We start from the raw sequence: 140,038 nt of genomic DNA, 5'->3' as shown, positions 1-140,038 counted from the left end.
TCACATCAGAGGAAGAAAAAAAAAATACATCAGAGGCTGAAATGCAGGGGCTGTGCGCATCAGGAATGAGTAGGAAGCTGAGCACCATAAAATCTCCACTGCAAAGGGGATTGAGCTTCCGTTGCTGCAAGCCTGGTTGCCCAACAGGAGTCCACGCGCTGGGATGCGCAGCAGAAATCTCTTGCGAAGCTTGCTCAACGTCTGCAGCTGCAAACAGAGGTTTGAGCGAGTATCTCCCGGCTGGTGCAGGCAGGGCTTCCAGCTGGGAACAGGTTCCATCAAGGGATGCGAAAAAGTGAGGAGTAAAAGGCAGCTGCACGCTGTGCTTTCTCACTGGCGGGGAGTGGGTTGGAGAAGTTTCGTGTGATATTCTCCTCTGGTCTCACTGACACAGGATAGCACAGAGGTGACAAAACATTTTCAGGTACTTAAATCATGGAGTGGTTAGGGTTGGAAGGGACCTTTAAAGACCATTCAGTCCACTCCCCTTGCAATGAGGAGGAACAATTTTCACTAGACCAGATTGCTCGCAGCCCCATCCAACCTGGCCTCGAACACTTCCAAGGATGGGGCCTCCACAGCTTCTCTGGGCAACCTGCGCCAGGGGCGCACCACCCTCATTTCTTCCTAATATCTGATCTAAATATCCCCTCTTTCAGTTTAAAACCATTCCCCCTTGTCCTATGGCTCCCCTCTCTGATCAGGAGTCCCTCCCCAGCTTTCCTATAGCCCCTTTAGGCACTGGAAGGGGCTCTGAGGTCTCCCTGGAGCCTTCTCTTCTCTAGGCTGAACAACCCCAACTCTCTCAGCCTGTCCTCACAGCAGAGCTGGTCCAGCCCTCAGATCATCTTCGTGGCTCTCCTTTGGACCTGCTCCAACAGTTCCAATGCCCATCTCATGTTGAGGGCTCCAGAGCTGGACGCAGTACTCCAGGTGGGATCTCATGCACCAGTCTTGCTTTCATCATCAAGAATTCCCATTTTAAGCTGACTATCCCTGTGGTTTCTGAGGGACGGGGGGAGGACAAATTGCTTTAGACCATCTCCTGGGCAGAAGAAAACTGGGACCAGCTCATCCTAGAAATCTCCCGTTGGAGATGAGCTTTGTGAAGATTTGGGAGGCAAGCAGGTCCCCAGCACAAGGACAGCAAGCCCAGCTGGCCATGCACAAGGGTGCTACTAAAGACTTAAAAAATTATCTGCAGAGCATGACCAATTCAACAAATAATGAGCAGCGTCCCAGCTTTACACTGGAATTACCCCGAGGGAAACGTGAGAGCATCTCGCAACGGCCACATAGGGATGGAGGCGGCTGCAGGTTTTCTCCCATGGCTGATTTCCAAGGTCTCTCCACCCCCACTGCCTCCCCAAGCACTTTCCGACCAGCTAAATCATTCTGATAAATATAGCAGGAGGAAGGCAGCAGGTTCAGCTTGGGAAGAGCGGATGGAGCTGGCTCTGAGACAGCAAGCGTGCTTCGTACTCATTGCAACGGAGTCACATGCGTGTGTTTAAACTGAGACCTAAGCGTTAAATTATGCTGTTCTGGGACTTTGGAGAAGTCTTGAGTTTTGGAGGGGAAGTTGGCAGCTGGGTTTTTTTCGTAACTGATGAGGTAGCAAGTCAGCTAGATTGAAATGGGTCTTCTTTAGCTATGAGGTGGCCTTCTTCACCTGGGGAAAGGGAGGCAGATGTCCCAACACACAGCCCTTGTGCACAGCCCTGTTGGTATCTCCAGCTATGCCTGTGCAGTGGGGGCCAAGAGGCTGTCCCCCAGGTCCTCATTCCTGTTCCTCATCCCGGGGCATCACTTGGCTGCAGGAGGTTTCCTGGGGTAGAGAGCCTCTGGGACAGAGAAAGAGGTGGTGGTGAATTCTGGCAGCATCTGATCACCCACCAGGGGATGGACCTCAGCATTTGAGGGCTGACAAAATACCATGAGGTCTTCCCAGAGGGGCCTCACTGCCTCCTCCAAGCACAGGGAGCATCCGCAGCCTCTCTGAGGACTTGTAGCTGACAAACACTATGTACTGGTGTTTAGAAGAGCCACAGGCTCCAGAGGCTGGCCCACTGAGGTGTACAGTGGACATCATCTATGGTAGTCCTCACAAAGCAGGCACCTGTCCCACGGGATGAGCTGTGTCACCATGGCCCCACGTGTGCATCAAGTACATGTAGGTCCCACCTGAGGGGCAAGGGATAGGCCTGAGTCTTTCCAGCATCAGGCACAGTGAGGTCCTGACCCTGAACTGACACCCCCCCAAGGCAACAAACACTGAAAAAGAGGGGACCCTCTCCTGGGAACTGCTGTGTCAGGGCTTGGCCCTCCTAATATTGTCTCCCCGTGGCCCTGAGCATCTTCCTTGCCACCACGGTGGTGAGCTGCACGTCCCAAGGTGAGCAGAGTCTGAATAAAAAATTACCCCCTCTCCAAAAAGGATGCTGGTGCCCACTGGGAAAGCCCAGACCGGTGTTTATGCCAGAAGACGTGCAAACGTCTCAGATGAACAGCCCTGACCTCCTTCTCCTTCCCTCCCAAATGAGGCTTTTTCTGCTTATCTCTGCATCCCTAGGGTAGCCCTTTGTGGAGATATTCTGGTAGCCCAGTGCTGTCGTTTCCTCCCAACGCCGTTTCCTTCAGCACGGGGTCAGCACCGTCACCTTCTCCTGACGGGGCCCAGCGGGATGCCTGCGATCCCCCGGGATGCTCAGGGCTATCGCTGGGATACCGGCCAGGAGGAGGAGGAAGCACTTCGACAGGAGCCGATGGTCCAGGAGCCGGAGAGGCTGGAGGGTGCTGGGTGAGGAAGAAAAACAGGAAGGTGGTGCCAGATAAGGAAAAGAACCTGGAAGGGGAACGTAGGGGAATAATGGAGGGTAGGAGGGAAATGAAGATCATGGCTTTTCCTACAGCAGACGCTGGGCCGCGAGAGGAAGCTGCTGAGACAAAAGCAGCCCTGAAAAATCCTTCTTGTTGCATTAGGAAACAGGTCCCAGCCTCACGGCAGGGTGGGAGATGGGGATGCTCCAGCAGGTCTGTCTGCAGGAGTTTGGCGCACACCCACGGGGTCATACCTGGCCAGGAGACTCCAAACACAGCCCTGTGGGAAACTGTTAATTAGCCTGTTGTGAAGTTCTGCTAATTAATTTGTTAGTGGCACACTTCCCATCATGGTGAGACCAAGTTACTGCCTCGTGCATAGACAAACATAGAGAGAGGGTGTCCTGGGGACAGGACATGATGTGAACCCAACACCTTGCTAACCTGCTGGGGTGAAACATATCGGAGATGAGGGCTTGTGTCTAGGTCCCAGGTCCGTCCTGCCTCAGGGTTCCCCTTGCAGGTGTCCTGGTGTTTAATCCTACTGTGGTAGAACATAACAACTGTGTTTCCTGACTGATTTCTGCAGACACCACAACTTTCCTGCTGATCACTCAAGCATATGCTCTTGGTATCACCTTTAAGCAGGTCTCACTTGGAAATCTTATCCTTTTGCGTAGTTTCTCCAAGACACAGCCTTTCTTCTACACCTGCATGGATAAAACTCCAATTCAGGTGCTTCCCATCTTCCATCCTGATTATGGCTGTAACCTTTGGTGTAGCCCTCCCCAAAACACAGATGGGTGTGATGGAGGGACATCTAACCTGGCGGCCCTTCAGAATCATTTCTCTACCCACAGGCTCCTGGGAGAGTGCCAGGTCTGAGAGCTCTTCACTGCAGGAGAGCTTGTTGGGAATGTACTGAGGGCCAAACTGGGCCCAGGGCTTGTTTAGCTCAGTGCTCACTGGTCAGCATTAAAAGCAAAGACCTACTAATTTAACAATGTAGACAAAGGCACTTATACAATTCCCTCCTTGATAGGAAGGACTTTCCATGTTCTACCAAGGTACCATATCAACAGTGAGGGTCTGGTAGATGACTGCACGAGAAGAGAAGTGGTCAATCCTTCAGATACACTGGAGATTGGAAGATACCTACAGGGTGACTGTGCCCCCCTGTGATGAGATGGGATGTTACACCTGCCTGCGCTGCCAGACAATGGATGTGGGCAGATGAGCCCAAGAAGAATCATCTCAGTAACCTGATCCAGGAGCCATCACTGATGGTGCTGGGGAAGGAAACTGAAACCCCAGCCTGAGAGTGACAACCACGAACGCACAGGGAGCTGACAGACTTGGCCAGGACATGGCTGGTGTCCACCAAAGGCAGAACCAGTTCCTCTAACACCTAGGATGTGGGACATGGGCCGAAAGGAAAGGAGGTGAAGTATCTGTGGGCTGAATCCCTCCATCCCTGCTACAGGGTTGTCTTCCATTCCTCTCTTCCTGTTTCCCCTGGGCTCCCCATCTCTCTGGTGCAAAGTGAGATATCACATGGTGATAAGAGCTTGGTAATGGTAGCCAAACTTCCCTGGCATTTGCAGGCGTGGCTTGGGCAACCTTGAGAAGAGGGGACAAAGGAAGAGCTTGGCCGCAAGCCTTCTCTAGAGACAGTCCATCTTAACCCACAACTAACATGAATGACATGGTGAAGGTGAGGCTGTGCTCATGGTACCGCTAGCAGGTCTCCAGCTGGCATCAGCGGGGCAAGCTTGGACCACAAACACTTGGTGGTGAAGCCTAGCCAAGCCCTGTGGACCCCGGGGGCTGTGTGATCTGTCCCTCAGCATCCTACTGCTGATCTGGATGTCTCCAAGCATGCTCCAGAGATGGATACCATGCGGTCTCACCAGATGGGTCTGGAGGCAGACATTTGGTCACATCATGGGCATGATGTGGAGAGTAGGCTATGAGCAGGTGATGCCTGGGACGAGCCATGACAAGGGAGAACCATGATCCTAAACTGCATCTAGTTAGTGAAAGAAAGGCGGGTTCAGTGAGTCATTTGTGCATGGGCTGCATGAAGGAACAGACCTTTTTCCTTCCAACATAACAAGAAGAAAGTGAGTCACATGTCATGTTAGCATTGTGGCCTCTAGGCCAAGGTTGCCAGACCAACTTCTCCAGGCCTGATCAGAAAGCCTTTGGAGGGAAGGGTAGGCTCCCTCACGGGTTGTGAGGTGGCAAAATGCCAACGATAAGAAAGTCTGGGTAACTCCACACATGAAAGTGGCAATGCCCAAAGCTGGTCAGCTCCAGGGCTGCTCTCCAGGAATTGCTGGGTCCAGGACTGAGTTTGTTTCCTTTGCTGAGCCACCCAAGGGGTGGCATCACTGGAACAGAGAAGGAAACAAGTGAGAGCAGAAGCCAGTCCCCGAGGCATGGTCTGCTTCTTGCAGTGGCTTCGCTTTCTTCATACGTATGTAAAACATAGCCAAACTCCAGCAACAGCACTGTTATGATCAGTGTTGGGTTTGGGAGAGCACTTGGTTACCCATCAGTCCCCACCTCTGCCACGGGCAGGCTGTATGACCTCGGTCACATCACCGCACCCCCTCCCCCCTGCCTGCAAGCCTGGAGATGAAGAGGGAGATGAATAGGGGTTCACACCAGGCGGCGGTGGCCGGGTTGTCCTCCCCGAAGGGGTGGGGAGGATGTTTTTCTCAATGGAAATTTGTCTCCGTGTCGCTGCCTGGGTCGGTTATCTCTGCTGCTATTTCTGTCGGCAAGAAACAGCTGAGCCTGTGCCAGATGTGGCGGTGGCAGGGACCGGAGGGGAGCGGGGCGATGGGAGAGGGTAGGGAGCTGGGACAGGTCCTCCACTGGAGGAGAAAACCATGAGCCCCCGCCAAGGTCTCAGCCGGTGCCAGAGATAGCGGGGGTCCCCTGGAGATGGGGCCGGACCAGGGGTGGGCACGTGGTGGCTGAGCTAAGTGGGATCGGTGACAGGCTGCACATGAGTGCCGATAAGATCCGGAAAGCAGTAGCCAAACTCCCACGGTCTCTTCAGGCGTGGCTGGGCACCCTGGGGATCGGCAGAGGGGGAGGCAGCCCGGGGGGGCTCGCTCCGGGGACACCCCCACAGATGGCTTCGAGCTGCCCCGCTCATGGGGGCTGCGTGACCTCCAGTCAATCCATCTTCTCTGGGGATGGCGGGTAGCGGGGGGAAACAAGTTCACCCCCTCCACCGCCCTCAAGAAGGAAAGTTTCATGGTAAGAAGTGAAAATCGCTTTTTTTGACTTTTTTATTTTTGACGGCGTACGAAGGAATTTTCCTGCTGAATGCTTTTGCTTTTCAGTTTGCACAAGGGAAAAACAAAGTCAGAGTCACGGGATGTTTCTGGGGGAGGTTTAATCCTGTCAGAAAACACTCTTTTCAGTAGGGATGTCTCTAACAGCCCGTGTCCCAAGATAGCCTTTACTACTGTAAGATATTATAAAGATAATATTCTAAGATATTTCTTAAAAATCTAATAAACATTCTTTGATATGCTGGGACACCTCCTTCAGCTTTCCCTGAAAGCTGCTGATTTAGGTTGCCCTGGATGGAGCAGAGGGTGGACCAGAGATCTCCTGAGGTCCCACCTAGCCTCAGTACCTCTGTGCTTTCATGAGCTGTTCTCCAGCATCCATCTTTCAGAGAGAGAGTTTATCCTTGCTCCCATATTACAGATGGGTAAACTGAGGCAGGAAAGCTTGCAAAGCCATTCAGAGGCAGGAGCGGAGACCACCTCTCCATGTGCCTGGGTCACATGCTGTAGGAAAAACTCTATCCTGAAGCTGAACAAGTGCCAAACCTTAAATAAGGTTGTTTCCCACAGTAAGCCTTTACTGACCTCCTGTTTGCCAGGATGCTGGCTCAGGCAGACTCAGCCCAGAAAAAAGAAAAAAAACCCTCTGATTTTTGATTCAGCATTTCTGTCACTGTTTGGGAGGAGCGTCCGGCACCGGGGACATTTCTGGACCGGTGCAACAGGGAACACCTCCTTGAAAGTAGACATTGTTGGTGGTTGTTTTACTGAGTGTCTTTATTGACGGTAGAGCTAAAGAAGAAGATCTGCTTTAGTCCTGGGATTTCTCAAGGAGGACAAGCCACTGGGGGAAGCCTCCTCTCTGTTCCCACCATGGCTCGTGCAAATGATTTCACCAGGTGCATGGTTGAATGTTAATTTGGGAGCTGTCTCCTTCCAGAAACATGTCACTGGGGTCAGCCAGCGATGCCCTATGTGATTTTGGCACAGCAAGGACACAAGCACGCCCATCTCTGTATCACTGCTGCTTATGGAGGGAAGAGGGAACCCCGGATTTGCTCGTGATTGTTTTGCATGATGCAGGATTGGGTCTGCAGCCTCATAACCTCTTGCTGGGCGGTTGCCCTGTCCAACCCAGGATGGGACCGCAAGAGTGGGTTCCCAAAAAACTTTATGGTGCATGGATGCCTTGACTTTACCATCTGGTACATCAGGTTTTCCTTGCTAATGGAGGACCTTCCCCATATCCCTCATAACAAGCATGTCTGTGTACTCGCTGCCCTGTGGGGAAAAGGAAAGGAGAGGAAAGGAGAAAGGAAATGTCTGCTAAGTTCCCCCTCCATCACTTTTGGTGCCCTCCAGATGTCCACTCATACCTCCTTACTTCAAAGGACAGTCCCAGGCACAGGGAGCCAAGCTGCCAGCTCAGGTGATGTCACCTTTGGGGACAGCTCAAGTAGACATGTGAACGTGGCAGGTTGAAAAATATAATCTTTTCAAGGAAACAGGATTGCTCTTCTGCTATACACGAGAGTTGGCTTCATTCTGTTCCTGATGGTCTGTGGTGGTCTGTCCTCTGACACTTGGCCAGTATATTCCTGGCTGGTTCCTAGTTTCTTGTGCCATTGCACCTTGGTCCATGCAAGTTGGTCCATGCTTCACCTGTGTTATCTAGGCCATGATCCCAGCAGTGGGACCCTTACCTCCAATACCATTAGCTCACCTTTCTTCCCTGGTGCAGATACCAGCCCTCCAGAGCAGGTTCTCCCCACTTTGGGGACCTACAAGCTGTGAAGACAGGGAACCGCAAAGAGATGGGCAAGGAGCACCTGGGCAAAAAAACAACTGGAGGTGTCTCTGACCTCTGCTAGGCTGCCAGCCTTGCAGTGCAGCTGGACTGCTGCTCTGCTAGATGACCAGGTTTGGAAGACCTTCTGAGTGCCTTCAGCCTTTCATTTGCCTGGATGGTGAAAGGGCAATCTGTGAAAAGTCTTCTATTCTCAAGAGCAGCACAGCATGGACGTGGATGCATTGTGCTTATGTACAGATGAGAGAATTTCCAAGAAAACAAGGCACCTTCTCCTTCCCCATCCACAGGTTGATACTTGTTAGCTTTGTAGCATCACCTTCCTTCACAAACCTCTTTTATTGGTCTGAGGATGACCACTGCCCTCATGAGAGCGTTACTGCTGCAGACTCATCCATGAGAAACCCACTCATCTCTGTCCCACACTTAAGTCACAAAAGGTCTCCACACATAATTTGAGATTCAGTTTTATGTTGGGACGGTCCAGCTGGTGGCTTGGGGACGGGCAACGGCTGGTGGGATGATTCTGCCTGTCTCTGAAGGCATTTTGAAGGCTTTCACCACATGACTTTGGTGAGTGACAGGCTGTTGTGGTGGCTGATAACTGGATTAGCTCGAGCCAAAATTTTTTCTGCCTACACTCAGCAGGAACTTGGTTCATCCCCAACTGTGTCAGCTCACTCAATGCAAGGGACCCTTTCCCAGCCTTTGCTTAACCCACAGCAGTCAGTCACCCCCAGGGGACTCTGCTAATGAACCGTGCTTGAAGACCATCATCTCCCAGCAGACAGAAGCTCCCCAAGGAACAGACAGCCTGGGAGTGACGATGCCGATGGTGAGACCTCCCATTGATCACAGAAACACAGCCGCCACCTCTCCACACCAGCTACCAGAAGTAAATACTGAGCAGACAAAATGTGCATATTTTTCCACTGTCATGAACTTCCACGCATTTTCTCTCTCACGTGCTCAGTGTCAGGAGATGTCTGATGCTCAGATAGGGCTGCCCCTTGGCTGTGCACCGTACATTAAAAGATTGTATTGCCATCCAGCCCCATCCTTGGAAACACCAGCCTGGAGAGTCCGTAATGCACTTAATGGGCAAATCCATAACTTTCCTCCTTGGGAAAATAAACTTATTCACATGCCATCAAGGGGGACCTCAGCTTCACCTCTGTCTTCAAAGGTGACTCCTCTGGGCAATTACCTCCCCATGGTTCCAAAATAGCATTGCCAAACTTCTCACCTTGAACCAAAATCAGGGCAGTGTTGTCTTGGGCTTTCCTTGTAAGCATCAACTTGGCAGGAAAGGTTATTTAATCTATGTTTTTTTTCATCCCAGGAACTAGTTTTTTTTTTTGAGGTGGCTGCTTCAAAGGGCTGCTATGGGCCAAGCAGAAATCCCAAACTTAGGAAGAAAGGGGCTAATAGCAAACATGTAGTATGCTTGAACTTATCTACCCTGGATTAAATCTAGTAGTTTCCAAAGGAAACATAAAGACCCCCTGAAATCACACCCGTATCTTCAGCTCCTTGTCCTGCAGACCTGAAATGAGTTGCCATTGCAAGTGCTGCCAACTCCAGACCTCTGGTAGAAGACTCACCAAGTCTTGTAGTTCCCGAAAGCCTTCCTGTCATCCAGCTGCAGGTTTTGTTTTGTCCCCACAGCTCCTGTAGCTGCACAAACCTTGCTGTGTCCTGGTGCCCCAGGTCCATGGCATCAGGTCCTTCAGGCTGGGGATGGACTGCCAGGCTTGGAGAGCCATGCCTTACTTCTGCTCCTTCTGTCTTCTCCAGATGAGGACCTAGAAAACCAGGTTTCAGGTTCTGCTCTGCAAAACAAAGGTTGTGGGCCAAGACTTTGCCTTCCCAGGGTTTGATACAAGTGACCACTGCAAAAACCCACCAAGATGCAATGTGCAGTTGACAACTGCAGCTGCATTGATGGCGTCCCAGATGCTCTGTCCGTGTCTGATCCAGCTGAGCTTTTTTACTGTTCTAATATCTTTCCTGCTGGCTGGAGCTTCCTTCCCCCAGTCCTGGGAAGGATCAGCCTGACACCAAGGAGGGGTCATACCCCTTGGGGTCTTGCTAGCCCAGCCAACATCCTTACAGAAGGACTCTCCATTTGTATGTATACCCATATGAATTGAGATGTGTTTTCAGGAAGAGTGTTTTCGGATCTTACCCAAGGAATTTAGGACTCTCTCTGCTAGCCCAGGAGGCTGTAGGTCTGACACAACTGCTTTGCCAACACATTCTTCCAAACCCCCATTTTTCCTCTCTTTCTTTCATCGCGTAAAAGAGCATGGGGTGGGTGAAGGATGGAGTGGGTGGGTGTTCATGCCCATGTACCTTCCCTCCTTCCCCCGTCCTCCCCATCACCCTCCCCAGCCCCTTCCCCTCTTCTCAGCAGCGATAAGCTCGCCAATGGAAAAAATGTTGTCACACATATCTCACTTCCAGTGTGTGGGAGTCGCTGATAGCGGCACGAAGATCTGGACAATAAAGCCTCCTGACAGCTTTTGTGTCTGTCCCAGGCATGGGGACGTGGTTTTGGAGGAAAGGCTGAGTGTTCACAGGGCTTGGGGAAGGGTCCTGCAAACAGCCCTGGGAAGGAGGATGGAGAGGGGGAAGGGGTCCTTTAACCCCCCTTATCTGGGAAGCAAAGCCTTTCCCCTGCACTTTCCCCAAATTCAGCATCGTCTCTCAATAATGGGGGTTCTCAGAAGCAAAAGCCACAAAGTTTTGTCTGCAGGTGGCTTTGTCGGTACGATGGGGAGCCACCCAGCAGCTGGTCAACGCAGTGTTTGTTTTGGAGCATCCCCACTGGCCAGCACACCCTCCTTGGGGAGAGGGGGACTGCATTGCTCCAGCACTGCTGTTCTTCCACGTGGGGCTGCTGAAAGGGCCCAGAGCACCTCGCCAGGAGGGTGAAGTCATTTATTTACGCCTAGGAAAAAATGTACTTTATTACACAGCCTCTGAGATGTTAGAGCTGAACAACTGCCAGGCTTTCACTCTGACGTGGACAGCCAAGGTCAGCACGGGGCAGTCCCGGTGGTTGCGTCTTCACTTAGTCCCCTTGTAGGGGCGTACAAACAGGACAACAATTTATTCATGTTAAAAAAAAGTGCCAAGATTTTGCTGGCAGAGGTTCTCTTGACCGACAGAAGTGTCTCCATGGTGGCGGGTCATCCTGGTCTCCCTTTGCCACCCGCAGAGATAAGAAAACCCTTGTAAGACATAATTTCTTGCTGCACAGAGCCTGTTCCTCCAGCTTTCAAGGGAGCTGTGGAGGCCAAGGAGATGGAGACCTTTGCTTTGTACGTGTTCAAACCACTTACCCAAGGCAAAGGCTTGGCTCTGCCTGAGATGAGAGGGGCTCTTCTGAAACTGGGCTTTGGTGTGAAAGAGTCCCTGAAGGTGACCCTGATTTTATAGCACTCCTACTTTTTCAGTATCTATTTTCTCGCTGTAATTGCAACAGGTGAGAATGATTTTTACAGAAAATCTTATTTTTTCCAAGCAAAACCCCACAATTTTATGAATTTTCCAGCTAAAAAGAAAATGACTCAGTGTTTACATTTCTACTGCATGCCTCGGAGGCTGCCATTCCTGTCTCCAAACTCTTCATTTTCCTCTAGAGCACTGGTTTCCAAAGTGGGGTGTGAGCAAGACAATCCATTGGAGTGGGAGAAAAAAATATTCTTTTTATGATTATTAATATAAAATAAAATAAAAATATTAAAAGACCACTGCTCTAGGGGGCCATTTCTCTCCTTGCAGCTCCTGTGTCCCTCCCGAGGCCTGTGTTGTAGGAAATAGGAAGCACAGTTTGTTTCTAGGTTTAGCCAAATAGATTTCATTCTTTTCTGATGAAACCACTTTCCTTGAGGGAGAGAGGAAAAGAGGGGGTGGCGTTAGGGATTGTTGCTGTTTTATGGAGAATGAAGGTTTTCCATTCGAAGCTGGGAAAAATTGTCAAAAACATTTAGGGGAGGACCAATGCTCCATCTCAAAACCATTTCCACAGTACATTTGCAGCCAACCCTGCTTGAAATCACTCCCAACCCCAAGCTTTGGGTAAGGGGCAGAGGCATTCACCTCCCTTCCTCTGCCCTGGCCTCCTCCTTTGATGGCAAGGGGCAACTTTTAACCCTTTGCAGATGGTCACACAGGATTTTCCAGGTTGCTTGCCCGGGATGAGAGAGGTTAAACTCTCCCAGGCCATAGCCAGGAGCAAAGCTGGGTGACAGCATCGCCCTTGACTCCGGCTGGGCTGCAGCATAGAGGAGCTTTCTTCTCCTCCGTGGTGGCTGATAGCCGGCTCCATCCTGCTGGGACCAATTTCCCTCTGCAGATCCTGCCAGTGAGCACACACATACACACACACATGCACACATACACACACACACACACACGTATATATCCATGTGCACACCCAGGCATGCACGCTTCGCACAAGGCTCTCATTCAAGGGCTCCCCACCTCCTTTCCCTTGCAACACTGGCAACCCGTCCCTGAAATGTCATCCTGCCCCTGATAAGGCGCAGAGACGGCTGCGAAAGGAAGGCTCCCAGTTGCTCCCGGCGCCAGGCAGGATAGAGGCAGACATGTCTAACCCTTGCCTCCCCCAGCAGTGACCAAAAACAGATGACATCACTGCCTTGTCCCTTGTCCCTCCTCCCCCCACCACCCCACCCCCCAGCATCCCTATCAGACCCATGGAGAGGCGTGTGCATGGAGGAGTGAGGAGGAAGAGGGAAGGCGGGGTGGTGGTGGTGTGGGAGGAGGTCGGGTAAAAGGAGGGAAGATGAAGGTTGGAGCTGGAAGTTGGTTACTTTGGCAAAAAGACAAAGTTCTGCAAAACTTCACGGGCCAGACTTCAAAAAGGTGGAAAAACTGGAGGCTCGTTTCTGACAGGTCTTGTTATCAAGGGGAGCCTTATCTGCTCGATGGGACTGATGGCTCATGAGAGCCGGAGTGGCTGCTAACCTCTGGCTGAGCTTTGTGAGGCCCCCGGGGAGCCGGACTGTCACTCAACGGAGGGGAGAAGCATCCAGGAGAGGGGACTGCGTGAAGGCAATGCCTCCATGTTTCCAGCCTGCAGGGTGAGAGGAGCAAGGACCGGGGTATCCCCAGCCTGGGAACCCACAGGAGCCCAGTCCCTCACTGGTTTAATTCATGGTGGTAGGAGGAACCAGGTAATCTCTCCCTGCCCATACAGAGATGAGACAGGTCTCCACTGGGTGTCAACTGGTGCAGTTGAGTCACTGGTTTTACTGGATTCCCTCTGTTTCCTCCAGGACAAGACTGGTCCCTCTGGGGTAGATAATGGAGCAGGTTTAGATTAAAGCCAGGTGTGTAGCTGGAGGTTTTGCCACCCAAGGAGGCTTTCAGGTGGTAGTTTTGGCCACCTCCTTGTTTTCAGGTCCCAGATACCATGCTGTGTGTTTTCCAGAGGTGAGCCTTCCAGCCTTTCTCTTGAGGAGACTTTCATATCCCGTCATGCTCTCTCTCTCCTCACACCTCCAAGGCATCCTATTCTTGCTCACTCTACATCCCCTCCTTTCTTAGGTGAGGACCTGCTCCTGAGGTCCTGCTCAAGAGCACTTCATGGTGGGCAATTCCCCTTCCTTCTTAGCACCACAGTCAACAACATTTACTCCCTGGTGAGGAGTGGCCTTGGCCCATTCCCACTCGTAATTTCACCCAATAGATCAGCATATGCAGGAAATGAGATGATGATTTCAGACCGTATCCAAACATCACATAAGACAAGAGCTTATTCTCTTTTAACTTCCAAAACACCTTTCCCTTCCCTTCCCTTCCCTTCCCTTCCCTTCCCTTCCCTTCCCTTCCCTTCCCTTCCCTTCCCTTCCCTTCCCTTCCCTTCCCTTCCCTTCCCTTCCCTTCCCTTCCCTTCCCTTCCCTTCCCTTCCCTTCCCTTCCCTTCCCTTCCCTTCCCTTCCCTTCCCTTCCCTTCCCTTCCCTTCCCTTCCCTCCCCCTGACATGTGTCCCAGATCTTCCTTTTTTTTTGGGAGGGGGAGTGCCCAGGGTAATGGTCCCCAGCCAGGGCAGTGGTTGCTGGCTCTGATATCTCCTTCTCCTCCTCCTCCTCCACATGTATCTCAATCATTTCCTTTCTCCCTGGCAAGAATTTTCTCCCTTTTTGCCCCACTAAGCAAACAGCGTATTTTCAGCTATTTTACACCCATCCCAAAAGCAAGTGCTCCATACGTGTTGGTGTTCGGGGCTTGTCCGAAGTCAGGTTGGCTACTTCAGTCCTCCTCTTCTGCCCCCAGACACACAACCACACTCAGCCTGGGGTATCCCTCAGTGAGGCCAGAAAAGCTCTTTTTGCTTTTATCATCAGCCTTATGAACAGTTTCTCTTTTTATTTAAACCTCGCACTACACGAGTAAGATGTCACATGAGAATTGCTCCACGCAGAAGCAGAATCCACCGCACTTCCTGTGTGACCACCCAGTGAATTGTTTTACCCGTGGGAGTGGGATTTCTCCATCTCACCCACCTTTACCTCATCTCAGAGGTGGATGACCTAAGCCATCCACCCAGGTTCACCTTGTTGTTGTTATGGGGGAGGAAGAGGCACTTCTAGAGGGTTAATCATACCTCTGTCTTGTATCCATCTCCTTAAAGAGGATGGATCCTGCTGTGGTCACTTCTATAGAAGGATAGAACAAGAGGTAGAGGTTGGCAAAGGCTGTGACAGAGACAGAGACAGAGGTATGGGCTGGAAGAGAGACTTCATAACTGCTTGGATAGGTCCAGCAGATCCCTCTCTGGCTGGCACACTGGAAGGGCCCAGGTGTCTCCTTGGTCCCGTGCCACATCTGACAGCCTTGTTGGGTACCCCAGTGCATCTCAAGTGGCTCTGAATGTGGGCAAGTGCATCAAACACTAAACGTTAGGCAGGATGGTCCATCTCAGAGGGAAACACGGCTGCACTCTGGACCCAGGAGGATATATAAACCCAACAAATTTATTGGTGATGGACAAACCAAGCTGTGGGCATAGGCACAGAGATGTCCAAGAGCAGATCCTACGTACAGTTGTGGTTGCAGGGTTGCTGGGCTGGTCTCCCTGGGGTGCTGAGATCCATCCCAGTGTGGCTGCTCTCATCGGCAGCAGCGCAGGCGGCCGTTGCTGCAGCTCCCTTCCCAGCGCTCCATGTGGAAGCAAAGCCTCCGGCAGTGGCCGTGGTTGCTTCTGCACTGCTGGCTGTCTGAAAGGCCTCTTGCTGGAGGAAAAAAAGGGGATAGGAGACCTTCATAAGGGACTTGGGAACCCAGCTGGAGCCCTCCTGGTGTCACTGGGTGAGCAATGAAAAGCTTGCAGTTGTCAACAGCTGGCTTCATGGTGAAGGTCAGATGCGGTTGGAAGGAGCATCTCCCTCCAGCAAGAACTAGGAGTCTCTTAACAACTAGCCTAGGCATGATGGCCAACTTTGGGTTGGCTGTTAGGTTAGATGAGTTAGGTCAGATGGATACCTTGGGCAACATCAAAAGTCAGAGAAGTGTCTTTTTTGGAAGAGGTGTTTTATCTATAAGTTTGTTTGGGGACTTTTTTTTGTGTGTGATTGTTGGTTTCTTGGTGTTTTGGATTGTTTGGTTGGTTTGGGGTTTTTTTGTTTTTGTTGTTGCTGTTGTTGTTTTTTTTTGTTTGTTTAAATCTTCCTGTTTTGATAGAAAGCGTATGTGCTGCTTGTCTCTACACACAGCAGGAACACTAAGTTTGGGGTTTCTGGAGGGATACGCTGATGGGTATCCACCACCAGTGGAGTGAGCAAACCCTTCTCTCTCGTCCCTTTATCCCTAGGACTTAAGTTAACTAAATGAGAGCACAAACAGGCTAAGCAAGTAAATCTCCTCTTCTTGGTTATCAGGTTTGTTTTCTGTGAAAGTTATACCATCACAGCACTCGTAACACCACAGTGAACTTCCAGCTGACTGAAACCTGAATTCCTAACGTATCTATACAAGCAACCAGTGAAAAAGCCCAGCCAAGGAAGATTTTTCTATTAAAACAGAATCCCAGAAGAAAACAGACAGACAAAAAAATCCCAAAACTAGCTGTCTTTCCCCCCACTTTTCCCCCTGGAAGATGATTTTGATTTCATGGGGTTCTCCTTGTTTTGTGGAGGATGAAGGTTGTGTCCTGGTGAGGAGCAGAGTTCAGTCTCCCTTCTTAGGCTCAGCATTTCTGGGTGGGTTTTGAGGGGATGGAGAGGAGAGGCCATACAGTCTATGAACTGGAGACACCTGTGTCCAGAAACTTCATGGACACCATTTCAGAAGAAATTTGTTCCTTGGAAACAGGAGTCAGGTCAGCCTCAACTTGACTTGGTTTGACTTGGGGGCCCTGTCTTGTCCTTTTCTACCTAGAAGTAGGAACCCAACTTTTCTCTCTCCACAGAAACCCCTGCGAGTATTTTGTCCTTACCGGGAATGTCCTGGAGGAGGAGAATGACAATGACTGCAAAGAGCACCTGAAGGATCCGCATAGCTGAACGTGGGTGGGGGTTCCACCACGAGGAGGAGTGAAGAGCTGTTAAGAGATGGAGGAGAGGGAAATCCTGGATTTATAGTGCCCGAGGGTTGTGTAATGCTCTTGGAGTGGAGGGAACTTTATCAATCTCTGATGTATTTCAACACGACAGCAAACAGTTGCACTGGGATGTGCCCATTCTTGAACACGTCACATTACAGAAAAAAAAATAAAAAATAAAAAACCCAAAGAAAAATCAAGAAGAAAAAAAAGAAAGGCAGGGTTTTGTCAACAAATTACACTGAGCACTGGGGAGTCTGCTACTGCTTACTGCTGGAGACAGGACGTTGGGGCTGACCCCGTCTGGCTCTTCTTGTGTTTGCAGGCTCGAGCATGTGATGTTAAAATCCCATCCAAGTGTTTGCAGTATCAAAGATATTTTTTTTTAATTTTATTTCCAGCTCCCAGTCACTATGTTTAGCACTGACACAGTCAAACGTGAAAAAATCCAGAGTCTCCTCCTCAGCAGACCCCGACGCACAGAATTGGCTTGAAAATCATGGGATCCTTAAAAATCAAAGGTCTGTTTGTATTTCCCAACTTCGAGGCCGCAAAAAGACTGTTTGCCAAGGTTTTGTTTGCAACTGCCAAGAAAAATGGGAATTTAGCGTCTTATTCATTTATGCGCTTATTAAATGAGAAAGCTGGGATACAACCATGTCATTATCAGGAGCAGGAGAATTAGGAAAGCTGATGTATTACAGCTCCCCCAGGAATGCTGGCAGGTTCTCTGGTTTGTACTCGTTCTCCAGGTCCATTCCAGGAAAACAGTAGAGGTGGGACCTGAGTTTCAACTCGGGAAAACAACACAAAGCAAATAACAAGCAGAAATTGCCCCCAACTGACAACAAATAGAGGAAGAGGAAATCGAAACTTTATAAAGTTTTGTTTTCACAGCAACGACGCAGCAGAGGGAATCACCAAGTCTTCAATTTTCCCTTTATATATTGCCTTGATTGCTTTTGATTGGCAGGCTGGGTGCCAAGTAGTGCTGGAAAATGTAAAACCGATGGCCTTCGGGCTGCTTGAACAGAACAAGGATCACCTTCATCAAATAGTGCAGATAAGGGGCCCTTCACCAGCTGGACTTTGGATCACAGGACACTGAGCATTTAAACAGGGTGTTGTGTGAACTCGCCACGCACAACCTGGAGAAAGAAAATGGGTCTGTGACCCTATCTGGGGGAGGAGTGGTTGCAAGGATGTGTGTAGACCTCCTCTCTAGAAGCGTTGGTGCTTTGCATATCTGGTGGTGCTGCTTGGTGCAGTTGGTGGGAGACCTTAACCTACCATGTGCCTCTGAGGATCGACATTTTCGTTCCATCTTAACATGAGGAGGGACTTCTCTCCTGTGTGGGTGGCAGAGCACTGGCAGAGGCTGCCCAGAGGGGGGGGGAGTCTCCCACTCTGGAGCCATTCCAAACCCGCCTGGACGTGTCCTGTGCCACTGCTGGAGGTGCCCCTGCTCTGGCGGGGGGTGGCACTGGGGGAGCTCCAGAGGTCCCTTCCAACCCTGACCAGTCTGGGATGCTGTGATTCAGTGACATCTCCAATGTGGAAGATGTTGCCATGGGGCTGGGGCAGGGTTTATCTAGACGAAACGAGACTGCAGCTCTTGAGCTACAACCTGAGCAGGGAGGAGCGTGTGGATGCTCATGAGTATCCTGCTCTCAGAACGTGACCTTACGTGCCTGAACATGTGTGTGCAAGTGGCTTGATGCACTCTAGAGAGGAGGTTTAGCACAGAGCCAGAGCACCACATGGCCATGGCGTTCCCGGTGATGGATGGCAAAACGCCATCTTTTATCTCTAGCTCAGCTGTTCTCCCTTGGTGGGAGCAGCACCATCTCAGTGGATGAGCTGTGTCTGGAGCTGTTCGCATGCTGCAGGCTCCACAGGGGCAGGCACAGAGGTGGTCAGGATGCATCCTCCACACCACCCCAAGCCCCTGCTCCGCAGCTGCAGTGCCGGGGTCAAGCTGCAGAACGTGCCTTGGGAAAGAGAGCCAAAAAGAGGCAACACCAACATAAACCAGATTTCCCCAAGAAACCGAGGGCAGGAAGTCTCTGTCCCCTGGGTGATTGCTCTGACAGCAGATGGGCTTGCTCCCTCCAGCGTGGTCTCTACGCCGTGTTGGCCTCAGCCTCTGGTGAGCCTAGTGGGGCTGGTCCATCAGCCTCCTGCCCTTCCCCACTCTCCAACCTGCCACCAGATGGTTGGTGTTTTTTTTTTTCAGATCCCACCGTGCACAAAGGCTGATCTGTTCTCAGTGACACGCAACACAGAAATCAGCTCCTGGATGCCTCAGAGGTTTTGAGGTTGGGGAGGGGTCAAGTCAATCAGCATCCAACCACATGGCCCCAAATGGAAGGGCTGTCTCCACTGACTTCATCTGCCTTTGCTCCAGGACCTAAGCAGACGGATTTTGAAAATGCAGCCTGGGATAAATTTACACAGCGCAGATTCACAGGGGCAAATACTTTGGTGATGTGAAAGCCTCCTGGTGCCCCTTGCCAGCTTGCAATGCTGCCTCCACCAACCCATCCCACCGGTGGCTCTTTACCAACCCCCAAGCCAAGCAAGTGCTGATACCGCCCTGCAGTTCAGCCCGGGGAAGGAATTACCTGGGCTCAGCTCTGGCCCAGAAACCCCCTATGGTCCTGGCCATGCTTTCGTTATGGACCTGCCCGCGGGACCATCTACCTCCTTCCTGTAACAGCAGCCATATGGGGAGGTCTGAACTAGAGTAAGCACATTTGTGGTATTTATCTCAACTTTTCTCCTGCTCTCAGGCTATTTTCTAGTCTGGAGAGAGAAGTTTTACATGGCAATATCCTTTGACAGGGAGTTTCATAGATCTGTAACTGGTTACATAAAGGAACTTTTTTGTTTATTTGTTTTAAATGTGTCTCCCACCAGTTTCCCAATAGCTCCAGTGCATGATGAGACCTGGAACAGTGAGAGCCCATTCACCCTCAGCACGTTTCAGCAGACTTTTCTGATCCTCTAAGACTTCTATCATATCCCCCCTAAACCACCCAACGCCGGTCGTGCTTTGCAAGAGATGCTTCTGCACTCAACCTCAGTCCAGAAGGCTCTGTTGTGCCTCCTGCCCACTCTCCAGGTGCCCCATGAGCCCAGGGGAGATGTTTGAGGGGAATCCCCAAACCCTATGCATGTTCAGGCCTTCAGGCATCTGGTGGATCATACATATCTCTTAGAACACGTAGGTCTTCAAGCTCACAAGATGTCTAAGTGCTCACTGAAGTTTGTGGAGACCTAGCACTCATGTCTGTAACCTAAACAGGCATCTGTTAGCATTTGGGATGTTCTGGGGTACCCCAGATATCGGGCTGCTGGTGTGATGCCAGATCTATGCGTGCTTCTGCTGTGGCAGCTGGAGGTCAGGGAGAATATTATGGACATCTCAAACGCATCTAGGACCTCATGTGTGAACCACATCACACTGGTTACTTTGGCAGCTAGACTTCATGCCAACCTTAGAACCGTTAACCTAACACTGCCAAAACCACCACTAAACCATGTCCCTCAGCACCACATCTACATGTCTTTTCAATACCTTCAGGGATGGTGATTCCACCACTTCCCTGGGCAGCCTGTTCCAACGCTTGATAACCCTTTCCCTGAAGAAATTTTTCCTAATATCCATCCTAAACTTCCCCTGGCACAGCTTGAGGCTTTTTTTTGTCCTATCACCTGTTACCTGGGAGAAGACACCTATCCCCCCCTCACTACAACCTCCTTTGTGGTAGTTGTAGAGAGCGATAAGGTCTCCCCTCAGCCTCCTTTTCTCCAGGCTAAACAACCCCAGTTGCCTCAGCTGCTTCTCATAAGACTTGTGCTCCAGACCCCTCACCAGCTCCTTTGCCCTCCTCTGGACATGCTCCAACACCTCAATATCTTTCTTGTCATGAGGGACCCAAAGCTGGAGATGGTATTCAGCCTCACTGGTGCTGAGTACAGGGGGACAATCACTGCCCCAGTCCTGCTGGCCACACTATTCCCGATACAGGCCAGGATGCTGTTGGCCTTCTTGGCCACCTGGGCATACTACTGGCTCATATTCATCCAGCTGTTAACCAACACCCCCAGGTCATTCCCTGATACGCCCTTCTCCTGCACCATTCTCCACTCCACCTGTGAAACATGCTATGTCCCCGGTCTCACAGCCTGCTACAGCTTCTTTGCTGTCCTAGTGGAAAAATATTTCATTTTATGTGGTCTGAATCTGCAAATGCCTCTTTTCTCCCTGTTTTGTTTTTGTTTTTTTTTTTTTGCAAAATGACGTTCTTTGCCCCACAGCACACCTTGTGTCTGCACAGATAAGATCTTCCCACCAGCCGCATGGCTACATCACATCCAGACATCTATTATGGATTGTCCCTGGCATGTGCCCACCTCCAAACTGTGCCAAGGAACGGTTTGGCACAGTGCTAGTTTGCTGATAGCATGTGTGGGTATCTGCTAATGTCTGAGCCTGAGCCTCGCGTGATTGGATTTGCTCGTGTAGATATGGCCTCTGAATCCAGACCCGTTTTATCTTCCTAGCATGCACCGGCAGCTGGGCTGTGGAAGGGTGATGATGTCTTTCACTCCACAGGAGGTGAAGGAGCAGCCATGTGAGTGGGCTGAATATGACCTTCTTTCTCCTCCACGGAGCTGAAGGGAGACCCCCGCATACGGGTGGTTGCATTGGTTTACGTGGGACTGCTGGGGATGTAAGGAACAACCTGGAATTAAGGGGCTTGACCAAGGCAGGAGCCCATCTGACCACTGTTCTGCTCCTGATTACACAATTCCCTTACAATGATGTTTTTAGGGCCAAAGCAGAGGATTTCGTCTCCATCTCTCTCTCTGTGCCAAACAAACACTGGCCTGTTGCCTGGAAACAGCAAACAAATTCCAGCAAGGAGGACATTCATGCCATGCTTTGAGGAACGAACCTCTCCAGTTATTCATGAGGCTTGTGCTGGATGACAAACCAGGCTTGAGGGTAGGGCTCTTCCCTGGCTGTCCGTACAGCTGCAAAGACCCCAAATATACCTCCCAAGATGCCTGGATGTTTTCTGGGTCTCCCTCAGGAGCTGGTATAGGTCTGCTAGGGTAGTAATGAAGAACCCCTATTTTGTAGCCTTCTGAGCTCTGTCAGGTACAGGTAGTTGGAGTTAAAAGCTCAACGAAGCTTTTCCCACAAAAATCCTCTTCCTCATTTGTCTTTCTCCCATGAGGGTGAAAACTTAATGGCTTTCCAGAGTGGACCACTAGCCTGATTTAAATTCTCACAAGCCTGCATCTCATAAGGGATGGTAGACTTCACCTTCTCATTTCTTCTGCTGTTCTGGCTTCCCCCTTAGCTTGCCTGACTGTCCCCTCTACCCCTACATGCAATCCTGAAGGTAAAAAGTGGGATTCAGATGAACTCCACTGACCACATGTGGGTCTACACACTGGGAAGTGGTCGAATTTGGGCAGGACTGCTGCTCACAGGTGGAAGTCCTCTGGCAAAGGGTAACACTGGGGATGACTTTTACTATTTTACTGTTAAAATTTTTTGGCTTTTGGATATAAAGGGTTGGAAAATGGTGTTTGAGCCCTGTAGGACTGTGGTCTCATGGTGAATGAAAACACTCAGGTGAACAGCCCGGTGCTGAGAGGACGAATGTGGTGACTCAGCCAGAGGAGTTTAGTGCTTCCTCCTCCCCGGGGGTTATGGGATACACCAACCTGGGGGTAATTAATTTGAGCTGCTTTCCCTATCATACAAAGCATCTCATACTGCTGTTTAAGCATCTCCTCATGAGCTGTGCTGGTGGCTGGGTGCTCTGCCCCAGATGAGTTAATGGGTCAAGAAACCACATCTAGAAAAGTTGTGTGGGGTAGATGGACTGGAGGGTGCTGTTCTCCACCCTCCACCATGTCCTCGGTGCTTTGTCTCTTCTCCCTCTGTGTTAGACCAGGTAGCTGGAAGGGAAGTCATGGAATCATGGAATCTTCAGAGTTGGAAGGGACCTCAGAGATCATCTAGTCCCACTCCCCTGCCAAAGCAGGATTGCCCAGAGCACATCACTCAGGACTGCATCCAGGCGGGTCTTGAAAATCTCCGGAGAAGGGGACTCCACAACCTCCCTGGGCAGCCTGTGCCAGTGCTCTGTCACCATCACGGTAAAGAAGTTTTTCCGTGTATTTGAACAGAACTTCCCATGTTCCAGCTTGTGCCCATTGCCCCTCGTCCTGTCACTGGGAACCATTGAAAAGAGCCTGGCTCCATCCTCCTTCAACCCACCCTTTAGATACTTGTAAGCATTAATAAGGTCTCTCCTCAGCCTTCTCTTCTCCAGGCTAAAGAGTCCCAGCTCTCTCAGCCTTTCCTCATAAGGGAGATGCTCCAATCCCTTAATCATCTTAGTTGCCCTTCGCTGGACTCGCTCCAGCAGTTCCCTGTCCCTCTTGAACTGGGGAGCCCAAAACTGGACACAGTATTCCAGTTGTGGCCTCACCAGTGCAGAGTAGAGGGGGAGAATGACCTCCTTTGACCTACTGGCCACACTCTTCCCTATGCAGCCCAGGATTCCATTGGCCTTTTTGGCGACAAGGGCACTTTGCTGGGCCATGGATAATTTACTGTCTACCACAACCCCCAGATCCTTCTCCTCAGAGCTACTTCCCAGTAGGTCCGCCCCTAACCTGTACTGGTGCCTAGCATTCTTCCTCCCCAGGTGCAGGACCTTGCACTTGCTTTTGTTGAACCTCATGTTCTTCTCTGCCCAGCTCTCCAGCCTGTCCAGGTCATGCTGGATGGCAGCACGGCCCTCTGGGGCGTCAACCACCCCTCCCAGTTGAGGGGTGTCAAGTCAGTGTTAAGTCAGGTCGTCTTATTCATCAGGCAGAAATGATGATTTTTTTTGTGTTTTTTTTTTGGGGTGGAAGGGGTCTTTTGGGTATTTTTAGGGTTATTTCCAGCCAGATCAGCAAGCGAGAGAACGCTCAGCCGGGGGAGAGTGGGGCCATACCTTTCAGCAGCAGCCTGCATTTTTATTACTGCCAGAGGGACGATGTTGCCTATAAACTGTCTGAGATTTTCCACCTTCTCTGGTTGAAATTTGGCTGGTCAACAGGTCCAAAATGTTCAGGAGGCAGAAGGCCCAGCAACTGGCAGGGAGATGTACAAGGTGAGCTGCATGAGCCCATGTGTTTCATTTTCTTAGGAAACCAGGCTATAAACATGGTGGCCAAGTGCCCCCCAGATAAGAGACACAAATCATGAACTTTGTGGATAAATGTGAGAAATAAACTGTTTGATTTGGAAAGGTGCCTCGATTTAAAAGCCTGCCTGTGCTGTCCTCATACATCAGCATGCGTCAGAGAGCCAGGCTGGATCTGGGGAGGAATTTGGCTCTGGATTCATCCCCATGTCTGTTTTCAACGGCGGTTCCCAAGCCAACAGCGGGTTCTGGGTAATCCAGCTCTCCTGATGGTTCATCCAAGGGCAGGGGATCTCCAGGGGAGCGCTGGTGTCTCCCCATGTGTGTTGGTGTCCCAGGCTATGTTATGATGACCCGAGGAGAATAGTTGGGCTGCTCACGGGAGAATGGAATCGCTGGGATGAATTAATTGTTGGACCTCTGGCGATGGGTCCTGACCCTGGTGAGGTCAATGGGAATTTTCCTGTTTGATTCATCACAGAAATAATTTCATCTCCCAGGGAGGACTTTTCCCTGGCTCTGACCAACGCTTCGGCTGACTGGCATAGCTCTCTCATTACATCATTGTTTTCTTACTTTCACAGAAATGACTGACCCTAAGAGAAATATTTTACCTGGAAAGGGAGACCAAGGGCTAACTGAAAAAGGCAGGGGAGTGTCAAAATTTCGTGCTGAAAAATCCCAGACGGGCTGAAAGTGTATCTGGACAGCTAGTGGATTTAGGCTGATGCAGCTCATAGGCAGCAAGTTCTTAGGTGCAAACAGGTTAATTGCTTTGGGATTATTAGTTCAGCAAGGCCAAGGGCCAAGTGCAGGGTCCTGCACGTGGATCGGGGCAATCCCAAGCACAAATCCAGGCTGGGAGGGGAATGGATGGAGAGCAGCCCTGAGGAGAAGGAGCTGGGGGTGGTGGTTGATGAGAAGCTCAACACGACCCAGCAGTGTGTGCTGGCAGCCCAGCAAGCCACTGGCATCCTGGGCTGCATCCCCAGCAGTGTGGCCAGCAGGGCGAGGGGGACATTGTGCCCCTCTGCTGCGCTCTTGGAAGACCCCCCCGTAGTACTGCGTCCATCTCTGGAACCCTCAACACAAGAAGGACACGGACCTGGTCGAGCGGGTCCAGAGGAGGCCACAAAGATGATCAGAGGGCTGAAGCTCCTCTGCTGGGAGGACAGGCTGAGAGTTGGGGGTTGCTCAGCCTAGAGAAAACTCCAGGGAGACTTTATAGCAGCTTTCCAGTATCTGAGGGGGGCCTACAGGAAAACTGGAGAGGGACTTTTTGCAAGGGCATGTAGTGATAAGATGACAGGTAATGGCTTCAAAGTGGAAGAGGGGAGATTTAGATTAGATATCAGGAAGAAATTCCTTACTCTGGGGGTGGTAAAGCACTGGCCCAGGTTGCCCAGAGAAGCTGTGGCTGCCCCATCCCTGGAGGTGTTCAAGGCCAGGTTGGACGGGGCTTGGAGCAACCTGGGCTGGTGGGAGGTGTCCCTGCCCATGGCAGGGGGGTTTGAAGTAGATGATCTTCAAGGTCCCTTCCAACCCAAAGCATTCTATGATTCTATGATTCTTTTGCTGGGTGATTACAGAGGAAAGGAGGAGCACCAGAAACGCAGTCTGTGGATGAGGAGAGCAGCCTGTCAAGGGCAACAGTACACAGTGTTCAGATCCGTTCCCCACCATGTTTACAGCAAGCAAGCCTGGGCTCTTCCTTGGCTTTGCTGCATTGTGGAAGAAGGTTGAACCTGGGACAACCCTGCTGGGCTTTGCAGTTTCTGGTCTAGGTGGTGGCTGATGGCCAGCACATTCCTGCTACAAAACCCATGGCCAAAGGGTTCTGTATGCATGTGGGGAATCTCTGCTCCTTTTCTGTGCTTTACTTCTCTGGGCAGCCTTTCCCAGTGCCTGTGAGAATCTGGCACAGCCTGGAAAGGAAGAGTAGATATGGGAGAATATGGATAGATATGTCTGAGAAACACAGACCGCACCTTTCTTTATGCCAAACCAGGTAGCTTTTGCACCAAAAGCGGTAGAAAAAAGGCTGCCCCCATTGCAACTGTCTTCTATGGGAAGGGAAATAAAGAGACAGAGCCACCCTGCTCTGCTGCGAAGGTGAGGGTTGCTGTGTTCACTCCTGGTCAGTGGGAGAGAGAGCATCCCACCACCGGCAGCTTTGCTGAGCGTCAGCAGGAGTCACAGACAGGCACTGGCTGCTCTGTTAAACTTCAGGTTTATTGCGTTCAGGTAAGGGGAAAGGCAATTTCTCGCCTGTGCATGACAGGTAACAACCAGATGCCAAAAGGGGCAATACATACTCTGGGTGGCCCCAATTTCTTCTTGTCACAGTGTTTCCTAGAAAGTCACAGCAAAAGCAAAAAAGGAACGTGTTCAGAAGTCCACAGGTGAATCCACAGCCATGTTCTCCCAGGACAGCAACAGTCAGAGAAAGGCACAACATTTCAATCCCAACAGCAGCTCGTTCCTTGTTAGTGGAGCCTGCAGCTCTCCACGTGCTGCGTTTTTCTCCTTTGGAAACGTTCAGCTCTTTGCGGTAGTGGGTGACAAAGTTTTGCAACAGAGAATGATGGGTTCAAAGCAGTACTTAGCCAGGTATTCACCAGAAACGCAGTTTCCCACTCGGCACAAGCCCCCGTCGTGGTTACAGCTGTCTGGTCCATGAGCGTCTCCTGTAAAAAGAAGCAGCAAGTTGGTGAATAAAACACGTGGGGTGGGTAAAATCCCCTCTGGCACCGTGTGCCCGGCCAGCCAAGGCAGCACCGCCAGCGCGCGTGGAACCTGGGCGTACGCAGCTGCAAAGAGCACACCCGGGATCCCTGTCCCAAAGGACAGCTGCAGACATCTGTTAAAAAAACAAAAACAAAAACAAAAACAAAAAACAACCCACAAACACCAAGTTGCAGAGCCAACCTCACTCAAGGAACGTTTTATCGTGCGGTTGTTTGTTCAGGACGTTGGCAAAGAGCGTGCACGGGAGGTCAGAGCGGTTGCTCTCGCCCTACCAAGGAGGCAGCGGCAGCCTGAGAAAAGGCAGAAGCATTTTCCCAGAGCACGGGACATCTCCTCTAAAGCTTCTCCAACCAGTCTGCTCCTAGAAAGCCCGTGGTGTGCCCTGTTCTCACAGCTTCTTCCCCACTCATTTTTGCATTACCCCAAAGGATTTAATCACACACTTTGCCAAAATACCTCACCCACTGTCTCATCCAGGAACCTGAGGGCACCTTTCCCCCACAGTACCTATTATATTTCTATTTAATTACACAGCGAGGAAAGATTATTCCTGTTCCCAGATACATGTGTTTACCACTCTCAGCCTTCCTGGTCTTACCGTAACCGGTCAAGGAGACGAAGATTAAAATGAACCAAAGGATCCCCATTGCTTTGGTCCTGCTGGAAAGTCGCGCGGCTCAGCGTGAGAATTTGCAGAAGCCTCTGTGTGCTGCTGGCATGCTGGATGGCATCCGGGGAGAGGGAGGGAGTAGGCAGGAGTTAATTATATTCCAGTCTCGGGAGTAACGTTTGCTGCCGCGAAACCCTCCGTGTCGTTCTGACCCAGTGCTGCGGCTCCAAACAATGTTGACTTGCTCCACGTTCGCTGGTTATTGGCTTCCCCGATCCCCCTCTCCGGCAGTTGGCATTTTGGACTGGTAGATTGCCAGTTGCAGGCAGGTCAGTGGAAAAAGAGGCTCAGGGGAATCCTCCACCCTTTACCTGCAGCCACCAAAGCCCCCAGGGAGCTGATGGGTGGGATGGTGGGAACCTGCAAGGAAAGACTCCTGAGGAGCAGCAGGAAGGAGAACAGTGCAGGCTAGGAGCGATTCATTTTTTTATCTGAGCTCATGTGAGTATTTTCTCCGGCTGAAACCTGGGTGTGATTTTTTTTTCCTGCCAAAAAGGCTATTCCAGCTTTGGCTTCCGAGGAATTTGGGAGGCTTCATTCCTGAGCGTGATGAGCACACAGCACTGGTGGAGGACATAGCCGGTTAGCTCAGCAATGCACCGCTTGGTGGTAGTTATGTGATAACTATGCAGCTCTGGCTGTAAAACCAGCCTGTGATATTCCAGCTACCCTCGCCTGGCTGCTGCCCCTGCCTGGTCCTGCTGCCCCTGCCTGGTCCTGCTGCCCCTGCCTGGACCTGCTGTTTGCTGTCCCTTCAGCTGTGTTTATATAACTGCGTGAATACATCCTAAACTGGATAGTTGAAAGATCGAGGTTAAAAATTCCCTTCTCCCTAAAAAAATGTGAATCAGATGCACTTGATACAGTCAAACTTTGCTGTCCTGGATCAGCAGGAATGGAAAGCTGGATTTGTGTCCCTTGAGATGCATAGGTATTGGGGATTTCTGCATGAGTGACAGCGGCAGACAAGATGTTTTGGAAGCCCAGCATGATACCCTGGATCATTTCAGGTGACACCAATGTCCAGCTGTGGCCGACTGAGTCTGACCCTAAACCCAAGAAGGGCAAAAGACAGGTTTCTCTTTCTCCAGGCTCAGATGTATTACAGTATCTTGTTCAAAGGCTGAACAGTCAAAGAATCATAGAATTGTTAGAATTGGAAAAGACCTTAAAATCCCATCTAGTTCCAACCCCCCTGCCGTGGGCAGGGACACCTCCCACCAGACCAGGTTGCTCAAAGCCCCATCAACCTTACCTTGAACATCTCCAGGGATGGGGCAGCCACAGCTTCTCTGGGCAACTTGTTCCAGTGCCTCACCACCCTCAGAGTGAAAAAATACTATCAATCACTTGGAGAAGGAAGTTATTATCGACTCATTCTAGGAACCTCCTGGATTGGTTATGCCCAGTCTTCATCTAGGGCAGTCAAGTGCTGGAAACCCCCTCATTTTCCTTGTCCACTTATTATTCTCATTACTCCATTACTCCACGGTCACCTGCTGGACCAGAAATAGGTCCAACCACCCTCTTGGAGTGAGAACCAGTCCCTTAGGAGTGGGATTGTTCCCTTGGGTCTACAGCAAGGAGCTGGTCTGGGACCTTTACACAATTATTTGTGCATAGCAGCGTTCGGACTTAACCCCTTTGGACGATGTGGTGGGCAAACCTGCAAGACAGGTCTGGCAAAAGAGTTTGAAGCCGCAGACCATTTCATGCTAGAGAGATACTGATCTCGGAGGAACAGCAGAGTCAGCAGAATGCCTGCCACAGTCTGATAATAATTTCTAGACGAGCCTGCTCAGGTTTTGCAAAGGACAGAGTTTTTCCACCTCCTCTCCCCAGCCTATGTTTTTGATGTGTGGCTTTTTTTTAGTGCATTTCCACTCCAACAGAGGGGTGTGGGTTTGATTTTTCCCTGTAGCCCCCTCCCAAGCACCATTTCTCCCCTCTCCTCATCCTCTTCGTGCCTTATAACTGATGACGAAGCTTGGCTGGTCCCACACGTCGCTGTGTGCTGGATCCTCATCTCCCCTTTTTGAGGGTGAGATGTACGCTCTCTTGAAAGGGTTGTAGGACTGCCTGCTGCTCCTTGCTGTCTCTGAGACTGGAAGGTGCGAGGACGGTCAGGAGCCTTTGTGTGCTACCCCACATCCTGGTCCGCTCAGTAAAGATGCCGGGAAGTGAAATAACACTGGAGCGGAAAGAGTTTTCTTGCCTGTGGTCCATGACAGTGTGGATCAGTTCAGCTTTGCAAAGAGAATGTGGAGGGTCTTTGGGGATCTAAAGAGGGTGCACAACTGGACATCTTTTGTGGCTGAATGATGGGACAAGAGCTTGCATGGAAGGGGCAGGACATATTGCAGTCTTGCAAAAAACAAACACCTCACCTCTTTGGTTTTTGCTTCTGTGAAATAATTATTGGCTTTTTTGAGACGGCATTTCTCAAAACAGACTTGTGCCACTGATAGCACACGTGTACCCACAGCTTGTTAGAATCAGTTAAAAATCAGGTTTGAGGGGACTTCTGTGGTCCATCTCCCTTCCTAAAGCATGACCATCTTAAAATCTGCATTCTCCCAAGGACATGTGCACTGTGGATTTACAGCGCACCACACTCACTCTATGCCTGTGGATATCTAAGTACTACCGCTGTTAATAGCATCTTCTCGGTGTTCCCTGGGCCAAGTGGGGTGGACAGGCTCATCCCCACGGCATGTGATTCTGTGTGTGGCTTTCCACATGCCCAGGTACTCAGCTTTCAACTGAAGAAATTAGAAAGCCAGTGGTCACGACTGGGAGCTGCTGTGCACATGGAGATGACACTGTGAAGCAAACACCTTTTTGTCTACATTTTGAATGAAACTTCTGCAGTTAATAAACTCAAACTTACCACAAAGGGAAGGACAGATTGTATAAAATGGTTTTAAATAGATGGTTTGAGGTAGATTTGCCCAGGTAAACGTGAAGACATCCTGTAGGTGGTGCCTGTGCTCAAGTGGGTGTGGTTTATTGGTAGAAATAGGGAGGAGGGGAAGAGCAGTTGACTGGCATCCTGCTTTGGAGGATGGGGCTTGAAGAGTGTAGACACGGCCTGACCATGCTTGTTGGACAGTCCTTGTTTCCATCACTTTAAAAGAAGGAAAAGACATTGTCTTTCCTTCTATTAGGAAGGAAAGGAAGGAAGGAAGAAAGGAAGACAGAAAAGGGAGGGAGCTGTAGTTTGGATTACGAGAGGATGTCGTTTCCAAGGACGTTACAGCAAATCTGTGGATTTCTGTGTGGGGGTGTAATGGAGAGATATTTTGCCTCTCTCCATACATATATAGCTGTTAGACCTGTTTATTTAGTATTTATTGCCTTTGTTATATGAAGAAACATGTCACATCTAGTTAATTATACACGTCACATGCTGAGAAAACCAGACATCGTCTATACAACACTAGGAAGAAAACTTTGTTGTCTTGTCCATGCATTTCTGTGGTTGTCTACAGTTCCATGAGGTCTTTATTACACTTCTGTGCAGCACTTCCATTCTCTGTGAGGGCAAAGTCCCACTTGTTCTTGCAGACATTTGATTTCTGGAGGTACGCAATGACCCCCCTCATCTTGACAAGTATGGAAGTTTGATGTCGTGTCTGGAGCAAAAAAGATTTTAAGTCAAAACAGAAAACATCACAGCACCATCTGAACCAACTTATACATGGAAAGTGTCATGAAGTTCTGGTTGCTGTCTCTCCAACAACAAAGACACAAAGACAGACTATGGGGGTCATCAGAGCGCTTCTGTAATAAGAAGAATTTGTGACCCACCAACTTGGAAAAGAAACAACCGAAGGAGGGATATTGTAAAGGTATGAAGAAGGTGGATGCAAAATGACTACATTTCATTTGCAGTTCCGAAGTAGGTGGTACTGAATAAAAATGTGAGGGAAGAGGCTTAAAAAAAAAAACCAAACAAACAAAACCAAAAACAAACACAGAAGGAATTCCTACTCTAAGGGGGAAAACTCCAGTAAGGACTTCTAAACACAAAGATGCCTAAATCTAAAAGTCCTGAGCCACAAATTTATGAAAGCCAGGAGAATATATAAGGAAGTGTAATTATATGGTTGTGGCATTCATTAATAGTCATTTTACGCACACAGAGTAACTGTATAGAAACATCCACTTCTGGCCATGAACAGATACAGGACACTGGATCAGGTGAACCTTAGGTCTGATTAGCACAGTTGGCTATAAAGCATGTATTGACCTAATGATACACGTTGACAATTGAGCACCTCCAAAAATAAGCAAGTCCAGAACGGATTAGATAAGTTTACAGGGAAGAGGTCAGCTGGTTCCTATTAAACATAGCAGTGTGGATGCAGTGAGCAGTCCCCCAACAGGTGACTATAGGAAGATATATCAAGGAAGGAGGAATCTGTGTGGGCCACAATTTTTATTTTATTTCCCCGGGTATCTGTTCTGTTGGAGATAGGATGTTAAGCTATGTGGTATCTGAGCAGCCCAAAATGGCAATTCTGTTCCTGTGCTCCATGCTGACGTTAGTGGAGGAACAGACAGGTCCATCTTTGTGGGAGGAGATGGCTTGGGCCATTTGGAGACAAAGAGAGTAAGAGCGTGTTTCGTTTCCAAACATTGACTGCCTGGGCAGGATTTCCACACATACCTATGCAGCAGGTTTTCCGACGCCGAGAGCAAGTTCCAAACGCAGCAAATGGCTCCGGGCAGGATTTTGAACGGAAGCAGAAACCGTGGTATCCAACACAACGTAAGGTGTCTTTGGGCAAGCCGAGACCTACAGGAAGAATGGGATTCCCAGCTGCGCTGCAGGATCAGTCCATTTCTCATGGTCTTCTTCCTGCTGAAACCCCATGAACCCCAATTAGGGGTCTGACAAAAAAATACTCCCAAAGCCCAAGGCATCTTTTCCAAAAATTTTGAGAAGCTTCATGGAACCTCACAGGACTCCAAGGAAGGTCTTTGTACAACTAGAGAAAAAATGTAGCTGTTGATGGCAAGTTTCTCAACACAGCCTGGTCATACATGCTGTAGTCATTAGGGCCAGCCCAGCTTTTGGATTCTTCTAAGTTCTGGAACTGCAATGCTTCAGGCTGGTCATGCAAGGGACAGCATGGTTCTCGTATAGCCTGAGATGTACCTATGACCTAAAAAAAAAATCAAAAGCTGGGATCTGGCCTAGTTAAGAGGGACAAGATGTTTGCCCAGTTCCCTCCTTCTCTGAAAGGCTTACTCCAAGGCGGGGAGTTTCATTAAGGATGAAGAAAAACTTAGGCTAAAAGCACAATCAGTAAATGAGTCACTGCAGCAGAAAGGCTCAGGAAGAGGAACCAGCACATTCAGACAGCTTAAAGAAACTTCACTGACGTAGTTCAATTTGAGTAACACAAGGGAACACCTCTGCCCCTCTTCTACTGTACACAAAGGAGGTAATTTATCATCCCGGGGTAAGAAGAGGCAGATGATTTCCACGGTACCATCTTCCAGTAGTGCCACAAAGTGGCATCAATAGACTTTGAAGAGTCATAAGGAGCCAACACCGGTAGTGGCTTCCGTGTGGAGGTTCTGGTTTGACATCTGGTCACTGTAGGTTCATTTTTCACTTCTGCTTCTAGACTGAGAAATAGGGAAGGGCTCTAAGGAAAGGAGCTGAAGTCACAGTCTGCACCACTGCACGAGCTGGTTGTACCTCCTACAAGGCAGACCCCAGTATGGGTCTTGCCCCTTACCTGGAACAGCCTGGAGGAGGAAGAAGAGAAGAGCCATGAGGCAGGCGAAGAGTTTCACGGTGGAAGGTCTCAGGTGCAGCATGGAGAGAGGGCCACAACTCCAGAACCTTTAGGCAGGGGAGAAGGGAGTGTTCTTGCATTTATAGGGCTGTGGGAACAGACCTGACTGTCCGGGGGACCTTGGCAGCGGTGAGCGTGGAAGGCAATGAGTACAGCTTGACCGCTGCACACCGCTAAACCTGAACAATGCCAAAGGGTCACAAAAGCAAGTGGAGAGGAAACTATACCTCCCTACCTGGCCACTGGGAAGGTTGCTTCTCAGTACCGACCCACCCACAGAGCTTCATTACTTCTTAATGTCAAAGATGAAGGTGGTTGGTAATGGACCACCCAGAGAAAATTAGCCATTGTTTTGGTGGGAGAGAAAGAGCCTGGGAAAGCCAGAAGACTGTTGATGGTGGTGAGTATAGCGGAATGTCCAAGGTGCTGCTGCAATGTTTGCTGTCTCCATTCGTCAATGCAAATAAATTATTTTTTGCATTATTTCCTTAACTGAAAAATAAAATTTGAAGCAACTAAAAAACCAAATTTCTTTTTGAAAACATTAGCTGGTTGATATTGTGGACTCAATTCAATTGCTCAAATATACAGGTCTAATTCCTGTGGGCTGCCCTAGGGTATCCCGAGAATATCATGGGACTACCCAGTGAGACACAGGACCTCTGTGACAATCTGCATATGACTAGAGCGGCAAATAGATGGCCATGTGTATGGCCTAACTTATTTAAAATGGCACTGGACACTCGTGTGGTCAACTGATTGAAGGTCAACGGTGGTGGTCAGCACTAGACTCAGATTCTGAGATGTAAACATCTACAATGGATGTGGCTGCATAAGGATGAGATGTTTCATTAGTGGTTTTAGGACTCAAATTTCTGTTTAGCTATAGTGCGACCTTAGGAGACAGCACACATGCAGAAACCTGCACTGTAGACACTTGTGCTTAGTTGGCCAAGTCCAGAGGGCATCTACAGTCATTAAAGATGCCTCAGTGATCCTATCCGGCCTCCAGCTGCTGCTCCGTGAGAGTGCAGATCCCCCATATCTCCTGCATGATATCTGCCAGCTCCAGGCAGACGTTGACATTTCTAATGTCACGGGGCCTCTCAAATGGCTGTAGTCTCTATGTGTGGGCAACTGGGTCAATTCCTAAATGTTTTTCTTAATTGTAATCTTCTGGTTGTGGTCATTTTGCAGGAAAAAAAAAAAAAAGAAAATAAGAGAAGGTTATAGAGTTGTTTGTAAGGTCCTGCTTTGTGATGCAATGATTAAAAAGTTTAATACAAAATAAAGCACTTCCGGTAGCAAGGAATCCTGTCCCAGAACACCACTCTGTTCTCTAGACCAGTCCCTGTGTAAGCCAGGAGACCTGGGGGACTGTCCCTACTCCAGTAGATGTATGATATGGTTTTTTTATACCATATACAACAGGGTAAAGAAGGTAAAATGAATGTTTTCCTTCCGTACTTGATAGTCTGAAAAGGAGCACTAGGGGATTTAAGTGCCCCAGGGGAAAAAAAAAAGAGCTGGAGCTAGGTCTCACATATCCAAGCTACAGAGCTGTCAGGCAAAATAAACTAATAACCCCCTTTTATCCAGCAGTGTTGTATGGAAGAGCCCTGAAAAGTCTTTCTTCCATATGAACTTCTGGTAAGGTGAAGCGTACAAGATATTTTTTTCCAAACTCTTATACATTAATCAACATTGTTAAATTGTCCATATAATTGTCTTCAGACAAACTGGGAATAATTCATGAATGATATGTATGTATTTTTTTATTATGTATGTATATATGTATAACAGAAGCTTAATAAGTTAAGAAAATAAAATACAATCTTAATAAAATACGAATCCTCCTCCTTTGTGTGACATAGAGAAATTTGACATATCAGACCAAAGTGTCTTAATTTGTTATATCTATAGTGGATAAAATTGGATTTTTTTCCCTCTAAACCAAGTTATTGCATGTAGCAGTGTGAGAAGTTAACTCCAGAAGGAGAACAGGGAACACATGTACTCAACATCAAAACCAGAAGAAAAATTCCTTTTATTGAAAAATGATGAATGAGCCTAAGTTAAAGAGCGGAGATATTTTTGAAGCTCAGACCACGCCTCCTTTTTTCTTTTCTTTATTCTTTGGGAATATAGAATATCCCTGGGTATTTCTTACAGTGTCTGTATTTGTTATAGAAGCAGTTTCCAATCAGACACTCATTTATGCCACAGTAATGTCTGCAGCATCCTCTTAGTCCGCACCAGAAAGTGTCCGAGACGTCCCAAGTCCTGCTGCCTGCACATAGAAAACATTTTGCAGTCTGATGAGAAGGGGTAAGCAGAAAATGTTATCAGATCAATGGGTCTGTGGTTAGGTTGCCTGCGAGTAATCTACAGCCTGTGTTCCATGGGTAGCTGAACTTCTGAGTGACCCATCAAGCTGGAAAATAGAAAGAGGTTTGTTTGATTTGGACTGATGTGAACTGGGACTTCTCCAAGTTACTGCTATGAAATTGGCATTGGAAAAAAAAATACATTATTTCACTGAACGTGAAAATTTCCGTTCTTGCTGAAATGAAACTTTCTGTGCTAGGTAAGTATAAGACACGAAGGAAAGAAGAGTTGGGTCTTTGGAAACCCCTCCATGAAGTGGTGCTGCCTTAGTTTTATCCAGGCTTTTTAGCAGCAGAAAGAACCAAAATCCAGCCTGTCTTTTGTATATGGAAAACAGCTGAGGAATAGTCGGCATAGAACCATAGAATCACAGAATGATTTGGGTTGGAAAGGACCTTAAAGATCATCTTGTTCCAACCCCCCTGCCATGGGCAGGGACACCTCCCACCAGCCCAGGTTGCTCCAAGCCCCGTCCAACCTGGCCTTGAGCACCTCCAGGGATGGGGCAGCCACAGCTTCTCTGGGCAACCTGGGCCAGGGGCTCACCATCCTCAGAGTCAAAAATTTCTTCCTGATATCTCATCTAACTCTCCCCTCTTCCAGTTTGGAGCCATTACCCCTTGTCCTGTCACTACATTCCCTTGTAAAATCTCCTTCTCCAGCTTTCTTGTAGGCCCCCTTCAGATACTGGAAGGGACTATAAGGTCCCCCCGGAGCCTTCTCTTCTCCAGGCTGAACAACCCCAACTCTCTCAACCTGCCTTCATAAGAGAGGTGCTTCAGCCCTCTGATCATCTTCATGGCCTTCCTCTGGGCCTGCTCAACCAGGTCCATGTCCTTCTTATGTTGGGCACTCCAGAGCTGGATGCAGCACTGCAGGGTGGGTCCCAGGAGCGTGGAGTAGAGGGGCAGAATCACCTCCATCAGCCTGCTGGTCATGCTTCTTTTGAAACATCTCAAACTGAAATATCACCCATTAATAAATGTAACCAATATCTGCAAACAGTTTTCAGATCCCCTCACAACTCCTGAATAGGTCTCCAGACCCCATGGGCTGTACAACCTATGGGCTCCACTGAGACATCTGCATATGGGAGCACAGGGCTGTTTGAGGTGGGCCATGGTGCCCTGCCAGGCTCCAGTTGGCCATCTAGAAGGTCTCATCTGCCCCCTTGAGATGGTACCTCAGGTACACGAGGGCATCTCAGTGCACACAGGTGCCTACATCAAGTTGTTGGTCTCTGGAGACCAGAGCTCTTTCACTTTGCGGGTGGGTTCTCTAAACTTGGGGGTATCACGTAGTCCAGAACCACTTTCTCTCTGACTCAGCTTTGAATGGAAGTTCTCCTGAGACCTAGAAAACATTTATTGTTAGGATCTCTACCCAAACCAGTGACAACCTGTGGAAATAGGATAACTTTAAAGGGGTGTTTAATGCCACGTTGTACCATAGCTATGGATTAGTCTTCAGCAAGAAAGCTTACAAGACACAAGAGTGTTCCCTAAACTGATTCACTGGCTACTTATGGCGACCTTCAGAGCTTCCTGGCTCTCAGTCTTTATCATTCCATTATGCAGGTTGAGCTTCATTTCCTGTGGAGGTAGGGGTCCTGTTATACTCTGTACAACTGAAGACCTGCTCCTAAGAACTATTTAAAATTCTCCCAGGCCCCTAAATAATTCAGGCACTCTTGGACACTTTCCTTGAAATGACAGGATTGGTTCTCTAGTACTTTCCCTGATTTACCTTGAAAATGCTAGAAAATTAAGATGAGAAGAGCAATCAAAAGGTATGAGGAGGTCCTCATGGCTGAAGCTTGGTCTCAGACTCAAGGAAGGCCCACAGAGAAAAAAGCTTTCATACGCGGAGAGTGATGAGGTGTCCCTATATTTGAAAAAAATCCATGAAAATCCTGGCTATAGGATGCAATGTAGGCAGTAAAAGGGGAAGGAGGGGTCCTAAATCAAAGTAGGGCAGAAACATCTTTAGAAGTGCCTTTCCATGTCAATGGTGCGTATGTGTGAAAAATGTCTTTTCTCATTTCCAGGGGCATAAAGGTTTCTCTCATAGGAGACACTGGACAGCTTTGTGGCATCAGTTGGGCCTCTGAGGTGGTGGTAGAAGAGGATGAAGTAAACCCCCTTCTTTCCCAGGAGAATCTGGGATCTTAAAGGTCCCTTCCAACCTCAGCAATTCTATGATTCTATGATTCTATTAAAAGGTCTATACAGTGGGTCAACCTTGTCAAAATCCTCCGTGCCATGCCATTGCTTTAGGGTCCCTGGTAATTGTCACTAAGGATCCTGCTAATAACGCCTCTGTCAGATCAGGGACTCTGGAAAATGATCTTCCACTCTCAGTAGCAGATGATGAGGTGCGTACATAGGTACAAAGAGTTGTGTACATGATGGGCTGGCAAGGGTGTCACAGAGCATCATGTTATAGAGATATACGGGGACATTGAAGGAAACTGAACACACATCCTTGGATGTATGGGTGCAAGAAAAAAGGGGTTTCACCTCCCTACTCTTCTCCTGGGGTTTTGGCTTTGCTTTCCTTCAGCTCTTCTCTTTTTTTATATACACCCTTGACCTTCTGAACCCAGACCCACCATCCTTCTAACTCATCCTCTGTACCACCAGAAACACAGCCCAAATCCTGTACACTGTACCTCCTCTACCCCCTCTCTCTCCCCACCAACCACGACACGTGCGTCCTACCTCGCAAGCCAAATCTGCCTTAGACCATGATCTCCAGGCTGCAGTGGACAGTACAGATCTTGTCAGTGGCTAGGAACTGTGTCCCCAGGACACTTCACTTGCTCGTTTTGCTTTCAAACACCTTGGAAAATACCCAGATGGTGAGTTAACCCATTCAGGACAAGCCAGCACAGACCGCAGGTCATTTCCCAGCTCCACCCTTACGTCAGGCGGAGCATCTGAATATTACAGAACTAAGAAGAACTTACACCTCAGAGATAAAGTAACAGGTTATTAAGGAAAGCTCTGCAGATTAATTAAGGTTCTTCTCACATGGTTTCAGTCTGAATGGGTTGTTATCCTACAAAAAACACATCGTGTTGTTTAGATTGTGCTTCCGCAGAGACCTCATTTGGTTTCATAATGCATTTAAGTAAAAGCGTGTGGAAATTGCCAGAATGTCTCTCCGGGGCTGAATCAGCATGTCCCACGGCTGTCCCATGGCTCTCCCATGGCTCAGTTCCTCAAATGCTGTGGCATTACCCCAAGAACAGGATGTTACAGCAGCCTGGAATTAACCGGCTTGGTTTGTGCTCGGGCTGCCGGGCTTCACGTCCGTGGAATATACTGTGTTATTAAAACCACCATTTTTCTACTGAAAAAGTAAGATCTTGCCATCTTAGAAGTGATCAGCACTGCGGGTTCCTCTACTTATTGCCTGAAGACATCGTTCAGCCCCTGAATGCTCACCCTGTTCTCTTCAACAGGATCAAATACTTTAGGAGTGCCTATAGACTAGAAAAGAGCTCCTGTCCACTCTTCTCTCCAGGGACCCCTGAGGAAACGCTTTGTCACTTTTCTGGCTTTTCAAGGACAGTCTGACAAACAAAAAGGACTTTTTTTTTTTTTTTTTTTTTTTTAACCTTCAAAGCACCTTTCACGGAACAAAGCAGATTTATTTGCTATGCCTATAGATGGAACGCCCATCACTCCTTATTGCTTTCTCTTGGGAACCAGCGCTGCACCACAGGATGCAGAGCAGGGTCATACACGAGGTGCAGGTTATCAGAGTCTGCAGATGTCATGAGCACCACCCTCCGTTTTGCAGGTGTACAAAGAGCAGAAGACAACTGAGATTCAAGTTTTCTGAAGGATCTGTCCATACAGCGTTTGAATTGTGCTACAATGAGTCATACTGAAGCGGCAGCTGACAGCACAGGTTCTCCTTCAGAGCAGAAGAAACCAGAGCCACTTATTTGAGCCTGTTTCTGTTCATGATATTTATTGATGTTGTTCTGACCCAGTGGCCTTGATATCAACAATATAAACCTTCCCCGCAGTCAATCTGCATTGTTCTCTGCCTTTCTGTTTTTTTTTTTTTTTTTTTTTGTTAGCTTTTCATTTCAAATTTGCAGGCGCCACTGAGTCTCCTGGACAGCCATGTGTCAGGAGAGCTCTTTATGTCCATTTTCAGGTACTCCGGGAAAACAGATGAAACAAAGACCTTGACAAGAAAAATTCAGCTGGCTCAACTTCCTGCTGAAGCCACAGGGAATATCTCAGCTCTCAGACAGAATCCAACGCATTGTACTTTGTCAGGCTGGAGCAGAAATCCAGCCTTCTCTTTCTGCAAAGTTACTCCTAACATTGCAAAAAGTGGACCTGTTCTGTTTAATGATGGACGGGAAATGTTTGCCTTTTCTTTTTTTTTTTTTTTCATGGGAAGTGAAGGCCAAATGCAACACCTCAAGTGTTAATAACTCTGTAGAGGAGGAGTGCTTGTCCGATAGTCTTACATTCAAAGTCCTTCCTTGTCATTTTCAGCCACTGCACTGAAAATGTTCTCACTGTCAGGCTATAAGCATTTATATGATCATGATTCCCTTCAAAATTATTATAGAATCACAGAATGGTTTGGGTTGGAAGGGTTTTTAAAGATCATCTACTTCAAACCCCCCTGCCATGGGCAGGGACACCTCCCACCAGCCCAGGTTGCTCCAAGCCCCGTCCAACCTGGCCTTGAACACCTCCAGGGATGGGGCAGCCACAGCTTCTCTATTTTATCTCATAAAAAAAAACCCAAACCTTTGGATTTGGAGTGAAATTCACTTTGGTAAAGCATTTCCCTCCAGAGTCCCTGTTGCTTTGAGCAGGTTGGATCACCTCTCCTGACTTGGAGATGATCCTGTTCAGGGAAAGCGATGCACAGAGGTGTTCACTGCCATTTTGGCCAAGGGTTACGCTATGTACATTGAAGTAAAAACCCTGTTTCCAGTCCTTCTGGCTCCCAGAAGCCCTATAAACACTGGAACTCTCTCATCACCTAGCATTTGCCATCTCATTCTGCATTTCATTTGCTCTTGTTTACTCTCCTCCTTCTCTCCCAGGTTATTCCAGGTAAGACAAGTTTTATATGGGTCCCAGAAGAAATACACACGGGGAAAGCTCTGTCTCCTGCCTAATGACCAGTTCTGCAGCTGACCTACAGCTGGGGCTGGAGAAAGTCACCAGCCCTCCGTATAGTCAATAGATTCCTCATGCTCAGTCTTGCAATGGTCACAGGAAAGGCCTGTTCCCAGTTCATCCAGTTTACCGGCAGGCTGGCAAAGACTGCTGGAGACTGTTTCATGCATTTCCATGCAGGGCGTGAAAATGCAAACAAATGCAGAATTCTGGACAAGGTTGTTTTAAACACTTTTTTAGTCACTAGCATTATTAAGAAACTGATTTGAATCTTCTGTTTTGTGGCTTTTGAGGGCTTATGTCTCACATTAGATACATGCAAATTACAAGTGGGGTTCCCTTCACCCCACTTGAAATGTCTACAGTTTAGAGCCTGCATTGGAGCCAGTCACATACCCAATGTCCTTTCTGCAGTGCGATATTCTGGCAGGCTCATCCCGTGTTTGCTTCTCTCCATTGACTATGAAAGAAATGCAGAAGATTAGTTCAGATGGGGGGATCTGTACTGTCAACCTCCAAAAGAGGTGGGAGGAAACCCATCCCAGCTGTCTAATCTAACACCATCTTCTAGTTTTCCCTCAGAGTGAATGGAGATACACAAAATTCTGGAGGAGACTTCAACCCTCTCCTGAGATATGTGTCTGAGGCAGGTGGGATAGACACTCTTCGGAAGATAGTGGTTTCTCTTTCCTCTGGGGAACAGAGAAAAACCCTTTAGTGCTCTTTCTGCTGTGAGTAGATCTTGCTCATCCGTCCTTCCACACCAATATAGACTGCCCATGTAGTAGTGTCTCTACCCACCTCATCCAGTAACATTAGCTACTTTAACAAAAGCTATAGCCTCAAAAATATATTGTATGGGTATCAATCCCACCAGCAGCATCACCTCTTCTGGTGGGATCATGGGAAGCGATGAGTAGGTATTTACAGGTAGTTCCAGAAGATGCCTGCATCCCTGCTGCAATTGGTGGGGAAGCACACAGCAGTCATCAATACGGGATGAAAACTGAGTGACCCAATGGATTGAATTCTAAAGTTGCAGAGGGCCTGGCCAAAGGAGAGCCTTCTAGTGTTGCAGAGAGCTCCTCAGCCATGGGTCTGACTGCCATAGACATCTCCACTAGGTAGTTGTCACTTTGATATCACCACAATGGCTCCTGAGAAGTGTTTGTCGGGTGAAATCATTGTAGCTACACGTCCTAGGGCTATGCTGAAGAAGATGTAGACCCATCTGAGTGGCAGACAGTAATGAGGGAGAAGCTTCTACCATCACATGAAATGTCTGTCCTCTCCTTCCAGTAGATTCAGAAAACTATGGATCTCTCCCTGGGACTCACATCTCTTTGAGAGCGTGAGGAAGGGAGGAAGGGAGGACTTCTCTTTCATTTTGAAGTTTTTGGTCAATGGGCCTGGGCTAGATCTGAAGTAACCTGGGACACTAAAATTATGGGAAACATCTGCTTCCCTCAAACACTTACACAGATTTGCATTATGGCAATGTAAATCAGCTGAATTTGATTGCAGTTGGGGTACAGTGCTCCTCGAACTAGCTGAAAACTTGACCTTATTTATAACGTTGTAAGGGGTTGGAAAGGGGTATTGGGGGGAGAACGGGGTGTCCTGCTGAGAAATTTGAAAATTTCAGTACTCTATCAAACTGTTATTATACGGACATCAATATATTCTGCTTAAAAATAAAAATGAACACCCTGCAAAGCCAAGAGTCCAAAAATATCTCCTGCATCTCTTCAAGATATTTTATGGCCCTGGTAGCGTATCAGCTATCTCACACACAAATACACCCCTGTATGGAGACACCTACTTGAAATGTCCAAATCTTTGAGCTCACCTTCAGGCCAGAGTCAGTTGTCTAAACATACTATCACTATAAATGTCCTGGAGCATCCAAGATACCTGCACAGGACGAAGGTCTGTGAGATACTCAGATGCTTCTGAAGGGGCAAATAGAGACCGGGCATCATATCCCGTAACACAGCACTAGATACCTGAATTTAGGCAGCTGAATCTCTCCCATTATGTCATGCAGTTGGAAATTAAGCAGGTACCAGAGTGGGACAGATGAGGACTTGTGCCACTGCGAGGTGGGCAGCAGGGAGCAGGCAGAAGGTGAACCTCCACCTGAGAACCGTGGGCTGACGGGGGGGGAAAGTCTAACAGAGACCAGTGGGACTGAATAGACAACAAAAAAAAAAAAAAAAAAAAAATGGGCTGTGGAGAAAGAACTGTATTTCCAGGAAGGAAACAAGCTCAATTCCCAGGGATGGAGGGTCCTTCACCGAGCAAAACGCATCTCCAGCGTGGCTTTGCAGCTCTTGGAGCCCATGAGCTGGTTCATGGCTCCCTCTGGCGGGAGGACGTGCCGGCGGAGGGAGGGACAGCAAAGCCCTTCTTGCGGGCAGGGTTTGCTCAGGCGGAAAGGTGGGTGCCCGCCCCTTTGCGCCATCTTCAGCACTGATAATTCACAGAGCAAACACGTGACCATTATTAATATGTCTGGAGAGCAGAGATGGCTTTTGGCTGCAGACACCAAATTTTAGGGACTGGAGTGAGTTGACCACATTCAAGATGCGTACAACTATAAAGTTAACCTTTTTCTAACTTCATATAATTTTATATAACTTTATAAAACTGCGTAACTATAGCAATAACGGGAGCTCTGCTGCCTAGGGCACAAGTAGGCATCTTCCTTGTAGACACATTCAGGTGTCTAAATCAGCATCCCACCCCAGGAGGCCTTTCCCAAGCACTTACTGCCTCGCTGATCAATGCTACCTCGTACAGTAGGACAGGAGGAACCACATGATGCCAGTTATTTCTTTTAAAAATAAAATTCATTTTCCAAAGCTTGAAAATGAAGGATTTCTTCTGCTGATATCTCTCTTTTTTTTTTTTTTTTTTTTTTTTTTTCAGAATCACAGAATCACAGAATCACAGAATCATCAGAGTTGGAAGGGACCTCTAGAGATCATCTAGTCCAACTCCCCTGCCAAAGCAGGATTGCCCAGAGCACATTACTCAGGACTGCATCCAGGCGGGTCTTGAAAATCTCCAGAGAAGGGGACTCCACAACCTCCCTGGGCAGCCTGTTCCAGTGCTCTGTCACCCTCACCGTAAAGAACTGTTTCCGTGTATTTGAACGGAACTTCCTGTGTTCTAACTTGTGCCCATTGCCCCTCGTCCTGTCACTTGGAACCAATGAAAAGAGCCTGGCTCCATCCTTCTTCAACCCACCCTTTAGATACTTGTATGCCATAATAAGGTCTCCCCTCAGCCTTCTCTTCTCCAGGCTAAAGAGTCCCAGCTCTCTCAGCCTTTCCTCATAAGGGAGGTGCTCCAATCCCTTAATCATCTTAGTTGCCCTTCGCTGGACTCGCTCCAGCAGTTCCCTGTCCCTCTTGAACTGGGGAGCCCAAAACTGGACACAGTATTCCAGTTGTGGCCTCACCAGTGCCGAGTAGAGGGGGAGAATGACCTCCCTCGACCTACTGGCCACACTCTTCCCTATGCAGCCCAGGATTCCATTGGCCTTTTTGGCGACAAGGGCACATTGCTGGGCCATGGATAATTTACTGTCTACCACAACCCCCAGATCCTTCTCCTCCAAGCTATCTCCCAGCAGGTCCGCCCCTAACCTGTACTGGTGCCTAGCATTCTTCCTCCCCAGGTGCAGGACTTTGCACTTGGTTTTGTTGAACCTCATTAGGTTCTTCTCTGCCCAGCTCTCCAGCCTGTCCAGGTCACGCTGGAGAAGTGAAGAATCTTTCCATGTAGCAATGTACCCTACCACTAGCCCAGGTGAGATTGCTATGACTTACTCGCAAGCAATTATCCACAAACAGAAATCTAATCAAGTTCAGCAGTGGTCTTTCTCTCGAAATTAATATTGTGTACCTCATGTACTTGTATACAGTACATACATATGGGGTACAAGTAGCTCATTGGCTGTGCAATTCAAGCAAACTCCCTTAACTGTAGCTAGATAACTGTGTCCACTGCAGAAAATAAATGCATTTATTAAACTACCAATTATACCATTCCTCATTTGGGTGCTGCATTTATGAATCATTTTTTTCTTTTTTTATCCTCGTTTCTCAAGGATTTTCTGAAACGGGTCACTCTTAATAACAACAATAAATTCTGCTTGACATCACAAACCTCTATACTTATGTTAAATGGTATATTTTCTTTGAAAGAGACATATTAGTAACAGCGTCAGAGCTCTAACTCGAAAATTTTTCACACGAGCAGCAGGAACTGAGTGTGGAGGTGCCAGAATCTGTGCCACTAGGCAGAAGGTAGAGCAGTGGGGAACAACGTGGGATGGAATGGAGGTGAAGCAAAGCGAAGATGGGTTGAGTGGAAAAAAAAACATGCCCTGAAAGAGAGAGGAAATGGGACAGATGGAGGCGCAGCCACCCTGCCTCTATCCAGTCCTGCAGGAGGTCCAGATGGAATGGGACATCCGTGAATGAGGTGTAACAACAGCTGTTTTTGAGAAAAAAATGCCTGATGGATTTCTGATACAAAAAGGTCTTACTGCTGGTAGAATACATGGCAAAGCAAGGGAATAAGCCAGAGCCAGGACAATGCCCAAAGCTGGTTACCCACTGCCTCCAGAAGGACACCAGGGCAGTTTGATTCCCATCACTTCCACCAAGGCCAGGCTATGGGCAGGATTAGGTCGAGTCAGGCAGGATTCAACCCTGCAGTCTCCTGGTGCATTGTCCATTGCACCACTGGCCCCAGCCCCCTGCCCCTATGGTGCCTCCACCATGTCCCTGCCCTAGCCAGCCTAGTACCAGGCAGACATCCTCCAGCATGCTCAGGTGGGCATGAAGTTGGAGAAGGAAAGTTTCACTTCCTCCCTGACACCTTTTTCCATGACAACCTTGTACTAACCACCCATGGAGAAAGGACTTGGCAGCCAGAGCTGGCAGTGAACCTTGCCTGCACTGTTGGTGGACCTTGCCCACACTGGTGAGATGTCTTGCCTTCCTTGCAGAAGGTACAGCTGCCATTCCTAGCCAAAACAGGGTTTGGTTACCTACATCAGGAGCTGTTGTGTCGATCTCTAACTTGGCTGACCTGTGGGCTGTCTGCTCTTAACACTGTCCACCACGGTTTCCTGGTACGTACCCAAAGCCCACCACGAGCTGTGCTGCAGGAAAGGACCTGGTTCCTTCTGTATCCTGCCCTGGGCCTCCATTCTCCCTCACAGCATCCTGGAGCCTGGCTCCTGCTTTCACAGACCCTACAGATCACCCTATCCCTCCCTGCGTGTTCATCATCCAGCCTTGGCTGCCCTCTCCTCAGGTTGTCCCTTCTCCTCCACAGCTACAGCCTTACTGGGGTGTGTCTGCACACCCCTTGGGTGGTCCTCGTGGAGAGGACATCCCCACCACCCAGGCCGGGGTCCATGCCAGAGACCAGCATCCCTCCACCATGACCTCGTGGCGCAAGGGCAGCGCATCTGACTCCAGATCAGAAGGTTGTGTGTTCAAATCACACCGGGGTCAGCCTTGGGGCACTACCGCCCACCACCCTCTCTATTGCCCCATGATTTTCTGGGGGGCCTCCCTGCCTGAGGGACAGGCCAAGGCAAGGCATTGGCCAGCTGTAGGGATGGCACCTCAGGAACACCTTGGGGGAAACATGATGCCCAGAGCTTTCCTTTCAGCCAGGCGGTATGGGTCTGGTTGACAGGTTATGGGTCATGATCAAAGTAGAGGCCGACTCAGGGGCATGTTGAGCTGGGTGTCCATAGCAGGTGCCCTCATCAAGTAGATGAAGGAAAGGAAGTCTTCCTCAGGGAATTGCAAGAAGCTTCAGAATGGCTTGCTCAGTCACTCCTGGAGAACTGGACTTACCCTCAGGCAATACTTGCCTTGGAGGGCAACATGGGGTGGTACAGTCAGTCCAGGGGACCTCAGGAGGGGGTCCAGGGAATTACTCAATGAAAGATCATGGCAAAAGGGAGAGGTTTCTGAAGAACAACATGAGAGGTTTTTTCAAGAATATTAGGAAGGAGGATCTGGAGAGCTCTAGTCTGGTCAGTCTCACCTCAGAGCCCAGATGGAGACTGTGGAAAAAATACTCCTGAAAACCATGCCCAAATGAAGGAACGTGTCCCTGTCTATGGCAGGGGGGTTGGAACTCGATGATCTTCAAGGTCCTTTCCAACCTAAACCATTCAATGATTCTATGATGATTCTATGGTGACTGGAAACAGTGGTCATGCATTCATGAAAAACAGACCACTCCTGGCCAGCATGGCAGATTTCTTTGAAGAGATTACTTCCTCGGTGGTCAAGAGACACCAAGGAACATCGTTTATCTTGACCTTGGTTTGATCTCTGATGGGGTCTCCCAGATGTGTCACTGTAGCAGGACGCAGAGACAGAGCACCTAAGCTCAACCACAGGGCAAAGCAAAGTGTCTGCACCAGGGGGCCATGGGGGCTGTGGTCAGCACTGGGCATTCCAGATGGTGTTCCTCACTGCTTGATGTTGCACTGGATGTTCTTTGGTGTCTTTGTGATGGCTGCAGAGGATGTTCTACAGAACCAAGGATGCAGGGAGGCTGCCAGGGCCATGGGGACAGCAATGGGCTGGGGCCAGTGGCGCAATGGACAACGCGCCTGACTACGGATCAGGAGATTGCAGGTTCGACTCCTGCCTGGCTCGACACTTTTAGCCTGGCAGCAGCACCTCCTGCTCCCTCCACAAGGGCCTTCCTTCTTCTGATTGATATGTGTCCTTGGGGCCTTTTGCAGGGCCAAAGTGCTGGGGTGTCCTCTTGCCCTGCAGGATGGAAAGAGTTCCTCCAGTTCTTATGGTGCAGCTGGGCATCTTGTCTCATCACTCTCCTCTACTCACTAGTGACATCTCTCTACTCCCACTGCTTACTCATGTTCCACACTGGGAATACCGAATATAGCTTTGGGGCCTCCAGGATTAGGAGACTGCTCAACTAGAACAAGTCCAGTGGATGGCCATCACAATGTTCTGGCGTTGGAGCACTAACTGATGAGGAGAAGCCATGGGAACAGGGTTTATTTGGCCTAAGGAAGAGGAGGTTTCAGTGAGGACCTGATAAAAACCTTGCAGTACCTATGAGGAGAACATCAAGCCAGGCACTTCATAGTGTTTCATGACGAGAGGATGAGAGACAATAGGTAGAAATTGAAATGGGAGGTTCTGACCAAATATGATGAAAGAGTATTTTCCCAATTTGTTTGTCATTGATGAAGGTAGGAAGGAGAGAGGGATAAAGGGAAGGAGTGAAGAAGGGAGAGGGCTGCAACCAAGGCATGGGAACAGTGGCTCAGCAGGTAAGTTTTCAGTTGGTGAGAAGGGGGCCTGGTGGGTGCCAGGGACAGTGACCGAGGCAGCGGAAACCTCTCACCTGCCCCACAGGAGACTCAGATGCAATGCCCGGCTTATAAGGATTGGGGTCAGGCCTGGGTCTCCTGGGAGCTGCGGTGGCCAGCTCTGGGGTAGTCCCCATGGGGAGCACATCCCCACAACCCAGGCTGGGTCCATGCCTGGGGGCTGCATCCCTCCATATCAACCTGGTAGCAAAATGGCAGCATGTCTGACTCCAGATCAGGAGGTTGTGTGGTTGAATCACACCAGGGTAATTGTTCCCCATTTCTGCAGGGTGCTGCTGGGGTACTTCCTCCCCACATGGCAGGACTTTGCTTTTGGGAAGACCCCAGAGCTCCAGGAGGACCAGAGCCAGTGGCACAATGGACAACATGCCTGACTATGGATCAGGAGATTGCAGGTTCAACTCCTGCTTGGCTTATCATTTTCTTGCCCACAGCCTGGCCACAGTACTGATGGTGACAGGGGACCTATTTCTCCCTGGAGGCCTGCCTTTTCCTGGTGTTTCTCCCTTCTTGTTGGACTTCCTGCACAGCAAAAGCTTTCCACCCATCAAGGGATGCTCTGACTGCATATGCTGGTGGAAAAATAATTCACCACGAGAGTGGTAAATCACTGAGAGAGGGGCCCAGAGAGGCTGTGGACTTTACATGCTTAGAGCTATTCAGAGTTCAAGCAGGTAAGGCAGAGATCTGAATGTCATACGTTGAGCAGAAATTTGGACTAGGGACCTCCACATGTCATTTCCAACTCGAATCACTCATTATTCAATGGAGCGTTCCTGTTTCCGTGTTCTTTTGCTGCTCCATCCCACATTGGCAGGCTCATGGACCTGTCATCACCTTTTGGTACCTTCACCCTGCATATGGCTTGAACAAGGAAGGTCAAAGATGCCCATGTACAGGCTAGCGCAGACTAATTTGCCATCATGCAAGATCTCACTACCCACAACTCATCTGCTCTGCCCCCTGTCATCAGGCAGGAGTAAGTGGAGGACAAAACAGGTGACCATGGGCTGAGCTTACCCCTTGGCTGGGCACCACCACATCTCCAGAGAGTCCCAGGCTGCTCCAAGCCCTACAGTGGCTGGGAATTGTAGCCACACTTCCCAAGGGGCAGGCAAGATGTTTCCTCCAACCCACAAGAGCAGCTGAGGGGTTGGAGGCCACCATCTGCCCTTCCTGCCTGGCCTCTTTGTGGGGGAACTCAGCACAGACACCACTCCTGCTGGGTGATGCGACCAGTGAGGCCAATACTGACCTCTGCCCCGTAGGTGAGTAGAGCAAGGCTGTCATCAATGAGTGAGGTCTTGCCACTTCCCTTTGACCACCAACACACCCAGGTGGTATAGAAAGCACAGCAGGGGCACCTGGTGGGACCAGGGGCTGGGGCCAGTGGCGCAATGGACAACGCGCCTGACTACGGATCAGGAGACTGCATGTTCGACTCTTGCCTGGCTCACCCTGAAACTGACTGGCTGTTGTGGAGGTGATAAGGGACAGCTGTCTTCATGAGGTCCTTCCCCTACCAGGCTTTTTGTCCATCTTTCTGGCATCAGCATCACAGGAGCATCATTTTGCTACATGCTGCTTCAAAGCTGCAAGCATGTCACCAGCTTCAAGAGCCACCACTCCTCAAATCCTTTTTGACCTGGCCTGCTAAATTCCTACACGGTTGGGCATCATGATTGCTCCTGAGGTCTCTGAATGTGTGTTTTCTTCATAAACCCCGTGTAGATCTCCTCTCTGTCTTCCTGAGCATCACTGAGTGAAAGCTACCTGAAGCTTCACTAGTAACTGTGGGTAAGGGGTGGGTGGAAAATGGCCTGGGACATCGGGCTTGAAGGGTTGTGGTCAGGGGCTGGAAGTGTAAATGGTGGTTAATTGCTCCTACTGCTCCTCAGGGGTCAATGCTGACACTGACACTACCGAACATCTTAATTGACGTGGTAATGGGATAGGATGAATTCTGTGTGAGTTCACGGATGACACCAGTGGTCAAAGGAGCAGCTGACACTGGCAGAGACGGCTGTCAGAGTGACCTGGGCAGGGTGAAGGAAGTTCAGCAAAGGCAAACACAACATCCTGCATCTGGGATGGGATAACCCCACAGAGCACTGGGGGTGACTGTCAGAAAAACAGCTGTGCAGAAAAGGGCATAGAGGGTCCTGGAGAACAACTTGAACAAGTCAGCAGTGTGCCCTTGCACCTCTGAAGGCCAACTGTGTGCTGGGGCTGTCCTAAGAAGAACATAGCTACCAGCTCAAGAGGAGGGATTATTGCCAAACATCCAGCACTCCTGACACCATCATTGGGCACTGTGTCCAAAACTAACCTCCTTGATACAAAGAAGACACTGACAACATGGAGAAAGTCTAGCTTTGTCCTTTTCCCTACTTTTCCACACCTCTTTGAGCTTTTCCCCTACTGAATGCTTTGTAAAGCCCTCCTCAGGGGCGTTGCAGTTCTGCTGGCAGACATAATTTTGCCCCTTCCTGTCTGATATATCTTGTAGTCTCCTGAGCAATCTTAATTCCTAAAATAAGGTTTCGAAGTCATAAAAGTGAGGGGCCTGAGACGATCGGGTTCTGCATCCCTCCACCCTGACTTTGTGGGCAGTGCGTCTGCATAGAATCATAGAATATATCAGGTTGGAAGGGACCCATAAGGATCTTCAAGTCCAACTTCCTAAAACTAAACCAAGTGACTAAGAGCATCATCTAGATGCTTCTTGAATACTACACCTAGATCACAAGTTTGGGTGTCTGAATCACACAGAGGCCAGGCTTGGGGCAGCCCTGCAGGCAGGTGGCCTGCTTGTGCTTTGTGTGGGGCTCATTGATGTTGCACGCACAACTTTGCAAGGCATTGACAAACAGCAGCAAGACCAATGTGACCCTCAAAGGTGGCTGGGGACCAGAGCATGTGATGTGCCAGCACAGCTTGAAAGCACTGGGTGCTCTTCAGCCTACAGGGTGGCTGTTCAGGAGGCATCTTCATCCTGCTGTGTGATTTGCTGTGGTGCTTCTGGGTATGGTGTGGGCCCCAACTCTGTGCCTTCTGTGATGTCCAGCTCAACCATAACATCTGGAGGAACTCTTTCCATCCTGCAGGGCAAGAGGACACCCCAGCACTTTGGCCCTGCAAAAGGCCCCAAGGACACATATCAATCAGAAGAAGGAAGGCCCTTGTGGAGGGAGCAGGAGGTGCTGCTGCCAGGCTAAAAGTGTCGAGCCAGGCAGGAGTCGAACCTGCAATCTCCTGATCCGTAGTCAGGCGCGTTGTCCATTGCGCCACTGGCCCCAGCCCATTGCTGTCCCCATGGCCCTGGCAGCCTCCCTGCATCCTTGGTTCTGTAGAACATCCTCTGCAGCCATCACAAAGACACCAAAGAACATCCAGTGCAACATCAAGCAGTGAGGAACACCATCTGGAATGCCCAGTGCTGACCACAGCCCCCATGGCCCCCTGGTGCAGACACTTTGCTTTGCCCTGTGGTTGAGCTTAGGTGCTCTGTCTCTGCGTCCTGCTACAGTGACACATCTGGGAGACCCCATCAGAGATCAAACCAAGGTCAAGATAAACGATGTTCCTTGGTGTCTCTTGACCACCGAGGAAGTAATCTCTTCAAAGAAATCTGCCATGCTGGCCAGGAGTGGTCTGTTTTTCATGAATGCATGACCACTGTTTCCAGTCACCATAGAATCATCATAGAATCATTGAATGGTTTAGGTTGGAAAGGACCTTGAAGATCATCGAGTTCCAACCCCCCTGCCATAGACAGGGACACGTTCCTTCATTTGGGCATGGTTTTCAGGAGTATTTTTTCCACAGTCTCCATCTGGGCTCTGAGGTGAGACTGACCAGACTAGAGCTCTCCAGATCCTCCTTCCTAATATTCTTGAAAAAAATTCTCATGTTGTTCTTCAGAAACCTCTCCCTTTTGCCATGATCTTTCATTGAGTAATTCCCTGGACCCCCTCCTGAGGTCCCCTGGACTGACTGTACCACCCCATGTTGCCCTCCAAGGCAAGTATTGCCTGAGGGTAAGTCCAGTTCTCCAGGAGTGACTGAGCAAGCCATTCTGAAGCTTCTTGCAATTCCCTGAGGAAGACTTCCTTTCCTTCATCTACTTGATGAGGGCACCTGCTATGGACACCCAGCACAACATGCCCCTGCGTCGGCCTCTACTTTGATCATGACCCATAACCTGTCAACCAGACCCATACTGCCTGGCTGAAAGGAAAGCTCTGGGCATCATGTTTCCCCCAAGGTGTTCCTGAGGTGCCATCTTTACAGCTGGCCAATGCCTTGCCTTGGCCTGTCCCTCAGGCAGGGAGGCCCCCCAGAAAATCATGGGGCAATAGAGAGGGTGGTGGGCGGTAGTGCCCCAAGGCTGACCCCGGTGTGATTCGAACACACAACCTTCTGATCTGGAGTCAGATGCGCTGCCCTTGCGCCACGAGGTCATGGTGGAGGGATGCTGGTCCCTGGCATGGACCCCGGCCTGGGTGGTGGGGATGTCCTCTCCACGAGGGCCACCCAAAGGGCATCTGGGCCACTCCAAGAGAAGGACTATGGGAGGTGGAGAAGACAGGCCTACCCCTTGAGAAGAGGGCAGCCGAGTCTTGCTCACAGCATGGTGACCAGGCTGGAGGGTGAAAACCCATGGAGGGATGGGTAAGATGTGCAGAGGGAACAGCATAAGAGCAGGATATATGGGCCAGCTGAACATGAAGTACACTCCATCCAATTGTAGGGAGGAAGGCGACTCCAGACAGGCCATGCAAATGATGTGAAGGTCCCTCATGCCACAGGGCTTGAGGTGTTGGTGGTGCATCTGACAGACAAGTGGGGTCTCTGTCCCCAGAGAGGTGGTAGGAGGTGTTGGTGGTGCATCTGACAGGCAAGTGGGGTCTCTGTCCCCAGAGAGGTGGTAGGCCACCATCCGTCCTGCCCCTCTGGAGACACCATGCTCAAGATCCCGTTTCTCCTGGGAGAGGCCCTGCAGTACTGGTCCTGTTTAGTCCTTCCTCTTCTGAAGTACCTCATTTAGAGCCCTCCTTGGGGGCTTAGCAAGGCTGCTGGCAAAGATGCTCCCACTCCTTTGTCAGATGAGTCAAAGCCCCCTTCCCTCAAAGAACAGCCCATGGACATAATGTCCAGCATGACAATTGGGCAGGACAGCTTCTGGCCCTGACCTCGTGGCGCAATGGTAGCGCGTCTGACTCCAGATCAGAAGGCTGTGTGTTCAAATCACACCGGGGTCAGGATGTCCCTTCTCTGTGGGGTAGTACCATGAGCTGGGCGTCTCACTAGCAATGTGTTTTTGGCCTCTCACCCTGCACCCCACAGCCCTGGTGATGGACAGTAAATAAGCCATTGCAGAGTGGTCTTTCCTTGCTGGGCCACTGTTGGGAAGTAACTGGATAGCTTCAGCCTTCCCTCATCATATGTCTAAAAGGAGACGCGATTAGTGGACATCCCAGCTGTGGCTCCACATCTGGGTACTGCTTCTCATCCCATTTCCCTTCCAGAATGGCAAGGGCATCTGACTCCAGATGAAGACTTCCACAAAAAGCCCAGCCTGCAGTCTCCAGATCCACAGCAGGGCATGTTATCCATTTTGGCACTGGCCCTTGTAGGCCTGGCACTTCGTGGCAACATGTTCTTTTGTTGCTATTTGTGGGGTTTTTTGCCTCCCATCTTATCACTGTGCATTCTGAGGAACGTATAGATCCATCTGTTCTATACCATGCCGTTAGGTGGATGAAGGTTGGGATAAGATCCCTTTGCATATTCTTCCTCAAGTTGAATAAACCAAACTCTTTTCACCTCTCCTCATATCTCAAGCACTCAAGTTCCCCCGCACCTTGATGGCTATCACTGGACTCGCTTCACTATGTCGGTGTCTTTTTGTTGATTCTGTCGAAACACCTGGCTGTGGGGAACTGAAACCAAGCTGTCGGGGCTGGTCATTGGGATCTCTAACTCTCTACTTTCTTCCTGGTGCCCCATGCATTTCTTGGTGAGATGGACAGAGGCGAAGAAAAGCTGGGAAAAAAGAGGACTTGAAGCTATGGGAATGACTTTATGAGTTATAGTTCATTAGAAGTAGTTGAACTCTTTTAAGAAAACTTTAAATGTGAATTTTAGAAGACATAAATGGAGACCATAATGAAAAGACACAATGGAGCAATGAGAAAGACAAGAAAAGAGTAGGGAGGGAAGTATTTTCTCCAGCTGTACCCACACCAGTGGCGCACCCTCCCACAGCAGGTCCAGGCTGCTATGGCTGTGCCAGAATCAGGCATTTAGCAGGAAATAAAATCCCACTGTTCTGCATCCTGCATACAGAGGAGCACATTGTTCCAAAAGTCCATGAGAACAACACAAATGTGGGACTCACCTAACAGAGCAGCCTTGAGCTCACACCTCCAACAAAGTCAGGCGTGTTCCTGATGTTTTGGACAACAGCTGAACATAGTACTGGATTAACATCTTCAGAAGCTCATGTAGCCACCCAAATAGTATTTAGCCAGTGAGGAAGATCAGCTAAGGGTGTCTGGTAGATGGAGTGTCTCGAAAAGGTTATTTCCATGGATTCATTGGTGGTGGGATTGCACATTGGCTTTGGCAATGCTGCTGGCCTGAAAGTGCAAGGGCCTTAATCTATCTGGACACAGGCCATCCTGTCCGACCACCCAGCCCTGGAAGATCTCCTTTCTGCCCATAGTTTGCCTGGCACCATCCACAATTGTCTTGGGGGATGGAGACAGAGGAGAAAATAGACAACCCCTGGGCTCAGACCACCCCACAGCTGGGCATCGCAGCTCTAGAGAGCCCAGGGGATGCCCTAAGCCTGGCATTGCCTGGGAACCACAGCCACAGACAGAAGGGAGAAGAATCTGATGAACCAAGGAGGGCAAGACCCTTCAGGGTGCTTCCACTGTCCCCAGCCCTGTGCTAAAACACTAAGTGTAGGTCCTTACATGACTCGCGTTCTCATTTACCTGATGAATGTAGACCTACGGTCCCCTGTCCCGTGTCCCAAAACTCCTGGTGTGTCACCGATGGGTTGAGTGAGCCGAGGATTTCTTTGGTGGCTGTCCTCCAGATGTCGCTACCTCGCTGTTGTTTTACGACCTTAGCTCTTCCGAAAAACAACTCAGCAGGAGAAGCACCCAAAGGGCTCCTGACTGTGGACCGAATGCACACAGCTGTGACATGGGGAAAACATTGCAGCTGGAATCTGAATCTGGACACGCCAAACCCTGTACGTGCTGAGTGCATCCACTGAGCCATGATCGCTGGCGAACCAGGGGGAAGATCTATGCCACCACTCTGTCTCTGTAATGTGACTTTCTGTCCCTTTGACTTCTCTGAATGGAAAGAAACTCAGATATTTCCTTTTGCAGATCTTCCACAGCTGAAAAATACCGATATAGTACAGGTTGCTTTTGCTGGGAGCGCTAGCACGCTCTTGAAAGAATAATAGATGGTAAGAAGTATTATTCTGGTATACTTCTGGTTAGAAGTATTATTTTCACTGCAGCCGATTGGAACAGTTTTTGCATTTCATAAAAAATACTGAGATTTACAATTATTTTCACTCTTCAGTAAGCTGAATTTTTAAGACTTTTTAAAGTCTTTTTTTTTTTTTTGAAAGCAGGAGTGACTTCAGTCACAATATAGTCAAGAGCTGGCTCATGATGAGGTTTAATCAAAGGGATAGTTTACCAGCCAGTAGAACTTGATGTATCCCATGCAAGGAAATTTGTCATAGGTTACTTTACCAAATTATTTAATAATCTTGAGGTTCTTTGACTTTTTCTATTTACAACACTCTACATTGCATAAACAAGGAAATTTTTGAGGCTGTATCAGATAGGGAAGTGTGAGGGAGAAAGGCTTAAAAATATTCCATAAAATTGTAAATCCTCGTAACAAATGCTGTTGCAGATATATCTTTATTTTTCAATAAAAATCCAGTTCTCATAAAATTGTGATCAGTCCTATTGAGGTCCATTATACAAATCAATTTACTCTTAATATTGCGAGTCCAAGCCCAACTTTCCTGAGGTGGGACCCCTGTTGATAGTACTAGGTTGGGTCCAGCTCTGGATTTTCTGTGTCTGGTGAAAATGATTACAAAAACTTGAAATATAATGCCAGGCAATGCTGTTTTTTTTTTTTTTTTTTCCAGCTGTCTAAGCATCTGTGCTACTCTTGCGTCACCGAGCGACGCTCACTTCTAGCACAATCCCATGACTGCACTGGAAGCTTCATTTTCTTTTTCTCCACCCTATTGACTTAAGGCTTGGGGTCTAAGTTGAGGACCAGGTCACATCTCGCTGTTAGTGATCAAAGTAAGGTCATTTTTATTCTGCTGGACCTTTTTTTAAGGATAAAGATCCTCCTGTTTGTGGAGGGAGGCTAACGCTTAGGCACTGGTGCCAATGACAAGGTCTTTAGACTCTTTTTCACTCAGTATCTGAATCACCAGTGAAGCAGCTGCTGGAGAAGCGGTGGTGGAGTCTATTTAGAACTAAATCCCAAGCCTTGTGTCTCTTGAATTCTCTGATCAAGCCTGTCCCTGGTGACTCTCATCCCTACCCCTATTTACATCCAAGGCTCACCCCTGCCTGAGAACAGAGCAGGATGGCGGTGCCAGGGCTGTGACTGCCACTCGTCCATAGGGTGCCCCAATTTTCAACGTAGGGACAAAGTTGTGTCAATATCTTCAACAATGGCATGGTAAAAAGAATAGAGACTGAAATCTCCAGGCCTGCAATTTTATTTCAGATATTTAAAAGCTGTGCAAGGAAATTCTTAAAATGGAGCGAGTGGGAAAATAGATGACAGAAGTAGACCAGGGAAATGCATCTACAGAAAAACAGTCCCAGACCATGACACTGGACTCACAGTTACAACTCAGGAAAGACATCTTGACATTTGCAGACAACAAACTTCTTGACCTTGCTGCCATGGCAGGCTGTGAAGGCAGACGGTCCCAGCAAGGTCAAAAAGGTCTAGAGATAGATGGTCCAATAAGGCATTGCTCTGTTCTTATGCTATAACATGAGGCCAGGATTGCCCCAGCAGAGAGTTGTTGGGGATTATTTCTTTCCCAATGTGTATTTTGGTGATAGCATGTGGCTGATATTTATCTTTCTCTACAGTCAGGAGACAGAAGGGGTTTCAGATAGTACACTGATATCTTTAAAATCAGACCATATACCAGATGTGGTATGAGATGGATTATCAGCCAAGAATCCACAGGAGAGGAATATTTCTTTGGAATTATTTCAGGGCAAAACAACAAAAAAAAGGGGTCAAAGGAATTTCTTATATCTACCTCTGCTGCAATCCCCAAACCTGAAAATCTTCAAATTCTCTTTGTGATGCCAGGTTCAAGACCTGCATTCATAACGATATTTTTTAAACCCTCTTTGCCACTTTTCACTTGTTTTTCCAGGTGCAGACCAAGGATATACTTCTGGGTGAATGCCACATCTCCTTAGGAACTGGACAAATCTCAGAACAAATTCCAAGAAGATCTACATAAAGCACAAGGACCACCCTTGTGAGCAGACACCAATGCTGATAGTGAGGTGTAATCAAGAGTAAATTTTTTAAATGGATAAATGTCTAAACGAGAGGTATCCAAGTCAGAGCTCATCAGTTTGAAGGTAGCTGTTCTTCTAACAGTATTCCCTGCTCTGTCACGGTGTGCTAGACACTTCTTATGCCTTATGTTTGCAGCAAACAAGTCATGATGCGAATTTCTACCAAGAAAGAAAGTGGAAAGGTGGAGCTGGAGCATATGGCCCTGCTCAGCACATCATTCCCCTTCTCCCAAGGTTGATAATACCAAAAAGTCCTTTTCCTTACAGCATCTCAGATGTATTGGCATCCCCTGGGACAGCAGAGCGTCTTCACCATTCATACACTGATTCTTACAATACTCTTGGGAAGGAGGAGAGAGAAAACCTTCTCCTGGTTTTACCAACATGAAGATGGAAAGACTTTCTTGGAATGGGTTGTTGAAGAAAGGAATAAAACTCGTGTCTTCAGAGGCCCCCCATGTGGCTCATCATGCCATGCCCGAAAGGCTCTGCCCTGACCAACCTTTTCTGAGATCTTAGGCAAGTCATCTCAAATGAAAGCTAGGAAAGGTCGTGCAAAGTCATTCCACATCTACTTCAGGGTCCTGTCTCTTACAGTGGTCCAGATGAGCACAGAAAAAATTAAGAAAAAGGCAGGCAGAGCCTTATATTTTTCTCGATACACTCTCCGAGCTTCCTACTGACACTTGCTTCCAGGTTTGTGTGTTTACCACTCTTCCAGGGTGTTTTCCTGGGAATCTCCCTGATCACGTTCAAATATACAAACTGCCAGAAAGAGGACTGTGAGCAATTTTTCTCATTGATCAGGAGAGAAAAGAACTCGCAGATGATGGTGCTAGAGTAGCTCAGATACCTCTTCCATCACTGTCCCAAATAATTTAAGTTTGCTGTAAGCATCAATTAATCGCACAATTCCCCAGCACGGCAAGGTCAGCTGCCACTGCATCACGTGCAATACCTTAACAAGACAGCGGATTCCTGGCTGCTCTCCCCTCCTCTGCCTGCGTCTCTCTGTGCCTCTCTTTCCCTTTCCAGTTGGTGACTTCCCACTAGGGAAGGGCTTGTCCAGGTACCAGATGGGGTACGAGAGGGACTGCCAAATTCCAGTGCAAAGGAAATCGTGATTAATAAGGCATGGAGAGCTGTCTATAAAAACCTCACTGTTCCAGCCCTTTATTCACATGTTTACATCAGGAAAAAAAAAAAGCAAAATCCACTCTTTACCCATTTCCCCAGCAAGATGAGGTCCCTACTTTATACAGGTGAAGAAAGGCAGGGGAAAGTCATACAGATGCAGCACATCTTGGTAACATTGATTCCCCCATCTGAAAGAGCAAGGAGACCTGGCAGATCTTCTCACCTCGCTGTTATCAGTACACTTTTCATGGCCACCTGATCTCACAGCTGTGTTGTTCTCTCAGCACAATCTTTTCATGAGGTTTGTGCCAGTGGAAGATGAACAACTTCTTAGTCTTTTGCACATGGAAAACCAACCAAATTTTTTTTCATTTGTATGATCTTTTCCCTGGGATTTTCTCACTTATGTAAGAACAGGAGCTGCAGCTTGCTTGCTAGCTTGCTTGCTTCCTTCCTTCCATCCTTCCTTTATGCCTCTGAGATTTTAAATCATATTCTTGTACTCAGAACTGTTCTTGCAACTAAATCACTACACAAGACCTATGTCCTTTATACTGGTGAAATGGCTGATCAAACAAAGAACTGTTGCAATCAAAAGGGCCAACTAGTCGGTAGGGAAAAAGCCGGAGATTTCTCTTATTTGTGGTGTGATTGCAACAGCATTGGTCCAAATAGTATATCAGTGTAACCAGTGAGTGTTTTGGGGCAGGAGGAGTGAGTGCAGGGGAAGCAGAGTGAGAAAGGCTTCATCTGCCCTCTCCTGGGAGAATATCCCTGGAGGTGTTCAAGGCCGGGTTGGACGGGGCTTTGAGCAACCTGGGCTGGTGGGTAGGTGTCCCAGCCCATGGCAAGAGGGTGGAACTAGATGATCTTTAAGGTCCCTTCCGACTCTAACCATTCTATGATTCTATGGTCCATAGCAAAATTCCCTGCAGCAGCATCATGTCCATGTTGGCAAGTCAACTAGTACAGAGGCAGAGGTACAAGACCACGGCTTTATAATACCAGCCAACCTGGGCACAGTTTGGGCCCAAGCCAACTAACACTGACCCAAACTATCCCTGAGCACAGCTCAAGGTTGGCATGAGCCAGGGACCATTCCCAGTAGATAGTTTTAATTCAGCCACCTTGCTCTGGAGGGTGAAAGAGTTTAACAGCATGGATGTGACTGGCCACCCTAGTTGCCTTAAGAATGGTCCCAGTCATGTTTAGTTGCATCATTGACACAACTCTCCTTTGGTCCTTCCTCTGGCAACCTCCATCTGACCCACTGTTGGACTGGGTTCACTGTTACCCATCTCAAGACTCCATCAGCACACAGGAAGGTATACCAGAATAACTTTTGGTGTACCAAAATTTCTCTGTTCATCATCTATCCTTCTGCCACAGCGCAACGGAAGGAGTTAGAAAAGAAAACCCAGATTTTAAGTCGAAATATGTACCTATTCACAATTGGCATCAGATAATCTGACTCAGCAGCCCAAAGGACTCTGCTGTGCAGGTCCTACCTAAAGAGCAGTGATCTGTGGGGCTTGCCTGTGAAGAGGTGACACATTTTTGCATTGATAAGGAGTTTTTGCTATATTTTTTTTAATTCCTTACCAAGGCCAAACCTTTACACATGTTCTTTGTACCAACACCCACAAAACCAAACACAGTGTCCCTCTGAAGGGCTGGAGATGAAGGCGAAGGGTGGGTGGAACTTTGTTTTACACCCCCAGAAAAGACGTGGGCGTGAAAAGTGTACAGAGGACTCTTGAGAAATGCAGCCCTGAATGCTGCTAGGAGGCCTTGGCCTTTCCAAAGGTCATTTGCCTGGCAGTGTCTGGCTCATTACCCAGGAGGAATCCCATCCTAGGAGGGGGAGGTTGAGGTGCTGCCATTAAAGGCATGGTTTCCCAGCAAAGTCATGCACGGGCAAGCGGGAGCTATTAGCCGTGGGTGGCTCTGTGAAGACCTTTACGCAGAAGGCTGGAAGTGACCCTCTTAGCTGCTGTGGGGTTGGGTTCCTGCAGATGGCCTTGAGCATTTTGCCAACGTCAGCAGATGAAAATCAGGTTGGCTTATGCCTTATAGGTGTATCTGTGAACAAGGGACCTAAAAAAATAGCAACTCAATGGCTTCGCTTTCCTTTTGAGACGCTCTTTCAGGCTGACCTCTTGCAGGTGCTGCAGTATCAGTCCTGCTTCCAACTAAGACAGGATCAAGGCTCATGCCCCAGCATGGGCACCAGAGTGGTGGGAAAACACCATCCACGGAGGGGGAGATGAAATAAGGAACAGGCAGAGAGCAGTTTTACATGGTGCTCCCAGAGGCTCACCTGATAAATGCTTATCTGTCCTTATTCTCAAGGAGATATTTAAGGGACAGAGACAGCAGATATCAAGGAGGTGCTTAGGGTCCTGTCTCTGACCTTTAAGAAATGTCACAGTCATATATTGAGGTGTTTTCAACCCACAAAGGGCACAGTTCCAGCAAGAAAATTAACTAAAACTTGTCTTAAACTAGAAATTGGGAGGCAAACATTTTGGTGATGAAGGCACAAGGAAGGAGCTCTTGGTCCCTAGCCACGTGCCACCCCTTCACTTCCCATCCCCAGCAGACGTAGCCCACCGGGTGGTACAAACCAAATACCGTGTACACCTCCAGCCCCTGCATGCATTACACAATGCACTGATTAGTTCATTGGAAATTGATTATGTACTTGATTACGTCATGGTTTACATAACCACGTTTTGCCTGTGATATTGACCTCAGAAGATGTGAGCTGCTTTCCAGAGGGCTAGAAATGAAGTAACTAAGTAAGCTGAAGTAACTAAGTATTTCTTGTAAGGGAGTCCTCCAGGTGGCTTGTTTTCTTTGTTCTTTAAAGGATTATAATTCAAGTCATCTTTTATAATTCCATGGATATATTTTGTTTGTTAGATTAGTGACACATTTTCTTTTAATATTGCCCCTCTCTGTGTGTCACCTCTTCAAGTAGAGATCTGCAATGGTTGACTTCCAATGTGGGATTTAGATCATAGAATCATAGAATGGTTTGGGTTGGAAGGGACCTTGAAGATCACCAAGTTCCAACCCCCTTGCCATGGGCAGGGGCACCTCCCACTAGACCAGGATGCTCAAAGCCCGGTCCAACCCGGCCTTGAACACCTCCAAGGATGGGGCAGCCACAGCTTCTCGGGGCAACCTGCGCCAGTGTTTCATCACCCTCAAAGTGAAAAATTTCTTCCTAATATCTAATCTAAATTCTTCCAGTTTGGAGCCATTCCCCCTCATCCTATCACTACATGCCTTAGTAAAAAGTCCTTCCCCAGCCCTCTTGTAGGCCCCCTTTAGATGTCACTCACAAGCACTTAATCACTGTGACAGGTATGGTGAGGAAACCCTGTGCCTCTCCAAACTTTAATCAGGACACTGACCTGTGCAGAAGAGCTGTCTTAATCCCAAATTGTTTATAGCACAGGAAAGATTGCTGGCAGAAGGCAAAGCAGCATTCAAGACAGCTGAGCTATGGGTCAGGGGAAGGGGGGTGGTTGCTTGACCACCTTCTTAAAGGCTCATTTGTAATTGGTGCAAAACCAGACGAACATGAATACCTGTAATACGATTAGTTGCAAATCCAGACTGGCAAGCTATACTTCTGTTCCAGTAACAGTGCCTTTCTCTTGGTCCTGAGATCCTATGGCATGATGTGGCCATACCCATATTGTGCAACTGTCTTGGCCTCTAAAACAAGGTGACCACCTCAGACTGCCTACTGGGATAGTTCCTAGCCAAGACTAATCATTGAAACAGCACAGGAATTCTTGGCAGAGAGCTAGCAGAGACCAAAACTGCCAGGGTTGTTCTAATAATTTAATATTATGGATGACCGAGTTTCACTGATCATGTCCTGGTTGTACAGACATAGAGAAGTCAGCTGAGTCACTGTTCAGACTCTACTAACTGTATTAGCTGCAATTTCATAGCTTGTAATGAGATCTCGGATGTAGCAGACGCAACGGAGTTGTCTATTACACATGAAAATAAGCATTCATATGCAGGTGAAGGTCAGTGCCACGCTGACCTCTGATATATATGACTCCAGTTCTTGTGGCTGCAGCATTAGCAGCTTCCTACCTGACAAGAGCCAATGGAGCTCCAGTGACTTTATTTTTGATGATGACGGTGCCAAAGTCAACAGAAATCCACTTGATACACCACAGGAGTAGACATTCTGGTGCTGCACAGAGGGGTGCATTTAGACACTTCTCACCATCTAATGAAAACACTTCTGGTGTTTTAGTTTGTCTTCAACTGCACAGTAATTCTTAAAACTTAAACCTTCTGTGCTATTTCATGTGATACCATTTGCACAGAAGCCTCAGTGCCTTCCAGGAAAAGCATCACTCCAGCAGCATTAGTGCCGTGATGAGGAAACCCATCATGCAGGACCATAGAAGTACGAGACTTTTCTCCATAACATAAAGGACAGATCCTGCCTCCCATTCTTCTTCTCAAACTTTGGCTATTATTCCTTCTTGCTCTCATCTCTACAGAGGAATCTTCATTTTGCACAGACTTTAGAGGTGCAGAGGACATTACATCCTCTATGCTGATTTTCAGCGTTGTCACGTAAAGGTCTATTTAATGTTGACTCACTGTATGGATTGCAACATGAGGACACATGCAATTGAGATCAAAGCAACCAAGGGTAGGTAATAATTAACTAGGTTCCCAGACCTGAGCATTGCAGCATCCCTGAGCCTTATGTGCACAGTGGCTTTTCAGCCTCCTCTTCTGTCTTTTTAATGATAATAGGAAGTCTCTCACACATCAGATTCATTAACTGCTCTGCTGTACTTTTCTTCCTCTAAAAAGTTAAAGACGTTCCTCTAATCGAGGACCATTTTAGCTATCACAAGCACAGTGAGGACTGACGGAAGACCAGAGGTAAAACGCGCCTGGTGGTCTTTGCTTTGAGCCTTGTGCACCCATTTAGCCCATGTCAAATGGCATAAAGCCCTCTACTGTCAAGTGACATGTGGGAATATTTTGCAAAAGAGCACAAGTCCACGGGACCTGATGAGATGCATCCACAGGTCCTGAGGAAATGGGTGGATGAAGTTGCCAAGCCACTATCCATCATATTTGAGAAGTTGTGGCAGACTGGTGAAGTTCCCACTGACTGAAAAAAGGGAAAACATAACCCCCATTTTTAAAAAGGGAAAAAAAGTATACCCAGGGAACTACAGGCCGGTCAGTCTCACCTCTGTGCCTAGCAAGTTCATGGAGCATATCCTCATGAAAACTCTGCTAAGGCACATGGAAAATAAGGAGGTCATTGGTGACAGCCAACATGGCTTCACTAAAGGCAAATCGTGTCTGACAAATTTGGTGGCCTTCTACAATGGGAAGAGCAAAGGACATCATCTACTTGGAATTGTGCAAAGCATTTGACATTGTCCTGCATGACATCCTTGTCTCTAAATTGGAGAGACGTGGATTTGATGGATGGACCACTCGGTGGATAAGGAATCAGCTGGATGGTTGCACTCAGAGTTACTGTCAACGGCTTGATGTCCAAGTGGTGACCAGTGATGAGTAGTGTTCCTCAGGGGTCGGTACTGGGACCAGCGCTGCTTAACATCTTTGTCAGCGACATGGATACTGAGATGGAGAGCACACAGCAAGTTTGCCAACAACACCAGGCTGAGTGACACAGTTGACACGCTGGAGGGAAGGGATGCCATCCAGAGGGAGCTAGACAAGCTTGAGAGGTGGGCCCATGCAAACCTCATGAAATTCAACAAGGCCAAGTGCACGGTCCTGCACCTGGATCAGGGAAATCCCAAGAACAAAAACAGGCTGGGCAAAGAATGGATCAGAGCAGCCCTGAGGAGAAGGAACTGGGGGTACTGATTGATGAGAGGCTCAACATGAGCCGTCAATGCACGATTGCGGCCCACAAGGCCAACCGCATCCTGGGCTGCATCAGAGGAAGTGTGGCCAGAAGGTCAAGGGAGGGGATTCTGCCCCTCTACTTTACTCTGGTGAGACCCCACCTGCAGTGCTGCCTCCAGCTCTGGAGTCCCCAACAGAGGAAAGACATGGACCTGTTGGAGTGGGTCCAGAGGAGAGCCACAAGGATGATCCGAGGGCTGGAGCACCTCTTCTATGAGGAGAGGCTGAAAGAGTTGGGGCTGTTCAGCCTGGAGAAGAGAAGGCTCCGGGGACATCTTTTTGCGGCCTTCCAGTCCCTACAGGGGGCCTACAGGAGAGCTGGGGATGGACTTTTTACTGGGGCATGTAGCAATAGGACGAGGGGGAATGGCTTTAAACTGGAAGAGGGCAGGTTCTGATTGAACATTAGGAAGAAGTTTTTCACTTTGAGGGCGGTGAGACACTGGCACAGGTTGCCCAGAGAGGTTGTTGAGGCCCCATCCCTGGAGGTGTTCAAGGCCAGGCTGGACGTGTCCTTGGGCAACCTGGTCTAGTGGGAGGTGTCCCTGCCCACGGCAGGGGGGTTGGAACTTGATGATCTTCAAGGTCCTTTCCAACCTAAACCATTCTATGATTCTATGATTGTATAATAGTTCTTAGACTCTAAAAAATGACTTTATTAGCCATTAGCTCTTAAATTGTGCTTAAGAAAATGTTCCAGCAGAAAGCAAACAACACCATATATGGTGCTCATTATGAGCTATTATGGGAGGTAGTTTGTCAGCCAAGAAGAGGAGAAAAAAACACCTGCCTTGCAGAAGACCAATAAATCTACTCAGTCATTGCATGCTCCTTTATCAGGATGAGGTGATGGTCGCAGGAGCTGGCCTTACTCAACATTTCAGATTTTGCTTGCAATATCACCTTTGGAAAGCTGCGCTGCTAGGGCAAAATTCAGCAAAATTGGATTGCAAACATCATAACATAAATATCTATTTATATCTTACAGATTTACAAAATTACCTATTAGTAAATGGGGAGAAATAAAGGGAGCACCATTCCAAGATATTGTGGCCTTCACGATCATCTGCTGATATACCAAGTCCTTCTTCTGCACTCAGTTGTTGGAGCACAGGGGAGGGAGCTTCTAGTGTTATAAGATGCCCATCTCTTCCTGATCTCGAAGGCAAAATTAAATGTCTTTTGAGTATCACAGGTGTCCTCCCATTCTCTCATTTGCTACCAATATTCTTATGGAAACTTTTGTGTCTTATTTGCATTGCAGCCTGCTTGCAAAAGGCTTTAAATAAAGTCCACCCAGCAACCTATTAGCTTGGAAAAACTAATTTCTCTGGGGTATGTACCTACAACTTTGAGTTCCCAGCTCAGGTCTGGAAGTCAACATTCAACAGAGATCTCCAGGACTCCTTCCTTGCCCTGACTACCGTGGCACACAGCTCCATGCACACACTGTCATGTTCCAGCCCCATGTCACTGCTGTGCTGCACAAATTGCTCTGCTCCTCGGGTGTTTTATACCAGTTTGGCCTGGTTTTAAGCAACCAGCTTGTGCCTGTCTTTGTTGTTACTAGGAACCAAAGTCATGGAATTTTCCTATTGCTCCAAATGACACGTTCAGGCTGCCTGGGCTAGCAGGGCTTCAAACGTTGCTCACTTTCCTAGAGGGCTGCTTTCTTTCTGCAAGAAATAAGGCTATTCAGCAAAATCCATGGCAGCTTGCATCACTGAAATTTAAACAATTTGACCCTGATAATAGATTTATTCTGTACACACGGGTGGGAAACAGTACAGCCCTGAAAGAGAGCAGAGCTTGTTCAAATACTGCATGTGACAGCAAAGAGTAGTCACCACCTTCCCCAGTGCCACATTCTGATTTTATTTAGGGAAAACATCACTTCTCCCTAACATGAGCTTCTTTAGAGAGCAATGAGTGCTCAAAAAACACACTTCCATTTGCAAAATGTCACAACACAGTTGTCCTGTCTAAATGAAAGACAGATGGGGGAAACTCACATTTCAGTGTGTCTTCCTCCACAAAAATAAAAGGAGTTTGTTTCCTGGTTTCTTCATGTTCATGTTCAAGTCAGGTGTCTGTCTGTCTATCATGGTGTCCCACTGACAACTTGCTGAAAGAGAAAAGAATCATAGAATCATTTTGGTTGGAAGGGACCTTTAAGATTATCGAGTCCAACTGTTAACCCAGCACTGCCAAATTACCACTAACCCATGTCCCTCAGCACCGCGTCTACACATCTTTTAAATACCTCCAGGGATGGTGACTCCACCTCTTCCCTGGGCAGCCTGTGCCAATACTTGATAACCCTCTCCCTGAAGAAATTTTTCCTAATATCCATCCTAAACCTCCCCTGGCGTAACTTGAGGCCATTTCCTCTTGTCCTGTCGTCTGTTCCTGGGGAGAAGAGACCGACCGCCCCTCGCTACCCCCTCCTTTCAGGGAGCTGTAGAGTGATAAGGTCTCCCCTTGGCCTCCTTTTCTCCAGGCTGAACAACCTCAGTTCCCTCAGCCTCTCCTCACCAGACGTGTGCTCCAGACCCCTCACCAGCTCTGTTGCTCTTCTCTGGACACGCTCCAGCACGTCAATGTCTTTCTTGTCGTGAGGGGCCCAAAACTGAACACAGCACTTGAGGTGGGGCCTCACCAGTGCCGAGTACAGGGGGACAATCACTGCCCCAGTCCTGCTGGCCACACCGTTCCTGATACAGGACAGGATGAGAAGAGTGACAAATCAGCTCTCCTCTCCACTAGAAATGAGGAAATCTGGATAGTTGCTGGCAAAAAAAGAGATAATTTCCAAGGCAAGGGTACAAAAAGGACATTCTGGAGCACTTGGCATTTCCTGGTTAATTAGATTTTATAGGTGGAAGGGGGAAATCAGTGTTTTTCTTACTGCTGTTCACTGCATACACACTTTAACTCCCCTTGTTCCTATTTTCTCAGCTGCTTAAGCTTGCCCGTTAGTATGTAGATTAAACATAAACATTGGCAATGTTTTCATCTTACAAAATTCTTAGAACAAAAATACCATTAACTCAGAGTTAAACATAATAAACGAGGTAATAAGGAAGCAAACCGCTGAACCAGAATGCCAGAGCGAGGAACTGCAGAAACGCCTGGGCTTTGACAGAGATTAACCTGTTTATTACGTGTGACGGTATTTGGGCAAAGGGAGGGTTCCCATGGGGGCAAAGCTATTGCAGCTGTTTGACATCTACAAGCCCAAGATTTCATGGAGAAGAAGAACCTTCAGGGCTTTGATCCCCTAACCAACACTTCTCAGAAAATTTACAGCCACAGGGATCGTGGAAGCCCTGGGAGATGTTGCATTTTGAGGCATTATGCCTGCCGAGACTCACAGAATCAGCCTGTTCTCCCAAACTTTTGGGGCAATATGAGGGGAAGCAAAAAGAAGATGTCAAAAGTTGGTAAAATTGCAAAGCGTTCAAGGTGGGACGTAAGCGAGAATGGAAGGAGGGGGAGAGCTTTTTGTCAGCCTCCTGCAGTGGGTGAGGATGTCCTGAAACATGTTGAAAAAGTGTCAAAGCAAAGTTGCGATGTCTCAAATGTTTCCCAATGTTTTCCCTTGTCTTTGACATCATCTGCCTGGTGACAGGGATGGGGAGATGGGAGACAAAATGTTATGTGACTTGTCAGTGAGCGGTGGATCCAGGGTCAACCCCGCGACCAGGCTCCAGTGGTGGCTGACTCCAAAGCCCTCTGCCCGACCCATTCCCGCAGCTGTGTTGGAAAACCATCTGCAAGAATCACGCGAATCGGTGCATCTCCGTGGGGCTTGGCTGACGGTCACATTATACAACTGTCTGGCACGGTCAGCAGAAAGTCACCCTCGGGGATTGCAACACGTTCGCTGCGCGTTTCATTGCAACCTGCGATAAGGGGGCTGAGCAGTCCACTTTCCAGAAGGTTGGTTGCAGTTACTGATTGACAAAGCACTCAGCCGTCAAACTTGCACAATCCCGTGGGCTCTATAAATACCAGGTGCCTTCCCTGGCCTCTTCCTCAAACAAATTTCATCCTCCATCGGTCTTCCAGGCGCTTTGCAAGGGCACACAGTCCACAACTGACTGGCAACCATGAGGATCCTGTACCTGCTCTTCGCTGTTGTCTTCCTCCTCTTCCAGGCTGCTCCAGGTGAGAAGCAAAGTAAATCCTCCAAAGAACGAAAGGGTTTGTAAGCAGGAGTGTGTGCATAGGAAGAAAAAAGCAACCACCAACTGACAGGCAGAAGCTGATGCTGTTGGGATGGTGCTATGCAGTGGATGGGACCAAGAACATCTGCGCTCATGACGGCCGTCTTCCTAAAAATGCAACATATTGTAATATAAATATTACATATTTATCCATCGTAATCTTAGACTGAAAACTGATGTTTTAACATCTTCCCACAGGTTCGGCGGATCCCATCTTTGCTGACACGGCAGAGTGCAGGAGCCAGGGAAATTTCTGCCGTGCTTCAGCATGCCCACCCACCTTCGCTGCCTCGGGGTCGTGCCACGGGGGGCTGCTGAAATGCTGTTCAAAGTAAGTGCCGCAGGACTGAAGGGCGTCAGAGGGCATTTTCGTCCTGCTGGTTTATCTACTGTGTCTTTGGATAATACGCACAACTCCACGGGGATTGCAGGGCAGCCACCTGTGAGAAAGTCCAGGTGGAGGATGAACATGTATACAGGGCAGATGCATGTGTAAGGAGACGATTTGTTTTGATGGAAGTTAGGTATGAGAGTAAAAGTTCAGGAGGGTGAACATTTCCCAGAATTCAGTATGTTTCATTTTATTTTGAATTTCAGTCAGGGAAAAAAGGGAAGATTTTTTAAGAAATTATTAGGAAAATATTTCACAGTGTTTTCACTCATCGGGGGAAACAATGTGTCTTCCCTTCCTCTGTGCTTTTTGTTTCCAAAATGACCTAGAAAGTTGAATTTTGAAGGTGGAAAAATGTTCACAGAACTCTGCTTCTCATTCTCTTCCCAACTCTCCTTCCTCCCACCACTGTGCAGCACTTAGAAAGGTGAAAAAGAGTGAATTTTTTAGTGACTGAAGACAACTGGGTGTGCATTTCACTTTTGACTTTGTAGACCGCTTTCTAATAATGTCTGGAGTTTCCCTGACAGCAAGATTTTTTTCTTTCCTTAAGGTTTTGAACACGCTTTGAGGGAAGGCATTTTAGCTTAGGATAACACATACTCCTCAGGCATTTAATTTGTACAATAGTTTTGTTCAACTGATTGCCATGTGATGAGCATTGCCATCTGCAGTAACTGTCTATCACACAGACTAAATTTAGTGGCAAATTAGGAGAGGTTCCTACGTCTTTTGAGGAAAAGGACAGGTGTGATGACATAACTTATCCCAACAGGAGATGTTCAAGTAGATCCTCAGCCATTGATGAGACCAGAGAGAGCCCGGTTCAAACCAAAGGGAGAGCTCAGATCTGCATTTTCTGATTTTTCCAGAACTCCTCATTCTGTTATTTACAGAATTGCCAGGGTTTAAAGGCTCCCAGAAACTGAAGAAAGTATGATGAGACGGCTGTAGGGAAGAGGTTTCACAGCATTTATTCAGCACATGGGGATCCTCAGTTAGAGAGTGGTTTCAGGAAACCCCAGTCATACCGAGATTAGGACATGTCTGTTCTCAGGAGATTAAGATGCTAAGGAAGATACTTAGGAAGTCAGGAAAGTGAATGGTACAGAAGCAACCTGCTATTAGATGATTTTACAAAGGAACGACGTGATCCCTCAGTCTCTGTGAATGATCGTTCTCTTTAGGAAGCAATTTCTGCTGATAGTAAATAGACCGGTAGGAGCAGATGGCAGATCTCCAACATCAAATTTCTGTAAGAACATCTGTTATACATGATATAAGGAGAATTGGGTCTGGGAAAGGAACAAGACATCTTGGTTCCAGATGTAATTTTTCTACAGAAACACTCTTTCTTGGAAGAACGTACCCATACGTGATACTGATGGATGCTGATGATCAGGATTAAAATTCTTCCTATAGAGCTGTTAGGTTTTCAGCTGGGTTGATCAGTGCAACAGTAGTAGTTGAAACCAACAGGGTATTCCAAGGTACAACATAATATTTTTTTTTCCAGCTGAGGATTCAACCTACTGAGTTGCTTGAAAATAAATCTTTGAAATTAGACACGCAGATTCTATTCAGTAAGTTACATTGAGATGTTTAGTGGCATTTGAGGTGCCTTGGAGTATTTAAACCATATATACACATCTGGCTGAGGTAGCTCATGGCCTATGGAAAAATATTGCTTTTCAGAAAAGATAGTTAGAGACCATGCAGATACCCCAGAGCTCTTCAAATGGGACCAGACTTGGGTGATTCAGGAACTAAATCAAATCCCCAATCTTTATCTTGGGGTGAGCTGAATCAAAATTTTATTACTAGTGATAGTATAACTAGTTTGCCAGTGACCATAGTTCTTGTGGGCCAGATGTCTGCAGATCGAGACACCCAGCACACATGGGGACCCTTCCATGGAGGCACCTAGGTTTTAAACCTGCAGGTTGAACCCACCCCGTACATTTATTCTGAAAGTAATTAGCAGGTATTGAGGCTTTTAGAGATTGAGTCTAGATTACACTTCAGCAAAATAACAAGACCCTTTGTATCCTTACAGGATTGTGGCAAAGTAAGAAGATATGGCATTCCTGGATCAGTGTCCTTGTACCAGCAACATTTCCACTGCCTTGAGGAGGTGCTTTTGATGGATTCCTCCTCTGTCTAAACCCTCCTGCAAATGAGCATTAAAAGAAGCTTCCAGAGGGCACGTCCTGTTAGCACACTGCTTATGGAGATCCAGGTTTTTCCTCGCTGAAGTCACTCCCTTTTTTGCTTTTAATACACAAGCCACCTTGGCACCTTGGCCACCTATTCCAGCCTACCTCACAGGGATGTTTGGGTGTTCAATCAGTTCAGGTTCATGCAGCTCTTGGAGGATGTGAAGCAATATATATATTATTATTTTACTCACACACAAAAATAAATGTCCTCTAAAACCAGTAATTGTGGTCTTTTATTGTTACTAACAGCAATTTTCTCTGTGGTTTTGACTAGGGCTCATTGAGTCATCCAACCCTTTTACACAAGTAAGTCTGTGCAGCCTTCCCAAGTGAAACGGGAATGGCTAAAGCAGCAACCAGTTTTGATGATGCTGCTGAAGTATTCAGGGTGATGAGACCAAAAGTTGAGTGTGAAGAACTGTACAAGCAACTCTTGGTAGTGAGTGACTGGATGACAAAATCACAATCAATAAACACCTCCAGTATTGCAAACTTTACACACACATATATATATAAATATATATATATACACCTGCCTTCATAAACACAGTGATGGGGTCTGAACTATCTCTACCCAGAAACAAGATTTGAGGTGATATACAGGCTGCTTTTGAAAGCAGCAGACGTGTTCTATAGCAGTCAGCAAAGTAAATTGAATGTCCTGTTTTATTCAGTAGTACAGATATAGCCATGAGCTCTATAGTGCTAAAAATGCAAAACCAAGGTATTTTTCATTATTTCCTCCAATAGTTAACAGATGCACAAGCAATTTTTTTTCTCCCATCACAACTAGTCATGGAGGCAAGAGGTCATTTTTTTTGGAGTCAATTTCCCACATCTATCTTGAAAAGATATTCAGGCAACACAGGGCTGAATTCATCCAGGTGCATTAGAAAAAAACTAGGGATTTCCTCATGGCACTGGAGCCTATTTTTAAGCAATTTAATTGATCCTCGTGTCTCTGCATTTGGAACTGTACCAAGGCAAAGAAATAGACGCTCCATCCTCACAACTGGAGCCTTTTTTTCTTTTTTTGTATCTAAAGAGTCTAAAAAGAACCCAAATCAATACTACAAAGGACATGCAGAAATCAGAAAGGTTAAATTAACATAGAGGTTTTGCAGCATTTTATTTCTTTCTTCTTGTCTTAACTGTCCCCATTAAAAGCTTGACAATGCTCCTGTCTTTTTAGTCTTCTGAAGAGGACAACATGTCCAGATTTTCCCTGTTATTTTGGAAATATCCTGGACAAGGTTTCTATAAGTTGTATTTGCGCAAGAAAAAAAAAAAAAAAACTGTTAACTTCTGCAGCTTTGGATCTGTCAAAGAAGCTAGTTCACTTTCTTCTGAATTGACATCTACAACAGGACCATACTCTGAGAGTGTTAAATGACACCTAAGGGCCACATATTCCACCTCCTTCTGTGGCTTCTTAGGCAGAAAAAGCTTGGGGATACAGCAGTAACCCATGTTTGAAGCTGCCCTGAGTAATCTGACTGGCTGGACTAATCTTACATTTATATCAGCAACTAAAAATCCCAGGGACAGTGTTCTGCTGGAATGCAAGACTACTCACCAGATCTCTTGGCCTCCAAAATAAGACAGTTGCGTTCAAGATGTGTATCGAGAACTGTTCCTGGTCTACGCTAACCCCTGAACCATGCCCAAGATTTATTCAGGACATGGCTAGCTGACCCACTCCTAAGCTACACCAAAGATCTTGATAACATTTAAACAACATGTTAACCATTTAACAAGTACATCTCACTGCCCATAACCTGGTCCTGCTCAGCTTACTACTGCAGACATGATCTGTTCTCCATCCCTCAAGTTTCCCCTGAAAAAAAATCCTCTGATATTAAGCCTGGATAAATTCAGGACAGACTGAGCCTCAGATTTCCCTCCTGTCCCAACAAAAGGCATCTCTAGTGTATAAGTCATAGAGGTGTTACTCCAAACAGAGTTGTCTCCACTTCTGTGTCTAAATGTTGCACCTCATGTCCATCAAGGTCTTTCGTTTCACCCCGGCAGCCAACCTCACTGCCATACATGGGTAACTTCAGGCTCATTCTCCCATTGTTGCCCAATTTCTATGGAGCCCCTTGAGGCTCTATATCACCTCTGCATTCCCCATGTCCGGTGAGTGGAGCCTGTGGTTGATTTCATGTGGGATGGCTCACACAGCTCTCCTGTGTCGACAGCCCTACAGGGGCCTGATTCTTTCATACTAGTTTCCTAACCTGTCTTTCTCATGCACTGACCACAAAGAGTTCTTCCCAAAAAGTTCCTCATCCCATGTCTATTGAGAACTTCCCTCCTACTGTTATTTTTTCACTTGGAGGGATGGCAGGGAAGCAGCCGGAACAAAATTCTTTGACAGTAGAGCTCAAGCTATAGGAGAAAAGAAACCTCTCGACTGATGTACACCTTCCAAAGCTAATTCAGGACCTCAGAAAGCCACCTCCTTGATCACCTAAAGAATGGATCCATTTACAAAACAGTGATTGGGATGTGGACTTCCCAAAAATTTGTTGATCAGTGACTTCTTCCTCTCACAGCTCTCTTCCATGGCAAGGAGCCAGATTGGAGATGGTCCCATGGCTGAACTTGGACGGGCACTTCAGTCACTAGGACTGGAGTTCCCCCACTGAAACCTAGTTTCATGCATGAGCAGCCTCTATCAAGTGCTCCATCAAGGGGAACGAACACCATGTACCTTCCACCCACTGTCATCTTCACTGTGTCAGTAAATGTTTACGCCTATCATCATAATTTTTTGACTTGACTTAACTCTGGGACAGGGCAACTCAACACCACTGCTTGCTGCCACCTGTTTATTCACACCTAGATCATAGGACATTTTCACTTCTGGTCTGGCAGATTAGTTGCCCATTAGTTGTAACTAAAAGCAGGGACTCTCCTTCAGGTCTAAAGACTTTTTCACTCCTTGCTTTGTAACCCAGAAAACAGACCACAGGTGGCAATTTCCCAAGCTGAAAAGGCAAACAACAAATCAAAAAAGCCCCCCTGAAAAAACAGCGAGCCAAAAAGATGAATTTACTCTTCCTGTTTCATCACATGGACAGGTCCCATCCAAATTCCCCCACCCACTCCTTTGCCACCAGGTCAAATATTAACTCTGACACCTCAAGATCAACAGCTTCCCATCGGTAACAGCCCTACTGCTTTCTCCGCATGCCTGCGACTGTTTGCCGGCATCTTCTCCTGGTGCTCAAGGAGAAGGAAGAAGTGGGCCACCTTGCCCAGGATCCCTTTCCCCAGTGCCAAGCAGTTTTCAAGGGGGCTGTGATCGCCCCAGGTGTATTTACCTTTCCATGGAGGGAGCCTGGAGCCAGGACAAGTATTGCTGCTGCTCTCCAGCCAGAGCTGGGGGAGGGAGGTGAGGAGGATGGAGCTGTTCCCCCTTCATTCCCTCTCCCCAACGCTGTTTGGTTCCAAAGAGCATTGAACAACGTGTGACACCATGGGCCGACCCCAGCGGGGTTTGCTCAGCAGCCTCACGCCCCAAAACAAACACCCCTGCCCGTCGTGCTGCCTGGGACAGGCAGGAGGAGGATTATGCAAGGAACAGACAAGCACATTTTCCTTCTCCATTAAATCCTGTTATGTTTGCAAGCAACTTCACCCTTAACATCTTGCCTAATGCTGGGCATGTTTTCTGATCACGGACTGCCCCTTTCTTACTCTCTTTTTGGCCATGCTCTGTTTTCAGTAATGGAGCTGAGGGTACACGTGGACAGGGTGCCTGTCTGAAACCTTCAGCAGGTGTTTTGGGTTGTGGGGTTGTGTCTGTGTCCTGGCTCACAGATCAGAAATCAGAGAGCTGGTCAACGTTCCCAATGGCTTGCTCAAAAAAAACCCCAACTATTCCAGCACACACAGAGACGGCTTTTTATCCTAAGAGACTGACTCCTCCAAACTTCTTTTCCTACATTCAGGAAGAAAACAGAGGAGACATGACAGAGGATTCCTTCCTTATCCCCTGCCTGAAGCAAAAGAAGGAGATAACGCAGCACAGAACGTGAGGTGCAAATGATTTCACCTCATGTACCCCTCATCTCCATGGGTGGGGTCGGTGAAGACACCAACCTGCTTAAGAACCCGTGTCTCTTCCTCAGCCACTGCTCTGGACAAAGCGCTTGAAAATACATGGCCTTCCCCTCGACGGCTGCTGCCCACCCCAGTTCTCACAGTTCCCTGGCAGAGGTCTGAAACTCTGTTTTCTTGCCATGTTCCCCAAGAACTTCATCACATATGGGGTCAAACCACCCCTGGCAGTCTGGGAGGTGCCAAGGGAGGGAGATTGATATCTGCAAGCATCTCCTGGACGTTGTGCCCATCACATAAGACAGGCAGCTATGAGGCTTCCCCTCCTTCCCATGGACCTTAGGGGGCCATGGCCATGCTGCCAAGTCCATCTCTCCTTCCAGCATTGCATAGTTTCCCAACCTGTAGATTAGATACAACAGTGAAGCAAGGAGGGGAATTTGTCTTCTTTGCCACCCTCCTCTTCTTGCCCCTCCTTAACGTCCTCATCTGTCCTCCACTGTAAAGAAGATTTCTACTTGTTTCTAAAATCCTAGGCCTGACACAGTGAGCTAATGTGGTTTTTCACAAACTGAAGCACACACTTCATGCCCTACACCCAACTTGTAGCAGCCAGTTGACCAGACGGAGACTTCTATGCTGTCTGTGTCCAAGACATAGCTCACCCCCTGCTGTTATTCTCCATTGCTTCAGTTTGCTGCTCCCCCTGAAGCAGTAAAAAATTAAGCAGCCTCATGACTTGATTTCATTAATGATTCTTGGCTTATACCATTTGCAGTAAACCGAGCACTTGCATTTCTCATGCGTCTCAGGAGTGGCATTTCTTGGAGACAAGCACAAGCGTTAAGAGTGCTGCCCAAAGCTCTATGACACTTCCTCTGGTCCGTGTTATATATGGCTGGTCTTTCACATGCATGAAAAAAAAAACTTTTTTTTTTTTTTTTTTAGATACAGGAAAAGGTTACATGGTGATAAGAGATATGGAGACACCACACACAAGTAGATTCCCCACGTTGAATTTAAGAAACCAGAAAGCGAGGTGTGATTCTCTTCATAACCACATCAGGGAGGTGACCAACAGCAAGGGAAAATTTTCTTAAACTGAGGTCATTTTGGGCGGAGAATGAGTAGGTTTAGACTCTCCACAAAAGCTGGGCGTTGGAAGAAGGTTCACGCTGTCAGAGACTGGTAACGGAGCTCAGTGCCTGTAGCAGCAGTGAGGCACACAACCCCACCATTTTCAGGACAGAGCTTAGCTGATTGCCGAGAGGGAATTGGGATTCAGTCTCCTATGACAGTGTGGCACAACACAGTGGTGTTCAGTCCTTTCTGTCTGATGACTTGTCCTTCAAGATTTGCTACAAATCCATGGCTAAAGTCCCAAGTATAAGATGCAGAGAGTAATTGAGCTCTGAACCACATTAGAAGAACATCTGGGACCGTGTTAGAAGAAAATCTGGGAGAAGGAGCTTCTCCCATGTCTGCAGATTTCATAGCTGGGAGGGGGAATGTCCACAACCCTTTCACCCCTACCGTGCTTCCTTCAGCTGCAGCCCTACATCTCCAATCCAAGCAAGGACTGAAGCTCAGATCCATTCCTGCACCTGAGGAGGAGGGTCTGTTTCCTCCCCGTTTCACGCAGCCTTGCAGGCCAGCTTCCCCGCCTTTGCTATGCTCCCTGTGCCCAGTGGCTGGTGGGAGGACAGCCTGTCACAAGACCATGGCCAAGAGCCATGGGGCATCAGCAGATCTACGTGATTTACAGTATTGCAGATCACAGGAACCCACCTCCCTTCTCCTCCAATCCTGTGTGCTTCCCGGGTGCAACCCACCAGCTGGCACAGGGCACGTGAGCACAGAGTGATGGGGCTGCTCAGGTCAGCTAGCGTGATTTGGTCATCGCTCAGGTCAGGCATCTTCAGATGTGCTAGGTTGCAACATCTTCATGCATCACCAGTCTCTATAGTAATAGGGCAATGAACTCGCTGTTCTTCAGACAACCACTCCTCCACCCCCTTAGCTACCTGCGCTGCTCCATCCCAGAGCCTTTATAAGCACAGGGACTAGCCGTCTTCTGCCTCGAACATCAGCTTCTGTCCATCTTCAAGTATCTTCATACCTGCAAAGACTATCCTACCACCAGCTGGCAGTCATGAGAATCCTTTTCTTCCTCGTTGCTGTTCTCTTCTTCCTCTTCCAGGCTGCTCCAGGTAAGACAAAAAATAGATGAGACGGAGGCTAAAAGGGTGCATGAGCAGAGAAGTCCATTAGAGCCCTGTGCTGATGTTCAGATTCCCTCTGTGTTCTCAGATTCCGTGACTTTCATATTAGAAGTCCCCTTCCCTAGTCATAGCCCTAATCTTTAAGCTATTGAGTCAAGGTCCTTGATAGCCTTACTGATGGTCCCTTTCAAGCCCTACGCATCTTGCGTTCCAGTCGCATGATGACATGATAGAAAAAAAATAGATGTTCCTGTGTATTGAGGCAATTCTTAGGCTGATACTTAAGGTGCAACCCTACAATATGAGAGCTTTTTCTTCTCACATTCGCACCCACACCTCCTGACCGTGTATTCTAGATCAGTAGACCTCCTATATTTTGGGGAAAAAGAGTAGTTGTGACTTTTGGTCATTGCCTGAACTCTATACTGTCCATGTGCATTAAGTGTGCTTAGAGCACATGCACCATTCCAGGCTGTTTGGGAGACTTTAGAGAAGTTTAAGCTACCTCCATCCTTGCTTTGGCTTGCAGTAGAGTCAAATTTTTACCTACTTTCCCAGACCAGCAAAGGCCTGTCTACTCAAAGAAGAAATGTAGGACCACTTATGCCAAAAGCAGGCACTTGTAGGAGCTTTAGACAAAACCTGTACTACATGCTTCTGGATTGCTTTCTTGGACTTTTCCTTTTTCTCTGCATCACAAAAAGTGCTCTCTATTTAATAACAAGCTGCGACCCCTGAGATGGCTGCAGGGCTGGTGAAATTCCAGTAGAGTCTCTGGGAACGGGCAACAAGTTATTTTACATCTCTTCATAAAGAGTTACACACAGAAAAGACCCATAAGGCTATAGGCCTTTTTAATTTAGAAGACAAGGGAAACCAAGGTTTAATGGTGTCTTTAGAATCAGCTGAGTGAAGTTAACAACGCACAATCCTCAAATAATATGTGATTAAGAGAAAAAACTTGAGAACCACTAGGACAAATTGGTTGAAATGTGGTAGATCTAATTTACAATAAAGCTTGCCTGCCTTTCAAATTAAGGATAGGGTCCAATTTGATGACAGGTGTGGATTGAGCTAGGCACAGAAAGTACTGGGTGAGACGATGGGGTTTGTGCCTAGCAAGAAGTTGGGACGGCTGATAAGGCCTTCTGCCTTTTAAGTGCACAGATATACAAGGGTCCGGGTGATATAAGAGATCCACTGAAATCATACAAAAATAACACAATTTGAATCTCAGGCTGAGCATCCCAGTGGGGACAAGTAATGTTTAGCCTGGAAATACTCAGAACCCAAATTTGGGACCGGCTTTTCAGCTGGGATAAGCCTGAGCAGACCCCTGATGGTGGTCATGATGGAGCTGCAGTCTTAGCCACCACCAGAACATTTGGCCCTTCAGTTCCGAACATACCGGCATGGTCAAACCAGCACAGCATCTGGCTAAACCACACACAGGACCGGTGACAATGGTCACTGACTTTATTTTATGGTGTATATTTAAGTGTATAAAACATTTTAGTTGGGCAAATGCTAGTCCCATTGGTCCGGCTGTGAGGAAGATTTATCTTTTCTGAAGTTTCATGCCATCTGTGTTAGCCATAGCGTATTTTCTGTGGTAACGCAGCGGACAGGTTTCCTGTGAGCATGCCACTTGTACTCACAGCGCTCAGTGCTTCCTGTGAGGAACCTATTCGAAATAGGAGATAAAGCTAATGAGTCCTAAATACACTTTACATTTGCTGAAACTTGAACTGAAAGTGTGAAGAAACTCAGTTAGGATATTTTTATTTAAATATCATCACTTTTGTTTCTGAGAGTGGTGTGAGATCAATGTTAAAAATACATTTTTTTGTGTTTCCTATGGCTTTTTTGTATAACGTCGTGTTTCTGTGTTTAACTGGAATGACAAGAACATGTCTCCAGGAGAGATGCTAAGGAAGCAGACAGTTATCTTTGGGTAACTATTAATCAGGCTCTAACGGAGAGGTGCTGGCATTACAGCCCTGTTCTGGTTAGTCTGCATTTCTTATGGATGTAAACACCTCAAGAAGGTGTCATCAGGTTACCCCAATCACAAACCAGGCACCGTGGCAGGAAACCACACACCACGCCGGGTAAATCCGATGCCGCAGCTTTCCAACCCTCTGCCCTGAACAAATGAACCTGAATTTTCCCTCGGGTTTTCTTTTTTTTCAGCTTACAGCCAAGAAGCTGCTGACACCGTAGCATGCCGGCAAAGCAGGGGCTTCTGCTCCTTTGTTGCATGCTCTGCTCCAATGGCTGAGAGTGGGACCTGCCGTGATGGGAAGCTGAAATGCTGCAGATGGTAAGATGAATTCCTCCAGAGAAATGCTGCTGCACCAAGAGCAAATATACTTACTGGGTTTCCCCTCTTTTGGCATGGAAAAGGCCACCTTCTCCAGCCTCCTACACCCTCCAAAAACCAACTTCAATCACTGGGGTTTGTGTCTGGTAACAAAAAGGTAGAACATCGCGGTGTCAAAAATGCCAGGCTACTGAAAAACCGCGGGGAGGGTTTGGTGATGAGCAGGGAGGGACCTGGAGTTTGCAGATGAAGGAACCAGGGCTGGCTGTCTTGGCAAAGGAGATGTTTTCTCCATCAGCTCACTGAGACCATGCCTCAGCTGTGACACTAATGCAGGTTTGAGTTCACACTCAAGCCTACACCCTCTGAATCTCCATATCCCCAATAACATCTAATATCGCCAATAACATATCACATACCACTAATAACTTCTTCCAGCATGAGTCTGGTACCAGGGCAGAACCAGTTCATGCTCAAACTCTGCCTCTACTAAGCGGGGTGGACACTCCTGACTTGAGACAGGTCTGAGGGCTCCCCGTGAGTCCACATAGGCAGCAGCATGGAACTTCTCACTACCAAAAACCCAAGGGTACCAGCACAGAATAACCATTAAGCAAGTCAGGACTCGTACCAGGGATGCAGTGCTCCATCTGGGCTACCTTATCTGGTGCAAAGTGCCACAGGAGGTTATCCACCCTCTAAAAATAAAGCATTTTTTCATCAGCACCGGTGAGAAAGCATCTGCATCTATAGGAGATACCCCATGTGGACTGAGCTGTAATACACCACGGCCCAGCTCCACAGTTCGTGGCATTTCATACCAAAGGTGCTGTGACAAATGTATCCCTATTTTGACCCGATACATCCCATACATCTTTTTTTTTTATCTTTTTTTTTTTAATTTGCATTTATATTTAATCTAATTGAGTATCTGTGAAACACCATGCTGAAGGATGCAAAAAAAAAAAAAAAAAAAAGAGAAGCTTTGTCGAAGTCTTGTCACTTTTTTTCATAGAAGAAGAGGCACAGAGGCCATGGATGAAAGTGAGAGGGTCAGCCACTTTGTCTTTATTCCTAAACTGGTTTTATTCTCAAACTACATTCTGGCAGGTATTCTGGGTCACCAGCAGCTGCAGCCAAGTAGCTGTGGTGCATGCTGAGTGATGACATCCACGTCCTCCGTTTCATGGGGTTTATGTTATGGCCAGAAACTCTGGTCAGCAGTCCAGATTGCAAGGATCTCTGGGAGTCTTTAACACTATGTGTATGTAGTCTGAGGTGGCAAGATATAATTGACTTTTTGGACAGAGATAGGTGGACTAGCTAAGCACTCGTTTTTTCTTTGCAGGACACCCAGTTCCTAAAACTGACCCCTCACTGACCACACAGACAAGAGCTCTGGGCATCTGAGACATCTCCCATCTTTTGTCATCAATGGATCCCAGCCTCGGTGCGCACCTGGGGAGCCTTTCCCATGGAGGTGAAGACCCTTAGGAGCACAAGAAGATCTGAGGAGGAGTTCTTGTACCCTGATAAAAGAGATTTGCAGCTTCAATTCTAATAAAAACAAGTCACTGTGAAACCACATTGCTGACATTTGCTTATGTATGTCAGGGTGGTTTTTGCTTTTCTTATTGTCTATAAAAATCAACCTGTAAATGAAGTTTATTTAACTAAATTAAGTTAATTTAAGTGCGTGTGTCATTGACTCCTGTTACATCGCCCTGCAGAGTGTCTGAGTTGCAGTCATTTCTGTGGCGACACATTCGTTAATAAATCAAGAAGCACTGGAGCCCATTCCCTCCGCCACCCCAGCCCAGGGCACCAGGCTGGGGCTCAGGAGACAGGCTCACTCCTCTGCTCCTCTGCAGGGCTACATCTGCTAGCCCAACCTGAAGCACTGGGAATGGCACTGCAGAGAAACCCCAGGGTGGCCGAAGACCGACTTCTTTAGGTCTTGAAACTGCCTCACCACATTCACATCATTCCGCTCCTGCTGCCTCTATTTAGTCCAGAGCAGCAACAGGTTAATGGAATTTTACTTCACAGAATCACAGAATCCCAGACTGGTGAGGGTTGGAAGGGACCTCTGGACATCATCTAGTCTAACCCCCTGCCAGAGCAGGGGCACCTCCAGCAGTGGCACAGGACACGTCCAGGCGGGTTTGGAATGGCTCCAGGGTGGGAGACTCCCCTCCTCTCTGGGCAGCTTGGCCAGTGCTCTGCCACCCGCAAAGGAAAGAAAGTCCTCCTCAGGTTTAGATGGAACTTCCCATGTTCAAGTTTGTGCCCGTTCCCTCTTGTCCTATCACTGGGCACCACTGAAAAAAGACTGTTCCCATCCCCCTGGCACCCTCCCTTTAAGTATTTATGAGTATTCTCTGGATCCTAAAATAGTTACAATATTTATCACTGCTCTATACTGCCTGGAGGCAATGGTTGCATGTCCATCAGCCTGGAGACCCTGTTACAAGGTATAGATTCATCCCCTGCTTCCTTTCCCGTCACTAACACCCCAGAGTGCTAATGCAAAGACCAAGAGGATTTGAGATAGGGGATGATGAACAGTATCCATGTTCTCCATGCCACAAGCTGCTGGGGATGCTTTTAGGACTGCCACGGGCCCTGAATGTGGTCACTTTCTGCCAACTTTCTACTTGTCTAATCACAGTGGGTTTGGAGGAGTTATTCTTGACTCTTACTGGTCAACCTGGTCAGTAAATAGGACGAGGCCATATTCCTGTCTGTACGTGGGTTCAGTTTCTTCTCCTCTTCTTGGAGATGTTTACCACATGGCACATGTCACACTGATCTCGGGGGAGATGAGAGCCAGGTCTTCCAGCAAAAACACACACCAAGACCATTCATAACAGGCATAAGGATCAGACACAAGGTCTTCTGGAGGAAGTTTATTAAAATTTATGGAGATACGTAGACTATGAAATACAAACACCCCAGCTGAGCATTCAGTGTCTCCTGGGGACTTTGTCTTCTAGTGCTAATCACATTATTACTGACTCTAAAAGGAAAAGAAAATGCTGAGTATCTGTTCCAAGGGACAGGGGAGGAACCTGCTCTGCATCCTCTCGCGAGGACACACTGCTGCCTGTTGGCGGTCTGCTCTCTGGGGTAGGTGTTGGTGGCCGCAATACAGTTTCAACAGAAAAACTTTTTAGAAAAATGAGAAGTATTGGTCTTTTCTGGGTGGTTCAAGAATTGCTCTGGAGTTTCTTCAGGCCATTAAGTTTTTTTTGTGGAGGAGTTTATTTTCTTTCTGTTGTTCATGGTTTCATGTGTGTTAAATGCATATTTTCAGCTCAAAATTCCAGATTTTTCGATGGGATGATGCATGTCCTAAATTGCCAGAAGCTCTGCTCAGCCAGTCTGAGATGCCAACGACACTAATCATACTGCAAAAAAAAAAGGAACCAAACTTTTGGTTTTTGCACTTAAAATCAGGAAAAGACGTCAATAAGAAGCACAGATGATAATGAGCACCAAGAGCTGATATTCCTGGATAACTCATCAATTCTTAGTAGGATATTTCTAGTCCTGCTGATGGTGATTTTTAAACATTAATTGCCTTTCAATTTTATTTAATAATAAATTGCCAGGTCTCAGTACCTGAAGTGTCCTTCTCATCTTAAAATCTGTGGTGTAGGGAGGAATTTCTCTCTATATATCTGCTGCTCATGCTTTGTTTTTCATATCTTCACTATTAAAACTGAACCAAATTTAAATAAGAGCCTCCAAAAATAAGACTAGCTACAGCATCTTGCAGAAAAAATAAAAAGGAACAGAATATTAAATATTGGAATCGTTGTGGATATTTGTCTCTGCAGTTTCCGGTTGAAGTAAAGATACAGACTGAACTTTAGGATTCTAGTAAGGAACTCAAGAAAAAATAAGATCTTATGTTTGGTTTTCTTTTTATGTAAAAGGGAATAATTATGGAACTGGAGAAAACATCTAGCAGAACAACTTGACTTTCAGGTTGTTCTTCTGACTGTGAGACCTGGCTAACTTTGCAGTGTGGAACATGCAGGTTTCCTATGAACCTAACCCAAATGTCCCAGGTCTCCAGAGAAACAGCAGAGAAAAGAGCTCATTTCCAGCTGATTACTTATCTCTGCCAAAGAGATTTGACTGTGATATTTCCCACGAGGCATTCGAGCTACATCATTAATGGTGCAGAGGGAACTAGTGAGGAAATCCTCAGGAAATCCTATATCTGAGTGTACGGAGTCTCTGTCCCCTTCTCAGCTCACACTAGAGGAGTTTCGCATTGTAAAGGCACACTGGATGTGTGACAGTGAATAATAAACCTGTTCTCCCAAGAAACACCTCATCTTCATCCAATCCATAACTCACCACAGTTCGACAGCAAGGGACCCCTTGCTGGCAACGTCCGAAGGACCTCATGTTGGGTAGAGGACAGTGATGGTGGGAGCAGGTACCCCCAGCCTGTTTGCATTGCATGTCGTTATTAGGTGCACGCATGAAACCTGCACAAAAAAAAAAAAAAAACCCAAAACAAAACAACAACCCAGAGTCTTGATTTTCTTTCCCAAAGAAGATTAAGAACAAGTTAAGGTTATAGCACAACAGCAATACTCTAGTCTGCCTGCAGGTTGGCCCCATCCCTACCATTAAATTCCCTTATTTTCCAAAGCGGGAGGGTTCAGTGCATCCATCGGACCCATCTGGTCTATTTCTGTTTCTGTTTTGGGTTCTCCATAGTCACAGTCTTCCCTCTGCCTTTCCTTTGACTTTATGTAGCTCTTACCTAAAGTGCCTTGGAGCGCTAAGAGGAGAACAGCAAAGAAAAGGGAAAAGATCTTCATGTCTGAACTTAGTCCCACAAAATACAACAGCCACTAAGAAAAAAAGAGAGAGAGGTCATGTGTTTCTCCTCCATTTGTCATTGCCCGGTCCAACCACTATTTATGACATATAACCTGCAATTTGTTGACAAAAATTGTCATTTATGCAATAGAGTAAATGTTCTAGAATAAATCCAGTGAAGCGCCACTTTTTGAGGAAAGATATCTTTGAAAGCACATTGCGTAAGATCAAGGAAATGTATTTGTGCCTATAATGTGTAAAAGAATGAGGTGAATATTGTGACTTTCTTTCCATCACCTGCAAAGATAGACGATACCAGCTCCAGTGATGGCTCCTATATTTGAATCCCATACACCTCGGATGTTAGAATTTAAAAAAAAAGTAAGAAATGTAATTAATTTCCTCCAACTTTTATCCAAGTCTTATACAATAAACAAGATTTTCCTAAGTGCTTTTTGTAACTTACAGATAATGTTGCTACATGCACAAAATCATCGATACTTCCATTTAGGGTTTTATCCATTTTTATCTGAGCACCCGTACCGGGTCTGGCTGGGATGGAGTTAACTTTCTTCATGGCAGCCCCTATGGTGCGGTGCTTCATGGTTGTAGTGAGTCGCTTAATGACTAAAATGTCCGTTTTATTTGATTATCACATATTTTGTTTCAGGTATGTGTAGATAATAACTTAAGCCGTTCCAGCTTCTCTGGATAATAAACACTCAAAAACTGTGTTTATTCAAATAATGGTAATTTTTGTAGCTTAAAAGCCAGTAGTAAGTCCTTGAAAATGTCTTTATAGAGAAAGTTAAGGAGCCATCTATCCCTTTTCTCCATAACACCTCTATAACAAGTGCCATCTGCAAGCCTCAAAGTATCTCTCCACTATCATTTCTTGCTGCAGATTCCAATTAACTTTTGAAAATAATACAAACTTCTATAACCATTCAGAATCGCCGTTATTGACTATAATAATCAGTACTGAAATACCAAATATTGTACATTTCAGATGTTTATGAGGATTTAATTAAGCCATAAAATTATACATCTTGGAATGACGAATTTCTTTCTAGAAATAGAGAGATGGTTATATCTAATCTATATCTACCATATCTATACATATCAAAAAGATATGTATTTTTTGCCTTATAAATTGAAACTGGTGTGGAAACTCTACACCTTCAGCTCACCCTAGAAGGCTTCATGGGAGGGAGCACTGTGGCCAGTCTGTCCTACCTGGTTCCTCTCAATGGGGAGCTTCACAGCGTGATGTCTTACCCCAAAACAACCGTCTTTATATATTCCTGTTGATGACCGAGCTACCACAGATCAGCTGGACAAGGACATGACCTTGTCACAGCAATTCCCAGCAGTTCAAACGTCACTTCCCAGCAGCCCATGAGAAATGGTGACCGCTCATGAACTCCCTCCCCTTTCTCTGGCGCATGAGTCGGCTCTTCCGAAAAGCACCTTCCACCACCCCGGTTTGTGTACAGCACATCGATCCATTGTGTGAAAAAAGCATCCCAGGACAAGGAAAATACTGTTTTGGCTCCAGCAGGGACCTAATTCTACAGGGCTGTCCCATGGCCATGGTGCCTGGTGCTGACTGCAGAAAGATCCCCTCTGAAGCCTGGAGATACCTACCACAGCACCTAAACAGCTACGTTAAGGAAGCTCAGTTTCTCTACAAGACCTTAAAAAAAAAAAAAAACCAAACCAAAAAAACCAAACCAGCAATGTCCTGGTAGATCTTGTGTGCTGTAGATAATGTCTGGAGAGCAAAAAGGAGTTGAGCACCCATCCGAGTTCAAGCAATCCTTTTGCAGCAGCGCAATCACACGGAAGAGCGCGCTTATCTGCGCACCAAGAATATTTTTGTTTTCACCCATTTGCCACATCTCTGTTCTGTTCATTGCAGAGGAAACAACTATGGTTCAAACAATTAAAGTTTCAAGGAGGCACTCACTCCCACACACCCACTTTCTAGGTGGCCAAAGGAAACAACCTCCACAAAACACGTTTTGGTGAAACGTGAGCCCTCAGAGGATTTGGACCAGAGAGACTGATGGCAGCACTGGTATCTCCTGGGCCCTGAGGGCACCCAGGTGAGCCCAGAAAAAGATGTTGTTTTTTAATTGTCATACTACTATGAGTCTAGAAAAAAAAAAACAACCCAACATCCTTGTACTCCAAGCAGCCACCCAAAGAGCATCCACTCCCCAGGTCACCTGCCTCCCAGAAGAGGGCAATGAAGAGCCAATACTGAAATTTCTCTCCAACAGCCTTCTTCAGTCAAGAGTACATAAATTATTCTGACAGCAGGGTTTTAGGGGTTTTCTTCTTAATTATACTGATGCCTTCTGATTCCCAGCGTTGGTATGTTAGTGAATTATGGTTTCTGACAGTCGGGCCTCAAAGCCCTCGGTGGTTTGCAATCTGCTGTGGACTCCTGCAGCGGACAGGAGGCCAGTCCTTGCTCTGTAAAAACCATACTGAACCTAACAGGTCACAGAGGCAGGTCCAGGGAGAAGGAGCGTGGGATGGCCTTTGCCTCGGCAGCTGGAGACAGCCAACAATGAGCGCCTGGGGAGGTGGGACACATTTGCTTCCTCTAAAAATCATCAGTCTCTGTGTCACAGGAACCCAAAATCCTGTTTACTTAGGCCCAAGTTATATGATAGGAAAAATCCAAACAGGTGCTTTAACCGCCTGGAAAGACACAGCTATTTTAAATCCTGTATAATTTAATTGACGCAGCATGTATATGTGTTTTACAGCAGTAGGAGCATATGCTTCTGGTGTTTTGGTTTAGTTTTTATCTTCTTTTTTTAAAAAATATTACTTAAATCATCAAACCATGAAATAAAGACTGTGAACATTAAATCCATAAATGTGTTCCTAGAGACACAGAGCTCTGAACTGAGCTTTGGGGGTCTGACAATCAGCCACCTCCTGAAAAGGACCTTGAAATTGGTTAAGATGACTCTTTCCTCCTGTTTCCCTCTTTGTGCCTGTGCCGCCTGCCCAAAAGCGGTACAAAACAGAGGAAAGCTCAAATATGAATCAAGATTGGGATAAGATCTTCAACTAATTAATTACATCTGTTGTTATACTTGATGGTAAACTTACTTTAATTTTTTAAATATGGTAATTTTAAATATAGTCATTTTCATTACAATATATTATTATTGACTCTAAAAATTGTTTTGACTACTCAAGCTCACAATAGGGATACATTTCCCCAACCTATTTCTTGGCAATTAAACACATGTAATAAATGAATGAATATTGCATATCAATTAATATTATATACTGGAAGTATTTTGGCAGCTGTATGTCTTTTTCGGTTTCCTTTCTCTGCAGTACTGCAAAGGATATTGCGTGGGACCCTAAAAATCACATTCTTCTCTTATATACAGAACATATGCAAACATATGTGTATATATATGTGTGTGCGTATATTTGTATGCCTGTGTATGTGTATCCATATATTCAGAATATACAAATATTCTAAGAGAAATGAAGGCTGAATTTCCTAAACCTCTTTATATTTTATCTTTGCTGAAGAATACACAAATAGAAAAGAATAATTCAGATATTCTAATCTTTGATTTACTGGGGAATAATCAGGGTATTAATTTAAGTAATTGTTTATTTAAAGTTACACCTATATTATAATAATGGCATTTCTTACTGTCCCATTCCTCTACAGCCCTCCTCGCAAATCCACACTGATATATAAATATATATTTATATATAAAATGTTGCTAATGTGGACATGTGGAAGGTCTCTTCTGGCTTTTTGTCTCTCAGCATGCCACTGACTCCTATCCTCTGTGAATACTCAGGTCTCAATTCTTTTGCCCACAATTAGACAAGTGCCACCCGAGGTGCCCCTGTGTCCCACCTGACCTCCCCAGCTGCTCCAACAAGGCTTGGTCTCCTCTCTCCTGACACTTGTCCACCAGCCCCAGGTGGAGACAGTCAGTCCAGAGCACCACAAATTGCTCTCGACACTGGTGTGAAGGCAACTGGGTTAAGCCTTGTGTGTCTGCATGTCACCTCCGTCATGCCGCAGCTTACCTCTGATGATGGGATGTCCTCAGCCAACTTGAAGCCATAGGTTCTTTTACCTTCCCTTTGTCATCCTCGTCCTCCAGTGTCCTCTGTGCAAATGACAGGAAGGGATGACAGACCTTTGGTACAATTGCCCAATGCTTGTCCTCGTGGCACGTGTCCACAATTTTGAAAAAGAGGCGTGAAATCCAGCCAGGGAACAGCCCTGCTGTCCTTTCAGTGGCCTTGGTGAGCCCTGTGGAAACCTGCCCAGACCTGAGTTGGCCAAAACCTGCCTGGAAATCACCGCTGCTGCCCAGTGTTGGGTGCAACGGTGCAGAGTGCGCTGCCCCTGCTCCCTCCGGGCACAGCGTCTGGGCTGCACCTCTCCCCCGACAGAGACCCCTGAGCTCAGAGGAGGCACAAGCAAACAGAGGGCTTGCCAGCTACCTCCGATGCCCTTGAAATATGAGGGCAAATGTGATGCTCGGAGAACCAGAGAGCAGAAACTCAGCTTTACGTTTACAGAGCAGCAGTAATATTGCTTGTATTTCACCGGCTGTACTGCAAAGCCAGGCTTTATGTCACATGGGGAGTTCACCCAGCTGGGACTGAAACATAGATTTAGATAACCTGAAGGTGGACATCTCAGATGCCCTTCTGTTCAAGGCACTCAAGCAACTATAAAGCTGATAGCTGGTCTTGAGGAAGATACACATAGAATCATGGAACAGTTTGGGTTGGAAGGGACCTTAAAGATCATCCAGTTCCACCCCCTGCCATGGACAGGGACACCTCCCACCAGACCAGGTTGCTCCAAGCCCCGTCCAACCTGGCCTTGAACACCTCCAGAGATGGGGCATCCACAGCTTCCCTGGGCAATATGTTCTAGTGCCTCACCATCCTCACAGTGAAAAATTTCTTCCTAATATCTAACCTAAATCTACCCTTTACCAGTTTGAAGCCACTCCTCTTTCGTTTGAAATGAACTCGTCACACCATGGGTTAACAAATCTGCTCCTGCAAGGCATGGCTTGGCTTTAAATTGTTGGCTCACGGACAATTATTTGTTGATACATTTTGGGAGGGTAAAACTTCTGGAGGACAGAGTGGGATAAGCAGAGACACGTCCCATAAGATGTAACAGGCACAAACTTGAGCATAGGAAGTTCCATCTTAATATGAGGAGGAACTTCTCTCCTGTGAGGGCGGCAGAGCACTGGCACAGCTGCCCAGAGAGGGGGGGGAGTCTCCCACTCCGGAGCCATTCCAAACCCGCCTGGACGTGTCCTGTGCCACTGCTGGAGGTGCCCCTGCTCTGGTGGGGGGTGGGACTGGGGGAGCTCCAGAGGGCCCTTCCAGCCCTGACCAGTCTGGGATTCTGGGATCCAGAGGAGATGGGGTAGCACAGGAGAGTAGGAAGGTCCCAAAGGAAGAGAAACCAGGCATCTTGTGAGGACAGCGATAAGGAAACGTGGAAAGAAAGAACATTTCTTGCTGTTGCAGAAAGGGGCTGTGTGGAGTTTGTAACAACCAGAAAACCACATAAAGTTGCCAGACTGAAGGTGAACCTGGAGGAAAGGTTTGCTCATCAGTAGATGCAGGCAACAGGAAGGTCTGCATTTTCTCCATGCCAAAAATCTCCTCATTTGACTTTGTTCACCAATAAAATCAGTGTTAGAGATTCAGAGATTTTTTTTTTTTTCAACATGTTCCCTGTGGAAGAAAATGAAAAATGCAGAAAATTCCTCCTCTGTGCTATCGCTGACGTGGTGGACTGTCAGGAGTTGATAAACACATGGCCAACTACATCGGTCACTGCTGTGGAATAGGAGACACAACCTCAGCAGCACTTCCTAACTGGGCTTCTCACATGTGCTGCCCATCCTCCCTACGGTGGCCAGGGCCATTTGCTCGGTTATATGGAATAAACTGTCGATAAAGATGTCCTGACAGAGGACGGAGTTCTTCGTATGGTTTAGATTTAGAGCAGAAGGGCTTCAGAAATAGAAATTGCTGCTTCTGTGTCCCAGAAAGGATTTAGGGGGAATAACAGCAAATGTGCCCGTGGCTCAGAAACTGTAAAGTGTTGATGAGCTTTGGAGTAAATATTTAGTGTTTGAATGCCTGTATGTATATTGATCCATGTATAATATGTATACGCAAATATACATACAAATGTATATAAAGTATGTGTGACTTCTGACCGGCCTTCAAAATTGGAAGGGTTAGTTTCTTCTTAATAAACTGCTTATCCTTTACAGAGAATTTAAGAAATATATATGAGGTTGTTAGGTGTGCTGATTATCCTGCCAGAGGCTGAGCAGCCTGAGAAAGGTTGAGTAGAACCTCCAGAGAGGACGTAGTAGAAATGAAGATGTCATAGAATCATAGAATCATAGAATGGTTTAGGTTCGAAAGGACCTTGAAGATCATCAAGTTCCAACCCCCCTGCCATAGGCAGGGACACCTCCCACCAGACCAGGTTGCCCAAGGCCACGTCCAGCCTGGCCTTGAACACCTCCAGGGATGGGGCCTCAACAACCTCTCTGGGCAACCTGTGCCAGTGCCTCACCACCCTCAAAGTCAAAATCTTCTTCCTAATGTTCAATCTGAACCTGCCCTCTTCCAGTTTAAAGCCATTCCCCCTCGTCCTATCGCTACATGCCCCAGTAAAAAGTCCTTCCCCAGCTCTCCTGTAGGCCCCCTGTAGGGACTGGAAGGCCACAATAAGATCTCCCCAGAGCTTTGTCTTCTCCAGGCTGAACAGCCCCAACTCTTTCAGCCTCTCCTCATAGAAGAGGTGCTCCAGCCCTCGGATCATCCTTGTGGCTCTCCTCTGGACATGCTCCATCAGGTCCATGTCCATCTATTACAAAATTTTATATGAAAGATGGTATTCCTGTTATAATCCCATACCTCATAATTTCATTATGCACTAGGCTATTAACTTTGTAATCAATAAGCTGAAAAGTAAGCAATGTTTATTCTTTTACTGACATGGAGGAAAGATGACCAGAAGGTTAGTTGTAAAGGACAGAGTGTTATGAAATGGTGACCACCCTACGGCTGTGAATTAGACGACAAAGCTGCATACCAAAGGCAGCATAAGGAGCCTGCAGGACCAAAAGGAGCAGTTGTTGCATGTTCCCAGGTATTTTACGCAATACTGTGGCCTAACGTATCTTACACAAACATGGATGGTCTAAGATGGGTTGCACAAAGATCAGGGGCTTTGCGGTGAAAGCCCTCTCAAAGCGGACCCTCCTTTCTCATTGGAAGACACCAAGGTACAGGACAAATTTGGCTGAAAAGGGCTTTTTCATTGGCCCGTGACTGCACTGCCAGCATCCCCAAACCTTTACATAAAGAGGGGTGTTTGGGTCTGGGGCACCCGCTAGAGAGGAGAGACAGACAGCAGTGGTGATCCTCCACCTCTTTCGCTGGTAACTCTTTGCCTGTTTCTGGATGGGCACCTTCACCTCTTCGCCTTTATACACTTCTTTCCCTTTCATTAATCTCAAGTCTAATGATTATTCTGTTTTTGCTTACCCCTTCCTTCTCATTACTCCGGTGAGTGTGTCCAGTCTATACGTGTCCTGCAGAACCATGGGTTGCTTGCAGGGCTTGCAGGAAGTTACTGTGTTTGCTGATCTCCAAGGGGAGTGAACCCAAAAACCTTCACTCGAGACATCAGAGACAGGGGGCTTGTCGGCTAAGAAATGTCTAGCTGCCCACAGAAACAGGCATCTAGCCAGCACAGAAGTTCAGACTTGCATTTCGGGCTACATATCTTGCTGAATTCCAGTAACATTTTGAGTGAGTTGTCACCTTAATTGATGTTCAAGACATGCGGATGTCTTTTTTAGACTTCCTAAGGATGACTGTTGGCTCAACACTTTGTGAACTACCCTAGGGTGAAGGTGAATAATTCGTGGGTCTGTGTTGGTTCCAGAGTAACATGTCTGGCGTTGATCAGATCTGGAATATCATTTTTTCAATGCAAGAAGACCAATATTAAAAAAAAAAAAAAAAAAACCCACAACAGCATCTCAGAACAATTTCATTTGGAAAGTGGTCCAGGAATTTCTGGTCTGAATCTCTGTTCAAAACGAGGCTAATTAGGTCAAGTTTCTTAGAGGTATATTCAGTGAAATTTTGAGTATCTCCAAGGACACAGTTTTCACTCTGTTCTTATTCAAGTCCATTGTATTTTATAAGATTTTGTCTTTGGTCGGTCAGGGCATGTTTTAAGCAGTTCTTCATCTCCCGGTCAGAAGAGGGCCCTCCATTCAGTGTCTTTTGGTCTTGTGGTCTCTGGTCATTACAGGCACAGAATTCACATCCCAGCTGTGGCCATGAGGATCCTTTACCAGCTCCTGGTCGTCTTCTTCATGATGCTCCACGGGGCTGCAGGTAAGGTGTGAGGGGGGGGGGGAGAGAGGAATTAGAGTGGGGAGAAAGAGATAGCGTCCAACTTTTGCTCACTTTCATGGTAAATGACTTTCATGGTAAATTTCCACTGTGCAGGTCAGCACTTCATTCCTCGGCCACTTGATCGTTGTATAGCCCAAAACGGACGCTGTTTCCCGGGGATATGTCGACGGCCGTATTACTGGATTGGAACATGTGATAATGGATTGTCTTGCTGCAAGAGGTATGTAGACGTGCAGGGATCACCGTCGCCATGACTGATATCTTCCTTATCTTTTCTCCAGAGCAACATCTTAGAGGCACAGCTCCTGACGCTATCCAGTCTTACTTCTCCAATGCCAAACCTGCTGGCATAGAAGGTCCTCAGGGGACGTTCACTCTGGTGCCATGAAATGAAGAGAACTTCCCTGCAGAAAACCTACTGGTGGGTAACCTGAGACTCTCTTCTTCACCATGCAGGGGGTGGAACAGCTGAAGTCTCCATGGATTTTCCTTGGAAAGCCTTTCTGCTTCTACTGAATGGCCTCTGAATCACCCTGATCCCGTCGCTCCTGGTGGCACCGGTTCCCGCTGCCATGAAGAGCTCTCAAAATCTTCCTTTGCAGTGAAGCAAACATCAGTATCTGCAAAAACATAAATATAAACCAGGCGACACCATGGAAATTATTTCTCCCCCCCCCCCCCCCTTTAATAAAATCAGTTACAATGGCATTCATATGGTTGAACCTTGGGTGTTTTTTTGTAGGGAAGGCAGGGATACTTGTTAGACCTGCTCACACCATGGGCAGTAACACACAGGTGGCCTTTTGCCTTTTACGGCCAGGCATTTCTCCATTTGCCCCCCCCAGGGAAACAGGAGGTCATTTCACCCCCAACATCTCAATGGTCATATTCCTGGACCACTCCTGCAGTCACCATGATATCTTTGTCAGGGATGAAACCTAGATTCTCTCTGTGATGATTTCATGGGCCCAGCAGGTACACATTCTACTAGTTTCCAGGCTGCTTTTTTAAGGTATTATGGTATTGTTGACTGATATGTCAGAGACGGAAGTTGGGCTTTCTGTCTCTTTTTCCCTGCCATCATGGCTTAACAGCGTAGGAAATGCCAAGATATCTCCAGATGCTTCCTTCAGAGGGCTTGGGGGCATCTGAGAAATTTCACTTCTGAGGGGACATCATGCAAGGGAAAACCAGGAACATTTTGGATAACAACAGACCCTTAACAAAGACACAAACTGGAAAAAAAAGGTACAAAGAGGGTTAGAGAAAGAGACTAGCAAGCACATTTCCAAAAGTTAGGGATGTGCAACTTAATGTTTTGGCCATTATCTTCTCAGAAGTGGTTGCTGAATGTGCACAGAACAGCACTCAGCCACATTACCAAACTGAGGTGGTTTTGTCTCCCAATGGCTTGCTGAGTGGGTTTGGAGAGGTGCCCACATATGTAAAAAACCCTCTGAAGGGCAAATGCTGGCTTTGTGAGAGACACAGCTCCCATTTATACTGTTCTGCGGAAGCTTGCAGGAGACGCTGTAGCACATCGTCTCCTAATATGATGTTTCTGGGTTTCTTGGTTTTCCTTACGGTTACTTTTGCGTTGATTCTAGCATCCTTGTAAATGTCTGTGCTTCAGTTAAAAATCTTGACAACAATTTCTCTCCATTAACTGTAAAGGAAGAGCAGTGAAAACAACTTGGACTTTGATGTTTGCCTTTAGGATGTCTGAAGTTTGGTGAGATCACTCCTGCCATTCGTCTCTAGAAAATATGATTTAATTTACAGAGGTTCTTTGGTTTTTAGAAGCCTTAGGGTACATGGGCTGTGCCAAGGAGCTTTGAACACACACTATGTGTCTGCCAGTCACAGTGTGGTCCTTACACCACGAGGCTGGACTGTGCACTGGTACACTGATACCTCCAATTAGATGCCAAGTCAAAAATAAGATGGATTTGTTCATGCAGGCGTTAACCTTCTAATTTGTCCCTGTTCAGGATAACTGTGCAATCATTACAGTCTTCAGCTTGATGAAATACTTTTTCTATAGTTAGAAGTTTATGACCCTGTATCCATTTGTTATTGACTCAGATGATCTATACTGGGGTCAAAACTTTACCTGTTAACTATAACGTAGCACATAGCTTGCAAATTCACTTGTCACTGTAGAACAACATCTAAATATGGGTTATCCTCCTTTTGGTGGTTCTACTTTGGCAGTGCAACTGCTGCTAACAGCTTTTGGAGATAATCTAGAAGAGTCTGAATTTCGATACCATACACTCTCCACAGTGGCATCAAAATACCTTGATCTCCTCTGCATCGATTATGCCTTATGGCTAGAATTTGATTCAATACACATGGAGGCTAAGGGACGACGTGACTGCACGACCGAGGAGCAGTCTGTGGTTAGCTGGGCCACCAACCATCACTGTTGTTCAGCCGAGCTCCTCTTAGGAGCACACTAAACCCTCTGCTCTTTGGCAAGAGGCTCTTTGCTGAAAGATCTCAGCCTTTTGTTGGCCCCAATGTTCTAGCTCTGCCTGCGTACAATGATCTCCAGATGCTTGGAACCCTTCTTTGCTGTGAACAAACCATCCCCTGGAGGTGAGGGACACAGCAGACAGGTATTTTGTGTAGTAGCATTTTAAATAGGGTTGACACTACTGGAATTCCTCCCTAATATTTGCTGCTTTTTGGTTGTTTTTTTTTTCCTTAAGAAAACTATTAGGAGCAGAGTTTGAGATTCTCCCTTTTACTCGTAATTGCCTCTTCTGCTGTGCTAGATACGGACTCATAAGACAGAGGTAAGATCCTCCTTCCTCTCTGGAAAGTGATCTTGGTACAATTACCCAGATGTCTTGATTTGAAAAGGGTGAAAGCTATTTCTCCTCATGACACTCTACAGCTTCATTGTGAAGACACTTCCTTAATAGGGTATCCCACCTACATCGGCACTTCAGGCTCCATCTATCAGCTCTTACACCAGGGCTCTAGGCACTATAGTATTACATACAATGGTGACCCCATCATAATATTTCTCCCCCTCCAAAGAGGACTGTGTTATCTGGACCTGAAATAGATGAGGGAGTGGGGCATCGTTGGTGAACTCCAACTTGAAGAGGTTGGAGTGAAATCTGCCGTGGAGATAGAGAGAAACATAACTGGATCATCTTCTGAATACCCATGAAACAAGAAAGCAAAAGAAACACGTTATTTAAGCCGAATGAAACTCTCCATGAAGACTCCCTTTCCCTCTGCACTAAGAATAGTGAATGGTGTTTTGGGTGATGGTGTTTTGGGTAGAGAAGATTATTTACTTAATGTCAAGAGCCAAATGATTGTGAGGTGCTGCCCAGGTACCCCGGGTGAAGGAATGGGTAATTGGTGCTACTGTGATACTGCTGTAAGTCAGGTCTACCAGCAAAAGGCACTGGAGAAAAATGCGGAGATCATGAAGGGCAAAACATTGATATGTCCCTCCTGATGCACAAAACTGATTGACTGTCTCCTGCTCATAAGAACAGGAGCTGCAGGCAGGGATGGAAAGGTTTTCCACCCTGAGAGCCACAAACCAAAATCTCGATAAGGCCTGCCTCACCCCTGTGAGGTTTGGACAAACTAAAGGTGCTCCATCCCTCCTCTGCTTCTCCCTTGCCCATTTCCAGACAGAGATATTTTGGTTGTAAAGATGGGAGTGACCGTGTAGAACTTATAAGGGTCAAGAATGTTAAAGCCGAGTCCTTGGCATTACTTGCACATAGGACCTTGGACATGGTACAAAATAACGATACATCTTTGTTTCTTTGAGGAATCGGGTTGAGTAACAATAGCAGTTGGCAGGCAAGCTAACCACAAACTCTTGGCAAGTTGTGAAGAAACTGCAACTTTTGTAATTTTATTCCCTCCACTTTCTGGTTTATGGCCAGAAGTTCATAGACACGCCAGAAATTCAAGTATACTTTTCTCCTACTGCAAAAACAGTTCACTTATAAAAATATGAAGAAAACAAACAGCTATCTCAATTATCAAGGTATGCATTTAAGGGAAATCATTTGTAGGCATGTTTTCACGTGCATATACATCTATGCGTGTCTGTGCATGTAAGAACATGTGTACATTTCTGTATACCTAAGACATTAATATTAAAGCATTTAAAAATATCACATCACCAGTAACTAAACTGAGGAACTAATAAACAATTCAAGTATTTCAGTTTAGTTTTGATATTATATGATCTGTAAGACATGGTGTCATTTGCAAAGATCTTGGTCAATTAGAAATATCAGCTGTTCGAAATAGCAAATGTACCGTAACCAATTATGATGTGCTTTGGTCATCATATTAAAATATTTCATGAATGATGGTTGTTTGTTCACTGAAGTGAGGTGTAAAGTAAAATATGATCTGAAAATGTATTTAATATGGGTGTCTTTGGATATTTATTGGGTATGTCAGCAAGTGACTTGGTGCAATGGAAGATCAGTAGATGGGAAAGGATCACCAGACCTTCGAGACTGTGCTGAGGCTCCTCAGTTCTTCATTATATGAATCCAGTTTGACTTGGATATTTTGCTACCGAATAAACCACAAAGCAATGTAAATTGGAATGGGTATTTGGAGACCATCTGGTCCATCCATCCCTCCAGACAGGGACAGTTTTAAAGGCAGACCAGGTTGCTTAGGGCTTTTTCCAGCTGAGTTTGAATATCTCTATGGAGATGGAGATTCTGTAAATTCTCTGGGCCCTCACGCTGGTGTTTGACAACCCTCATTGTGAGAAGGTTTTTTTCCTTATGTCTAATTGGAATTTATCTCATCATAGTTTGTGTCTGTTACATCTCATCCTTCCACTGTGCACCTCTGAGAAAAGTGTGGCTCCATCTGCTCTATAGCTACCATTAGGTAGTTTTGAACAGCAATTAGATGACCCTTAGCCGTGTCTTCTCCAAGATGAACACAGATGGGTCCTTCAGCCTCTCCTCAAATGGCTGATCCCCCAGTCCACACTCTCCAGGTTTCCAAAAGAAAGAAACATTATGTACACTCTACAGGACCTTGAGGTGGTGTAGAACACGCATTGGTTCATGCCCCAGTAGGCACAGGAGTACCTTCAGAGTCCATCTGGAGTACCTTCAGAGTCCATCTGGAGTACCTTCAAAGCAAAACTTCTAGTTCATTTTCCTCCTAAGGAATATAGTTTGTGCACGTGGAAACCCCTCTGCAAACCGAACCAGTCACAGGGGACCATCAGGGGGTTACTTCAAACCTGCACTAATGCAATTGTAGACCTCACTATGGATACCACTCTAGAAATGTCAGTGGTCAACTGTGGACAAAAAGGCAAGACAAATGTTAGGAACTGAGAGTGGAAAAAATGGACTTGAAAACAAAAGAGTAAATACGATTAGGCACTATGCAGATCCAAGATGCATTTTAGACATTGCATGCCATTCTAGCCAGCCCCTTCCCAAAAGGGTGTAATAGAACTGAAAAAAATAAGGTAAATGTACACAGGAACGATCCACCAAAATAGCTGGATCCGTTTGAAGATTTATCTGGCAGATATGGTTGACAGAACCCCCCTTTTCATTGTGGGAAAATAGACAGACAAGGGGGAGCGTCAGAAAAGACCACACCATCAGTAGTGATGTGGAGAGGTGAAAATGGAATATTTATTTGCTACATCCCATGACAGGAAAAGCAGAGCTGCTCAGCCGGCAGACTGAGAACAGATAAGCAAAAATATGAATGCTCACCTAAGGCGTAGTAAATATGTTTGTGGAATTATCAGCTGAAGGTCTCGTGGAGGCCAGAAGTACAAGAAGATCAGCCAAAGACATGGAAATTTGCTCAATCGGGAGCTCTGCAGCCTTAGGATCCACAGACAGCCTCTCTCACTGGATTTCCCTAAACTCACGTATTTTCCTTCAGCTGGAAGTGTGTACAGAGACATAACCATGATGCACTCACCCTATTTCTGTACGTTTTATGGTCTTTAATTAGGCATCCTTAATGGCCACTGGCCACTAAGCCAATAGACATTTGGTTTAGTTTCATATGTCCGTTCGGTGACCTTATATTCTGTATTTATGGAACAGAAAATAAACTAACTGGGAGTGCAGGGAAGCACACAGCTGGTTTATATTGCAATAAATTATGTTGCTCCTGAGCAGGAACAGTTCAACGTTATGTCCCAAGATGTTTGACACATACTGTGGTGGGTTAACGTATCTTACACAAACTGGAGTGTCACAAGAGGTGTTGCATGAATAACCTGGGATTTTCCAGAAGAAATGCTCCAATAGGTTCAGAGGGAAACCCTGCTTTTTTGCTGAGACATCAAAAGCAACTTGATTCTGTTTGGATTAGAAGTCACCAAAAAAAAAAAAAAAAAAAAGGGGGGGGTGTAATTTTTTGATTGGCTGACCGGGTACCTGCTGAGAAGAGAAAGCAGTTGTTGCTCCCCTTAGGGACCACGGTATAAAAGAGGGTCTCAGCCCCACGGCCAGAGCCCTCTGGAGAGAAAGGACCAAGAGCAGGTCTTGTTTGGCGCCTGGGCTCACCTGATACCTGGTAACTCCTCAGTTCTTTTCAGTCTTTCTTTCAATGTCCGCTGTTGTCTTTTCCTCAAAAAAAAAAAAAAAAGAAAAAAACAAAAAAAAACTACCCAAAACTTCTGCATTATTAACCTAAACTTGTAGGTTACTAAAAAAGGTTAATCTAAATTTTCCAAGAATTGCACAGGTTGAGTAAGTAGCTCAAATATGTGCTAATACTTAGAACCCTTTGATAAAAATTCTCTGCTTACTGACTCCCAGGGGAAAAATTGGACTGGGTCAGGTTACTTTCGAGAGGTCTGTGGTCCAGGGAAATTCTCTTCAATGAAAACCAGGATATATTTTTTTTATGTATGTCTCTATGTTTAGAACTTTATTTCATTTTCAGAATTGTTAACTTTGCCTACTTGTTTCTCCTGCTATTTTCAAATATATAGAAATCTGTGTAAACTTCTAATACTAATTTCAAAGCTGTTCTGGGCCACCCTCTACCATTCCGTTTGCAGAAATATGACATTTCAGCACAACCTAATTTCTCTTCCTTGGTTAAAAGAACATAATTTGTAACAGATCAGAAGATTTTCTAATGCCAAGATATCTGACATGAGCTACCTCTTCTTTATCCGTAACCCCCCTTCTAGGCTATCTTATCCCAATTTGATGATATTAGTTCAATTATTAGCTCTTTCAGTGAAGGCATTACATGTTTCCTTTTCAAATTTCCCTTGTCAAATTTCAATTTTGGTTGCACGTTTCCATTCTAGAACTGCTGCTTGTAGACTAAGATTGACGGTTTTGAACAAGTTGATTTTAGCTCTGGTTTCTTGATAAATTTTAACATTGCAAAATGAACAGTTTTTTTTTTTTTTCTGAAGTTTGTAGGTGTGACTGTATAATCACCTCATTTCGCTTAGTGGTGTTTTTTTATTACATAAAACTTTTAACTAAAAACAAAGTAATGATTGTGTTTTGGCTAAGGACAATTTGCAAAATGTGAAGGAAATCCGAGCAATCAAACTATTAAAATAACTTAATGGTCACGTAACCTGAAAGCATGTTGCCCCGTATAAATTTACTTTTCCCAGAAAAGCTCACCCAGCAGTCATGACATCATAAAGATCTTACTGATTACTTTTGAAAGTTTGAAGAAAAAGGCAATACAAATGTAATTCTGATTAAAACAGTATCTGTACAGTTCAGAAGACTGTAGATCCCAGGGGCTGTCTGTCGTACATCTTTCTTGGTCCTTTTCCCCACAGTGACACAACAAATCCGCAGCCATGAAGATCCTTTACCTGCTCTTTTCTCTCCTCTTCTTGGCACTCCAGGTTTCTCCAGGTAAGATGGGAAAGAGGTGCTAGAAGGGGATTTTTGTGCATCTGAAGTAAACTTCCCAGCACGTTTTAATCACTACTGGTTAAAATTGTTAGAAACTGAGCAGGAGTTAGTCATACAGCTCACTGCCTGTGCTCCCTTATGAAAACGCTTTCAAAGGTGGAGAAATTATGACTTCTGAAGAAAAGTGATTTTTCACTTCCGGTGTCTTCCTAAAAAGATGGTGCTGAATGCTCTGGTGTTAGACACCTGAGATGGTGTTTGTGGTGGCCATGATCTTTGGGTAACAGCGCATTCAGTGATGCACATGCAGAAGAAAATGAAGCCTGGCCAGATAGTTTTGGACAGGAGCCAGTATTAAAGCCTCTGGACCCACGATCCTTTTCCATAAGGTAAAGGACAATGAGTCAGGAGGTCTATATCATTCTCCACCTGGACTTTAAGGCCATCCATTTAGATGCACTGTGAGCTAAGGATCCCAGCTCTGCACGGTGTAGACCTGCTTTTCCATCTCCCCTCTTACATGACCTTTCAACACGGCCAAATCTGGGCAATCATTTTTAAGGCAAGTTGGAGGTGAAGGCAGCTCAACGAATGGGAAAAACCCTGCTGGTTTCCCATTCCTGCATCACCTTGTCCTGCAGAATGAGAAGGAAGGAAATTATTTGTTGTTGTTGCAGGTTTGTCTTCACCCCAGCGGGACATGTTTTTCTGTAGAAAAGGATCCTGTCACTATGGAAGATGTCCTGTCCATCTTATTAAAGTTGGAAGGTGCTTTGGGTTTCGCTCCTGCTGCAAAGCGTAAGTTTGACATTCACCAAGGTTTAGCTACAGTATGAGCAGACAAATCTATTTTGCCTGTGTCCGTAACTCTAAGGTACTATTGAATGTTCAGACTGGATATAAGGAAAAAAAACATTATGCTATGAGGACGGTCAAGCGCTGAAGTAGGTTGAGCTCTACGGTGCTCTTTCTCCTGAGATGTGCACCATGATGTGCCCCAGCAAGAAGGATGAAGTACAGTGGGAGATGTCAGCCTTGTGTTGTCCCAGCTCTGTTTGACCCCTTTACAGCTCCTACGCCGGAGCAAAATATCAGCGTTTGGTATTTGCAGAACCGAGCTGCTGTGCTGTGTGGGGAACAGAGGGGAATTCAGTTATGCTGAGGGTGAACACAGATCTCTGAGTGCCATCAAATGTGCGCAAAAAGTACAGCGGGGTTGTAAAAGGAAATTATATGAAAGGTAACCTTCTGTTTTCACTCAGGAATGAATGCATTCACCCTAATATCAAGGGATATCAATTTAATTCCCTGATTTTCCTGCAGCAATAGGAAAACACTCTTCTTACTCACAGGTATGAGTGCACAGGGCTGTCCCAGCATGACTACACATGACATTAGGTCTTTTGGAAAGTACTTATACCTAAGAGGAGAATAAGCTTGGACTGAGACTAAGGAGAAAGAGAATCTGAATCTTGTCTTTTCTTTTCTTTTTGCAGGCCATGGAATGTATAAAAACTTCATGGACTGCCCATTCAAGAGCGATGAAAATTTCTTCTAAACCCAGGAACTTGCGTTGAATCCCTTTACTGCTTAAACCGCCGGATCCTGCTACAAAGCCTCATGCACCTTTCATTGTTAATGCAAAAAGCTTTATGATGTAGAGTAAATCCAAATGTATTCTGGATTTTTTTCCCTCCTTTTGAATAAATTTGTGTTGCTTAGCATTCACATCACTGAAACATGGGTGTCTGTTGCGCGGAAAGAGGGCGATGATCTTACCTGGGTTTTGACACACAAACTCCAGAGGGCAACAAATTACAGTGCCAACTGCTCCTTAATTTGAGCTTTTCTGAGACATACAGCTGTCCAGGGATGGACAGACATGGACTGAAGACTTTACCCTCCAGTAGCAAGGGATAGGCTGGCTGGAAGAACATTTTTCTGGAAAAACATTTCTTTGCGGGAACATGTTCAGATGCCAAAATCTTTTTTTTTTTTTTTTTTTTACTATGCAGAAACTTTTTCTTAGGGAAAAAGAAATAGAAATAGTTAAAAAAACAGACACTTATCATCCATTAAAATGTCAGCATGTGTGTGTCTTAATGTCCTGGCTTATGGAAGATGCCCATGAGTATCCCAGGAACCATGTAGGCCTATTTCCTTTTTATTAAACAGTGCAACAATTTGTGCCAGTTCTTTTCACAGAATCAGAGAATCACACAGATTGGTCAGGGTTGGAAGGGCCCTCTGGAGCTCCCCCAGTGCCACCCCCCGCCAGAGCAGGGGCACCTCCAGCAGTGGCACAGGACACGTCCAGGCGGGTTTGGAATGGCTCCAGAGGGGGAGACTCCCCCACCTCTCTGGGCAGCTGTGCCAGTGCTCTGCCGCCCACACAGGAGAGAAGCCCCTCCTCAGGTTGAGATGGAACCTCCTATGCTCAAGTTTGTGCCCATTACCTCTTGTCCTATTTCTTTCCAGAAGTTGTTTGTCCTGTAATTTCACAGCAGTGGATATAAGTTTTGTTGTTTGGTTTTTGTTGTTTTTTTTTTTGTTGTTTTTTTACCTGCCCCCCTGAGAGCGTGCATAAAAGAAGACGTGGAGAACAGCTTATACCGGTCTCCCTTCATTACCTCCTCTCCCACTCCTTCCACCAGATGGCACACTCCCTTCAGGTCTCCGCTGGGATGCACACGCTTCTCAAATGTTGTTCAGGAGGGGGGTTTGTTTGTCCGCCAAAATTGCAGCATTTATATGTCCTATGACTATTTCCTTGCACTTCTTAGCAGGGAACAAACTTATCCTCAGGTGTGCCACCCAACGTCTAATCCTCTGTGGCATGATTTCCTAGACTCAAGTCATGGTGGTAGTTAACTCAAAGTCTTTGGAAAATGGACGTTTGGAGGAATGCATGCCTGGACACGTTGTAGACCCTCTGCCTGGTGCTAGCTGACAGTCTGGCCCTGTCGTGCAGTGGGACAGTTGGCAGGGCTTGCTGAACCATCAAAGGGGACCGAGAGGGTACCGTTGTCCCCCAGAGGGAACGTATCTAGAGGAGGCATCCAACATGCAGCGTGGCCATGTGGTCAGGCAAAATCTCGTGCTTTAGGCCTCTTCCCAGTGCATTTACAGCAGCCAGGTTATGTCCACCCTCAAAAAGCAGTTCAAAACTGATTGGGCAGATTTTAGAGAAATGCCTCTGAGTGTTCATTTCATTTTTTATTTCTTTGGCGTAGGCTGTAGACTTTCTATCTCATGCTGATAAGACAAAAGCAAAGAAAATGCATAGGAGACTTACGGTTGAAAGCAAGTCCAGTAGTCTATATTAAGAGGGGAAACGACACCAAAACAGAAACAAAACAGTGAAAATCTGTGCTTAGAAAACATCAGGGTGTTTTTAGTTGACATCATGACAGAAGTTGCAAGTTTTGCTGAGAAATGCAAGTGAACAAAGGAGTTAGCTTACAAAGAACACAGTTGTTGTCTATTCCTTAACCAGCAAATAAGCGGGGTAATTATATTATATTATATTATATTATATTATATTATATTATATTATATTATAATATTCACTTTTTTCCCAAATACATTATGAAAATGTAACATCTAGCCTGCTGTTCTTTGTAGGATTTCCTACATTAAACAGTGTTCAATGGTGTTAATGAATTATACAGAGAAGGTCCTTAGAAGATACGATATATGACATTTAAAATTACAGATTTAAATTTTACAGTCCTGACTCTTCCACAACAGCACGTGGAGACCAGGCAGTATATCACACAGTGCCAGAAATTACACTACTGCCTGTGTTCAAGCCACTGAAGCCATCTTCACCGGTCTGTTGGTTCTCCTGACTCCATTGATTGCGATAGGAGTCTAGCCACCACTATGTCTGTGGTCACCCAAATTAAGTCAGAGGAACTGAATCCCCCCCAAAATGTGTTGCATGCAGTATATATGGTGGAAGATATGTTGCACGTACTTCACGGGTCACATAATATTTGGTACTGAAATATTTCTTCTTGTCTCAGCCCCTCTCTTCCCTCCTGACTGAACTTGTCCAAATGCTTAATATTCCCTCGAGTGGCTCCTCTTGGCAATGCAACCATTTATGGTTATGTCAGGGAATGAAGTGCACACCATGGAGGTGAAGAAGAGGAAACACTGTTATTTCTCAACAGGGCAGGAGTTAGTGGGTAGCTGGCCACCAACTTTTGAGGTTTCTCTACAATTCAAAAGCTGAAATTTCTTGTTGATGCTTCTCCTTGACCTTAACCAAAGGCCTTGACCTTTACCTTGACAAAAGTTCTGGCCTCGGTATGCAGAACACAGTTCCAACAGGGCAGTGGAAGCTAGTCTGGTGCGGGACTGGTACTTGTGCTGTGGAGCAGTCACTGGTGCGCACGCAAAGGCAGAGCGATGTGCCGCCAGGTCTTTACTCCTACATGCGGCGAGCAAGGCAGGCGTGATGTAGAGGAGGTTCACAGCCAAGCTAGGATGAGCGAAACATGGAACAGCCTGGAAATCGAGTGAAATGGAGGACTTGTTGGTCAGAATACCCTAAAGGGATCCCAAATTCCAGGTGTAGACAGACTGAGAAACAGTGTGATAACAGCACACGATGCAGTCTTCAGTAATCGGAGGTGGTGGGAAGAGAAAAGGAGCGAATGCACCATTTCCCAGTGCTAAATTAATGAACTCTTGACTTGCCACACACTGCATCTCTGTCTCTGCTTTTAATTACTATTTATGTTCTGATTAATATTACACGTGCAACAGTGAAAGTATATTTATTCAGGTATAACATATCACCACCTCTGCTCTGCTCTGGGGAGACCCCCCTGCAGTGCTGTGTCCAGCTCTGGGGCCCCCAACATAAGAAGGACATGGACCTGTTGGAACAGGTCCAGAGGAGACCATGAAGATGATCCGAGGGCTGGAGCACCTCTGCTGTGAGGACAGGCTGAGAGAGTTGGGGTTGTTCAGCCTGGAGAAGAGAAGGCTCCAGGGAGACCCTAGAACAGCTTTTCGGCATGTAAAGGGGCTACAGGAAAGCTGGGGAGGGACTCTTGATCAGGGAGTGGAGCAATAGGATGAGGGGGAACGGTCTTAAACTGAAAGAATCATGGAATGGTTTGGGCTGGAAGGGACCTTGAAGACCATCTAGTTCCAACCCCCCTGCCCTGGGCAGGGACACCTCCCACCAGACCAGGTTGCTCCAAGCCCCGTCCAGCCTGGCCTTGAACACCTCCAGGGATGGGGCCTCAACACCTTCTCTGGGCAACCTGGGCCAGTGCCTCACCACCCTCACAGTGAAAAATTTCTTCTTAATATCTCATCTAAATCTCCCCTCTTCCAGTTTGATACCATTCCCCCTCGTCCTATCACAGCATGCCCTTGTAAAAAGTCCTTCCCCAGCTCTCCTGTAGGAGATAGATTTAGATTAGACATTAGGAAGAAATTCTTTACTGTGAGGATGGTGAGGCACTGGCTCAGGTTGCCCAGAGAAGCTGTGCCTCCCAGTCTCTGATTCTGTGAAACTATGTGTCTTTATTGAAGCAGGTAAAAGCAGTCTCTGCCCAAACAACACCAGGCTCGTGACAGGATGTCTCCAGCCCATGAGCACCCAGCAGGAGCAGCACTTCCACTCCTGCTGTCACACCACCTTGGATGGGGATGGGGATGGCAGAAGCAGGGAGGGGAGAAGACATCAGGAGATGGTTCCAGGAGCCAGAAGAGAGGGACAGATCCTGCTTGGAAACTCCAGGGATTCATCACCATTTCCTGAATAAACAAAGCACAATATGTGGTCAATGATATTTATTTCTTATGTTCCTTCTTTGTCTTCCTCCAGTCTTTTTGTCACTTCTCTTATTCTAAGGACCTGTAGAGAATTGCTGGACAACCCTTTGTCAGAAAAACTCCAGTCCTTACTGCAGATGGCTTGGACCTGTGCTTTCCGTAGTGGTTGCCGCCTTGAACCCAAAGCTCTTCAGAAACCTCAAGGAGATGGTTCTGTGCCCCACACTACACAAAGATCAAACTTCACTTTCCAACAGCATGGGAAAGTCCCCATTGAAAGCCCTCAGTCTGATCTCAGGGGGCTGAGGGGGACTGGGAAGATGCTGGCTGAAATTGGGCTTCTTCAGCCCCACACAAGGCAGGATTTAGCGTCTTTACCAAGGGACTTTAGCCCTCCTTCCCCGGCCTCTGCCTCTCAATATGAATGCAGGGAGGTGTTATCCAGCAGTGTGGTTGTAAAGAGAACAGCAGATCTATTTTGACAAAACAAACAAACAAACAAACCAAACAGAGGGCCAATTCCTGAATGTTTGAGTTCATAACTTACATTTTGCAGCAAACCATAAATGCAGAACACCTTCCAAAGATGTGATGAGGGTGATAGCATGTCAAAAAACTGCAGAATCCCCCTTCTTGCTTACACTGAGCTTCATTTCCAGGAGCCAGAGATGGACCTGTACAGAGAAACAATTGAAAGGAAAAGATAATTTGGGAGAATATTTTGTAATTCCAGAAGGACCATCACTCCACTAGGATTTCAGTCCACTTTGTGGGCCATGTATTAAAATGACCACAATTGCACTATCACCTAAAGCCCTGAGGCACAGGTATCCGGGGCTGTTCGTGGCACAAAGGGATATTTTCCAGCCTCCCTCTGTCCCTGCAGAAGGAGCAGCTCTTTCATAAACCTTTGGCTAGCTGATCCAGCCTCGGGTAGAGGGCTTTGATACCTCAGAATTACACGCATCTAGGGATCCTCAAAAGTTGCTAAATATCTGTGATTAGACCACAGACTTCCCCATGCATTTTTTGGGTGAGCAGAGTAGGCTGCATAGGCTGAGACTTCAGCAATTGCAATGGAAGCTCATCTGGAGATACCCCTCAGAGCAGCAGCTAAATGCCCAGGCTGGAGCACAGAGAAGGAGGCAAGCTCTTATTCCTGGATGGCTCTCTCCACACCAGCTCTTCAGAGGAAGGGGCACTGTGAGGGCATCCTTTGATATATCCTATTGCATGACCATTCATGCTGGAGCAAAGCCATAAAATTATTCTCTCCTTTGAGCACCTCTAAAAATATGGTCTCTTCCTGGCACGTGGAGGACCCCACTGATGGGGGCTCACACGTCACCTGCCTCCCCTCTTTCCCTCTCACCTGCAGCACCACGGACCAACAGGAGGAAGAAGGGGAAGAGCAGGTACAGGATCTTCATAGCTGATGCCCGGCCCAGGTCTTCACGAGGCTGCAGAGGGGAGACACCAAGGCAACAAGGGCATGGGGGACCCCAGGTGGTGTAGAAGCCTGGGCACTGTGGTGTACCAAACTGCAGATGTGTTATCCTGAGCAAAAGAAGATGGTGTTGTGTGTAGCCTATTCACAAGACCAATGGCTACCTATGGAACTTCATGAATAGCCAGCAAACAGTTCAGGAAGTTTCAGGCAAGGCAGTACCTAAACACACCACACACAAGGGCCACAGAGATCATCAGAGGGCTGGAACACCTCTCCTAGGAGGACAGGCTGAGAGAGTTGGGGTTGTTAAGCCTGGAGAAGAGAAGGCTCTGGGGAGACCTTATTGTGGCCTTCCAGTACCTAAAAGGGCTACAGGAAATCTGGACAGGGATTTTTTACAAGGGCATGTAGTGATAGGATGAGGGGAAATTTAGATTAGATATTAGGAAGACATTTTTCATTTTGAGGGTGGCCCAGGTTGCCCAGAGAAGCTGTGGCTGCCCCATCCCTGGAGGTGTTCAAGACCATGTTGGACGGGGCTTTGAACAACCTGGTCTGGTGGAAGGTGTCCCTGCTCATGGCAGGGGGGTGGAACTAGATTATCTTTAAGGTCCCTTCCAACCTAAACCATTCTGTGATTCTATGATTCTATATTTTTCAGCTATCTTCCCTATTCTTTCTTCCAAGCACAGACTGGAGATCTTATGTCTGGTGGTTCATGCTGTTCTAAGTGAAAAAGCAGCTGGTGCTATTTAGAGAACACAGTCAGAAAACTTACCTTTGGAAATACCTTGGGTTTTACCCGTGGCACACTTGTCTCTAAAACAGACCTAAATATGTTTTGTAGGGAGACAGAATCAAAGGGATAGACTAGGTATGCTTTCAAGTACGGTCATCAGATAAGGGTTATGCCTAGTGCCTGCACTGTCTTGCTTCTGCATCTCCTTACCCAAGGTCAAAGTAGAGAAGGTTTGAACGCTTCAGAGATGCTTGTGCTGACGATGAGTGCAAAATCGATGGTTAAGCTATGGTCATGAAATGATTCTGTGCAGCAGCTCCCCAGTTATGAGAAAGAGGGGAGAGGTGTCTCAGCAGCCAAAGACATCAGGAAAACAGGTCCTTTCAAGTTATCTGAAGGCTGAAAGAATGGACATTCTCTGTACTGCTGCACGTAAAGTGGCTCTGCCCTTTAAGTTATAGAGCTCCCATTTCCCCAGAATATAAGATCCTGGTGTCCCTCTTTCAAACACCACAGAAACTTTCCAGCCTCTCTTGCACTGGGGAAACCCTGGATCCAGCTTCAGCAGATTCCGAGCACTAACGGGAAGGAATTTGTATTTTCAATTTACTTTTTTTTCCCTAGAAAGCTCAGATAACATCATTATGTGAACAGATATATCCACAGTTTGTCATTTAGACTGTTCCACTATGAAGGGACTTGAACAGAGGGACTCAATGAGTAGCCAACCTGAAAGAGACCCCATAGTTACTTGCCTGATGAGGGAAGGTCTTCGTCTTCAGGCAGCAACAAACGCACCAGGAATCACTTGTTTCCAGATGCCTTTGGGGTCAGGGAATACAACTTTGTTGAAATCACTCTGGTTTTATACCACTGCTGGTGGGTGAGACATGCTTATTCCTATGGCCACGTCTCCTCTTGGCCAATCAGAAAGTGACCCATCTGCACGGGGATGGTGAGGTTGCACCTTATCCCTCCCTGTGGCAGTGGGAGAGGCTGAGGTGCCTCTAAGGGGCCGTTGCAATCTTGCAAACCGTTATCCTCATGCAACACCTCTTGTGACACTCCACGGTGCACGAGCTGCAGTGGCTTGGTGGGAACTGCCTGGACTTTGCCTGGTATAGACAGCAGCAACCAGTCTCAAAAATACAGATAAAGTTTCCTTCCTTGTCTCCTCCAAACTGACAAAATAAGGAGCTAGCATGGGATGTGCAAGAACATGAGGGGTATTGTAAACCTTCTTACATTTCAAAATTATAAGATGGTCTTTATCTCCACTTTTATTTGAAGTTTCATCAGAAGTTTTGGAAACAACATATTGATCGCTGCATGCATTTATGAGCTGATGTTTAAATGCACACATATATCAACATCTCCAGTTCACTGCTTCCATGTAAGTTATATATCATGGATAACTGAAAATATAACTTATCCATGGACCTTTCTCCTTTCCTTGCTGTTTCTCCTCTCTCTACTATATTAAACTCATGGGGTGGCTTTCCACAACACCATCAGTCTTGTTCAAGATGTTCTGGGCAAAGGCACCCACGGCACAGTGGAACAGCTTCACACTGCTGAGATAAAGGATGTTCGTGGTGACTGCTAAATGTATAGTTAAATGATACAGCAATGAACATGAAGGAAATTATGCCGGAAAGTCAGTAGGAACCTGCTGTGCTGGGTACGGGACCTGGGCAGCAGGGTGGGAGCTGCTGGTGGGTGTGAGGAAAGACCCTAGCTGATGTGGACACAGCTTTTGGGGTTGTGCAGATCCCCGCTCACTCCTACAACCTTCCCACAGGAATTTATGTCACAGGAGACTGGGCTGCTCTGAATATAGCAAGGGACCTTCAGCTTCAGGACCAGGGCAGAGATGCCCTGGGGGCAAACGCAGGCTTCAGCCCCGTGGGTCTGGGAAGGGCTGAGCACCCAGCGGGGAAGCAGAAGGTAGGGAAATCAGGGATGGAGTGTTGAGGGTGATCTGCCTCCTTGGAATAGAAAAGATTTGGTTGAACAACCAGGGTCACTAGTTGCTGACATAGTCGAGTGTGCATGGACACACACGTATATTTAACTATATAGGGCAGAGGTCTGCACTTGCAGAGAGGTTGAGGTGACTGGCTGTTGACGGAGAACAGCACTGCAATCCCAGTTTGGCTGAGGCAGGCAGAGAACAGAAGACACCTTGCTTTCTCCCTGCTGGACGACACTTCTGGACATTTCCAGGTTATGGTCAATGGGACCCATTGGAGAATGCACCTTTAGGAAGAGCTGGACAGTCAGTCTGGGAGACCTACTTCTCTCCAAGGCCTGTAAAGGTCTCCTTGGGGGCTATCTGTGGGATCAAGCCCCTCCAGGATGCATGTGACAGGGACAGAGGCTGTGGGGCTGGTAGAGGGGTTGGTGCTGTGGACTTGGCAGCAGGGAGGGAGCTGAGTGGGGACTGCTCTGCAATGCACAGCCCCACAGCAGATGAGGAAGATGGAGGTGTGATGGGACCTCTGGGGTGTCTAGGACAGGTCGGGTGGGCAGCTGTGGTCATGTCCACCCAAGGGACACACCACGCTGCACAGCCCTGCACATGAAGCCATGACTGTCAGGGACAAAGGACACCCACGACCAGCAGGACCAGGACAAGGGTCCCACTTCACAGGAGGGAGTGTGCACAGAGCAGCTCCATCACACTGAGAGCAAACACCCTGGCCTGGCAGGGACTGCCTGGATAGGTGTCCCCACACCACCGCCAGCCAAGAGCATCCCCAGGGACAGCCATGGTGGTGACCCCCAGCATCCCCAGGTGCTTCTCCTGCCACCAACCCACCACCACCCCCAGAACAAGCAGGCACAACACACCTTCCATCACAAGGAAACAGACACATGTCACACCCGCTGCAATGCCAAACTGCTCGTCTTTATTCAAGCCGGGAAAAGCAGCCTCTGCCCCAAAGACAGCAGGTACGTGATGGGATGTCTCCAGCCCACAAGTGCCCGGGCAGCCATCAGGAGCAATGCTTCCACTCCTGCTGTCACACCACCTGGTGATGGCAGAGGCAGGGAGGGGAGAGGACATCAGGAGTTGGTTCCAGGAGCCAGAAGTGAGGGAGACATCCTGCTCGAAGCACTTAGGGACTCATCCCCAGACACTGTAAGGAGAAAGCAGACAAGCATGTCACCTGTTGTAACTTACTTTTCCCTTCCTCCCACTCACTCCCACCTCCCCTGCAATGACAAACAGGTCTATGGTGCAAGAGAATCAGGCTCAACGGAGCTGAGGTTCCATCCCTGTTGCAGACAGTTTGGATGTGTGTTATCTTGGTGTTGGCAGCCCTGACTCCAAGTCTACGTAAATGCAGCAAAACCAGGGTCCTCGATGCTGTTCAAGGACAGTGAATGCTTCACTCCCTGTGAGTTTGGGAGAGCTCCCAGCAAAGCCTGCATGAGTCTCATGGGAGTGAAGGAGAGTGAGGAGGTGCTGGCTGACCTTACAAACCTTCAGCCCCACTCAGAGCATCTCCAAGCACCCTTTCTTTCCTCCCCTGGTCTCTCCCTTGCAGCGTGTGTAGCACTCAGCTGGTAGACAGTCATGGGCACTTAAACACAACAGCAGCCCTTGATGCCATCACAGTACCATTTCTGTTTCCAAAACTTACTTTTTGCAGCAAAAGAAAAACCTTGAACATCTCCCGCTGATGACAAAGGGGAAAGAGCACTTCAGAAATCCACAGTAGCCATTTTGTGCTTCACATTCTTCCTTATTTCCTGGAGCCCGGGAGGACCCTGTATGGTGAAAGAGGTCAAAGAAAGTGAGTTTAGGGTAACTGGTAAAAATGTTCGTGGTTCCAGAGGGGCTGATGCTGCCCCTGGATCTCAGGCTCCCACGCGCACCGAGCACCAAACCCAACACCTTTACCTCTCTACTATAAGTTTTCTTTTCTGCAGCAGTGTGTGTCTGTGTGCATGTGGGGAAGGTAATCGGGAAAGACCACTGTGAGGTCCAGGAAGTGCCGTACTGGTTCTTCGGCAGCCCAGACATTCACAAGAGGCAATGCCTCCCAAACGGTACATATATACCTGACAAGTCTGCTCACTTTCCAGGCCATAGAGGTCCCCACTGATGGGGGCTCACACCTCACCCCATCTCCCCTCTTCCCCTCTCACCTGCAGCACCCTGGACCAACAGGAGGAAGAAGGGGAAGAGCAGGTACAGGATCTTCATGGCTGATGCCGACCCCAGGTCTTCACAGGGCTGCAGAGAGAACATATCAAGACAACAAAAAAAGGACATGGACAAGGTTGGGCACACATGGTGAGCCAAAACCCAGAAGCTGAATCTGCAACATGAAGAGATAATAATGATTCTTAGCATTTCACTTTCACTGTTATGCTGGGAGCATTTCAGGAAGCACCAGCCTGTTGGACAATATGGAGTTTATTTCATTGTCTTCTTCATGGGCATTCCTGATGTATTCCTCAAAACATGGACTGCAGGATTCATGCCTTGTTGTTGCCATTTTACTTAAAGCAACATCCACTGAAACTGGGATTACAAAGAAAGAAAAATTACTTTTACAAGTTATAGTCCCTCAGAACTTTTGCAGAGCATGTGTGTCCCCTGAGGAGAATTTTCGAGAGAGACGGGATAAAAGGATGACACAAAATACACTTCCCAGCAACAGTCAGCAGACCAGGTTTACCACTAAAGCATGGGCTCTCTCCCTTCTGCCTCTTCTTAGTCAAATGCCAGAACAGAGAAGGTTCTGGCATCTGGAGATGCTTGTGGCAACACTCAGTGCCATGCCAACGGCCAAAACAGGGTCAAGAATTTTGAGAGATGCATGTGCCTGGAGATGCCATGATATATGAAGTGCTAACCAGTGCTCTCCATCACCTCAGCCAGTCCAAAGCTGGCTGCCCAAAACACCCCGCCAAATCACCTCTGCTTCCCTGCGCTCAGGAAAGTCCTCCCAGCTCTGCTTGGGAGTGCCCATCTCAAGATGGGCAAGATTAACTCAAACTCAAGATTATTCCTAGGCTTCCCAGCAAAGACGCTCTTCAGTCCCACATTTGCTGCCCCTGCCCCATGCAGCACCGACCCAGGGAGGAGCAAGAGGCAGGCAACTGATGGAAACAAAAATCCACCTTTTGGGCTAACTGAAAACATGAAAGGATGGAAAATCTTGATACTGCTGTGGGAAAAGTGTCTGCTTACTTTGCTGAGGAAAGTCCCCGTTCTCCCAGAACAGAAGATCTCAGGGTCCTTCCTCCATCATCAAGGCACCTTTCCAGTCTCTCCTGTACTTAGGAAAATCTGGTTCCATCTTCCACATGTTCTGGGCTCTTAAGACCCATATGAAGTTTTTTATTCTCTTTCCTGGGCAGCTCTGGTGCTTGTTTACGCTCAGAGACACTTCCAACGTTTTGTCATTTATATGGTTCCAGGAAGACGGATTTGCACAGAGAGGCTGAATGGGTGGCCAGCCTGGAAGAGGCCCCGCAGTGACCTACCTGATGAAGGTGTTGGTTCAGAGTGCACCGAGGCAGCAACAGGCTGTAACAATCCGACCAGGGATCACTTGCACCCAGAAGGGTTAGGATCAGGGAGTATCCCTTTGCCCAAAACACCCTGGTTTTACACCGTTGCCAGTGGGTGGGAACATGCACTTTTTCCCGCAAGCCACATCTCCTCTTGGCCAATCAGAAAGTGACCCATCTGTATAGGGATGGTGGGTTTGCACCTCATCCCCCCCTGCTGCGGTGGGAGAGGCTGAGTGCCTCCTGGGGGCTGTTGCAATTTTCACCGTTACCCTCATGCAACACCTCTTGTGACATCCCGCGGCACAGTGGGCACACGGGCTGTGGTGTCTTGCTGAAAAATCTTTGGGATGGACCAAGTAACTGGTTGGTGCAGACACCAGCACCAGCGCAGTCCCAGTAGAAAGAAGTCTTTCTTTGTCTCTTCTGAAGAATCAGCTAGCATCTGTGGTGCGAGAACATGCAGAATATTGAAAACCCTCCCACCTCTAGACACTGCAAGAACACCTTCTTCTGGGGCAAGATGTCTGTGCATGTGACATGTCAAAGGTGATAAGCATGACACTATCATCTCTTTAGTCATTATTCAGATAAAGTAAGAATAACTCTAGGATGCACATGAAGGTCTGTTAACAAGGTTATCTAATGAATCTACATCTCCTCTTAAAGCCACCCAAGGTGAAGAAATAAAAGATGGATGTAGCCATTGCTTGTGAAGCCAATGTGTTTGATGCTGTTCATGCAATCGGGAGAAGCGGCAGTCCCTTTTGGGCCGGAGGAGGCTGTGCTGCATGCCTGACTTGGCAACTGCCTCTCAAGGTGTTTGAAAAAACAACCTGGTCCCCCCAGCTCCAAGGGGTTACCTGCTGGGGATTTTGGTAGTAGAGCCTTTCAGCCTTTTCTCCTTGCATACCATGGAGATTTCAAGTCACAGTGGCAAGATAACAGTCACGAAAAAGGTGGTAGATGCCTTCTGCATGCTTAGCAGAAGCAGAGGGCTCACCTGCCCAGAGGGCCCACCTGTCCAGAAGACGGATCTTGGGTTTTACTGGGAGACCTTCTTGAAAAGAAGCAGAAAAAGTTCCGTTTTGTGGCACAGCAGCAGCTTGGTGCTGGTTTCTGATGAGCAGGGATGCAGTGTGTGCATGTGTGTGTGTCCCAAGAGGTGTCCAGCAAACTACAGCACCAAACGGCCCTTACGCAAGGTGGGATGACACAAGACCCTGGGCTGGAGGCCTGGGAATCCTTCTCAGAGGTGTCAGAAGAGGAAAGCGATGTCTCGTTCTCTCTGGCACGGGGAGAAGCAAGAAAAGGAGCTTTGGGGCTGGATGTTTTAAGGTACTAGTGACTCTAGCCTGTCCTCTGTGCACTCCTTCTCCTGATGTTCCAGGGAGCAGCAGGTACGATATGAGATGTATGGAAAAATGGAGGATTTATATGATACTACAGTGAAGCTGCCCAGTAGATAATGAGGTTTCCCTATAGACATAATGCAGATAAAAGAAGACAGAAGCCAAACCATTTGGTACAGATATTTATTTTTTCTCCATAACCAGTGGTGTCCCCCAGGGGTCAATACTTGGTCCTATTTTGTTTAATATATTCATTAATGACCTGGATGAGGGGACAGAGTGTATCCTCAGCAAGTTTGCTGATGATACCAAACTGGGTGGGGTGGCTGACACCCCAGAGGGCCGTGCTGCCATCCAGCGTGACCTGGACAGGCTGGAGAGCTGGGCAGAGAAGAACCTAATGAGGTTCAACAAAACCAAGTGCAAGGTCCTGCACCTGGGGAGGAAGAATGCTAGGCACCAGTACAGGTTAGGGGCTGACCTGCTGGGAGATAGCTTGGAGGAGAAGGATCTGGGGGTTGTGGTAGACAGTAAATTATCCATGGCCCAGCAATGTGCCCTTGTTGCCAAAAAGGCCAATGGAATCCTGGGCTGCATAGGGAAGAGTGTGGCCAGTAGGTCGAGGGAGGTCATTCTCCCCCTCTACTCGGCACTGGTGAGGCCACAACTGGAATACTGTGTCCAGTTTTGGGCTCCCCAGTTCAAGAGGGACAGGGAACTGCTGGAGCGAGTCCAGCGAAGGGCAACTAAGATGATTAAGGGCTTGGAGCACCTCCCTTATGAGGAAAGGCTGAGAGAGCTGGGACTCTTTAGCCTGGAGAAGAGAAGGCTGAGGGGAGACCTTATTATGGCGTACAAGTATCTAAAGGGTGGGTTGAAGAAGGATGGAGCCAGGCTCTTTTCATTGGTTCCAAGTGACAGGACAAGGGGCAATGGGCACAAGTTAGAACACAGGAAGTTCCGTTCAAATACACGGAAACAGTTCTTTACGGTGAGGGTGACAGAGCACTGGAACAGGCTGCCCAGGGAGGTTGTGGAGTCCCCTTCCCTGGAGATTTTCAAGACCCGCCTGGATGCAGTCCTGAGTAATGTGCTCTAGGCAATCCTGCTTTAGCAGGAGAGTTGGACTAGATGATCTCTAGAGGTCCCTTCCAACTCTGATAATTCTGCGATTCTGTGATTCTGAGATCATGAGTGATGTATGACTTCTGAATGTTGTGCCATCCCCCCTGAGAATCCCATTTCTTTAAGGAAAGTCTCCTGCTGCAGGTTCTGCAGCTGGGACTGGAGCTGGGACCTTGAGGCAAAGCTTCCGTGCTCAAGGCATCAGGTTTTGCCACCATCTCCATAACACCCGGCCCATGTCTTTGCAAGTTAGCAGCACTGGGCACAGCAGCCCTGCTGGAGAGGAGAAGGAGGAGGGTGGAAGGACTCCACCCTCAGAGTCCTCATTTGTTGCAGGAGGGAGTCAGCAGACATGTTGGTGAGCCTCTCCTGGAGACTGCTGCAGGACCACAGTGAATGTCTCCCATCCAAGCGCCATAAACGTCACCCTGCTTTCCATTGGAAACTCTCCCTTGGCTGTTGGAGAAAGGGGAGAATATGCAGCCCAGGGACATGGGGACATCCTTGGGTTGACATGACTGCACTGACCAGCCTGGGAGCTGCTTCTGGGCCTGTAGCCACCCGGCATCCTCCAGCACTTCCCACCCACACTACTGGAAACCCAGCTACCATCTACAGAGAGTCCAGGTGCCCTTCGTGGGCTCCAGCTAGTCCCATATTTGCCCAGGGAATAATGAGATTGAGAGTGAATTTCCAGTGTGCGTACGGATAAATAGCCAAACACAAATGTGCAGTCTGACCCTTCCAATCGGAGCAATGTCCTGGTCCATTTGGGTACAGACATCTCCTGCGTAGCATCCAAGGACGCTCCTTTCCCACCAAGCAGCAGGACAATGATTCCCTTGAACTCATCATCACTAGGACTGAGTATTCATCACAAGAAAGGACCGTTACCCACCACGAAAAGAGATTGACATGGAAGGAGGGTCCTGGGAAAAGAAAAAAGTCTGGGCCTATGAAAACCAGGAAAAGGCTCCCACTCCTCAGGAGAGAGGAGAGCAGCTCCATCATACCCATAGCAAACACCCTTGCCCAGCAGGGACTGAGTGGATAGGTGTCCCCACACCACCGCCAGCCAAGAGCATCCCCAGGGACAGCCATGGTAGTGACCCCCAGCATCCTCAGGTGCTTCTCCTGACACCAACCCACCACCACCCCCAGAACAAGCACACCCTCCATCACAAGGAAACGGACACACATCCCACCCGCTGCAATGCCAAATTGCTCATCTTTATTCAAGCCGGGAAAAGCAGCCTCTGCCCCAACGACTCCAGGTCTGTGAGGGATGTTTCCAGCCTACGAGTGCCCGGGCACAAGTGGAGCGCTTCCACTCCTGCTGTCACACCACCTGGGGACAGCTGAGGCAGGGAGGGGAGAGGACATCAGGAGTTGGTTCCAGGAGCCAGAAGTGAGGGAGACATCCTGCTCAAAGCATTTAGGGCCTCATCCCCAGATTCTGTCATAAGAAAGCAGACGAGCACGTCACCTGTTGTAACTTACTTTTCCCTTCCTCCCACTCTCTCCCATCTCCTCTCCTATGACAAGCGAGTGCAGGGAGATAAGACTCAACCTCAGAGAGGTAAATTCCAGTCATTCCAGTTGGCTTGGACCTGTGCTCTCCTTAGTGTTCTCAGCCTTGGCTCTCTTTAGAGACATCAGGAGGAGGATCCTGTGCCTCACAGTACCCAAGGGACAGCCTTCTAGTTTGGAGAACCAGGCTGGACTTTCTGTGGGCAAGCCTCATGGGGCTGAAGGAGACTGGGGAGGTGCTGGCTGACCTTGGACTCCTTCAGCCCCACTCAGGCAGGTCCAAATCCACAAGGACTTTTCTCTTCTTTCCCTGACTTTTGCCTCTGGGCACGAATGCAGGAAGCTGTGAACCAGGAGCTGGCTTGAAAGACAATAATTACTATATCAACAGGAGCAAACCCTTTCCAGAACTTACTTTTTGCAGCAGTGCCTGAATGTCGAACAAACTCCCACAAATCTGTAGGGGAAACGGCAGCCTCCAAAAAAGCAGAATCCCCCTTGCCGTCTGCATCGGTTTGCGCTTCCTGGTGCCATGGAAGATCATGCACAGGGAAAATGTTAAAACAATAATCTGGGAGAGCAGTGAGTGGTTGCAGAAAGGCTGAAGCTCCCCATGCGTTTCAGGCCAATATATGGGCTCAGCTTCAACCTTACAATAGTTATGTCTTATGTGTCTCACCCAGAAGGACTCTTTCAAACCAGTGTGGGTGCACATAAGAGCAGACACTCAGAAGAACCAGCATGAGGTTGAGGAAGAGCCATGCTGGCTCCCCAGCTGCATGTCCACCCCAGCTATGTGTCCATTACTGCCTGCACAAGCAGAGCTGGGCGCAGGGAATTTCTCCCATCCCACATACCTGTTCCTGGCTGTGACCTGCCTTTGAGTGACCTCTGATGGAAAGCCCTTTCCCAGCCCTCGGAAGGGTCATGGCTTGGGGCAATAGTGCTTTGGGAAACACAGGTTCAGTGCTACTGGACAGCGTGGCCAGTGTATCTTGGAGACATCTAAGCTGAAGACCTGGTGTCCAGCTGTTTCTGGCCATTGGGCTACAGAAGGCTGTGCCATGGCCTCCAGCCACCCTCTAAATTGTTAATCTCCACCAGAACATCTCAGCTACTGCACTGGGATGGCTTGGAGGTCTAAAAGCCAGACATGTCAAAGGGTCCTCCAACTCTACTACCTATAGGAAAGGCTGAGAGAGTTGGGGCTGTTCAGCCTGGAAAAGAGAAGGCTCCAGGGAGACCTTATGGCAGCCTTCCAGTACCTAAAGGGGGCCTACAGGAGAGCTGGGGAAGGACTTTTTACTGGGGCATGTAGCGATAGGACGAGGGGGAATGGCTTTAAACTGGAAGAGGGCAGGTTCAGATTGAACATTAGGAAGAAGTTTTTCCCTTTGAGGGTGCTGAGGCACTGGAACAGGTTGCCCAGAGAGGTTGTTGAGGCCCCATCCCTGGAGGTGTTCAAGGCCAGGCTGGAGGTGGCCTTGGGCAACCTGGTCTAGTGGGAGGTGTCCCTGCCTATGGCAGGGGGGTTGGAACTTGATGATCTTCAAGGTCCTTTCCAACCTAAACCATTTTATGATTCTGTGATACCATTCTCAGACAACTAAGCCCCATATTGTCCACATTTTGGACAACTAGGATGGGGTGTGTAGGCTGCACCAACAGTAACTTCAATAGTAGCTCATCCAGAGTCCACCTCCAGAGCAGTGGCAAATCACAGGGGTTGGAACCCAGAGCTGAATCACACCCTAACCTGCAGAAGCAGCCAAATACTTTCTTTGGACTGGATTCTTCCACAGCCAGTGCAAATGGTAACAGCTGTAAACACACCCAGGTGTGTACCACTGCATGGCTTTTCACACAGGAGCTCTAAGATAACTGCAAAACCATTCCCCTCCTGCTCTCTAATAAAGATGGCCTCCCCATGACATGGAGGATCCCACTGATGGGGGCTCACACCTCACCCCATCTCCCCTCTTCCCCTCTCACCTGCAGCACCCTGGACCAACAGGAGGAAGAAGGGGAAGAGCAGGTACAGGATCTTCATGGCTGATGCCGACCCCAGGTCTTCACAGGGCAGCAGACAGGGAGACACCAAAACTCCTGGAGATGACAGCACACAGTGATATGTCAGGTTGCAAAGGGGCTGCCTCAAGTAACAGAGGACAATGCCTTCTGTGGCCTGTTCCCAAGGATGTCTCTCAGATATGCACCTTTTGGATATCCTTGGAGCAGCTGGGGAAGGATTGTCCCTGTTGGGCGATCCAGCTGATGTTTTGCCATCATCTTATTTCTCACTTTTCTCTTTGTATTTTCTTAAAGTACATGTGGGAGAAGGAACGCCCAACTATCCCACTATTAAGCAAAACAACATTCAAAGACACGTGGAAAATGCAAACAGACTCTTTTCCTTTTGAATCTGTACTCCCTCAGTCCTTCTGCATCCAACATTTATCTCTTGAGGAGAACTAAACATGTTTTTGGAGAGACAGAGGCAAGAGACAAGATTGACTTTCAGATGTAGTTACTAGACCAGACGCATTGCTAGTGCATTTGCACTTCTACCTGTCCTTACCCAAGGGCCAAAGCAGAGAAGGTTTGCACACCAGGAGGTGCTTGTGCCAACACTCAATGCAATGCCAGTAGTCAAATTGGGGACAAGAACTGATCCAGGTTCTGGAATTGAGGGAAATATAAGTACCGGCACTTGGTGAGGGAGGTCCCTGCTGAACAGCATGGTCTGTACAAAGCAACCTGCCAAGTTAGAATAAGCCTGAAAGAATGGGAAATCTCAGTGCTGCTGCTTGAATAGCATCTCCCTACTGTGTCCTGGGCTGTCCCCATATGCCCCAGAATGTGAGGTCTCACGGACCTTCCTCACACCTCAAGACCCATATCCAGTCCCTCTGGTAGTCAGGAAACCGAGTTTCTCTTTCAGCATGTTCTGGGCTCTGATAACCACTGACTCATCAGACAATTAGTGCTCTTTCTTGGAAACATCAGATGGCCTCATTATATGCATGGATGTTTCCAACACTTTGTCATTTAGAAAGTTCCAGGAGCTGAACAGAGAGATGTAACGGGTGGCTGTCCAGAAGGAGACCCCGCAGTTACTTACCTGATGAAGGTTTTGGTGTTCAAGCCCCAACAAACCCAACAGGAATCACTCATGTCCTGATGCCCTCGGGGTCAGGGAATGCTGCTTTCCCCAAAACACTTGGGTTTTATACCATTGCTGGTGGGTGGGACATGCACTTATTTTTTCTAACACATCTCCCCTTGGCCAATCGGAATGCATTTTATCTTCATGGGGGTGACAGGCTTGCACATCGTCCCTCTCTGATGCAATGGGAGAGGCTGAGGTGCTTCCTGTGGGCTCTTGCACTTCTCTCCACTGTTATCCTCATGCAACACCTCTTGAGACACCGTGCTGCACAACGGTGCAGCATGAACTGGGCTCGGCATGAACTGCCTGGGATGGACAAAGCAGTCTGGATGGAGCAGGGAATAGTATCACCAAGGAAAAGGTTTCCTTCTTTGTCTACTCTCATTTGATTGATGATAGAAATAATTGGATAGCATGAGATGTGCAAGATCGCCCTTTCTCTCTCTCTCCACTCTAAAACTCATGCGGTGACAGTCCACAAAACCATCGGTCTGGTACGAGATGTTCTGAGCCAAGGAGATGCTGGGGCAGTGGAACAGCTTCACATTAAAGATATGAAGGGTGCCCTGGTGACTGCTGCAGGCTCAATATAATGAGAGATGGGCACAGGTGGAGGAAAGACCACGGCAGATAGGGACAATCTGAATATCCCTCAGCAAATTCCTCAGTTCAGGAAAGCAATGGCAGCAAAGGTTTTGCCTTCTTGGAAGGGAAAGGCTTCACTGAAACAAACAGGGTCACTAGTTGCTCCCACATGCATATGCATGGACACACGCATATAGAACAACTCAGGGAACCTAAAGCACGGGGTTTGCTTTTGCAAAGAAGTAGAGGTCACTGCCTTTGATGGAGAAGAACATGGTCATCCCAGACTGCCTCCAGGTGGTCAGGAGGGAGATGACACACTGCATACTCCCTGTGGGACTACAAATTTGGGCATTTCCAGGCCATAGTCCATGGGACACATTTCAGGGGTCCCCTAGAGCAGGAGCTGTATGGTCTCCTCCTCCTGCCTGGTGGGACAGGGTGTGGAGTAACACAGCTCCAGCAGGGCACATAGCAAGGAGGACAGCTGCCTGTTGGAGCAGGACAAAGAGGAGGGTCATCAGGGCTTCTAGGACAGGTCAGGTGGGCAGCCCTGGCCATGTGCACCCAAGGGACACATCAACCCGAACAACCCTGCGCATTAAGCCATGACTGTCAGGCACAAAGGACACCCATGACCGGTGGGACAAGGACAGGGCTCCCCCTTCCCAGAAAGGAGTGTGCACAGAGAAGCTTCATCACATCACATCCACAGTAAACAATACCCACATCCCAGCAGGGACTGCCAGAATAGGTGTCCCCACACAACTGGCAGGCAAGAGCATATGCACAGCCAGCCCCTGCCCAGGGGAGATGCTTTGTGCTGGGGCTCTTGTGATGGACCCCACCAGAGCTGCAGTGTGTCCCTGCTGGTCTAGAGCAGGTTCTTGACCCACAGCCAACATCCTGGCATGGTCCTGGCCCGTGCCCATGGAGGTGTCCAACACCCCAGGCTGGGGCTGCTCCCAGCCCCTCTGGCCTGCCCTGCTCCCCGACTAGGGTCACTGGGATGACTCCTGCACTGCCCACCCCTATGGTGACTGCCCCAATGAAGGGCCCCCACCATGGCTCCCCAGAGCTCAGGTTCATCGTTCTGCCACAAGGCTCTTGCTGCCGGGCAAGAGCATCCCCAGGGACAGCCATGGTGGTGACCCCCAGCATCCCCAGGTGCTTCTCCTGACACCAACCCACCACCACCCCCAGAACAAGCAGGCACAACACACCCTCCATCACAAGGAAACGGACACATATCCCACCCGCTGCAATGCCAAACTGCTCGTCTTTATTCAAGCCGGGAAAAGCAGCCTCTGCCCCATCAACAGCAGGTCTGTGAGGGATGTCTCCAGCCCACAAACACCCGAGCACCCATCAGGAGCAGCGCTTCTACTCCAGCTGTCACACCACCTGGGGACAGCTGAGGCAGGCAAGGTATATCAGGGGATATCAGGAGATGGTTCCAGGAGCCAGAAGCAAGGGGGGACAGCATGCTCAAAGTGTTCATGGTCTCAACCCCAGACACTGTAAGAAGAAAACAGATGAGCACATCACCTGTTGTAACTTACTTTTCCCTTCCTCCCACTCTCTCCCACCTCCCTTGCAATGACAAAAAAGTCTATGGTGCAAGAGAATCAGGCTCAACCGAGCTGAGGTTCCATCCTTAGTGTAGACAGTTATATAGATGCATGTTATCTTGATGTTGGCAGCCCTGACTCCAATTCTTTGCAGATGCAACAAAACCAGGATCCTGTCGCCGAAACTGTTCAAGGACAGTGAATGCTTCACTCTTGGTGAGTTTGAAAGAGCCCTCAGCAAAGCCTGCATGAGTCTCATGGGAGTGAAGGAGAGTGAGGAGGTGCTGGTTGGCCTTGCGCTCCTTCATTCCCACTCAGGCATGTTCAAACCCATGAGGGCTTTTCCCTTCCTTCTTGGGCATCTCCCACAAAGCATAAACGCAGGAGAGAGTCTACCAGGCATTGGCGAGAAAGATATTTTGACCAGATATTTCTCCAGACAAAGGCAGAAACTCTTTCCTCACCCCGTAATATAAACCTTACTTTTTGCAGCATGGTTGAAATGTTGAACATCTTCCAATAGCTCTTGCAGGGTAGCGGCAGCGCCCATAAGTGCAAAATCCCCTTCTTAGTCTGCATCCAATCGTGCTTTTTGCTTCCATGGGGAATGCTGCACACAAAATAATTAAAGGGATACTCTGGTATCAGTGTGTGGCTGTAGAAAGGCTGACTCTCCACATGCATTTCAGGCCAAGATAAGGGCTCAGCTTCAGCCTCACCACAGCCACACCTTCCATGGCAACATGTCTCACCTGGAAGGACTCTTTCGCTCTCAAGTGGGTGCCCACAGTGGCAAGGATCACATGAGGTCAAGGAAGGGCCGTGCTGGCTCCCCAGCTGCATGTCCACCTCTGCCTGGACCAGCAGAGATGCCAAGCAGGGCACCCTGTGCAGCCCATGTCCCTGTCCTGGTTGCACCCTGCCTTGGAGGGACGTCTGATGGGAAGTCCTTGCCCAGCCCTTGCGGGGGTCATGCCTTGGGGCAATGAGGTTTTGGGACACTCAGCTGAGACACCACAAGACAAGAAGGCTCCGTTTCGAGACCCATGTAACCCAGCAAACCAAGCACCCCCTGGGGCTCTCCCATCCCTGCACAGGGCAAAAGATCCTCCAGAGACACCCAAAGAGGAACAGATGGGAGCAGGGCTGGAGCCTGAGATCAAACCCCTTCCTGACCCATAGAGGAAGTCAGGCTTCTAATTCCAGGGCTCTCTCCACACCCACTCCATATCTTCTTGGAAAGGCACTTGGAAAACACCTTCTCCTCAATCCCCGCTAACCTTTGCATCACTCCAACTAATGTGGTAGCTTTGTGGGATGTGGAGGACCCCACTGATAGCCGCTCACACCTCACCCGCCTCCCCTCTTCCCCTCTCACCTGCAGAACCCTGGATCATCAGGAGGAAGAGGGAGAAGAGCAGGTACAAGATCTTCATGGCTGATGCCTGTCCCTGGTCTTCACAGGTCTGTACAGGGGGACACAAAGGCAGTAAGGACACGGAGGAGCCCAGGCGGTACAGAAGCCTGCGCACTCTGGTATACCAAACTGCAGAGGGACTACCTCCAACTAAAGCAGAAGATGTTTCCTCTACCTTTCACTTTAGAACAATTCTGAGGTCTGTACCACTCTGCATATCTTGTGAATGTTTTTTTTTCCTTGGCATCTCTCATGGCTTAATTACATGCATGGATACTTCCAGCATTTTCCATTTAGATGGGTCTAGGGTGATGGGGCTTGAACAGAGAAGCTGAATGGGCAGTTTTCCAGGAAGAGACCCCGCAATCACCTACCTGATGAAGGTCTTGGTGTTGAGGCAGGAACAAACCCAACAGGAATCGCTGGTGTCCCGGTGCCCTTGGGTCCCAGGAGTACTGTTTTGGCCAAAACACCCGGCTTTTATAGTACTGCTGGTGGGTGGGACATGGTCACACATTTTCTCTCATCCAATCAGGAAGCGACCCATGTGTGTGGGGATGATGCCGTTGCACCTTATCCCTCTCTGGAGCAATGGGAGAGGCTGAGGTGCCTCCTGGGGGCTGTTGCAATCTTCACCGTTATCCTCACGCAACACCTCTTGTGACACCCTGTGCCACAGCGGGCACACGGGCTGCGGTGGCTCGGCATGAACTGCCTGGGATGGCCAAAGCAGAGTGGTTGGTGTAGACACCAGCAGCAAGCAGTCCCATAAAGGGATAAAATATTTGTCTCTACCTTTCCTCTCAGTTTAGTTATTAAGCAGGTGGTGTGTGACATGCAGGATTGTACAAAATGTTTTAGTTTTCTTCTCTCTTAACATTAAAAGAACAGCTTCATTCTTGCCAAGGTGATTTGCATTTGACATTCCAAGAAGTGACAAGCGTAAGGCTACTTTTCTGGTGTCTACTCAGATAGACAAACAGTGAAAAGAGGAAAATCCATCAGGTGAGAACCACAGCTCACCTAATTCTGTCTGAATGTACTGCTCCTTAAACTGTCATTCCTGGTGAAAAAATCCACAAACGTGGTTCAATAGAAAAAAGCCTCTTTATAAAGGTACACAAACTAAGGGAGACTATTGAATGAAGGTCTACAGGACTTACTAGGCCCTGGAGGTTGCATTGATCATGAGAGTTCATGGATTTATTGGAATGATATAATTATTCAGAAAGGTAAAGATCATGGTGGGTCATGGAGGAAAGCTTCAAGAGAAGCAAAGAGAAGCAAGGGACGAAAGAGGCGAAGATCATGTAATTAGGCTGCCAGTCAATTTGCTTCTCTGGCCATGCCCTACATAAGATCACCACAAACATTAAATATTAAACATTAGGAAGAATTTTTCATTTTAAGGATGGTAAGGCACTGGAACAGGTTGCCCAGAGAGGTTGTTGAGGCCCCATCCCTGGAGGTGTTCAAGGCCAGGCTGGACGTGTCCTTGGGCAACCTGGTCTAGTGGGAGGTGTCCCTGCCTATGGCAGGGGGGTTGGTACTCGATGATCTTCAAGGTCCTTTCCAACCTAAACCGTTCCATGATTCTATGATTCTATAACCTATCCTATATTCCCGGTAAACTTTATTTCTAATGATTTTTTGTACAAACAATCTATGCTCTGTCTGCATGGCTGTGCGGTCCTCTAGCAAACGTCAAGTCAGAGTGCTGGGCACAGGAGAGAGTACCAAGAGTGCTGGTCCATTGCCCAGAGAGCCCAAAGCTGTGGGTGTTGGGTCCGGGAAAGACAAAGGGTCGTGAGGCTGGATACTTCAGAGGGCACGAGTCTGGTGCCATCTACCAGAGAGGTGTGTGATGGGGATCTCCACCAAGCAGCAATCCACACAAGGAGGATTGGGTGTCCATGGTGGTGTCCTTGTGGGTGTAAGGTTTGTGGGAGCATCCACAGTTCCGGAGGTTTGGTACCAGTCTCAGGACCAGACCAGGGCCAGCACAGCCAAAGGCTGCTGATTATGGTGTGGAGAAGGCTGCCAGCCCACACCACAGGGAGGCCATAGCTGGGGGCAACCCCTGCCCAGGGGAGATGCTTCCAGCTGGGGCTCTTGCGCTGGACCCCACCGGAGATTCAGTGTGTCCCTGCTGGTCTAGAGCAGGTCCTTGACCCACAGCTAACATCCTGGCATGGACCTGGCCCGTGCCCATGGAGGTGTCCAACACCCCAGGCTGGGGCTGCTCCCAGCCCCTCTGGCCTGCCCTGCTCCCCGACTAGGGTCACTGGGATGACTCCTGCACTGCCCACCCCTATGGTGACTGCCCCAATGAAGGGCCCCCACCATGGCTCCCCAGAGCTCAGGTTCATCGTTCTGCCACAAGGCTCTTGCTGCCGGGCAAGAGCATCCCCAGGGACAGCCATGGTGGTGACCCCCAGCATCCTCAGGTGTTTCTCCTGACACCAACCCACCACCACCCCCAGAACAAGCAGGCACAACACACCCTCCATCACAAGGAAACAGACACACATCCCACCCGCTGCAATGCCAAACTGCTCATCTTTATTCAAGCCGGGAAAAGCAGCCTCTGCCCCATCAACAGCAGGTCTGTGAGGGATGTCTCCAGCCCACAAACACCCGAGCACCCATCAGGAGCAGCGCTTCCACTCCAGCTGTCACACCACCTGGGGACAGCTGAGGCAGGCAAGGTATATCAGGGGATATCAGGAGATGGTTCCAGGAGCCAGAAGCAAGGGGGGACAGCATGCTCAAAGTGTTCATGGTCTCAACCCCAGACACTGTAAGAAGAAAGCAGATGAGCACATCACCTGTTGTAACTTACTTTTCCCTTCCTCCCACTCTCTCCCACCTCCCTTGCAATGACAAAAAAGTCTATGGTGCAAGAGGTTCCATCCTTACTGCAGAGAGTTTGGATGCATGTTATCTTGATGTTGGCAGCCCTGACTCCAATTCTTTGCAGATGCAACCAAACCAGGATCCTGTCCCCGAAACTGTTCAAGGGCAGTGAATGCTTGACTCCCTGTGAGTTTGGGAGAGCCCCCAGTAAAGCCTGCATGAGTCTCATGGGAGTAAAGGAGAGCGAGGAGGTGCTGGTTGACCTTGCGCTCCTTCATTCCCACTCAGGCATGTTCAAACCCATGAGGGCTTTTCCCTTCCTTCTTGGGCATCTCCCACAAAGCACAAACACAGGAGAGAGTCTACCAGGCATTGGCGAGAAAGATATTTTTAACAGATATTTCTCCAGACAAAGGTGGAAACTCCTTCCTCAGCCAGGGATAGAGACCTTACTTTTTGCAGCATTGTTGAAATGTTGAACATCTTCCAACAGGTCTTGCAGGGGGGCGGCAGCGCCCAATACTGCAGAATCCCCCTCTTCGTCTGCATCCAATTATGCCTTGTGCTTCCATGGGGAATGCTGCGCACAAAATAATTAAAGGGATACTCTGGTATCAGTGTGTGGCTGTAGAAAGGCTGACTCTCCACATGCATTTCAGGCCAAGATATGGGCTCTCAGCTTCAGCCTCACCACAGCCACACCTTCCATGGCAACGTGTCTCACCTGGAAGGAATCTTTCGCTCTCAAGTGGGCTCAGACAAGAACAAGCAGTGGGAAGGATCAGCATGAGGTCGAGGAAGGGCCATGCTGGCTCCCCAGCTGCATGTCCACCTCTGCCTGGACCAGCAGAGATGCCAAGCAGGGCACCCTGTGCAGCCCATGTCCCTGTCCTGGTTGCACCCTGCCATGGAGGACATCTGATGGGAAGTCCTTGCCCAGCCCTTGCAGGGATCATGCCTTGGGGCAATGAGGTTTTGGGACACTCAGCTGAGACACCACGAGACAAGAAGGCACCACTTTGAGCTCTGGGTAACCCAGCGAGACAAGCACCCCCTGGGGCTCTCCCATCCCTGCACAGGGCAAAAGATCCTCCAGAGACACCCAAAGAGGAATGTGGTCACTTTGTAGGATGTGGAGGACCCCACTGATAGCCGCTCACACCTCACCCGCCTCCCCTCTTCCCCTCTCACCTGCAGAACCCTGGATCATCAGGAGGAAGAGGGAGAAGAGCAGGTACAAGATCTTCATGGCTGATGTCTGTCCCTGGTCTTCACAGGTCTGTACAGGGGGACACAAAGGCAGTAAGGACACGGAGGAGCCCAGGCGGTGTAGAAGCCTGCGCACTCTGGTATACCAAACTGCAGAGGGACTACCTCCAACTAAAGCAGAAGATGTTTCCTCTACCTTTCACTTTAGAACAATTCTGAGGTCTGTACCACTCTGCATATCTTGTGATTATTGTTTTTTCCTTGACATCTCTCATGGCTTAATTACATGCATGGATACTTCCAGCATTTTCCATTTAGATGGGTCTAGGGTGATGGGGCTTGAACAGAGAAGCTGAATGGGCAGTTTTCCAGGAAGAGACCCCGCAATCACCTACCTGATGAAGGTCTTGGTGTTGAGGCAGGAACAAACCCAACAGGAATCGCTGGTGTCCCGGTGCCCTTGGGTCCCAGGAGTACTGTTTTGGCCAAAACACCCGGCTTTTATACCATTTCTGGTGGGGGGACATGGTCACACATTTTCTCTCATCCAATCAGGAAGCGACCCATGTGTGTGGGGATGATGCCGTTGCACCTTATCCCTCTCTGGAGCAATGGGAGAGGCTGAGGTGCCTCCTGGGGGCTGTTGCAATCTTCACCGTTATCCTCACGCAACACCTCTTGTGACACTGTCCCACTGCTGACCAGACCAGGGCCAGCACAGCCAAGGGCTGCTGATTATGGTGTGGAGAGGGCTGCCAGCCCACACCACAGGGAGATAATGGCTGGGGGCAGCCCCTGCCCAGGGGAGATGCTTTGTGCTGGGGCTCTTGCGCTGGACCCCACCAGACCTGCAGTGTGTCCCTGCTGGTCTAGAGCAGGTCCTTGACCCACAGCTGACATCCTGGCATGGCCTTGGCCCATGCCCATGGAGGTGTCCAACACCCCAGGCTGGGGCTGCTCCCAGCCCTTCTGGCCTGCCCTGCTCCCTGACTGGGGGCACTGGGATGACTCCTGCACTGCCCACCCCTATGGTGACTGCCCCATGGCAATGAAGGGCCCCCACCATGGCTCCCCAGAGCTCAGGTTCATCGTTCTGCCACAAGGCTCTTGCTGCCGGGCAAGAGCATCCCCAGAGACAGCCATGGTGGTGACCCCCAGCATCCCCAGGTGCTTCTCCTGCCGCCAACCCACCACCACCCCCACAACGAGCAGGTGTGGCACGCGTTGCATCACAACAGAATGCCCACGCGTCCCACCTGCTTTACTGCCAAACTGCTCATCTTTATTCAAGCCAGGGAAAGAGCACCACTCCTATGAGGACAGGCTGAGAGAGTTGGGGTTGTTAGGCCTGGAGAAGAGAAGGCTCCGGGGAGACCTTATCATGGCCTTCCAGTCCCTAAAGGGGCTACAGGAGAGCTGGGGAGGGACTCTTTATCAGGAAGTGGTGTGATAAGATGAGGGGGAACAGTTTTAAATTGAAAGAGTGGAGATTTAGATTTGATATTAGGAAGAAACTTTTACTGTGAGGGTGGTGAGACTCTGGCTCAGGCTGCCCAGAGAAGCTGTGGCTGTCCCATTCCTAGAGGTGTTCAAGGCCAGGTTGGACGGGGCTTTGACCAATATGCCAGGACCATGATGGGAAGTCTCCAACCCATGAGCACCCAGGCACCCAGCAGGAGCAATGCTTCCACTCCTGCTGTCACACCACCTGGAGATGACAGAAGCAGGGAGGGGACAGGACATCAGAAGGTGGGTCCAGGAGAAAGAAGGGTGACGTCCTGCTCAGAAAGCCCAGGTCTTCAACTCCATAAACTCAACCAAAAAAACCACACCATGGAGTCACCTGCTTTTTTTTGTTTTCCTGCTTTTTCTTTCTCTCAACGTGTATCACCTCTTTTATATAACAACAACAAGGACATACTAAGACTAATCCCAACGGAGATAATACCTAGTCCATGTTGCAGGTAACTCTCCTCAGTGGTGGCAACCTTGGCAGAGACATCAAGGAGAGGATCCTGAGCCTTATGCTACCCAAAAGCTGCTCTTCTCCAGCCAGGCTGACCTTGTGCTCCTTCGGCCCCACCCAGAGCATCTCCAAGCACCCTTCCTTTCCTCCCCTGGCCTCTCCCTTGCAGCGCGTGTAGCACTCAGCCGGTAGACAGTCATGGGCACTTAAACACAACAGCAGCCCTTGATGCCATCACAGTACCATTTCTATTTCCAAAACTTATTTCTTTGCAGCAAAAGAAAAGCTTTGAACATCTCCCGCTGATGACAAAGGGGAAAGAGCACTTCAGAAATCCGCAGTAGCCATTTTCTGCTTCACATTCTTCCTTATTTCCTGGAGCCCAGGAGGACCCTGCACGGTGAAAGAGGTCAAAGAAAGTGAGTTTAGGGTAACTGGTAAAAATGTTCGTGGTTCCAGAGGGGCTGATGCTGCCCCTGGATCTCAGGCTCCCACGCGCACTGAGCACCAAACCCAACACCTTTACCTCTCTACTATAAGTTTTCTTTTCTGCAGCAGTGTGTGTCTGTGTGCATGTGGGGAAGGTAATCGGAAAAGACCACTGTGAGGTCCAGGAAGTGCCGTACTGGTTCTTCGGCAGCCCAGACATTCACAAGAGGCAATGCCTCCCAAACGGTACATATATACCTGACAAGTCTGGTCACTTCCCAGGCCATAGAGGACCCCACTGATGGGGGCTCACACCTCACCCCATCTCCCCCCTTCCTCTCTCACCTGCAGCACCCTGGACCAACAGGAGGGAGAAGGGGAATCATAGAATCATAGAATCATAGAATCAGTGAGTTTGGAAGGGACCTTTAAGATCATCAAGTCCAACCATTAACCTACCCTGATAAAAACACCACCACTCCTAAACCATGTCCCTAAGCACCTCATCTACCCTTTTCTTAAACACCTCCATGGATGGTGAATCCACCACCTCTCTGGGCAGCTTATTCCAATGTTTAATAACCCTTTCAGTGAAAAAATGCTTCCTAATATCCAATCTAAACCTGCCCTGACATAACTTGAACCCATTTCCTCTTGTCCTATCACTTGTCGCCAGGGAGAAGAGGTCAGCTCCCATCTCTCTAAAACCTCCTTTCAGGTAGTTGTAAAGGGTGATAAGGTCTCCCCTCAGCCTCCTCTTCTCCAGGCTAAACAACCCCAGATCCCTCAGTCGTTCCTCATAAGGTTTGTCCTCCAGACCCTTCACCAGCTTTGTAGCCCTTCTCTGGACACGCTCCAACACCTCAATGTCCCTCTTGTAGTGAGGGGCCCAAAACTGAACAGAGTACTCGAGGTGAGGCCTCACCAGTGCCGAGTACAGGGGGATGATTACTTCCCTAGTCCGGCTCACCACACTATTCCTGATGCAGGCCAGGATGGTGTTGGCCTTGGCTGCCTGGGCACACTGCTGGCTCATGCTCAGCCGGCTGTCCACCAACACCCCCAGGTCCTTTTCTGCCAGGCAGCTTTCGAGCCACTCCGCCCCCAGTCTGTAGCGCTGCATGGGGTTGTTGTGACCCAAGTGCAGGACCCGACACTTGGCCTTGTTGAACCTCATACCATTGGCCTCAGCCCATCTGTCCAGCCTGTCCAGATCCCTCTGCAGAGCCAATCTACCCTCAAGCAGATCAACACGCCCCCCCAGTTTAGTGTCGTCTGCGAACTTACTGAGGGTGCACTCGATCCCCTCATCCAGATCGTTGATAAAGATATTAAAGAGAACGGGCCCCAGCACCGATCCCTGGGGGACACCACTCGTGACTGGACACCAACTGGATTTAACTCCATTTACCACCACTCTCTGGACACGGCCATCCAGCCAGTTTTTTACCCAATGAAGAGTATACCTGTCCAGGCCATGAGCAGCCAGTTTCTCCAGGAGAATGCTATGGGAAACAGTGTCAAAAGCCTTGCAAAGATCCAAGAAGCAGGTACAGGAAGAGCAGGTACAGGATCTTCATGGCTGATGCCGACCCCAGGTCTTCACAGGGCAGCAGACAGGGAGACACCAAAACTCCTGGAGATGACAGCACACAGTGATATGTCAGGTTGCAAAGGGGCTGCCTCAAGTAACAGAGGACAATGCCTTCTGTGGCCTGTTCCCAAGGATGTCTCTCAGATATGCACCTTTCGGATATCCTTGGAGCAGCTGGGGAAGGATTGTCCCTGTTGGGCAATCCAGCTGATGTTTTGCCATCATCTTATTTCTCACTTTTCTCTTTGTATTTTCTTAAAGGACATGTGGAAGAAGGAATGCCGAACTATCCCACTATTAAGCAAAACAACATTCAAAGACACGTGGAAAATGCAAACAGACACTTTTCCTTTTGAATCTGTACTCCCTCAGTCCTTCTGCATCCAACATTTATCTCTTGAGGAGAACTAAACATGCCGGGTCCTGCACTCGGCTCACAACAACACCATGTAGCTACAGGCTTTGGAAAAGTGGCTGGAAAGCTGCCTGACATAAAAAGGCCTGTTGGTGTTGGTCAACAGCCACCTGAGTATGAGCCAACAGTGTGCCCAGGTGGCCAAGAATGCCAACAGCATCCTGGCCCATATCAGGAATATAATGTGAGTTGAGCACAGGTGGAGGAAAGGCCACGGTAGATAGGGACGATCTGAATATCCCTCAGCAAATTCCTCAGTTCAGGAAAGCAATGGCAGCAAAGGCTTTGCCTTCTTGGAAGGGAAAGGCTTCACTGAAACAAACAGGGTCACTAGTTGCTCCCACACGCATATGCATGGACACACATGTGTATAGAACAACTCGGGGAACCTAAAGCATGGGGTTTGCTTTTGCAGAGAAGTAGAGGTCACTGCCTTTGATGGAGAAGAGCATGGTCATCCCAGACTGCCTCCAGGTGGTCAGGAGGGAGATGACACACTGCATACTCCCTGTGGGACTACAAATTTGGGCATTTCCAGGCCATAGTCCATGGGACACATTTCAGGGGTCCCCTAGAGCAGGAGCTGTATGGTCTCCTCCTCCTGCCTGGTGGGACAGGGTGTGGAGTAACACAGCTCCAGCAGGGCACATAGCAAGGAGGACAGCTGCCTGTTGGAGCAGGACAAAGAGGAGGGTCATCAGGGCTTCTAGGACAGGTCAGGTGGGCAGCCCTGGCCATGTCCACACAAGGGACATACCACCCCACACAGCCCTGCGCATTAAGCCATGACCGTCAGGGACAAAGAACACCCATGACCAGCAGGACCAGGACAGGACTCCCACTTCCTAGGAGGGAGCAACCACAGAGCAGCTCCATGACACCCACAGCAAACACCCTTGCCCAGCAGGGACTGCCTGGATAGGTGTCCCCACACCACCGCCAGGCAAGACCATCCCCAGGGACAGCCGTGGTGGTGACCCCCAGCATCCTCAGGTGTTTCTTTTGCCACCAACCCACCGCCACCCCCAGAACAAGCAGGCACAGCACACCATCCATCACAAGGAAACGGACACACGTCCCACCCGCTGCAATGCCAAACTGCTCGTCTTTATTCAAGCCGGGAAAAGCAGCCTCTGCCCCAACGACACCAGGTCTGTGAGGGATGTCTCCAGCCCACAAACACCTGAGCACCCATCAGGAGCAGCGCTTCCACTCCTACTGTCACACCACCTGGGGACAGCTGAGGCAGGCAGGGGAGGGGACATCAGGAGATGGTTCCAAGAGCAAGAAGCGAGGAGGACGATCTGCTTGCAGAGTTCAGGGACTCATCCCCAGTTTCTGTAATAAGAAAGCAGACGAGTACATCACCTGTTGTAAGTTACTTTTCCCTTCCTCCCACTCTCTCCCACCTCCCCTGCAATGACAAACAGGTCTATGGTGCAAGAGAATCAGGCTCAACAGAGAGAGATGTAGTCCTTGTTAGAGACAGCATGGACATGTGTTATCTTAATATTGGCAGCCCTGACTCCAAGTCTATGTAAATGCAGCAAAACCAGGATCCTCTATGCTGTTCAAGGACAATGAATGCTTCACTCTTGGTGAGTTTGGTAGAGCCCCCAGCAAAGCCTGCATGCGTCTCATGGGAGTGAAGGAGAGTGAGGAGGTGCTGGCTGACCTTGCAATCCTTCATTCCCACTCAGGCAGGTCCAAACCCATGAGGGCTTTTCCCTTCCTTCTTGGGCATCTCCCACAAAGCACAAACACAGGAGAGAGTTTACCAGGCATTGGCGAGAAAGATATTTTTAACAGATATTTCTCCAGACAAAGGTGGAAACTCCTTCCTCAGCCAGGGATATAGACCTTACCTTCTACAGCATGCGTAGAATATTGAACATCTTCCAATAGCTCTTGCAGGGGGGCGACAGCGCCCCAAGGTGCAAAATCCCCCTCTTTGTGTACATCCAAATGAGTTTCCTGTTTCCATGGGGAATGCTGCACAAAAAACAATTAAAGGGATACTCTGGTATCAGTGTGTGGCTGTAGAAAGGCTGACTCTCCACATGCATTTCAGGCCAAGATATGGGCTCTCAGCTTCAGCCTCACCACAGCCACACCTTCCATGGCAACGTGTCTCACCTGGAAGGACTCTTTCGCTCTCAAGTGGGCTCAGACAAGAACAAGCAGTGGGAAGGATCAGCATGAGGTCAAGGAAGGGCCATGCTGGCTCCCCAGCTGCATGTCCACCTCTGCCTGGACCAGCAGAGATGCCAAGCAGGGCACCCTGTGCAGCCCATGTCCCTGTCCTGGTTGCACCCTGCCATGGAGGACATCTGATGGGAAGTCCTTGCCCAGCCCTTGCAGGGATCATGCCTTGGGGCAATGAGGTTTTGGGACACTCAGCTGAGACACCACGAGACAAGAAGGCACCACTTTGAGCCCTGGGTAACCCAGCGAGACAAGCACCCCCTGGGGCTCTCCCATCCCTGCACAGGGCAAAAGATCCTCCAGAGACACCCAAAGAGGAATGTGGTCACTTTGTAGGATGTGGAGGACCCCACTGATAGCCGCTCACACCTCACCCGCCTCCCCTCTTCCCCTCTCACCTGCAGAACCCTGGATCATCAGGAGGAAGAGGGAGAAGAGCAGGTACAAGATCTTCATGGCTGATGCCTGTCCCTGGTCTTCACAGGTCTGTACAGGGGGACACAAAGGCAATAAGGACACGGAGGAGCCCAGGAGGTACAGAAGCCTGCGCACTCTGGTATACCAAACTGCAGAGGGACTACCTCCAACTAAAGCAGAAGATGTTTCCTCTATCTTTCACTTTAGAACAATTCTGAGGTCTGTACCACTCTGCATATCTTGTGAATATTTTTTTTTCCTTGGCATCTCTCATGGCTTAATTACATGCATGGATACTTCCAGCATTTTCCATTTAGATGGGTCTAGGGTGATGGGGCTTGAACAGAGAAGCTGAATGGGCAGTTTTCCAGGAAGAGACCCCGCAATCACCTACCTGATGAAGGTCTTGGTGTTGAGGCAGGAACAAACCCAACAGGAATCGCTGGTATCCCGGTGCCCTTGGGTCCCAGGAGTACTGTTTTGGCCAAAACACCCGGCTTTTATACCACTGCTGATGGGTGGGACATGTGCTTATTCCTACTCACACATCTCCCTTTGGCCTTTCTGAAGGAGACCCATGTGGGGATGATGCCGTTGCACCTTATCCCTCTCTGGAGCAATGGGAGAGGCTGAGGTGCCTCCTGGGGGCTGTTGCAATCTTCACCGTTATCCTCACGCAACACCTCTTGTGACACCCTGCGCCACAGCGGGCACACGGGCTGCGGTGGCTCGGCATGAACTGCCTGGGATGGCCAAAGCAGAGTGGTTGGTGTAGACACCAGCATCAAGCAGTCCCATAAAGGGATAAAATATTTGTCTCTACCTTTCTCTCAGTTTACTTATTAAGCAGGTGGTGTGTGACGTGCAGGATCATGCAAAATATTTTGCTTTTAAGAACATCTTCATCCTTGCACTTGACATACCAAGAAGTGACAAGCTTAACACTGCCTTTCTGGTGGCTGCCCAGATAAGCCGTGAATGGAGACTATGCAAACTGAGCAGGACTGGTGGACTTACTAGGCCTTTGACGTCGTCTGGACTTAAGATAGTTTGTGGATTTATAGGAATGATGTGATTCTTCAGAAAGGTAAAGATCATGATGGGTCATGGAGGAAAGCTTCAAGAGAAACAGAGAAGCAAGGGACAAATGAGCCTAAGCTCATGCAAGGAGACTACTGGTCAATTTGCTTCTCTGGCCATGCCCTGCATCTGATCACCATAACCTATCTTATATTCCTAGTAAACTTTATTTCTAATGACTTTTTTTTGTACAAATAATCTGTCTGTGGTCTGTCTGCATGTCTGTGCAGTCCTCTAGCAAACTTCAAGCCAGAGTACTAGGTATGGGAGAGGGTATGAAGTGTGCTGGTCCATTGCCCAGAGAGACCAAAACTGCGCGAGTTGTGTCCAGAAGAGACAAAGGGTCTTGAGGTTGGATACCTCAGAGACCAAGGGCCTGGTGCCATCTACCAGAGAGGTACATGATGGGGATTTCCCCCAAGCAGCAATCCACAGAAGGAGGATTGGGTGTCCATGGTGGGGTCCTTGTGGGTATGTCATAGGAGCATCCACAGTTCTGGAGGCTTGGTACCAGTCTCAGGACCAGTCCAGGGCCAGCACAGCCAAAAGCTGTTGATTGTGGTGTGGAGAGGGCTCCCAGCCCACTCCACAGGGAGGCCATGGCTGGGGGCAATCCCTGCCCAGGGGAGCTGCTTTGAGCTGGGGCTCTTGTGCTGGATGCCACCAGAGCTGCAGTGCATCCCTGCTGGTGCAGACCAGGTCCTTGGCCCATGGCTGATGTCCCCCACCTGGCCTTGGCCCATGCCCATGGAGGTATCCAATGCTCCAGGCTGAGGATTCTCCCAGCCCCACTGCCCTGCCAGTCCCCATGGTAACCGCCCCATGGCAATTCAGGGGCCTCCACCATGGCCTTCCTGAGCTGAGCATCATCAGTCTGCCCCAAGGGTAGCCCTCAATGCTGACCCACAACCTTGCCCTGGGCTCCTAACTGCCCCCCCCCAGCCCAGCCCCAAATCTTGAACCCCCACAACCAGCACTGACCCCCAACTCAATCCCAAGCTCCTGATTGGCCCCCTGGTCCAGCCACCAGTGACTATTTGCTCAGGGACATGATGTCTTCCCCCATGCCCCAGCCACCCCTGGACCCCACAACACCCCCCTGGTGCCATGCACCCCAGCTGGGGATGCACCCAAGGCCACCAGAGCGGAATGTCCTGTGGAAAAGCCCCATGGGGACTCCTTACCCAGCTTGAGACCTGATGGACAACCAGCAGGGATCCACTGAAGTTAGGGGGTTCATAGCAATCATAGCAATCAAATTCATAGCAATACCCCCCCAATCCCTGACCTTGGATGTGGGGTGTGGGGATGCCCTTGCTGGGAGGGGAGGCTGGTCTCGGGGTCCCTGTGGGTCCCCCCACGCACTGGGGGGGGGTGATGCTGTGACTCAGGGCCAACTTGGAGAGAGGGTAGGTGAGGGTGGCGGGTGTTGGGGGCGAGGGGTTCTGTGCCTATCAGGAATTCACCCCATGTTCTCTGCCCTTCCCTGCACACCGAGAAAAGAGACGTACACCCACAAGCTGCTCCCCGGAAAAAAAACACGCACACCTCATCAGCGGGAATGCAAACCACCACCTCATATTGGGGACAGGGAGGGTAAGGAATTCCCACAGGACCACGGTCCGGCTGTCCGGGGTTGCCGCCGCTCCTGGCAGTGTTTGGTGCCTCCACGTCGCATCGTTCCGGCCACGCTGCAAGTGTGCGGGGTGGTCTCAGATATCTGCTCGGAGATCGGTGCCAGGGACCCAGGAGGCCATCAGGGGTACCATCGGCTGCAGAAAGAAAGGTCTGGCAGTGCCTGTCCCAACCAGGACAGCAGTGAGGGCTCAGGGGTGTCCCCGTGCCTTTGGGCTGTGTATTCTCCCCTCTTTCTCCAACAGCATCACCTCCAACCCCAACAGGCAGCAAGCCCAGCCCTTCGGGCAGCCCTGAACCTACCTCCGACAGCAGAAGTCCTGCTCGGAGCAAATGCCAACGCGACCGATCCCCGGAGGGCACGACCTGTGAGAGCAGAAGCCACCACGGCGCTCACAGTCCTGGGGCGATCCTCGAGCGCGGGACAGCCCTGCAGAGCACAGAAAGAGGAGACCTCCACCATGGCCCCGCTGAGATGCTGAGCGCAGCCCCTGGTCCCTGCGTGGCCAGCGTTAGCCCACCCCTGAGAGTCCCCTGCCACAAATGCCCAGGCAGGTGTCTGCAGCAGAAATCAAGGTGGTGTTTATGGCACTTGGATGGGAGACATTGACTACCATCCCTCAGCAGCCTCTGGGAGAGGCTCT

At 48.1% G+C, this 140,038-nt stretch overlaps 6 protein-coding genes and 7 long non-coding RNA genes across 16 annotated transcripts; 4 read left to right on the top strand and 9 right to left on the bottom strand.

Annotated features, from left to right (window-relative positions):
• Positions 1–15,084: 15,084 nt before the first annotated feature.
• Positions 15,085–16,469, bottom strand: DEFB125 (defensin beta 125; the record flags this gene model as incomplete). The annotated part of the gene is made up of 2 exons (XM_082481965.1): positions 15,085–15,206; positions 16,409–16,469. 2 exons carry the CDS (start codon positions 16,467–16,469, stop codon positions 15,085–15,087), a joined length of 183 nt encoding a protein of 60 aa, XP_082338091.1.
• A 9,805-nt stretch (positions 16,470–26,274) lies between these two features.
• Positions 26,275–27,215, bottom strand: LOC309669973 (gallinacin-12-like; the record flags this gene model as incomplete). Its single annotated transcript, XM_082480768.1, is given in 3 exon segments — positions 26,275–26,423; positions 27,083–27,161; positions 27,165–27,215. Coding segments are annotated over 3 exon segments (279 nt in total).
• A 41,478-nt stretch (positions 27,216–68,693) lies between these two features.
• Positions 68,694–71,680, top strand: LOC309669733 (gallinacin-10-like; the record flags this gene model as incomplete). 2 transcript variants are annotated; one of them, XM_082480495.1, is made up of 3 exons in its annotated part: positions 68,694–68,804; positions 69,062–69,194; positions 71,311–71,680. In XM_082480495.1, the coding sequence occupies exons 1-3, from the start codon at positions 68,747–68,749 to the stop codon at positions 71,324–71,326; spliced, it is 207 nt and encodes a 68-aa protein (XP_082336621.1). In that variant the 5' UTR covers positions 68,694–68,746. The 2 variants fall into 2 exon arrangements, with proteins under 2 accessions (XP_082336621.1, XP_082336622.1); XM_082480496.1 differs by lacking the exon at positions 71,311–71,680 and having other exon boundaries at positions 69,062–69,198.
• A 5,952-nt stretch (positions 71,681–77,632) lies between these two features.
• On the top strand, positions 77,633–81,772 carry LOC309669620 (gallinacin-9-like; the record flags this gene model as incomplete). 2 transcript variants are annotated; one of them, XM_082480342.1, is made up of 3 exons in its annotated part: positions 77,633–77,751; positions 79,957–80,086; positions 81,435–81,772. In XM_082480342.1, the coding sequence occupies exons 1-3, from the start codon at positions 77,694–77,696 to the stop codon at positions 81,448–81,450; spliced, it is 204 nt and encodes a 67-aa protein (XP_082336468.1). In that variant the 5' UTR covers positions 77,633–77,693. The 2 variants fall into 2 exon arrangements, with proteins under 2 accessions (XP_082336468.1, XP_082336469.1); XM_082480343.1 differs by lacking the exon at positions 81,435–81,772 and having other exon boundaries at positions 79,957–80,090.
• A 1,217-nt stretch (positions 81,773–82,989) lies between these two features.
• On the bottom strand, positions 82,990–89,083 carry LOC309670138. The gene is made up of 4 exons (XR_014268971.1): positions 89,018–89,083; positions 84,873–84,963; positions 84,458–84,591; positions 82,990–83,496 (listed from the first exon to the last, which is right to left on the bottom strand). It is a non-coding gene; the product is annotated as an uncharacterized lncRNA (long non-coding RNA).
• Positions 89,084–92,496: 3,413 nt separating this feature from the next.
• Positions 92,497–94,022, top strand: LOC309670507 (ostricacin-3-like). Its single transcript, XM_082481480.1, has 3 exons — positions 92,497–93,406; positions 93,521–93,647; positions 93,884–94,022. Exons 1-3 carry the CDS (start codon positions 93,349–93,351, stop codon positions 93,897–93,899), a joined length of 201 nt encoding a protein of 66 aa, XP_082337606.1. The 5' UTR covers positions 92,497–93,348; the 3' UTR covers positions 93,900–94,022.
• Positions 94,023–99,916: 5,894 nt separating this feature from the next.
• On the top strand, positions 99,917–103,047 carry LOC309669869 (antimicrobial peptide THP2-like). Its single transcript, XM_082480666.1, has 4 exons — positions 99,917–99,997; positions 101,241–101,319; positions 101,997–102,117; positions 102,816–103,047. Exons 2-4 carry the CDS (start codon positions 101,262–101,264, stop codon positions 102,829–102,831), a joined length of 195 nt encoding a protein of 64 aa, XP_082336792.1. The 5' UTR covers positions 99,917–99,997; positions 101,241–101,261; the 3' UTR covers positions 102,832–103,047.
• A 3,790-nt stretch (positions 103,048–106,837) lies between these two features.
• Positions 106,838–108,673, bottom strand: LOC309670425. Its single transcript, XR_014269006.1, has 3 exons — positions 108,491–108,673; positions 107,666–107,792; positions 106,838–107,100 (listed from the first exon to the last, which is right to left on the bottom strand). It is a non-coding gene; the product is annotated as an uncharacterized lncRNA (long non-coding RNA).
• A 3,524-nt stretch (positions 108,674–112,197) lies between these two features.
• Positions 112,198–114,901, bottom strand: LOC309669739. 2 transcript variants are annotated; one of them, XR_014268939.1, is made up of 4 exons: positions 114,813–114,901; positions 113,466–113,553; positions 112,958–113,084; positions 112,198–112,450 (listed from the first exon to the last, which is right to left on the bottom strand). It is a non-coding gene; the product is annotated as an uncharacterized lncRNA (long non-coding RNA). The 2 variants fall into 2 exon arrangements; XR_014268940.1 differs by lacking the exon at positions 114,813–114,901 and adding an exon at positions 114,517–114,536.
• A 3,624-nt stretch (positions 114,902–118,525) lies between these two features.
• On the bottom strand, positions 118,526–122,038 carry LOC309670349. Its single transcript, XR_014268999.1, has 4 exons — positions 121,968–122,038; positions 120,839–120,952; positions 119,262–119,370; positions 118,526–118,772 (listed from the first exon to the last, which is right to left on the bottom strand). It is a non-coding gene; the product is annotated as an uncharacterized lncRNA (long non-coding RNA).
• Positions 122,039–123,860: 1,822 nt separating this feature from the next.
• Positions 123,861–126,082, bottom strand: LOC309670833. Its single transcript, XR_014269049.1, has 4 exons — positions 125,963–126,082; positions 125,550–125,637; positions 124,655–124,781; positions 123,861–124,118 (listed from the first exon to the last, which is right to left on the bottom strand). It is a non-coding gene; the product is annotated as an uncharacterized lncRNA (long non-coding RNA).
• A 2,046-nt stretch (positions 126,083–128,128) lies between these two features.
• Positions 128,129–130,119, bottom strand: LOC309670582. Its single transcript, XR_014269018.1, has 4 exons — positions 130,049–130,119; positions 129,636–129,723; positions 128,898–129,024; positions 128,129–128,386 (listed from the first exon to the last, which is right to left on the bottom strand). It is a non-coding gene; the product is annotated as an uncharacterized lncRNA (long non-coding RNA).
• A 5,024-nt stretch (positions 130,120–135,143) lies between these two features.
• LOC309670510 lies at positions 135,144–137,211 on the bottom strand. Its single transcript, XR_014269011.1, has 4 exons — positions 137,074–137,211; positions 136,661–136,748; positions 135,923–136,049; positions 135,144–135,395 (listed from the first exon to the last, which is right to left on the bottom strand). It is a non-coding gene; the product is annotated as an uncharacterized lncRNA (long non-coding RNA).
• Positions 137,212–140,038: the final 2,827 nt, after the last annotated feature.

The sequence above is a fragment of the Vanellus vanellus genome (assembly GCF_965231255.1).
Source record: "Vanellus vanellus genome assembly, chromosome: 3".
NCBI lineage: Eukaryota > Metazoa > Chordata > Aves > Charadriiformes > Charadriidae > Vanellus > Vanellus vanellus.
This window is presented reverse-complemented; position numbering and strand designations above follow the sequence as displayed.

Excerpts from the sequence above, each read along its gene's own strand:
- LOC309670507 (XM_082481480.1), top strand. The coding sequence starts at position 93,349 with ATGAGGATCCTTTACCAGCTCCTGGTCGTCTTCTTCATGATGCTCCAC. Across the intron at positions 93,407-93,520 it reads GATGCTCCACGGGGCTGCAG|GTCAGCACTTCATTCCTCGG; the intron begins GTAAGGTGTGAG and ends TCCACTGTGCAG.
- LOC309669869 (XM_082480666.1), top strand. The coding sequence starts at position 101,262 with ATGAAGATCCTTTACCTGCTCTTTTCTCTCCTCTTCTTGGCACTCCAG. Across the intron at positions 101,320-101,996 it reads GGCACTCCAGGTTTCTCCAG|GTTTGTCTTCACCCCAGCGG; the intron begins GTAAGATGGGAA and ends TTGTTGTTGCAG.